This window comes from Pipistrellus hanaki (genome assembly GCF_964339955.1).
Source record: "Pipistrellus hanaki genome assembly, chromosome: 1".
NCBI classification, from domain to species: domain Eukaryota; kingdom Metazoa; phylum Chordata; class Mammalia; order Chiroptera; family Vespertilionidae; genus Pipistrellus; species Pipistrellus hanaki.
The window spans coordinates 37,644,771-37,788,949 of record NC_140503.1 but is presented as its reverse complement, the minus strand read 5'-3'; the positions used below and the strand labels follow the sequence as shown (position 1 = coordinate 37,788,949).

Sequence of the window (144,179 nt, the reverse complement as noted above, 5' to 3'; positions counted from 1 at the left end):
AAGGCTCACTAGATATTTAAGAAAATCTGAACAGGGAAAACAAATAATAAAGGAAATAAAAGAAAACCTCAGTGCAGAAAGGAAGTATAATTTATATCCTCAGGAGCCTAAGAGACATATTGTCTCCTTGGAATTATTGGAAAGAAATATTAACCTATGCTCTATATATTATAAATTAAAGCTAGTAAGTAATTTTGTTATTATCAAGAAACCAAGTTGTTTAACAAAGGGGAAACAAGATACAGACATAATATCAAATAAATTAAGTTAAAATTCTATAATTGTAAGCTTAAATTGCAAGTATCAATATGAACTAAATCTCATTTTCAAAGGTCCATATTTCTTTACTGTTTACTCTGAAAAATCTTCAAAATGAAGACATTTCAGTAACAAAGAATATCCTTCATATTCAGATGGTGGTCACAAAATACCTTTTTTAAGTTAAAAGAAACGAATGAGTTTTGAAAAAAATATCCCAAGGCTGTGTCAATGTAAGAATTGTCCAAACCTGTAGAGAATTTTATGAGTTTGAACCTTTGTGATGATGGATTGAGAAAATGCTGGGAGAATGGCAATATCGTAGCTCCTTTATACTTAGAATAAAAGGAGGAAAGGAAAGGGAGAGGCACATGAAATCCATCCGTGCTAGATTAAGGGGGTGGGTGAAAGAAAAGTGGGGAAATATCTAGGATTGGATAAAAGTAAAACAGAGAGACGTGTATTCTTTCACATTGGTGGCCATGGAATAGTTGATAATTACCATTACAGCATATAGAGATCGTATGGGGGGAACCAGATAGCAACAAAAGGTTCTATGGTCTGTGGCCTGTGGTCTGTGGGTGTGCCCTGAGGGGTCTGGGAAAGAAGGTGACTCTGACATTTGAAAGGCATGCTATCAGGTATGCTAGCATCCAGCTGGCATGGCTCAGTGGCTGAGCATCAACCTATGAACGAGGAGGTCAGTTAGATTCCCAGTTAGGGCTTGATCTCCAATGTGGGGCATGCAGGAGGCAGCTGATCAATGATTCCCTATCATCATTGATATTTTGATCTCTCTCTCTCCGCCCTCCTTTCCTCTCTGAAACCAATAAAAATATATTTTAAAAAAGGAAGGAAGGAAGGAAGGAAGGAAGGAAGGAAGGAAGGAAGGAAGGAAGGGAAAAAGGAAGGGAAAAAGGAAGGAAGGGAGAAAGGAAGGAAGAAACAAAAGGTATGTTATTCCTCTGGCCAGTGTAACTCAGTGGTTAGAGTATTGGCCCTCATAAGGGTTTCAGGTTCTATTCCTAGTCAAGGGCGTGTACCTGGGTTGCAGATTCAGTCCCCAGCCCTGTTGGAAGCAACCCATTGATGTGTCTTTCTTATCCTGATGTTTCTCTCTCTTTCTCTCTCCGCCCCTCCCTCCTTTCTACTCTTTCTAAAAATCAATGGAAAAAATATCCTTGGATGAGAAATAACAAAATAAATAAATAAATAAAAGGTATATTACCCACCAAGGTTGTGGGTTTGACCCCCCCATCAGGGCACATACAAGAAGCAACCAATGAATGCATAAATAAGCAGACCAGCAAATCTCTCTCTCAAATCCATCAATAAAAAAATTTAAGGTATGTTAGCTTACCTTATGTCCAGGCTACTTTGGGTCTCTGGGTTTGTAAGGCCCACCACGCTGTCCTCCCTGAGTTTGTCAGGTTTATTATGTGGCCTCTTTTTTGTCCACAGAGGCATTAAGCCAAATCTAGAATGTGGGAACTTCTACGGAAACTTATGATCTAATTTCATCTACAAATAAATAGCATGAATGTGTAATGTGTAGATCCTGTTTATATTCTGTAGTACAGTAAGAAATGATGTACTATTTGGTCTTTGTCTGTGGTTAATGACACAGTTCCTAAAACCGTTGGAATTTCCTGGATGCTTGTGTCTTTTATCATTCCAAAGGAGACACTTTTGAGCACCCCAGAGTTTATGCTAATGAAGTGACTTAGAGTGGAGGCCTCTGGAGAGTCTTAAGATGGGGATGGTCACCAGGAGACCATCAGAGGGTGGGAACACCCACCGAGCACAGGGGAGGGGAGAGGGGAGGCAGTTGGGCTACAAAAACTCGTGAACATCAACAAAAGCTGATAAGCTTCCAGGTGGGTGAAGGCATCCACATACCAGGAGGGTGGTGCACCCAGTTCCACGGGGACAGAAGCTCCTACTCTCGGGACCTTTCTGGACCTTGACACACAAGTGTGTCTCTTCATTTGGCTGCCCATCTGTATTCCTTTACAATGTCCTTTATAATAAACTGGTAAACAAAACCAAGCATTTCTCTGAGTTCCATCAGCCGCTCCAGCAAAGTAATGGAACCAGAGGAGGGTGCTGTGGGAACCCCCAATGTGTAGCCAGACAGGAGCACAGGTGGCAACCTGGCCTTGCAATTGGCATCGGAAGTGGGTCTGAGCCCTGACCCTGTAGGGTCTGATGCTGTCTCCAGGTAGATAATGTCAGAATTGAGTTAAATTTCTAGGGCATTCCATTCAATGTCTGCTGAGAATTGCTTGGCAATGTTGGGAAAACGCGCATGTGTCTGAGACCTCCACTCAAACCAACTTCGCAAAAGACACGTTTGGACACCTGGAGAAAGTGGGACATTGGGTATTATGCGACATTAAAAGTGACTAATCTTATCATATATGATAGTCATGTTGTTATGCTTTTTAAAAGTCCATATTTGCTAGCAATGTATTCTGAGGTTTTTACAGTTGACATGACATGATACTTGAGATATGTTTTAATACATTCTTTCGGGGCTGGGGGAAATAGAGGAGACATAAGTAAAACAAAGTTGGTAAAATATTGTAAATACTGAAGCTAGGTGGTGCAGGTTCATCTTACTATTCTGCCAAATTATTGTATGTTTGAAGATGCCCTTAAGGAAAAAGGTTCTTAAAAAAGCCTTTGTAGAGAAACACTAAGACCCAAATAAATGGAGAGATATAGGATGTTTTTTTTAAAAAAGTAATCAATTCATTCACGGAGCACAAGAAAGCAAGAAGGAATCCAGCTCACATCCCATGTCCCAGGTCCAGCAAGTTGCAGGATGTGCCTGGAATTCCCCCCAAGCCCTGCTTCAGGGCCTGGACTGGCCCAGGTATCTCCTGACCCTCAGCCCTCTCAGCCCAGGGCAGCAGTTTACGCTGGGCCTGCCGGCTGGAGGCACTTTGTGTAACAGGCTGCATGTTTGGCCTCATAATTCACAGAGCCCTGTGGACCCCTGTGAAGAGTTGGTCACATTCTCCACATTTTTATGCAGATGACATTGCTTAGGGTGGAGATTGGAGGCTGGGGCAGTTGATTCGGAAATCACTAGGGCAGCTCAGAAAAAAAAAAAAAAAATCTCCCTAAGGGATACCACAGGAAACCAAGCATAAACTACATCCCTCTGGCTTGTTCCCTCCCCACAGTTGCCAGCCTGCCAGGCTGCAGTGTCCCCTTCTCCAGCTGTGTCCCCCACCAGCTGCTGTTTCCCTCCCTCCCTATCCTTCCACTCAAGGTACAGGAGGACTTTATTCCATTTAGGGAACTCCTGGTGTTTCCTGGCAGCGGCGATGACTCATTTTTATTCCCTTGAATCTTCTCAATGGCCAAAGCATTGTTTTCCATATCCTCCCACCCCCTCAAAAACAACAAAAGGCAATATTTGGTCTTCTGGCTGGAGTCTACGCTGGACTATCATACCACCTACGTGGCTTGGGCTGAGGGCTCCTCCAGCTCCTTAGATTCACACAGCATTTTGATATGACCTTTAACCGTAGGATACATTCGCTTTCCGGTTGAAGTGATGGATTATATGATTCATCTGTTCCCTGAGATTCCAGTTATGGTCATGAAGTCTGACCTCTACCCCCGATGCAAACTCTTGTGTTTATAAGAAGCAACCTAAGTAATTTACCACATTGTCAAAGTTGAAGTCATGCTTCCCTTCCCATGAGTTTGTCAGCTCAGCAAGATAAAATTTTCTCTGTTGCAAAGCAACCATGCTTGAAAAGTTGGTATAGTTGAAATAAGGCTAATAAGGGCAGGTTTGAAGGCCTTCTAACTCAAGAATTTCATTTTTTTTTCACTTCTGCCCCAAACTATGGCCAAATCAGTGGGACCTTCCATTGTATCTTATTTCGTTTCTCCATCCCAACTGAAACCACACTTACTTTAGCAGAGCTGAAGGACGAAAAGGTGACCTAAACTATCCAGAATTATATTTGTAGCAAAGGGCAAACAAGATTCTCAGAACCCCAGAATGTTACGGACAGACATTAGCTAGCATCTACCCTCCCCGTCACAAGTGAGAAACAAAAAGCCAAAGGAAATCATATTTTGCTGAAGGTCAGAGAGGTAAGTAAAACCAGGTTCAAAACCAGGTTTGCTATGGAAGACCCAAAACCCCTTCTTTCGCTCATGTCAACTTCTAAAGTGTCCTCCTCAGTGGACTCTTCTTGTCCTTTCCGCTTGGCCTTCATACTGCTACCTGCCACAGCCACCTTCTCTGCCGCACACCCCTGATCATGTTTTGCCTGGCTCAGCATTGTTCCATCGTTCTGAGCTGTTCCCAGTGGAATCCCAGCTGTATCTCACATTGCACTCCTGTGTCCTTCCCAGACCACATGGAAAAGTGGCTGCTCCCCAAACAAGCCCTGTGCTTACCTATATCTTTCCTCTGCAGTTGTCTCTGCCCAGAAGGTCCTTCCTCTTGGTTTACTAGGCAATATCCTCCTTCCTTTTAGAAGCAGTTCAGATGCCACTTCCTCACAAATCCTTCATTAACTCTCCTAAGTTAAGCCTGTTTCCTTTCCTTGTCTCCCTACACTGTATATTATGGACCTCTGTTCTAGTAGATATCACATTCCATCTGGTGTAATACTGGGGCTTCTTCCCATAGATTATACTTTTTTTTTTTTTTTTTAAACAATGACCAGTGCTGGAGGCTAAGTCTCCAGCAAACTGCTGCCCTGGGCTGAGAGGGCTGAGGGTCAGGAGATACCTGGGCCAGTCCAGACCCTGAAGCTGGGCTAGGGGGGAATTCCAGGCACATCCTGCAACTTGCTGGACCTGGGACATGGGTTGTGAGCTGGATTCCTTCTTGCTTTCTTGTGCTCCTTGAATGAATTGATTACTTTTTTTAAAAAAACATCCTATATCTCTCCATTTATTTGGGTCTTAAATGCCAGAAGTCCTCAAAAGGTTGAATGGACTCTTTCAGCAGGGCTTAAAATCTGCAGGTTATTACCTGCTATTGGAAAAGCTGAAGGCAATTCCCCTAACCAGACTGTTTATCAAACCTTACCTTTGATATGTATATCTGCTTTGCTAAAGGGAAAAATGTGTGGACCAGGAGATTCGGAGAGCTTAGTAACTAGAGCTAAGCCTCCTCTGGCTCCCCCAAAATGCCTTCCAAATTTATATTCCCTGTCTAGTTTATTCATTTATATGCAGCCCCTTCTCCAGATTCCTGAACCCTAGCTGCAGAAAAGACTATAGCAGACCAGCCCACATTTACAGCCCCAGCAGAGTTATTTGCTCAGAGTAAACATTATATATCTCAAATTGGGTTGAAACATATAAACAATTAGACATACAATTCTAATGAGCTGAAATTAAGTATTTTAATGTGTCTAGTTCTTAAGTATATTGGAGGAAATTTCTATTTCCTATAATGTGTTATAAATAAAAAAAGAGAAGGTATTTTTCCTTTGCTATTTCCTTAGATCATGCCCAGTAAAAAGTCAAACTGAACATATATTAATTGAACACTTAGTGATAATTTCCAGTTATCTCTAACTGCTATTAAAGAAAGTTACACAAGGCTAATGATTTGAGGAATTACATTTAATTAGGAATCAGAAGATCTTGGGTCTACTTTAGATTATTTCAAATTTTTATCAATGTGATATTGATCTTTCTCATCAATGAAAAGGGGTTATTCACACAAAGTGGGTTCTTTCGTGGACATGGATGCCACCCATTTAGCAATAAGCTTGCAAACCAACTCTGCAAACATCTGTAGTGTGAGTTCAAGCAGTGACCATCACATCTATTGGGGATTTGCAAATTCTCAGATCCCATCCTGATCTGGCTGAATCAGAAACACTAGTTCCTTGATTTGAGGTATGTTGGATTCTGGAGCTTTCTCTTCTCCAGCTAGAATGTGGTGCTGATCCTGTGAGGAGCCATATTGGGCAGTTCCTCCCCATCCTACCAGGTTATTGTCTGGGATGATATTGTAAATTATTTTAAAACTTACCAAAGGTACCATAAGCTCACTTTCCTCTTAGAGGTAGGTTCGGTCTCAAGTTCAGTGAACATGATAATTGTGAAAATACTTTGAAAACTAAGAGGGGCCATACAAATATAAATGTTGCTAAAGTTGCCAAGTCTATAGAGAGGAATTGTATAAAGGAGGAAAATTGAATAAATGGAAGAGATGCTGATGACAGAATATATAAACTACTCTTAGCTTCTGTAGAAATAATCATTTTGACTGTACACATAGCTTCCTTCTCTTGATGTCATTTTGGTTGTCTGTTTATACTTGAAACAAAGATACAACAATGGATAGAGTGAAGACACCAGAAATTATAAGGGAGCCCAGTACCCCACGACCAGTATCAGGCCACCTCACTTATAAAGACAGGTTAAAACCTCTAGTGCCCCTTGGGGGCTCAACTGCCTTTGATTCTGAAACAAATGGGATTTACTCCCTATTTCCACTGCTTTCTGCCACTTGAATAACGAATCTGAATTGTTTGCATGTAGTTGGGACTGTCACCTACCACACACAAGAATCTCACCCTTGTCAGTCAGTTCTGCCTAAGCGAGACAGACTAGGTCTCTACCAAATACAGAACTGACTGGTCTCTAATGTCTTCCCTTCCTCCTCTAACTAACTACCAAAGGGTAGAACTGCTTTCCAGAAGGAGCAGTGTAATGGGGAAGCCAACCTTGAATCCAAAAGCCAGTTGGTTAGGCTTCTGCTATATTACTGTATGGCTGTGAGTGGACCATATGGTGTTGATAAACTACAAAATATTTACAAAACAATGTGATATAATCAGACCGCTGGTGGCAAAGCACAGATAACCAAGGAAAATTATCTTGATCAAGATCTTGTTTTCTAAAGAAGAGAGTTTGCAGACAAGGGCAGAAGTCATGTTTATCTGTATAAATTAAAGGACAAGGGAGCAAATCAAGACATTGGCTTCCTCAAATGTCTATTTAAAATAGGATAGAGTTGGTGGTTAGTGGCTATCAGAATCACATATATCTGCTTTGGCATTCAGTCTGCTGTGATATATTGTTGAGGTGGAAGCACGTGAAGAAAATTCAGCCTCACACAGATAAGCAGTTGGAAAAGGGAGAGGACTTCAGATATGCGTGTAGCTACTGATACTGCACCAAATTTCCAATATTAGTATCTTAAAGATTATTAACAATGTAGAATCTGAAACCGTGTCAATGAACCTTTTGTACTCTGTTACATTAAAATCTATTGGTCTATCTTGCACTTTGAATAGGTCTTTTATTCATGATTCACTGAGTTTATCAGATTTTCAAATTTTTGACACATTTCATGTCACGATATCAAATTCATGAATGTACCATCAAATTAATCAAAAACTTCAATAATAGAGAACTTGTGAAGCTCATGGTTATTGGTTCAAATTTTCCAAACTAATTTTCACTGGAAAGCTCAAAATTTATCATTGACACAAATATTGTTCGTTGATTTCCTCAAAGGGATAAGTTCACCTTACTTTTAGATACATATCTGCCAAAAACTAAAGTATGAGACACTATAATTCATTTTTTCCAGACTTTTTTAAAAAGTAAAAATGATATTCAGAAAGGGGGAGTCTTGGTGAGATTGTACAAGTGTTTTTCTTCAAGATGGCTGTGCAGAACTGTTTTATGTGTACTCTGACTTTAGTCTCACTAAATATGAATTCAAGGGTTGAGATTTAATAAAATTATTATACTTCTTGATCAAGGACATTCATAGGTGAATCTGGCTTATTATTATTATTACTAGAGGCCCAAGTGCACAAAATTCGTGCACTCTGAGGGGGTCCCTCAGCCCAGCCTACACCTCTTGCAGTCTGGGAGCCCTTGGGAGATGTCCAACTGCCACGGAGATGGTAGAGGCTCCCACCACTGCCACTGTGCTCACCAGCTGTGAGCCAAACTTCTGGCTGAGCAGCTCTCCCCCTGTGGGAGCACACTGACCACCAGGAGGAAGATCCTACATTGAGCAACTGCCCCCTGGTGGTCAGTGCACATCATAGCAATCAGTTGTTCCTCCGTTTGGTCTATTTGCATATTAACCTTTTATTATATAGCACTCGTGGCCCGGTGCATGAAATTCATGCACGGGGAAGAGTATCCCTCAGCCTGGCCTGTACCCTCTCCAACCTGGGACTCCTCGAAGGATAACCTGCTGCCAAGTTTATAGGAATTGGGCCTAAACCAGCAGTTGGACATCCCTTTCACAATCCAGGACTGCTGGCTCATAACCACTCACTTGCTTGCCTACCTATTTGCCCCTAATCATTCTGACTGCTGGCCTGCTTGTTCCCAACTGCCCCCTGCCACCAGCCTGCTTATCTCCAAATGCCTCCCCCCTCCCCCCCCCCGCCAGCCTGATCATTTCCAACTGCTCCCTGTGCCATTGTGCTCATCCCCAACTGACCCCCCCACTGCTGACCTGCTCACCCCTATCTTTCCTCCCCACTGGTCTGCTTTTCCCCAACTGCCCCCCTGCTCACTTCAAACTGCCCTCCCGCCCTGCTGTCCTGATCACCCCCAACTGACCACCACTGATGGCTTGCTTGCTCCTAACTGGCCCCCCTGCTAGTCTGCTCACCACCAACTACCCTCCCCACCCGCCTGATCACCCCCAAAATTCCCCCCGCCCCCACCATTGGCCTGATCACCCAAAACTGCCATCTCATCCTGGCCTGATCACCCACAACTGCCCTCCCCTCTTGGCCTCTAACCTTGGCCCCACCACCATGGCTTTGTCCAGAAGAAAATCTAGAAGGTCTCCTGGAAGGTCTCCCAGTCTAATTGGCATATTACCCTTTTATTAGTATAGATAGAGACCTGGTCATGAGTGGGGGCCAGCTGGTTTGCCCTGAAGGGTGTCCTTGGGGTGTGGGGCAGCCTGGGAGAGGGGCCTGTGGTGGTTTGTAGGCCAGCCACGCCCCCATGGGGTGAGGGTCCCTGCTGGGGGTGTGTGTGGCCAGCTTGGGTAAGGGGCTGAGGATTGTTTTCAAGCTGGCCATATCCCCTTCAGGGAGGGGGTTCCCACTGGGGTGCCTGGCCAGCCTGGGTGAGGGGTTGGTTGATGGCTGTTTGCAGGCTGGTCAAGTCCCCCAGCAGCAACCCAGGCCCCCCATCTACTCCTTCAGCAGCAGCCAGGGCGGGCTGGAAACTTGGCTTCCTCCATCACCAGGGACAACTCAAGTCTCCTACTCACTCCAGCTTCATGACCACCACCATCTTTGTTTGGTTAATGTTCATACTCATTCCTGATTGGCTGGTGGGTGTAGCTGAGGGATGGTCAATTTGCATGTTTCTCTTTTATCATTGTAGGTTATTATTATTATTATTATTATTATTATTATTATTACTAAAGTGTGATGGTGAAGAACACAATGATAGTTTGGTGCCCATATCCTGATTCATGCAAAGGTGTCAGCTGTTTTAACCACAATTGCTTTTGCACTATTAGTGCAAATATATCAACCCAGAGAAAAAGACAATGTCTTCGTATTAGTCTGGAAAGAGTTTGACTTAAGGCACTGCCTGAAAGGATCTCAGTGACTGGCAGGTATCTGAGAACCACACTTTCAGAATCATTGATGTAGATAACCTTTCTGCCTCAGAGAGTTCCCTATAATTGCCTCAAAACCTCCCCTTAGAAAATTAGCCTGAAACAAATTGTAGAAACAGCTAGAAGAGAACCAGAAAGGCCTAGTACTCCAATTGAAAGATCCTTCTCAGGAAAACTTTTATCCTTGTCTTCCACCTAGTGGTCAATCTTAGATCTACAGCTGGTTACACAGGAAAGTAGTAATGTGGTTTCTTCGTTAATGTGAAGTGGCATTCTTTCCTTTTAATTCCATTTTAATTTACACAGAAGAATGAACAAATCCTATTTGGTGTAAATAGATTAATAATTTATTTTTAAAATATTTTTATTGACTTCAGAGAGAGGAAGGGAGAGGGGGAGAGAGAGCTAGAAACATCAATGATGAGAGAGAATCATCAGTTGGCTGCCTCCTGCACACCCCCTATTGGGGATTGAGCCCACAACCTGGGCATGTGACCTCCTGGTTCATGGAACAACACTCAACCACTGAGCCACAAAAACTGGGCAGAATTTCTCTTTTTAAAATTTGTTTTTATTTTTCAATTACAGTTGACATTCAATATTATATTGGTTTCAGGTGTACAGTATAGTGGTTAGACATTGCATAACTTAGCAGGTGATCCCCTGATAAGTCTAGTACACACCTGGCACCATGCATTATTATCACAGTATTGTTCCTATGCTGTGCTTTACATCCCTGTGACTATTTTTGTACCTCTTAATACCTTCTCATTTTTTACCCAGCCTCCACACCCCTCCCATCTGGCAATCACCAGTTTGTCCTCTGAATCTATGATTTTGTTTCTGTTGTGTTTGTTCATCTATTTTGTTTTTTAGATTCCACATATAAGTAAAATCATATGGTATTTGTCTTTCTCTGTCTGACTTACTTCACTTGGCACAATACCCTCTAGGTCCACCCATGTTGTCACAAATAAGATTTCTTCCTTTTTATGGCTGAATAATATTACATTGTATAGATGCACTACCTTTCTAATCTAATCATCTATCAATAGACACTCCCATAGCTTGGCTATTGTAAATGTTGCAACGAACATAGGGATGCAAATATCTTTTCGAATTAGTATTTTGGATTTCTTCAGATAAATACTCAGAAGTGGGATTGCTAGGCCATATGTGGTAAGCGGCTGAGGGCTGTTTGCAGGCTGGTTGAGAAAATGTCATACTGTATTCCATAGTAGTACACGATTTGTAATCAACAGTAGCATTATTTTACCACCAGATTTCTACATTCACATTCAAGATCAAGTGTGTTTGATCCTTTAGTGGTTAAAACCCAGGAGAGTAAACTGTCATCATGATGAAGGCTGAGGATCCAGACTACGGTGAAAATAACTCCGCCCACTTAATTCTCAGAGATATTCCTGCCACTCATTTTCTTCCAGTGGCCCCAAGGCATGGCTGTCTGTATCTATGAAGACTTCTGCTACTTTTTCATTGAGGAACCAGCTATAATCTGAGTTTTCCTCTTACTTTTCTATCCCCAAAGCAAGCTTAAAAAATGAATCCTACAGGTATTTATGTATAGTAATAAAGGGAGGAGGACCGGGGATTAAAAGCTGTCCTCTGTACCTCATCCTGTTTTCACCGAGCTCTCATAGAGAAAGACAAAGTGTACACACAGATCCACCAGTAGCAGCCCTCTCCGCATTCAGGATGAAGAGACACATTTGGGTATTTTGTCAAAACCCACAATTCCAGCTGAGTACATTTGAAGACCTAAATGGCTTTATTGAGAGACTCATGAATCGGGCAGAATCTCATCTGGCAACTAGAAGGAGGCTGGCTCTATGAGTTGTACAAAATGGAAGGCTTTTATAGGAAGAAAGAGGGTGGGGCTAAGAAGCTAAAAGAGTGGATTGTTTCAGGCAAGGACCCCTTCTCGTAGGGAAAGGCAGGGGGTCTTATCAGGCAGATGATCCCATTGTGCTGTTCAGGAAATCCCAGACTAGTTTAAAATTCTACTCCTGGAAGTGGCTGAAATGCCAATCAGGCTAGGTATTGAGTTTTGGTTTGGTGCTGCAGTTTAGCAAAAGTGACTTCATGCTGGTCTGCTGTTTCTTTCTTTCTTTCTTTCTTTCTTTCTTTCTTTCTTTCTTTCTTTCTTTCTTTCTTTCTTTCTTTCTTTTTTTTTTTTTAAGAAGAGGTGTCCGTGTATCATGCCAAAGTGGAGACCTGAGGGGAAATGGCAGATGGAAAAAGAGGCAGGCTGGGGAGACAGAGAGAGAAGCAGAGGTCTTGATTTTTACCCTCCCCAATTTGCGCTCTCTTCCCTCTTGCCAAGCCATCCCTGGGGGAGGTGAGAACTGAAGCCCACCTCAGGACAGGCATGACTGCTGTTCATGTCACTCAGAGAAGCTGGGCAGAGAGAAAAGGGAAGAAATGCCACGAGGTTGGGGTGGAAACTTGCTTTGCCATGTCCAGGAGGCCATTCCTGCAAGGTCATTCACAGGTAAGGAACGGAACCTGGGCCCGGGTGCCACAGATAATGGAGAAGGAGGTGGGAACTCAGAACTCTGTGAGGATGCACTGAGGATGGAGGGATTAATAAAAAGAGCTAGAGAAACAACTGGAGTTCTTTGTCAAAGCCTCTAATCCATTTTGCTAGATGTGAACTCTTGACATTCTTTTAAATTTTTATTTGTAATATATATTTTTATTGATTTCAGAGAGGAAGGGAGAGGGAGAGAGAGATAGAAACATCAATGATGACGGAGAATCATTGATCAGTTGCCTTCTGCATGCCCCTTATTGGGGATTGAGCCCACAACCTGGATATGTGCCCTTGACTGGGGTCCCTTTAGTCCACAGGCTGACGCTCTAAACACTGAGCCTAGGACAAATTCTTCACATTTAGCCAATGCCAATGCCAGAGGGTGGGGATCGGGACAACCCCAACTCCTTACTGAGTTCAGTGCTGGTTTCCAGCTGATCCCTCCCTCCATATTCTCTCACTTCATCTCCTGGCTCCAGCCTACGTAGAAATGCTCTAGCAAACAACCTTCCATTCCCTAAATGACACCTCATACAGGTCTCAGGATTGCCTCCATTGCTCCAGGGTCCCTAAGCAGGGCTCCTGCTACAGGCTTCCAGCACCTTACATTTGCTCGAGTTTTACACTCATTGCTCTTCCCTGCATACCCTTGTTGGTCGTCTCCACCAAATCATAAGCGCTGTGAGGGTGGGAACTCTATCCCTGTTGTATTCCTGGCTCCCAGCACAATGCCTGCAGAGAGCAGGCAAGCAATGAAACCTTGGAGTGTTCCAGGATCCAGCTACGTGAACTCTTAGACCACCGGAGTATGCCTTCTTCTGAAGAATTCTTTCCATGCCTCAACACTTTTCCTCGAAACGTATCTTCACTGATGTGCCCACCCCCACCAGTGCCGGGACCGTCCTCTATGGCTGTAGCCCTTTTTGTTGTTTGTTTAACCCTGATGGCAACACATATCTATAACTGGCTTGCAAGAGATGTCACTCATTGTAGTTGTATCTTCCCCACTGGAGAGAAAGCTATTTGAAGGCAAATGCGACTCGCAGCCCTGCTTCCTCGAGGTTTACTTTGCACAGTCATGACTATGAACTATACACTAATTTTGTGTTTCTTAGGAGAGAACATCAAGCTTTTCTCTTGGAAATAAAGCTTTTGTGTGACTGGAGGGGTATGGGGTAGGCAGGTTGGGCTTAAGTGAGACAATATAAAGCACCACTTCCAGTTGTCATTCTCAAAAAGAATCTGACCCACAAAAGACATTTCAAGTGAACTTTGCTAAGTTAACCCATTTATTCATTAACTTTTATCATGCATTCAGATGAAAAACATGTTACCCTCAAGGTGAAGAAGGGGTGAAAACTCAGATTTTAGTCAGAAAAACTTGAGTTTGAATCCTTCTTCTGCTCCTTATTCTTTGAACAATTACTTAACCTGATCATTGTTGTCAGACTGGCAGAGAGCTCAGGCATAGGTGGAATTATTATTACCGTTTGCAAGCTGTGAGCAGACTAAAATATCCTGTAAGTAATAAAATACAAAATTGAAGTATACCTAGGATTTAGGGATGTGTTCAAATAGCATTTATAACAGTATCTGGAATACTCTTTCAATTACAAAGATGGGAACTGAATTTAAAAAGGTTAAGAAAAAAAAAAGAGAACTATTAAAATTCCAAGTCAGGGATATCCAGGTGTGCATCCAGTTCCAGGCACATCTGGATCCAGAGACTCTCAGATGACCTCCTCAGAGCTCTAACTCATCTCCACACCTTGGGCGGATCTCCTCACGGCATGGAAAAGAGGACTGCCAGCAGCCCAGCTGCTCATCCAGAGAGCTTAGCAAATCAGGAGAGAAACAGAGAGGAGTCTCTGTGGCCAGGATGTGGGGAAACCAAGTCAGACCCCCATGGAACAGGGAAGGAGCCATCTCCAGTAAAGCTGGGTAGTTCCACCAGAAGAAGAGAGAGTATGTGCTATCCAGGCAGAAGCAAGAGATGCATATTACAACCACTCTGAATTAATTATGTTTTGGTTCTTCATTTTCCAGGTATGTCCAGAATGTTCTATCTTCTTATCTCCTCAAATCCTGGAGATTACTAGCCCCATAATGTCTTTCTAACAAATACACAGTTCATTTGAACAATGGCTATAATAACTAACATACAGTAAGCTTACTACATGCAAGTGCTTGCTAAATGCTTTACACTGATTATCTCCTTCATCCTCCCAACTGTCCTATGAGGAAGGCACTCTTATTCCCTTGATTCAGATCAGAACAGGGAGCACAGAAAAGTTAAGTCAGTTGCCCCAGGGGGTGGAATCAGATGTGTAGCCCAGGAATCCCAAATGAAATCTTGCATTCAACCACAACAATGCCTGCATATGACCCCTGGGCTCATCATTCTATCTATAACATATTGCATGCATTCCTTTCCACACTAGTCACAGCATCTAGCAGAGTTATTGAGTAGAGCATATGTTGTTAACACAAATTAACATCCTATCTAATAAAGAGGGAATATGTTAATTGACCCTCACACCATCGCAAAGATGGTGGTGCTGACAGCCAATAAGGAGAGACTATGCTAATTGACTGCCACCCCCTCAAAGATGGCAGTGCCCACAGCCACAAGATGGTGGCGCCCAGTCCCTTCAGTCCCCCAGCTACCAAGGCCAGCCTGAGGTGCAGGCAATCCTCGGATGGTGGCTGCCCAGCTTCCCAGGGCTGCCCAAGGCTCAGGTAACCAGGGCCAGCTAAGGCTTGTTCAGCTGACAGTGGCAGCAGCAGAAGTGTGATGGGGCATCACCTTCCCCTGATCGTTGGGTCGCCTCCTGCTCCTGAGTGCTCCATGACTGTGAGGGGGGGCAGGCTTAGCTGAAGGACCCCCTGCTCCAGTGCATGAATTTTCATGTACCAGGCCTCTAGTATAATGAATAAAAGTGCTGGTGACCTACTTTTACCACTACCCCTTCTAGGACTGAGAAATGAGAATCTCACTGGGTAATGAAAGGATTAAGCAAGGCAATATTTGTAGAGCACTTGTAGAGCCCAACACACAGTTAAGTTCCTGATATTAGCACTATCATCATCATCATCAGCAGCAGCAGCAGCAGCAGCATCAGAAGCAGGCTAATCAATGATTGACCATGACTGTCCTGGAGTTAGAGGACCTGGATAAGATGGGGTTCCTTGCCCAAGCATGAGTCCCCAACCAGAACTTAGTTCTGCTTGTACCGTTCTTGGCTCCTATCAAAACAGACAGCTAAAGATAGCCCACTTCAAACATCTGGAAATAATCCACTATTGGCAGAGCTTCCTACTTTTTTCCAGTTTCCATCTGCTAAAATGAAAGATTAATCTCAGGAGAGTGTTTTCACAGGGAGCATTCCTCTTCCTTGCTGGGCACACTTTATAACACAATTCTTGATTGCAATAGAAACTGAAGCACATTTCCAAGGCAGAGAATTCAGAGGCCACAGCCAGTGGGGAGTTTAATCTACTCTCATTTCATTTCTGAGACCTGAGAGCCAACCCTCAGCTCTCCCCTTACTTCTTCTGCTCCAAACCCTCACCATCCAGTCACTGCCTGTCCCCAATAGGATTTACACCTGGAGTTTGTAATCTTTCAGAAATGTCATTCAAGTTTTTATTTATTTACTCCCTTATGGAAGTAAAAGGGCAGGTTCTTCAATCCCCTGCTAAAGGGTGCATGAGCCTGAAATAACTAGAGCCACCCAAGAGTCCCCCTCTCTCCCAGGTCCTCAGCAGCTTGCGAGAAGAGGAGGCAGTCTGGGAAGTGTGTCCCTTAAACCTCTGGGCCTTGAAAGTAGAGATGTATCGATGGCCTGAGGGGAGGGAGGGAGAATTGGGCAGGGCTCCCAGTGCTCATAGGCCCTAGGGAGGTAAGCTCTCCTTCAGGATCGCCTTCCTTGCCCAGACATTATGACTGGCCTGAGAAGTGGACAGTGGCCTTGATTGGTCTGGAAAGACTATGGCTCGTGGGACCATCTTCAGACAAGTTATCAGGCTCCTGGTGGCACCTGTCATCCTTGCAGCAGGAATCTGTCCACCAACCCTAAAGTCAGTAACCCTTCGGGTTCCTTCTGGATTTGCTGCCCTTTCACACCCAGAACTGTGCCATTTTGCTGCCATTAGGGATGTCTCCTGCCTCCTTGACTCTCCTTTCACCCCTTTATTTTATGGAGTATAAAGAATAACAAAATCAAGGTGAAGAATTCTGGGGTCTAGATTTGAATCAACCACAAGCTAACTGCCTTCATAGGCCTGTCAGTCATCCATGATATAAGAGGTGAGGCTATGTTCTCACTAAGACACTTTAACCCCTGGTGAGGACACATCGTCACCTTTAGGAATGGTGAGATATTGGGACAGACCTCCAGCAGCTCTTGGCCAAAGGTTTATAGAAGTTTATACAGGTCCTCAAGGGAGAAGATCATAAGCTGGAGGGCATAAAAGCTCTATAAGCTCACTCATACAACTTAACTAAAGGAAAATAAACAATCCAATTTAAAAAAATGGGCAACGGACCTAAATAGATACTTTTCAAAAGAGGACATACAGAAAGCCAAGAGACATATGAAAACAAACTCACTATCACTAATCATCCAAGAAATGCAAATCAAAATGACAATAAGGTACCATCTCAACACCTGTCAGAATGGCTATCATCAATAAATCAGCAAACGACAAGTACTGGCGAGGATGCAGAGAAAAAAGAACACTTGTGTATTGCTGGTGGGAATGCAGATTGGAACTCCCATTTGACCTAGTGATCCCATTTCTAGGAATATATCCCAAAAAACTAGAAACACCAATCAGAAAGGATATATGCACCCCTATGTTCATAGCAGCAGAATTTACAATAGCTGAGATTTGGAAACAGCCTAAGTGCCCATTAGCAGATGAGTGAATTAGAAAACTGTAATACATCTATACAATGAAATTACTACATTGTTATAAAAAGGAACTCCTACCATTTGCAATAGCTCCTACCATTTGGATGGACTTGGAGAGCATTATGCTAAGTGAAATAAGGCAGTCAGAGAAAGATAAATATCACATGGTCTCACTCATTTGTGGAACATAATGAACAACATAAACTGATGAACAAAAACAGATGCAGAGACATAGAAGTATCAATCAGACTGTCAAACCTCAGAGGGAAGGCAGAGGAGGGTGGGAGGAAAGGAGATAGATCAACTAAAGGACTTGTATGCATGCATATAAGCATAACCAATGGACACAGACACTAGGGGGGTGAAGGCACGAGTGGGGACTAGGAGGAGCAATGGGGGTGGGGGGATGAGGACACATATGTAATACTTTAATCAATAAAGAGAAAAACCTCTATAAACTCTTAGAAATCAAGAGTCTGAGGTCAACCAAAAGAGCGATGGGTCCCAGAGAGAAGCCTACGCTCAGCATGGCCAGCAGCCGAGCACCAGTGGAAGCAGTGGGAGCAGCTGAACAAACACAATTACAGTAACTTCTAAAGTTTGTAAGATAATCATTTATAAGAATAAACAGACCTGTGGGTAAAATCTGTGCCTAAGAATTTGATCCTGGATTATATATGAAGAATATAGTTTTGTAGTTTCAAAACGTCTGCTAATTCTTTGTATATATTTTTTTTCATGGTAAAGTCATAAAGCAAATAATTCATTGTTTAGCGGAGCCTCCGTTGAATTTTGGTATATGCCAAGGCAGCATAGAATCTCATTAGGAATGGTGGGAGAGAGCTACAATGCTTTAGACGCATTAGAAAGTGTATAGTCCTCAGATAACCAGGTGGAAAGATGGAGGCAGCCATTCAGGTGATATGCAGAAAACAGTAGGTTTTCTTCTGTTCTCTGCATTACTGTTTCTCCTGAAGGGTTTCTTTTTCTGTTTCAACATGTTTTTGATGAATTCTTTCCTCACATGTCTGGGGAGTGTTGCTTGACTCTTCAGGTTCAAGAACAAAACCTGAAAAGCCAACTGCTGGGCTGAAAATGTTACATACAAAGGTAGCAAGACTGCATGTGTTCAAACAGCTGCTTTCACACTGACTAGCTTTTATCTCCATCTTAAGGTGACCAGATGTCCCGCTTTTGGCGGGACAGCCCCGATTTTTAACAATTTGTCCCAGGACTTTGTAAAACGCTGAGGGACGCAGGACAAATAGTTAAAAATCGGGGCTGTCCCGCCAAAAGCGGGACGTCTGGTCACCTTATCTTCAGTGAACACGATGGGTGGGTTCATGGCCTGGAAGCTCCTGACTCCTTGGCACTCTGGTGGGCTGGAGGAAGAAGACTGACCAGAGGGCCCACTTTCTTCCTGTTCACTGCTCAGACGTCTGTTATCTCACTCGTGATGTGATGACGTTGTAAAGGCTACAAACAGAAGCATATAAAGCCTGTGGTTCCTAAATCTCCCATATTGTCAAGGACCACTGCTTGAGTCTTTACTTCACTAATTTTCCATTACTTAAATATTTCGTCAGTCAGACTCACTGTGATTTTATTTTTTATTTTTTTTAATTTTTAAAAAATATATTTTATTGATTTTGTACAGAGAAGAAGGGAGAGAGATAGAGAGCTAGAAACATCGATGAGAGAGAGTCATCAATCAGCTGCCTCTTGCACACCCCCCACTGGGGATATGCCAGCAACCAAGATACATGCCCTTGACCGGAATCGAACCCCGGGACTCTTCAGTCCCCAAGCCGACGCTCTATCCATTGAGCCAAACCGGTCTCAGCCTCACTGTGATTTTAGTCATGTGAGACCTAAAACTCTCTTGGCAGCCAAGTGAAGCGAAAGCAAAGTCCAACAATAATCAGCACTCATCCAAGCGGTCACTCGGGATGTATCCAAGTGTCCGATACTAAATGCAGCGTCAGCACGTTGTAAAATAACACAGAGACGAATATAAATCAGGAACATTTCTATGTTGTCAGCAGCTCAGCGGGACCAACATTCCATAGCTGCTTACAGAGAAAGCAGTCAGCATCCTCGCATATGCTGGAGAGGACTCCACACTGACACGCCTTGACAGGAAAGTATCTTTTATCAGATCTCTGTTGTAAAGAGCCTTTTGTACTTCTCTCTGGGGCAGATGCTGAAAGGAGAGGGCATGCAATGAAGGTTGAGATACAGATAGCAGCTCAAAGACTTTTTAAAAAGAACTTTCAGAGCCAATGGCATCAGTCTATTGCCACACTTCCAGATGAAGATTTAAAGACACATTTTTTTCAGGCAGAAAAAACAGCAAATGACTGCTGGCACCCCGGAAGAGAAAGAGAAGGAGGGAGGGAGGGAAGGAGGGAAGGAGGGAGGAAGAGAGAGACAGATTGAGAGAGACAGAGAGAGAGAGAGAGAGAGAGAGAGAGAGAGAGAGAGAGAGAGAAGTGCCTATGTGCCTATTTGCTTACTGCTTATCTCCAGTGCCTACACATATTGGCACTCAACAAACACTTCTTACATTAGTTAACAAATAGTTCTAAGTTAAGATAATGTGGTATTTATAGATTTGTATTTTCCTTTTTACTTATTTCATGTAATAAACTAGTCCCCATGTGACTCAATAATTTTTGAAACATTTTACATCCACTGATAATCACTTATTTAACTATTTCTCTCTTGTTGCAAAGTTAATTTTTTCTAAAATCTCATTTTTATAGATGTTCAAGGGACAGCCTTATGTATAAATCTACCTGTGTATCCACATCTGATTATTTCCACAGAATAGATTAAAAAAATGTAGAATTACTAGAGAAATGAGCATGAATATTTTTAAAGTAGCATGATTTAGTAGTTTACGATAGTAATAAAAATACAATTACAATCTACATTGATTTTACTAAGAATGCCACTTACATTGTCTCTTTCAGCTACTATAGTGACCTTAAAATGTTAGAACTATTGTTATTCCCATTTTACAGGTAAGAAAACCAAGAAGAGAGAGGGAGAGAAACAGGGAGAGAGAGAGAGAGAGAGAGAGAGAGAGAGAGAGAGAGAGAGAGAGAGAGAGAGAGAGAGAGGAGGGAGGGAGGGAGAGAGAGAGAGAGAGAGAGAGAGAGGGAGAGAGGAACTTTTCTGAAGTCCCACAATTAATTCTGGTGAAGGCAGAATTGGAAATAAGCTAGACAACCCCAGGGCCTACACACCATCCTCAAATGTGAAGTTTTGGGGGTAAGTTTGCTTGGTTTGTACCGCACATCATCCATTTACTGATTGTGAGATCTATGCAAGTTACTTACTCTCGTTGGCTTTCGTCTTCCATAAAATGAAGTTAACAACAGTGCCTTCTATTAAATGAATATTAAGTGAGCTCATGTAACTAAAACTCTTATAGTGCTGATACCTAAGAAAACTTCAACATAAGTTAGCTACCATACTGCTATCTTGTTATTTATAAAACCCTGAGTATACCTTGCATATTTTCTACAAAACCCTCACAAATTACATTCCTATCAGGAGTCTGGTAGGCAGATTTATGTAACTGCAGATTATACAGGGCTCCCAGAGTGCCAAGAGAAAAACACACCTAAGAAATGACCTACATACAACAGCCCCACTTCCTGTGGTTAACACATCCTATATGCATCCTAAAGGTGTTATTTTGGGTTTCCCCCACTAAGCTTCCTTTCTATTCTCTGCCATACTATTCATTTTGAAAAGAGAAATGCAAATAAGTGAAGTGGAGGACTGGCAGAATAATTTTGGAAAAATCAAAAATAAAATTAATTTGATTTGAAACTTCTGGTTAACGGGGGCAAAACTAAGACCATTTGAAACTGTTGGTAATTTCATCATTACCTTATGTGGGGTTGTTTTTCCTGTATATACAAGATGCTAGAGGAAGAGAAAGGAGGAATAACTGGGTACTCTCAAGACTCTGCTTGATGTCTGTGCTATTTCATTCCATTTTGATCAGATTCTTCTGCGACACCAGGGTTAGGTACAACTTAGCATTCCACAGCATGGATAAATAATATTTTATTTACTAAATTTCCTGTAAGTGGACATTTAGATCATAACTATTCTTCTCCTGTTAAGCAATAGGGAGCTGACTCTAATTACAGCCCATCTCGGTGCCCCCTGAAGAGTTCCTTGAATTGGGATGTGCACTGTAACCATGAGCACTTAGGCTAGTCATAGAATGTAGCACTGACCTCCCTCCTGCCTATAGGCGGGCCCTGCCCACACCCCACAGCCGCACAGGCAACTACAAAGGTGCTCAAGTTCCTGTCTTGAGGTGTCACAGCTTTTTCTTCACTTCGCCAAAGTGCTCCCACCATGCTCACCACTGAACAACACACATGTACACACTCACACACACCCACACCCATTCGTCTTACCTCAACAAACCTCTGAGTTAGCAGTGAGAGAAGCTGAGATAACAAACCAGGCAAATCACAGGCTCAGAGCCCCCCCTTTCCTAACGGATGCTGCGTGAAGCACTTCTCAGCTTTGCTCAGCACTTCTGTCCCACCTCCTCCAGATGCCCCCTTTCCATTTCCTGCCCACTGCCTTTTCTATTACCGGTAGATCGAACCGCAGGGACCCGCTGGTAATTAACCACTTTTGACTTACAAAACTGGAAATTTCTCCTGGTTCAATGTTCATTTACCCATTGGGGACTGTGGCAACCGTGTGTCATGCTAGGAAGCTATTCAGAACTGTGTAAACCTTTCCTCTACTGGTGGCAATCTCCACCTTTTAAGTCCTATTCTCCTCATATAATGTCAAAAAGTCATTTTCCCAGACTTCCTTGAGGCTGGGACATAGAAATATGACCCAGGTCTCTCCAATCAGATGCAAGAGTTTTGGCTCAGAAGAGGACAGGAAGGGCTACTGAGCCTTTGAGGAGAGGTAGGGACTGGAGGGGGAGGAATTCTAGGGTGCTTTCAAGTCCCATGTCTTGACCCGCATGGTATTTATATGGAAGCTTCCTATGCAATAATTATGTTGTTTTGTGCATTTGTTGGCATGTGTGCTATTCTTTATTAAAAAAACAAAAAAACAAAAAAAAACTTCAAAAAATTCAATATTGGCAGAGGTAGGGGAGAGAAGTGGAGTTTCCAGACGGAGGCAGATAGAGGCCTCAATAGTAACCTCCTGCCTCTGCAGCAAGGCTTGTGCTCAGCACGCTGCGTTGGAGCAATGCTACAAGTCCTCGGCGCGTAGTAGTTGGCATATAGGCCCCAAGACTGTCCTGCTGGCTCCCCTAATGTTCTGTGAGCCGCCAAATATCCTTTTATAAATCCTCTTCTTGCTCTAATTGGCTAGAGAAGGTTCTGGGTGGCCACTAAGAGCTGTGGCTGATACAAAGAAATTCAGATTCTTTTCAGGCCAGACCTCGACTTGATGCTAAAAACATGGCCCTCGGGGCCACCAGAACACTGGCTTTGAGGAACCTCCAGACTCTTCTACAAAGAGCACAGTCTGAGCACACAAGTTTGACACATGCTTTGCTGCTTTTAAGGGGCTGTTATTACCTTCTATGACAGTCATACATTTTTCTACACTAATCTCCAGTTTTCTTCCCCCACTGATCCCTAGAAAATACATATAGACACACAATGCCGCCACCACCATCACACCTGGATACCCAAGAACTTGTAAAAGCCATGCATACTCATATATCACTAGAAGGCAAGCTCTAGAAGCAGAGGTGTTTGTCCATTTTTTTTTTTTTTTTTAATAAATGTGACCCAGGGTCCTCCAATCAGAAGCAAGATTTATTTATACAAATGGATTTATTTGTACGCACAACAATGAAGGAAAGCAATCTTTTGTCAAATGGAGACAATCAACATTCTTCAGTAGCTGATTTTGGGATCTATTACCATGGGAAGATTTGTTGTGTTGCCTTCAATGTTAAGTCTTTACCTGATACTTCAGCAGGCTTTTAAAATATATATATTTTTATTGATTTCAGAGAAGAAGGGAGAGGGAGAGAGAGATAGAAACATCAACAATGAGAGAGAATCATCAATTGGCTGCCTCCTGCATGCCTCCTCCTGGGGATTGAGCCCATGACCCAGGCAAGTGCCCTGACCAGGAATTGAACGGTGATCTCCTGGTTCATAGGTCAATGTTCAGCCACCGAACCACGCTGGCCAGGCACTGAGCAGGCTTTTTAAATGAGTCTTTCTGTTGGGCTTGCTTTTCTAATCCCTTATGATATATAAGCAGTGAACAGGACAGCCTGTGCCCCTCTCCTGTTTATCCAGGTACTTCCCAGTGAAGCGTAAGAGATCAGTTGCACTGTTGGCAGAGAATGGTGCCTGGCACATATTAAGCACCCAATAAATTCCTCTGAAATGAAAGAATGCCCAACAGAAAACAAATGCTTGTGGAGACTGACACTAGTGAAGGCACTGGCCTGGCTGTTGAGGTTGTCAAGGTGATTAAGGCAACACTCTGCCCATGAGCTATTCAGAATGAGCTGCTTATTCCAGAAGCATTGCTAACAACATGCAGAATATGTTCCGCTGTGTCTGTGAGCCCACTTGGATCTTCTCTCCATGGGAGCTGTGAAGAAGAGCAGGTAAAAGCAATGACTTCCCTCTATTGATTTCAGTGCCAATGCAGAGTGCCAGGTATGTGCCCACATCTGTTATCCAGGCCAGTGCCCTGACTCAATGGTTGTGAACCAGCTTTGACCAGGAATAAGGCAAAATCAGGATGGTAGACAGCAATCAGATGCTATCACTCCCCAATGCCTTTTCTTCAGACCTAGAGGTAAGCCCACAGTCCTCACCCCTGCATCATCCGAGCTTGCCTGCCTCTGCCCACCCTGCAGTTGCCTCCTTTGCTACAACCCCACTGGTTCCAACGCATCAAGCCTGTCTTTGCCCTCAGGACTTTCCCTGATCATTCCCTATTCTAGGAATGTTCTCCCACCTACCTTGTTCTCATTGGTTCCTTTGTCATCATAGCAATTCAAGGTAAATATCACCTCCTCAGAAAGGCTTCCCTCAGCCACCCAAACAAAGGTAATCCTTCTACCATTTCTTTCGCATGACCTTGTCCAGCATATAGCAGTACAAGACACAGCTGCATCTGACATGTTTCTGGTGTTTAACAGTCTTCCTCCATCTTTCTTTCCCTTCATGCTCCCCCTTCCTTTCCCCTCCTCCCCTCCCTGCTCTCTTTTTGCCCACCTTTTCCACTAGATTCTTAGCTCCATGAAAGCTTACACAGGGAAGTGAAGAGAATGAGGACACCGGGAAAGGGGTTGTTGGTGAGGGCACTGTCCAGGAAGAGGAAGGGGAGTTGTATGGCCCCACCTCCTCCTCAACTGTTTCCCTGTAGCCTGTTAGCACTGGCCAGGATGGGAGTGAGAATGCCCTAAGCCAGTGTTTCCCAAAGTGTGGTACGAATACCCCCAGGGGTACGGGAAGAGTTTGGTGGGGGTACGCGTTGCACCGTGCTTAGCTGCGCCTAATTCTACGTTCTCATGAGTACGAGGGGTACTCAGCGTTATGGAAATTATAGAAGGGATACACATATGTCAAAAGTTTGGGAAACACTGCCGAGGAGTCTGCAAAAGCAAAGAAAGAAAGAAGAAAAGACAGGCAGGCAATGCCCAGTTTGAACACGGGGACACCCGGGGAATGGCACAGCTGCTCCTGGCGATCATTCACCTCGAAGAAACACCAGGAAACTCCCTGAATGTTGCTTTTAATACCATGATATTTGGATTCTTTAATTTTCTAAAAAGTCAAAAAAGCTTTAAAATATTAATGAAATAACAAGAAGCTAAATGCTTTTTAATATTCTTTACCATGATAAGTCCACTATTATATATTAAAAAAAAACAAACAATAAATGCACGTGAATTAGCCTGCTTTTAGGCATCTGGTTGAAAAGGGCATGTTGTATAATTACAGGGGATAAGAAAGGGGAGAAGATTTAATACTAGCTGTATTTTACTTCGTATCTTAACTACAACAATTTTTTTTCTGAAACGCTCAAACAAATGTCATGTGTTCTCTCCTCTAGGCCAATCACACATAAAGATAAACAACACTCGTATCAGGTTTTATAGGTCCCCAGAAAGGTCCAGCTGCCTGCCTAACTCGTTAAGTCCACAGCAAAGCTGTAATTCAAACATGTTGGGTGTTTCGTGTGACTTAAATAGAGCTTTTATTTCTTTGCTATGTTTGTATAAGAGGATGGGAAAATCTGAGATCCAAACGAAACTCTAATTGTTTATTCAATATCACCAGTTTAGGTCTTAGTGTCCATAAGCAAATCAAAGTGTCAGTGTAAATCTAACTATTCAGAAAGCCAGGAGTATCATTATGTAATGGATTAGGTAAAAAAAATATGCAGTTAGGAAAAACTGCCACATTATCAACAAATATAGGGGGTCCCCCCAAAATGTGTATATACTGAATAATTATAAAGGTGGTGTTTATTAAAATATATTTCATTTTCAAAATTGAGCGACCAGCTGTTAAACTGTGTATACATTTATATATATATATATATATATATATATATATATATATATATATATATATTATTGATTTATTTTTCCAGAGAGGAAGAGGAACAGAAACTTAGAAACATTGATGAGAGAATCATCGAACAGCTGCCTCTTGCACACCCCCTACTGGGGATGTGCCCACAACCAAGGTACATGCCCTTGACCAGAATCAAACCTGGGACCTTTCGGTCCGCAGGCCGACACTCTATCCACTGAGCCAAACCGGTTTCGGCTGTGTATACATTTTTGGGGGGCATGCTGTACATAAAGAAAACTTGTTCTCAACTACTGTCTCTATTATCTGGCCTTGTGGTAATCTATTTAGGAAGGTAATTTTTAGCTGAGATCTTGTGGGTTCAAAGTAGTTAAAATTGGTTCAATATCCTGTGTCAATTCCTGTGTAAATGTCAGAGTAGGACAAACCTGTTACGAGTCATCTCTAGACCAGCAATTTTCAATCTTTGTCATCTCATGGCATGCATGAACTAATTACAAAAATTCTGCAACACATCAAAAAATACACTGGCCGAAACCGGTTTGGCTCAGTGGATAGAGCATCTGCCTAGGAACTGAAAGGTCCCAGGTTTGATTCCAGTCAAGGGCATGTACCTTGGTTGTAGGCACATCCCCAGTAGAGGGTATGCAGGAGGCAGTTGATCGATGTTTCTCTTTCATTGATGTTTCTAACTATCTCTCTCCCTTCTTCTCTGTAAAAAAAAAAAAAAACCAATAAAATATATTTTAAAAAATACACTGTATATTTTGCTGATCTGACCAAAAATGTATAACTTTTATTCATGCACACTGGATGACTTTTGTTGTATTGGTTGTTCACACTGGATGACTTTTGCTATATTGGTTGTTGTCCTTTTTTTATTTGATCATTTAAGGGGAAAAAGGTCAGTGCCTCTGACTAAATAGGTGTTGCATATTTAAAAATTCTGCGGCATACCAGTTGAAAATTGCTGCTCTGATGCAACAGTAGATTGGACTGTGAGCCAATATGCAGTACACCTTGGTTTTGATACTATAATTTTCACTCATTTGTAAAACATGAGATAAAATATGGCTCATCAAAAATAAGATTTGTACAGGTGCTTATTCTTGTTAAATGTGCTTGATGTTTTTAAACCTATAGTTACAATTTTGTAGGGGTTTAAGAAGGCTCTGCTTTTCATGCTACTTATGCTCAGACACCAAACACCTAGCCAAGGCAAAGGTTCACTTTCCGCTTGAAAACTCAACAGGAAACCGAGTTGTTAAATGGTTCCACCTAGATTTTGGTAACAAGAAAAATGGGGGAGTTAATCCACAGCAGCTCACAAAGATAATGTTAACTTGGAGGAAATGTCTCACAATCTTAATTAATATGAGTTTCTCTAAAATATATGAAGTAATTATTTAGTATCATAAGCTGAGCAGCCTTGTGCTAGGACTCTTTTCAATTTTTCTAATTTTCAACTACTTGTTTAACAATGGCTTATTCAGTACCACTAACATATATACTTTCTTTTATGAGATCTCATTCCACTTATTTTGTAATTTTTGTTGGTCCCTAATTCTTTTCCAAATGCCAAATGTATATATACTTCAGTGAACACTTTATCTTAACCATCCATTCACTCCATCAGTATCCAAGAACATTAAACTGACCAAATCATGTTTTTTCCTAATTTAAAAATGTGAAATAAGTCATGATGTTTTTCCCATCTCTGTCCATTGAAAAGGCCTGGAAGCAATGGTCAATCCATTGAAATGAGATAGTTAGCCCTCTCTCTATCCACTAAAAGTAGTTAGGGCTCCTTGGATAAATAAAGGGCAGATTCCAGTTCTGACTCAGGAAATGCACAAGATGATGCTAGAATATCTTGTCACATCAGAAAAGAAACAATTAAAGATATTAGAGACAAATTGAAAATCTTCCTATTGGTTAAAGATGGGCCAATTTAAGCATCAAAAATAATTCCATGCCATAACTGGTTGGCTCAGTGGATAGAGGGTCGGACTGCAGAGTGAAGGGTCCCAGGTTCGATTCCAGTCAAGGGCATGTACCTTGGTTGCAGATATATCCCCAGTTAGGGATATGCAGGAGGCAGCTGGGATTTGTTATACTACTTTCTCTCTTTTACTGAATATGTTTGAAATTTTCCATAATAAAAAGTTTTGAAGATGGAAAAAATACTAACTCATTTACTCCTTCCTTTGAAAAGTACTTAGATGTGGGCCATGTGTAAGGTTCTTAACCAGATTCTGGGCATACCAACAATGATACAGGCTCTGGGCATATTCCCTTTTCTTAAGTGACACACATTTATTTTTATTTTTATTTTTTATGAGAGGATAAGAATGCTCAATAAAGTGGTAAAAACAGTTAAAAGTGAAGTGCTAGAGAGACATAGACCAAGCAAGTAATTGTGATGGGGAATGGCTCATGGGGATTGGAGAATGTTCCATAAGAGAGACAAGGGTGCTGTGAGAGAGCAGAAGTATTTGAAAGGTCAAATCTTGTGACAGTTGAGAGACATCCTAGGAAGTTTCTCTTTATCTTTCTTCTTTACTAACATGCAATAAAATTTATTATTTTTGATGTTCAGTTCTACTAATTTTGACAAGTGTATAAAATTGTGCAACTACCATATCATCACAACACAGACTAGTTTTATCACCTAAAAAAAGTTCCCCACACCGTCACTTTGTAGTCAAGTCCTCCCCAATTTTAATCACTAACTAGTACTGATCTGTTCACGTCACAACAGTTTTGTCTTCACCATAATGTCATGCAAATGGAATCATATAGCATGTGGACTTTTGAGTCTGGCTTCTTTCACTTAGCACCGAGATTCACCCGTGCTATTGAGAAGACTATCACTAAAACATTCCTTTTCATTGCTGAGTAATACTCCACTATATGGATGCAACACAGTTTGTTTATCCATTCCCCAGGTGATAGACGTTTGGGTTGTTTCCAGTGTGGGGCCATAATGAATAAAGTGCTATAAACATTCATTCACAGGTTTTGGTGTGAACATAGGTTTTCATTACACTTGGGCGAATCCGAAGGAGTAGAATTCCTAGGTTGTATTATGGGTATGTGAGATTTGTATTATAAGTATATGTTTAACTTTAAAAGAAGCTGCCAAACTGTTTTCCAAGGTGGCTGCCCTATTTTGCATTCCAAATATCTACACGTGAGAGTTGCTCTGCAGTCTTGCCAGCATTCGTGAATGAAAAATTTTTGCTTTATTTATTTTAGCCATTCTTATAGGCAAGTACTGGCATCCATTGGTGAATGACTTTGTGGTTTTAATTTGCATTTCCCTAAGGATTTGTGATGCTGAACCAAGTAGATTGTTGATTCTATTGATTTTCTCTTTTTCGAAGTCTACATTGGCGATTCCACAAGCCTCCAACTCCATTCCACCCCCCATCTACTCACCTATTTCTCCAAGAACATTGAAACAGCCAATTATGATAAACTTAACTTTCCTCCCTTATACTTCCAAACTCTAAAAAAAAATGTTATCCCCAAATCTTTTTCAGAAAAGGCCAGCCTGTCCTCTTTTATACCTGGACCCTTCCCAGCTCCCATTGCTAGGAAGCTCAATACTAACAACTTCTTTTCTGTTTAGAAATGTAGATTCATTTTTTTTAATTTTTCAAGTATTTGTAAAGATTTTTTAAAAATATAACACATAAGTAGGGAAATATAAATAAACAGGAGACTGATGCAAGAGAAAGCAGCACAGGTAAAGAACGCAAAAAAAAGAATATATTCTAAGATCTGGCAAAAATGGATTGAGGTCGCTTGTAGATTCATATACTGTTAACTGCTGTAACTACACAACACACTTTGCTCTGCACAGAATGGAATTTTGGAGCAAAGGTCAGTCCCCAGATCTCCCAGGCTTTGGAAATATCCTCATTTTCAATGAAAGTTGTAGGTGCATTCTGGAAATAACACTCAGTGCATTTTAAAGCATGCATGTAACGCAGGAAACAGGTGCTGTTTAAATATTTAGTAATCTATGTTAAAATTGCCCATGCCCCACAGGAGCTTATTTCAAGCCAATATTCTCTTCATAAGGAAATATTTCTATTAATTTACAATTATTTTTTTTATTGATTAAGGTATTACATGTGTCCTTATCCCCCCATTGCCCCCACAATTATCTTTTTATTTATTTTTATTTTTTATAAATATATTTTATTGATTTTTTACAGAGAGGAAGGTAGAGGGACAGAGAGCTAGAAACATCAATGAGAGAGAAACATTGACCAGTTGCCTCCTGCACACCCTCTACCGGGGATGTGCCCACAAGCAAGGTACATGCCCTTGACCAGAATCGAACCTGGGACCTTTCAGTCCGCAGACCGACGCTCTATCCACTGAGCCAAACCAGTTTCGGCCAATTATCTTTTTAATACAGCATTTGCTTTGGAAACATGTCAAAAGTCTTGGAAAAATCTAAATACAGAAATTATGTTGACCAGTCCTTCTTTGTCTAAAGCCGAAACCGGTTTGGCTCAGTGGATAGAGTGTTAGCCTGTGGACTGAAGGCATGGGCATGTATTTTGGTTGTGGGCACATCCCCAATGGGAGGTTGTGCAGGAGGCAGCTGATCGATGTTTCTAACTCTATCTCTCTCCCTTCCTCTCTGTAAAAAAATCAATAAAATATATTTTAAAAAATTTTACTAAAGCTTTAACACTATAAAAAAAAAAATGGAATCTGAAGTAGCAGCAAAATAACAGGACAAACATCCCACTTTAGAGCTCAGAAGCTCCACCTAAAGCCATTACCTTTAGTTTACAACCACTATGTTATTTTCCCTGCAGCTCTCCATAAATTCACGAGACCAGAATTATGACTTTAGGGAGGGGTATTCAATGGGTGGGAAAGAACTTGGTAAATGATTATGTAACTTATTAATAACATATGTATTTTATATATGTGTGTACGTAAAAAAGGTACAGCATACAGACCTTATATACTTAGTAAAATGCATATGTGTGAACTGTATATGTGTATTTACAATATGTATAGATCTTGTATGTTTATATACAATGTGTGAGTGTGTATGCTGATTATGAATTCACATAGGGAAGGACCGGAAGCAGAGAAAAGGCTTGGGAAAAAGTTCTGAGAGTAGAGAAAATAAATTCATCTTATTCGCTGAAAACCTCAGCTCAAAATACCCCCAAAACTGGCTCATCATCCACTGCTACTCCAGTGGGAGAATGAAGAGAAATTCTTTTTTTTTTCCAGTATAAAAATACCTTTTTTATTAAATAATTCATTTATACAAAAAGAAAACCCGCTTCTCTTTAGGAAAGTAATACAAATCTTAAGTTCCACTGTAAGGAGCACCTTCATAAACCCACTATAATTTTCTGATGCAGTTTACTACCTCACTGTCTTTGCAGCTTTGGGGAATTTTATTTATTTATTTATTTATTTATTTATTTATTTATTTATTTATTTGAATGTTCATGGCAGCTTTATTAATAATAGTAAAAAATTTAAAAATAGTGCACATGTGCACTAATTGGTGAATAAATGTGACACACACATCTATACAATGGTACACTGCTCAGCAATAAAATAAATGATGCATGCAAAAACATGAAAGTGTCTCCAAAGAATTTATGCTAAGTAAAAGAGGGCAGACACAAAACCACTTGATGATATGACACTAGAAATACCAAAGAAACAGCCTGTAAATCCGTGTTGCTAAGATGGTAGGGGAGGGGTTCTCTGGCAACGGATAGGAGTAGATGAGATGTGGTGAGGGAACATTCTATAGCATGGTTATTGTGAATGGTCACATGAATGTATTCATTTCAAAACATCAAATTATGGACTAAAATATTTTATCTTTATTTTGTGTAAATTATCTCAATAAAATTTTTCAATTTTTTTGAGATTTGGATCTTATTATTAGTACCTGTTGAAGTTTAAAAAATGGAAAATAATGGTGTATTCATTTCCTGATGCTCTGTTGCATAATACCACAAATTTAGCAGCTTAAAAAAATAGTACAATGTTCTGTCAGGCTCTACTGGGTTCTCTGTTCAGAGCCTCATGGGTAAAAATGAAAATGGCAGCCATCTGGAGGATCTGGGAGAAGATCTCCCAGACTCATTCAGGTTGTTGGCCGTATGAATTCCTTTATGGTTGTAGGACTGATGTTCTCATTTCCCTGATATGTAGCCCCTCCATCTTCAAGCCAGCAATGGCAGCTGCAGTCATTCTTGTGAATCCCCTTCTACCTTTCGCTCATGTGATTACATTGAACCTAGCTGGATAATCCAATATAATCTTATTTTAAGGTAAAATGTTATTAGTAACCTTGATGACATCTACAATGCCTCTTTTGCCATCTAAGGTAACAAATACACAGTCCTGGGGTCGGGGCATGAATTTCCTTGGGGAACATAATGTTGTCCCCACAGATAGCCCACACCACTGGTGATGATCTAACAAGGCACTGAGTGACACTTAGTCTTTGCCAGATAGTGACCTAAATGCTTCAAAGTTATTGCTGAAGTCTATCTTCCCAGCTGCTGTTAGAGGGGAGCACTATCTCCCTGGTCAACCTTCAATGTGGAAAATGAACATGGAAAGGTTTGTAAGTTGCCAGTATCACTTGGCAGGTTAGTGATGGGGCAGATATTATATTCATATCTATCTGCTTGCAAAACACTAAACTGGTGGTGGATGTATTTTGGTTACTATGTCATTCTCATCAGATTATCTTTTTTTTAGAGCTTATTTTAATATATTTTATTGATTTTTTTTGCCCCCCTCCCTCCCTCCCATACATACCCTCCCTCCCCAAAGTTTTATGTCCATTGGTTGTACTTATATGCATGAATACAAGTCCTTCGGTTGATCTATTATCTCCCCCAGATCTCTCTCCCCTCCCCACTGTAATTTGACAGTCTGCTTGTTGCTTTATTGTCTCTATATCTATCTTTTGGTTCATCAGTTTATAATGTTCTTTATTATCCATAAATGAGTGAGGTCATGTGGTGTTTCTCTTTCATTGATTGGCTTCTTTCACTCAGCATGATGTTCTTCAATTCCATTCAGGTTGCTGCAAATGATGAGAATTCCTTCTTTTTTATGGCAGCATAGTATTCCATTGTGTAGATGTACCATTGTTTTTGGATCCAATCATCTGCTGATGGGCACCTAGGCTGTTTCCAAATTCTGGCTATTGTAGATTGTGCTGCTATGAACATAGGGGTGCATATATCCTTTCTGATTGGTGTTTCTAGTTTCTTGGGATATATTCCTAAGAGTGGGATTACTGGGTCAAATGGGAGTTCCATTTTCAGTTTTTTGAGGAAACTCCACACTGTTCTCCACAGTGGTTGCACCAGTCTGCATTCCCACCAGCAGTGCATGAGGGTTCCTTTTTCTCCGCAACCTCACCAACACTTGTCGTTTGTTGATTTGTTGATGTTGGCCATTCTGACAGGTGTGAGATGGTACCGCATTGTTGTTTTGATTTGCATCTCTCGGATAATTAGTGACTTTGAGCATGTTTTCATGTGCCTTTTGGCCTTCCTTCTATCTTCTTTTGAAAATATTCTATTTAGGTCCATTGCCCATTTCTTAATTGGATCATTCATCTTCCTTTTATTTAGTTGTATAAGCTGTCTGTAGATGTTGGAGATTAAACCTTTATCAGTGGTATTATTTGCAAATATGTTCTCCCACACCATGGGCTTTCTTGTTGTTTTGTTGATGGTTTCTTTTGCTGTGAAAAAGCTTTTTATTTTGATGTAATAGTCCCATTTGTTTATTTTTTCTTTAGCTTCCATTGCCCTAGGGGCAGTGTCAGTGAAGAAGTTCTTTTGGCATATGTCTGAGATTTTGCTGCCTGTGGATGCTTCTAGTATTTTTATGGTTTCCCGTCTGATGTTTAAGTCCTGTATCCATTTTGAGTTTATTTTTGTGTATGGTGTAAGTTGGTGATCTAGTTTCATTCTTTTGCATGTGTCTGTCCAATTTTCCCAACACCATTTATTGAAGAAACTGTCTTGACTCCATTGTATATTCGTGCCTCCTTTGTCAAATATTAATTGAGCATATTGATTTGGGTTGATATCTGGGTTCTGGAGAAGAGAAATTCTTGGAAAGATAATTAGGACTTAGAAGAGAGCATGGCACAGATGGGAGAGCAGAGCCTGTGGAATTAAGCCTGGCTCTGCCACTGAGCAGATGTGTGGCCTGGGCAACTTAACCTCTTTGAAGCCTTCATTTTTTCATCTGTAAAACGTGTGCAACAATAACTTCTATATCTTTGACTGGTGGAAATATCAGAGTCACCACTAGATTCTACTGCTCATCCCATTCCTGTAACTTTAATCTCATTAACTCTTTAGGCTCCTTCCCCCAGCCTATAAATACACTCAAGCTTCTCCTGTCCTTCCCTTTTTCTTAAATTAAAAAAAAAAATTAAATAAATAAATAAATTAAATAAATAAAGACTTCCATGAGCTTTGATTTTTTTCTAACTATGCCTCTCTTTGTTTCAAAATCCATTACTTCACTTTGGAGAATTGATGCAAAATGCTGAGACACACTTTCCCAAATGATTTTCATGGAGTATAAATTCCATAAAATGTCAATGGGATGGGATTACTTGGGAAAAAAAAGTGGGCCCTGTGTCAAATAAATTTAAGTAATGCTGGGTTAAAGAAATTAAACAAGGTTCTTTTACTAAAGAACTCAATATACTAGTGTGCATTGTAAGTCTTCAAGAGAGGTGAATGGTATGTAATTTTTCACAAATTCAATTGACCTATGGCTCTTCTTCCTGAAGAATCATATAGCATGTATAGTATTTCCCAAAAAACATTTTTTGGAGAGGGCTACAATGACTCAAACTCTGACTTATGGTTACCATATCCTTTCTCTGCCTTACTCCCTACCTTTTGGGAAACCCTAGTCTGGGGTTTCTGACTCTTCAATTGCCCCTCATAACAGTCAACTGTGCCATAATTGCCTGAGTTAAAGATGTTTGAGTTAAATTGCCAGAGTTAAAAGATGTTTATTTAGTATAAGAAATCTCCCATTAATATAGGAAAGTGAGATGAAGATTGTCAGTAATTATTAATAAGGATAAAGATAGTTTACTAGATGGCTAAGGTTTTTTTTTTTTTAAATATATATTTTATTGATTTTGTACAGAGAGGAAGAGAGTGGGATAGAGAGTTTGGAACATCGATGAGAGAGAGTCATTGATCAGCTGCCTCTTGCACACCCCCTACTGGGGATATGCCCGCAACCAAGGTACATGCCCTTGACCGGAATCGAACCTGGGACCTTTCAGTCCCCAAGCCGACGCTCTATCCATTGAGCCAAACCGGTTTTGGCTAGATGGCTAAGGTTTTAAAAGATCAAGCATTGTTGATTCATAGTCTTAGGAAGCAGTAAGAAAGCAGGACAAATGAAATACTGGTAGAGGATGTTGATAATTCGGGAAAGTATGCATGTCAGGGCCAATGGTGTGTAGGAAATATGGGCCTTCTACTCAATTTTGCTGTGAACCCAAATTGCTCCCAGAAAAAGAGTCTATTTTTAAAATAATTGGAAAAAAATTGCAGAAACAAACATAAGGCAAATTCTGACATTCTGAAAAATGAAGACCATTGATGCTAGTAAATGTTAGATAAACAAAAGGTCTCTTTGAATTATTTTTAAATTACTGAAAAATTCCTGTAATTCCCATCAGAGCTCTACATCATGACAACTTAATTATCCTAGCCAAAAGATTATTAATTACTACTAGGTCATAGTTAGAATTTTGAATCTTGTGGTCTAAATCCTAGGGGACTTCAGAGATCTAGCCAGTACAACTGTTCCAAGTCTTTAAAGCATTATCCTGGGATGATATGAAGGAATAACTTTTTATGTTTTAAACCTGAATTTATCTATTTTTATGTGTCATGATGAATGAATTTACCTATGTGTTCTTATGATATATATATATATATATATATATATATATATATATATGTCACTCATCATAAGAACACATCAAAAATATATATATATTTAACATGTTATAGCTAATTTTATTTACTGACATTTAGATAAGAGAATGAAAGAGTTGGTCAATGACTTTCTCAACCCTCTGAAATAAATTGAGTTTAATGAAAACCCAAACCCCTAACATTATTTACCTTTTTTCACAATAGGTCCCTATAGACATGTTCTATTTTCTCTGTCCTGTGGATTTCTGGGCTAGTTGGGGAGAGAGATTTAACTTTGCCATGGCTATAGCTGTCCAGGCTGGAAAGAAGCTGGGATTCAGGATCTGGGGATTGGTAACACCTCTCGGTGCACCTGGCCTGAGAAGCCCACAAAGCTTCTTTCTTCTCCTAGTTCTGCCTTTTTACCTGAGCGCAGGGAGAATGAATCTCAATCTGGTTTGGGCAGTTGTCAGGCACTGTTTCAGCCAAGTTTTTGAGTAGGCAGGGTCACAGGGTTTAGAAGCTATAAGGATAAGGCTCTCTTTCTTTCAACTCCTCTTCCATCTGGGCTTGAGTCCTACACCAGTCTGTTCCCACATGGAAGGAAACCTCCTTTTCCCTACCTTCCACATGTTTGGGCCAGGATGAGGCCCCAGCGTGGCCTCAGCTAGCTCCATGCTGGGGGCAAGCACCTTTCTGCCCTCTCTCTCTGTGGTGTCATCTAACCAGGTGCTGGCAGGTGTGTGCCAGTCTCCAATCAGAGTTCAGATTGGAGTTACGAGCTACCATCCAAGGTGACCAAGGGTCTTCTGGGGGATGGTGGAGGAGGAAATAATGGTCAAAGAAAGAGAGCCAGATTCACAGCTTCCTTGATCTGAGGCCACATTGCCTAATTAATAGCTTATATAAAAAGAGAGCTCAAACACTGGGAGAATGGATCAAAGATACCCGTGTCTATAAAGACAGACGTGAGTGCACTCCTTAGCTGATAGTTGAAGGGGAAAGAATTGTCTGACTAGTCAATGACCCTCAGTACATTAGAGCCTGAATCAAGACTTGAACCCAAGCATTTTGGTTCTCAAGCCTGCATTCCACATACTAGAGAATTCTGACAAGAAAAGCAATCATCTCAACAAACTGATGACCCCTGGGTGCATTTCAGCCATACACTAATTTTAGATGTATCTTAGTCCTTTATCGTAGAATGTATAAAAAAAGATCAGAATTGTAGTTTCTAGGAACTGCCTTTTTGTTGCTAAAGAATAAATGGGTACTAAGATATTCCTTAGCACTGCTTATAATGGTGAAAAGTTTGAAAACACACATCATGAAGGGAATGAATAAATAAAGTGTGGTATGCTATATGATGGAATACTACACAATAGTTAAAAGGAAGAAATTTGGTCAATATATTGAACATGGTTAGAATTAAAAAGTATGTTTAGTGGCAAAAGCTGGTTGCCCATCAATACACATGGCATGACCTATTTACTCCATTTAAAAACACACAATAAATACATTATATTGTTTATGGGTAAATATATGCATAGGAAAAAATTTAAGTGTGTACTAGAAGGGTCTACATCAAATTCATGATAGTAGATGTGGTTGGACAGAGAAGGAGATGGCTAGGACCGAGGAGAGGGACAACTTTACTTGTAACACTTGAGTTTTTGAATAAAACATTTGAAGCCAGTATGATAAAATACATTTGTCTACTCTGGGTGGGGGAATATATATAAAGTGATCTCCAAATCAAAGAGGATATAGGAAAGAAAGAGGGGAAATGGAGAAGGATGGGAAAGGGAAGAAGAGATAAATCTTATTTAAGAGGGAATTTATCCCAGATGGCCTGTGTACACAACTCCTTGAAGCCCTCATACCCAGCTTAGCCACACAATTTCTACCCGGACAGAAACACCAGCCCAAACGCATCCTCAGCAGCCTTGATTTTGAACAACTTAATTTTTTCTGCTTTGGAGCATCAACCCTCTTCATCCTTGATAATGACCTCTGATGCTATGCCCTAAGAGCCTGGCATGTTCCTGGCTTCAACCTGATTTCCTTGATGAAACCCCGTTTTCCTCCCTGGTGGTGCTCTCTGCCATTTCTGCCCGATCCCTCCGCCACCTCGCTAGTCTCCCAGGCAGGGCATCCACCTTTCTCCCATCTGACTTGAGAGGGAGTGGGCTGCAGCCTGCAAGTGGGACTTGGGGCAGGATTTTCCTGACACTCCTCTCTGGAACCCCACCAAATCAGTTGGGAGATGCTGGCTTTTGAATTAAAAATGTCCATCCCTGAGGAAAATCTATTTAGAAAAATGTAATTATGGTATAGTTGGATTAGGAAGGAGTTGTATACTATGTGCAAACAGACTGAGGTTATTAAATGCTCTGGGAGAAAGGGAAATTTAGAACACAAGCTAATTTAGTATTTTTCTTCCTCAAGGAAAGGAGCCGGCTACGGAGGCTGCTGTTTATCTCAATAGCACTGAGCAAAACACAAACAAACAAAACCCACCTATGTTTTCCTTATATTTATTATAATTGTCGTCAACTTAAACCGCAACATGGGGTAAATAGGGATAGGTTGGGGAGTTAGTCAATGTTTAAAATAATTAATGGGATATTTATTTTCAAATTCCAGGGAAGTAAGTGACTAAATAACTGGTAAACATCCTTTTACTTCCTACTCAAAACTAGAAGACAAAGATAAGTTATAGCACAGCGTCACTTCTCAAGAAACTTGTTACTGTGCCAAAAAGACCAAATGGAATAATATTATTAGATATTTTGGAAATTAGTTTGCTTTTTTGCCTTGGGCATTTTCAATGAAGACTTCCTGGATTTAAGTTAATCCTGTTTCTGAGCAGCCAGTGTGTGATGGGGGCATGAATAAGCGGTAGATGGAAAACATTAAAAATGATCCCAGCTTCCGGAGCACTTCTAAAAAGTTGTTTTTAGGTATACAAAACCATAGATGGCAAATAAAATAAAAATCTAGCTAAAAATTAAAATAGATACTACTGAAGCTCTTGCCACCCTTCTTTGAAACCCACTTTCTTCTCTCCATCTTCAACTGTAACCACCATCTAGAATTCGGTGTTCGTCCCCACGCATGTTTCTACAGTTCTGAAACACATGTATCTGACCATAGACATACTGTATAGATTAACCTGCAATTTTATTTTTCTCCTTCATATTTCTGTGTAATTTAGCCATGTGAATACATCGGTGGCACTGCTGTATACTAGTGCTATTATGGCTACTACTATTACTACTACTATTGCTGCTGCTCTTAATAGATTTTATTTTGTGCTTGCCACTGGCTTAGGTATTTTATACTACAGACTCACTCTATCCTCACAAAAATCTTTTCTTATCAGATAGGTACACTGCAATCATCATCATTAGGTCAAGAAACAAAGACACAGTAGTTTAAGCTTTAGGTCACCTGCCAAAAACTTCATTCTCCTGTTAATAGACAATGTGATTGCCAGTTATTTGCCATTATAAATTATGCTGCACTGAGCATCCTGTATCACTGGGGATCCTTTATGTGCCTCTTTGTGCACCTGAGCAAGAGTTTCTAGGGTATGTACCTTGAAGTAGAATGACAGGTTTATAGGGAACACGTATTAAATTTTTACCAGTACTACAGGTATGGTATACTATAGGTATATGATTCTCGTTTGCATTCCCTTTATTTCTCTTTCTTAAAATATACATTTTTTATTGACTTTAGAGAGGAAGGGAGAGGGAGGGAGAGATAGAAATATCAAATAATGTTTAAAATCATTGATCGGCTGCCTCCTGCGTGCCCCACACTGGGGATCGAGCCCGCAAACCAGACATGTGCCGGGATTGGGAATTGAACCATGCATGATCTTCCAGTTCATAGGCCAGCGCTCAACCACTGAGCCATGATGGTAAGGCCACATCCTTTATTTCTCCATGAATTGTTTGCTAATACCCTTTGTCGTTGTTTATTGATTTGTTTTATAACATCTATCAGTTGCCTTCTGTACATACCCCAACCAACGATCAAACCTGCCCTGACCGGGAATCAAATCAGCAACCTTTCAGAGCAAAGACAATGCTCAACCCACTGACCCACTCTGGCTGGACTAAGCTCTCTGTCTTTTTCACTATGTTCTCCTTTTTATTATTGACTCATCTTTATCTCACCTTTTGTTAAATATTTTTTTAAATTTTATCTACTTAATGTTTTTAGAGTTACATATATTTGCAATGAGTTGTAAATACTATATAGATCTGTAAGGTAAATATATATAGATCTGTAGGGTAATATCTTCAACCCATTGATTCAGTACTTTAAAAAAGAAAATAGTATAAAAATACTTAAAAATGAAAGGCAGCCAGACATTTCAAGATAGATCTGCATAGCTTAACTAGCAAAATAGTTTTACCTTTTCTTTTTTATAACCAAATGTAAATATCCAATATAAAATTTAATGTACAACAGTAGCACTTGATATTTGAAAGTTTGCATATAGCTAGATATAGATATGTATTATATTTATTTGTTATTATTTAAAATTTATATATTATATCCTTGCTTGAGGATATATTTAGAAAGAGGGAGAGGGAAAGAGAGAGAAAGAGAAAAGGAAGGAGGAGGAAAAGAAGGAGGAAAAGGAGAAGGGGAAGGAGGAGGAAGAGAAGGAGGAAAAAGAGAAGAAGGAGGAGGAAGAGGAGGAGGAGGAAGAGAGAAGAAAAGGAAGAGGAGGGAGGGGAAGGGGAAAGGAAAGGGGAAGAGGAAAGGGGAAGGAGGAGAAGGAGAAGGGAGAAGAAAGGAGAGAGACATTGATCGGCTGTCTCCAGTGCACACCCTGATCTGACCTGGGAATGAACTCGCAACCTAGGTATGTGCCCTGACCAGGAATCGAACCTGCCACCTTTCAGTACATGGGACAATATTCCAAACCAACTGAGCTACCTGGTCAGGGCTAGAATAATTTTCAGTTTTATCTGCAAACTACCAGATCAGTGTGGTCACAGTCAGCTGGTTAGTTAGTCAGCCTCCTAAGGCAAACATAGTTTACAGCTACAAGGGAACAAGCCCAGTTTTTTACAGCACACTTTCTAACAGATGTGTTTGCCAGCATTCATCGCTCAACAGTCCTTGAAACTATCAACACAAGCTTTCTATATTAAAGGAAGTTCTTTGCCCTTTTAGTAAACAGACTTAGATGAAACTGAAAACTTATTATAAGATTCAGAGTAATTATAGACTTAACTTACATTTTCTGGCCAATTACATTGTAAATATTCACTCACCCTCTTTCTTACCTAGCTAAACAAAGATAAATTGTTAACCCAAGCACTTAAACCAATGGCTTCCCAAAGCTCCCCTACAATTTTCTGTTTCAAAACAACTTGCCCTCTGATATTAACTTTATTTTAAATCAAGGTTGAATCAAAAACCTTTGAGGTAGGTAATTTATTTTCACAGATACAGTCTTTAAACAATTTACCAGCACAATATTAATTTCATTAGTTGTGTCTCTAATTCAGAGTAAGTTTCTAATTCTTGTGTAATTCTAATTACACAAGACTGTTTACCTTTACCCTGTCCCTGGGTATTATATGTGCATAATGCTATGGTTAAGAGAACTCAAATGTTGGTGCTATAATTCTATTCTCTCTTGTGTTCTTGAGAACCAGGAATTGGGTAGAGACAGAAGGGGATACAGATGTAACAAAAAAATCAAGAAATCAAGTAAAAACACTAGAGACCTGAGTTTGAACCAGAAGTATCATTATGAACACACAAGTTATTTTTTTCTTTACATTATATATAGGATGTTCCAAGTTTCAGAGCACTTTTAAGGCTTAAAATTTCAGAAGTATAAATGCTACAGATTTACAAGTATATCATTTAAGTTTGAATGATTTAAATACTTGCTTAGTTTTGTGAATTTTGAACAGTCAAATCACCATGCTCCATTAGAGGAACTCCTGATGAAAGGACTATACCACCTCTAGAGCAGAGCCTTGTCCAGGGGGTTGAACCCGAGACAGATCAAGTCTCCAGACCCAGCTGCCAGTTTGCAGGAAACACAGAGGACAGAGGGACATGGGTTCACTGTGAGCATGCAGCCAACCGAGTCCAGACTGTGCAAAACCGTGTCAAACAACTCAGTTCTTCAACAGATAAATTGCCAGAAATAAAACAGGATAGGAGACTCTAGAGATTATGAGACTTAAAAGATATCAAGTCCCAAAACAAGTCTAAATTGCAGTGTCGAGGGATGCACAGGAGTTTGGTAAAACTATAAGGAAAGACAAGGAAGTGGTAACTATAAAAGTCAGGATGGCAGTGACCAATGGTGGAAGGGAGGACTTGTGATTGGACGGGGCACACAAGGGAAATTCTGTCTTGACCTGCTTGTTACAAAAAGATTCATCCTGGAATAAGTCATGTGCTTACTTTGTTGGTTTTGTGTATCTGTGCTTTATAATAAAAATTAAAATAATTTTAAAATAAAATTTAAAAAGAAAAGAATATCTATATAGAACATCTATCTTATAGCTTGCATTCTTATAGGATTTTATTTTACTCAATTTTTAGCTTTGGGTTTTTCTTTTTTTAATTGGCATTTTAATTTTCATATAGTCAAACCTATTTTTTTTTTTCAGGTTAGAGTTCTATGAGTTTTGACAAACGCCTAGAGTTGTGTGACCATGGCCAGAATCAACATTCAGAACATTCTGTTACCTCCCCAAGTCCCTCGAGTTGTTCCTCGTAGCAAATCCTCCCTTCGCTCAGTCCCTGGCAACCACTCATCTTGCTGTTCCCACAATTTTGCCTTTTCCAGAATGTAATGAAAATGGAAAAACATACCGGGAGCTGATAGCCTTTAGAATCTGGCTTCTTTTGCTAGCACAATGCGTTTGAGATTCACCTCTGTGGCTGCATGTGTCAATAATCATTCCTCTTTGTTTCTGAGTAGGTAGTTTCTCCTACTTTTATCTATAACTAGAATGTTTATCCATTCAGCAATTGATTTTGGTTTGCTTCCAGTTTGGAGCTATTGTTAATAAAACTATTCCAAATAGTCATATACAAGCTTTCATGTAAGCATACGTTTTAACTTCTCTTGAGTAAATTTTAGTCATTTTTCAATTGTTATTCTTATATTTTTGTCCCTTGGTTTATCAAGTAAAATGTGAAAAGTTCAGAAATTAAGGGATAGTTATGAGAGGAGAGTCCAAGTCCAATAGAGAAAAAAAAAGAAAAAGTTGATTGATTTTCCCTTTCACTCTATCCTTTAAAAAATAAATAAATAAATAAGTTTTTTTTTAAAATTGATTTTTAAAGAGAGTTGAAGGGATTGAGAGAGAAACATTGATGTGACAGGTCTTTGTTGCGATTTCTGAATATTCCCTCTTTATGAAGCCTCTCGATTATTTTAGCATGGACAGCACTTCCTCTCTAACTTGTTTTGCAGCTGCATCCTCTCTGCTTTCTTTGTGAGGTTTCTCCTCCACTGTTTTGTTTACTGTCTTAAGTGTTGGAGAGGTTCCTCAAATATATGAGTGTCTCAAAGATGTCCATTTATGTAGAATGAGACTGGATGAGATTTTGTGTTGTGATTTAGAAATGAATATTGGCCTGGGTGGGTGGCTCGGTTGGACATCTTCCCACATTCCAAAATGTTGCAGGTTTGATTCCCAGTCAAGGCACATGGAGGGGCAACCAATTGATATCTCTCCCTCTCTCTCTCTCTCTCTCTCTCTCTCTCTCTCTCTCTCTCTCTCTCTCTCTTTTTCTTTCTCTATTTTTTTTTCTCCTACCACTTATTCCTTTCTCTCTCCCTTTTCCTCTGCCCTTTTCTCTCTCTCTCTAAAAAAATCAATAAACATATCCTCTGGTGAGGATAAAAAAAAGAGAAAGAAATGAATATTCTACAAACTCTACTGTATTTTTTACTTACACAACTATGAGGAAAAAATACTTAGGGAATTTACAGGGCTTTTATACTGGCAGAATTAATGAAACAAGATAAATACATGATAACCAGTGATTTAGTTATAAGAAAACAGGACGAAATTCAATTTCCCATGAAATATAACTTAAGTGAGCAAACACAATCCTCTCTAGCAAACAGAATTTTCTACAGTTACATAGTATCAGGATTACAAATTAAAACAATTATAAAAAAAACACACACAAAAAAAACAACTGAAAATGGAACTCCCATTTGACCCAGTAATCCCACTCCTAGGAATATATCCTAAGAAACTAGAAACAACAGTCAGAAAGGATATATGCACCCCTATGTTCATAGCAGCACAATTTACTAGCTAGGATTTGGAAACAGCCTAGGTGCCCATCAGCAGATGATTGGATCAAAAACTATGGAATATCTACACAATGGAATACTATGCTGCCATAAAAAGAAGGAATTTTATCATTTGCAATGACCTGGATGGAATTGGAAAACATTATGCTGAATGAAATAAGCCAGTCAATGAAAGAAAAACACCACATGATCTCACTCATTTATGGATAATAAGGAACATTATTAACTAATGAACAAAAAGATAGATACAGAGACAGTAAAAGAAACAGACTGTCAAATTACAGCGGGGAGGGTAGGGAGATCTGGGGGAGATAAGAGATAAGGACTTGTATGCATGCATATAAGCATAACCAATGGACGAAAAACTCTGGGGAGGGAGGGCATGTATGGGAATGGGGGTGGGGTGGGGATTGGTAAGGTATGTACACATATAATACCTTAATTTAAAAAAAATGAGAAAAAAAATAAAACAGTTGTAATTAGAATTAAATATCAAGGAGTCACTGCCCTTAGTAAGCAATTAAAAGGAAGTATAATTATATTTTAAAGAGTTGAAGCATATGTAAACTAAAAAATAAACTTAAAGAGAACTTAGCCCCTTTGGTTGAAATTTTAATCCATTGTGCTCTTGATACAATTAACTACACAAATTCCCTAGTTATTCATATCTCATTAACATGAGGCAGTGAGATCTGAATTGCTTGTTTAGACCAAATTCTTCTTTTTCTGTTTCTTACTACATATATTTATACCTTGTGACCTATTTTTCTACTTTAATTTTAATCAGGGCTAAACTGAAGTATTTTCAAGTTAATATATTTTCACAAACCAGTTCTTTCCTCCAGCAATCAGCTATTAAAGTATGTATATATTTTAGGGGCACACCCTATATTTCAACTACCTTGCAACCTTGAAGAAAAGGTTAAGACAATGATAGAGATGGAGACTTAGCCTGACACTGTTGGACCACTAATGTAACTCTTGAATTACTAACCCTTAGGATTTGTATTAAATGGAATAGTTGAATATTTTTAGTTTAAGCAACTGTTAGTAGGGTATTTTATTACAGCTGAAGGCATTCCCACTGATACATGCTTCTAAATAGAAAACTCTGAGTTGAATATCACCTGGGTTCTGTCACTTGCCTAAGAATCCTGACTCTTAGAAAATAATTTTATTTCCAGACATACAAGAAAACATCAACACAAAGATGGGGGTATTGGTAATTTAACCTCAAAGGAATCATATTTGAGCTTACAGACTCATGTAATAACAAGCTAACTTCAAAAAAAAATCTTGTTTAATCCTCTTCCCACCAAAGTATACATATATGACCTCAATTACACCATCTATCGGATGGTAAACTAAACAAGATAAGACCTGGAAAGTACATAGAAAAGGGCTATATGTAGTAGGTGGTCAATAAATTGTAGCTATTATTATCATATATTTCCTGCGCTTGATGGATAGCATCTTATTTCTGCAGATTAAGTCCAATGATTAATAATAGTGTCACCAAAGCCCCACTTTGAGATAAACTGGATTGAGAAGATGCCTTCTACATACTCTGGTCCCCTCTTGAAGGATTCATTATCACACCCAACATTGAGGATGCTAGTTTCTGCTGAAACTTCATTTATTTTTCAATCAGGGCTCTATGTTACAAATAAATTGTAGATATTTTGCTCAATACCAAGTTAAAGATGGGTATTTCCTATAATGTTGAAGCTAAGCATCTCTCTCTGATCCTCAGATAGATCTGGGTGAGTACCTGTTTATACCCTTAGCCACACTGTCCTCAGACCAAGAGAAAACAAGAGGCTTCTGAAGTCCATAAAAGTCTGTTATCAGGTGATCTGATGCTCTTCTAAAAATAAGTCTTGAGGGAGGCTTTCATACCAATAAACTATTGACAGAATGAAATCAATATTGTCTGTCCCTCCCTAGGTAAACATGGGCCTTGCCCTTGTGAGTCTAAGTTGAATAAAGACTGGTAAGAAGAACCCATCACTCGACAATAAAATGTAGGCAAGGATGTAGAACAGCACCCAGAGAAAAGGCTGCTCTGTGACCTGCACAGAAGTCTAACTGGGTTCTGGTTTTATGGAACAACATACAACACTTGGTCACTGTTCCAGGAGCAGTGACAAGGGACATCAGCCCACTTCAGAGAGCTACACCGAAGTCAGTTATGCTAAACTACTAAATAGCTCCCATAGTTGCTATGTCAGGGCCTACAATGAAGTTCATGATGGCAAATAATATTTTTAATGAACATCTTAAATCTTAGAGGGGCCAAGATGCTTTACTATAGTGATAATAACCTAAAGAAAGTAAACTCTGAGACTTAGAGTCTTCTTTCTAGGTAAATAGGATACTGTTTTACTATACTATTTCAAACTAGTAAGTCTAAAAGTTTCTCATTATTGCTTAACTCCTTTACTAAATTATCCTCAGTTCTTTAATTTTAATTATACTGCAGTACCCCAAAGAGAAGGACTCTGCTGAACTTTCTACATATATTTTATGCTTTTTCATTTTCTGCAAATTGAGTTTGTGTGGCCACTGAATAAATGGACATTGCCATTCATTTGTTGATTGTATATTTCACACGACATGAACAAATCGTTTGACTTAATTTTTCTGTGAAAGTGGCCTGCTCGAGGTAGCACATGGCAATATACTCAGTAGAACTGGAATTCAATCTGCACTGTGCTTGGCAATTTAAATTCAAAGCACTTAAAAACCTCTCCACCCCCTCAGAAAAGCACGAACCCAACAGATAAGTTATGTAAAGAGCGTCATTGAGCTGAGGCCAAGAAGAGAATCCTTCCCCACCCATTTCTGAGAGTGTAGCTCACAAAGGATTGAGCAAGAAGGCACTTCTCAGGCTGCTGGCAACAGCTGGAGTGTTGTGAGTTCCAGAATGGAAGGTGTACAGTCCCTGCTTAGCAGGCCCACCACCATGGCCGGCATCGAGGATTCCTGGTCCTGGCCTAGGAGCGCTGGAAACAGCTGGAGAGGTCCTGTTCTGTGGCTGAGAGCAACGGAGTGACGGACAGCCACCCAGATATCAGTGGTGTGACATTTTAATCACATGAACAGTCCTTTAATCAAACCCTAGCCCCTTGCTGGCTGTGTCCTCACAACCAAGATGGGTGGTTCTAGAGCTTAGACTGCAGCAGGGTGTCTTTTGCTGTGTTAGAAATCTCTAGGCTCGGCCTTAGGGAGGGATTAAATTATTTTTTTGTCACCCTTTCAGGGAATTTAGCTCTCTTGGGCTTCCAGGACAACAATAGAGTTTATGTGTGGAAAAACCAGGGCTCCTTCAGACCCACCTTTTCTAAGGGACTGTGACATTAAGTTTCCCACTGGCTCCCCTTTATTTCTCTGCCCCATGAAGTTAGGTGCGGCCACATGACTTGCTTTGGCCAAAGAAATGGGAGAAGAATGGAGTGTCACTTCCAGGAGCATTTAACTTCCGTTATCAGCTCCAGTCTGCTCCTCCCTGCCTCACACCTCGGGCGGCACATGTGTCCTAAGTGACTGTGACAAGCAGGGGTCAGACAAGAGGGCCTAGTGAGACATAAACCTTTGTTATTTTAAATCACTGAGATGTTTTTAACTTAACTCCATCACCACCTAGTTCATTCTAAAGGAACATTAAGAACTACTGTTGGAGGGGGCCACAAAATGATGGATATGGTGGATGAGGAACTAAAGAGAGAAGAGGCGAGCCTGAGGGAGAGACTGTGGAGCAGGTGAAGTGTGGGTCCTGGCTTCCGGAATGGGTGCTGGGGCTCCGTCCCTGTCTGTGGCCATGTCCCTGTCTGTGGCCACCTGGGCAGAGAGTCCTGGAACAAGAAGGGGCACTTGCTACGCAGGGTCTGTACACTTACTGTTCCGGCACTGACAGCAATTGTAAGAGAACTGTCCGGGTGCCCAGGGACTGAGTAGAACCAGACAACTGCCTTGTCCAGGAAGCACATGGTCAGGGAGTTGCAGGCTCTGGGGGACTGTGGACACTCATAGAAGCTGGATCCATAGTCTGCATTACTCCCAGTCTCTAAGAAGCAGATGCTAAAATGGGATTACGACAGCAAGATGTTTGTCTTAAGAGATAAAGGCAGGGAACACCAGGGAGGGAATGAGGAGGGAGGTAGAGGCAGCAGAGGCACCATCAGACGACAATGAGCTCTGAATCCTTAGAAGCACAGAGGGAAGGGAAGGTCTGAAACTTCTCTGAAGTTTCCAGGAAAGTTTCAGCCCAGATCACCCTCTGCGGAGCCTGTCTCCCAGGTCCCAGAGTCCCAGCCACACTGCGCCACCAGCAGGGAGCAGTCCCTGGAAGACACGGCCCAATGCTGACGCCGGCTGACCTTCGGAGCCAGAGTCGGCAGCTGGGACAGGGGATGTGGGAGGAGGATTTTCACACCTGCCACAGGGCCGCCACACCATCTTTTACACAGCTTATAAAAGGCTGATGGGGAAGAAGATCAACAGCTACCCGTAACAGGTGGAATATTATTTCTTGGTGTTAACAGTACAGTCTTATATTTGTGTCAAGGTTCACCACTCACCAAGTGCTTTGACATGTCTCCTCTCATTGTCAATAGTCAGGGTGACTTTGTCCCTTTAGATTTTTTTTTTTAATTTTTATTTTTTTATTAAAAAAATCTTTATTATTTGTTTATTTATTTATTTAATATATTTTATTGAGTTTTTACAGAAAGGAAGAGAGAGGGATTGAAAACTAGAAACATCAATGAGAGAGAAACATTGATCAGCTGCCTCTTGCACACCCCCTATTGGGGATATGCCCGCAACCAAAGTACATGCCCTTGACTGGAATCAAATCTGGGACCTTTTAGTCCGCAGGCCGATGCTCTATCCACTGAGCCAAACCGGTTTCAGCATTGGCTAGCCCTTTAGATTTTAAGGTTTAGAAGGAGAGGAAACCTGAAATGCACTAGGATCCCTGGCCATGCAGAGGGGAGCTAAGCCTCACTCTCAACCCTCTCACTCTTAGTCAGGCTCCGTTCACCATACAACAAGCCCTCCTGCTGAAACCCACTGGCCCAGAATGTTTTTAATGTCCTTAAATAAGAAGTCATCTCAGGCCACTTGCTTAAAGACTGTTCCGGAAAGAAATTTTCTCCAAAGAAGGCCCGCCCTGTACTTGTCCTTTCACTGAGGCAGCATTCATAGCAGGCGAACGGGTTTGTCTCCACCAGAGAAACCCAAAGAGACGGGTCCCAATGTGTCCTGTTCACCAGGAAACACCTTCAGGAGGTATCCACCTGCTGACGTCTCTGGCTGCCAGCGCAGCCCAGTGAGGCTTCAGGATCCGGGAGGAGAGGGCCTGGGAGCAGCTGTCAAACGGAAGGACAGGAGGGGCCCAGCTTTAAGATGCAGATCCTGTGGAGAAAGCCCTCCTTCCTCAACCTTACTTGTCTATGTGGGATGGGACCGGCATATACTTTCCCTAACGTAAGTGGAGATTATTTTCTCCTTCCCCAAAAGAAAGAACCAACAATGATGAAGCAGCAATTACTCACCCTGCAGGAAAAATCCAAACCACAACCCCATTCTCTGAATTGGCACTACCCTGTAAGGAGGAAGAGGGGGCAGACTCGGGCCAAGCTTCAGTGCTTCATCTAAAAGGAAAGAGACTAGGTGAAGGCTACCCCGTTCCATAGCTGTGGCGCACACATGAGATGAAAATAAGCACAAGGGCCTTAAGTTCTAAGAAAAGATGACAAGTCCATTTTAGGTTTGTAGATTGTGTGGGAATCATTGAAAGCATTGAAACCACCATTGGGCATCATAAAAATACCCGGAACAAAGTCCTTTTAAACTATGAAATTATCTCCCAGGAGCATGTAATGGGAAACATTTCCATTTCCATAGCACGCTTCTCGGAGCAACTTCCTCTCGGAGTAGTGTAGAAACAACTTGCTTTAGACCTCTTAGGGCTTGCTTCCAGCAAGAGGAAATGTTCTAGGTGAAATGGCACCACATTAAACAGCACTGGACCTGCTTTTATTTTATACTTAAGAATCATTTATTCAGCCAAAACCAGTTTGGCTCAGTGGATAGAGCATCAGCCTGTGGACTGAAAGGTCCTGGGTTCGATTCCTCTCAAGGGCATGTATCTTGGTTGGGGGAACATCCCCAGTAGGGGGTGTGCAAGAGGCAGCTGATAGATGATTCTCTCTCATCTGAGAGGGCAGAGCAAGGTGAGGATAAATTCCGGACTCCACTGTGGGGCAGGACGGAGTTATCCTCCATTTTGTGTAACTAGACCCTAGCACTCACCCAACCAATCAGGGTCAGCCAAAGCAGTGACATCACCACTGGGGTAAAACCCCCGAAATTCGGTCTCTCTTCCACCATGCTGCGGGTGTAAGTGGGACAGAGCCCATGCTAGCATGGAAGAGGCTTTTTGTTTATGGCATCGGACTCGGCTCCCTGGTGGTCCTTGGGGATCACAAAGTCTGGGCATAACATCATCAATGTTTCTAACTCTCTACCCCTCTTTCTTCCTCTCTGTAAAAAATCAATAAAATATATATTTTTTAAAAAGAATCATTTATTCAGAGATGGGCATTGCTTTGCTTTCTTGGGGGAAGCAATTGCTGCAGGCAGCCAAAGAGGAAAGAGCTAGGTGGTCGGCTGAAAAGGGGTCTTGGGAGTTCCAGTCCTAAAGCGTCATTTAACAAGAGCCTGTTGGGCAGGTCACATAACCACTCACAACCTATTTACTTACTTATGAAATGAGTTGATTGTTAAAGGTCCAAAGTCTTTCTGCTCCAGCAATTGGCCTGGAGCTTTGAGACAATGTAAATGCTTGGGAGCCAGAACGTCTGGGAATTCAGGGCTTTAAAGCTCCCTCTCTGATTCAGGCTCAGTCAGTCAGTCACTCCATAGACCACTATTTTAGGGGACACCAAATATTCAAGATCCATTCCAGTTCTAAAATCCTATGATGGTCAGGAGGTAGGAAGATAAGGTCAGGGAGAGGTCATTCTCTGTACCAGCATCCACAGGACTTGGGCATTTATCAGAAATGCAAAATCTTGGATCCTATTTTAGACGTCTACTGAATCAGAACCTAATCCAACAAGATCCCCAGTGGTTCATAGATGCATGGAAGTTAGAAGGCTTGCTCTATTGCCCGTGATAAGGAGTGGCCTGCCTACCTGTATGCCAGTGGGTCTTTTTTCCTACCCAGTTTCGGTAGTTTGGCCAACCAAGGTACACACCACAAAGAAAACACCCAGCTGCATATGATAGCCCTTTCTGGGTGCCATGATCCTCAAAGAATGTGAATTTGGGACTTTGCCACCTCTCTAAAAGTCTCCTTTCAAATGTGTTTTAAGTACCTACAAAAGGCAGAAGGGAGAAAGAGCTAGTGGTGTGTGTGTGTGTGTGTGTGTGTGATTATTCTTCCACTTATTACTTGGGCAACATTTCCCAGATGAATTTCCAGAGGCAGGATTGACAGTCTTGGGGAAAAGGTAATTTTAACTTATACTTGTCTTCTAGTCTTTGATTATGGTAAAGAGAAATAAAATATATTGCAGCTCACTTTCTTTTGCATTTGCTATTCTTACCTATATCCTGTCTTAAGAGCTGATTCCCAAAGGAAGAGAAAAAACAGACCCTAACAGAAAATACTTATTTCTGCTATTTGAAGTGGAAGAGGAGTCTAATTTACCAAATTCAAGTAGAGCATGTGAAAGCCACAATTTAAAATCCATGGGGAAATTCTATCATGTAAGGAAAAATATCCTGTAAGTAAATTACATCTAGAAAATTTTTACTGTAGAAAATTAACTTTCATTTGTAATGCTAACAGCAAGACACCCGTGTAAAACATATATGGTGTCAAAACAAGCCAAAGGAAAATCGTTTGGGAAAAAAATAAAAAAGAAAATATTCCTTTATTAACTTTTGGCCAAGAATATGTTTGTATATTTTCAAAAAACAACTCTGAGACCTTGTGGATTCCTGCAACAGAGAGGAATTGACAGGACTAGTCCATCCATAAAGACAGAAGAGAAACAGTCCAGAGATGGAAAACGCTGACAACACTGTGTCACTGCAGGTTGCCCAGGACCAAACTAGAGAGGGTCGGATTGTCACCATTTGTCCATCATCCAGAACTGAAATATCATTGTTGACATGTACACATTAGGAACTGTTTGACATTGAAATTGGGACTCAAAAGAACTGTTGGTCCAGAAAGAAACTCACTACAGACTGATTCATTTGCCTCTCAGCATAACCATTATTGCTTGTCTCATTTTTGGTTCTTACAAGTATATTTCCAGTAGGACATGATCTCACTCATCTAGGAGGAATGATGAACAACATAGACTGATGAACAAGAACAGACCTGGAGACAAGGAAGCATAGATCAGACTGTTGAACCTCAGAAGGAAGGTAGGGGAGGGTGGGGATAAGGGGGAAAGATCAACCAAAGGACTTGTGCACATGCATATAAGCCTAACCAGTGGTCACGGACAACTGGGGGGGGTAAGGGCATGTGTAGGGGGGGAGTTTGGGATGTTAATGGGGGGATGAGGACAAATATGTGATACCTTAATCAATAAATAAATTAAATAAATAAATAAATAAATAAATGCCATGGAGAAACTTTTGTTATAAAATCTTCCCAGACAGGAAACAATCTATTCTATTGGTTTGCGTATTTTTTCTTGAGGAAAACACAGTGTCATTCTTTTATAACATTCCACTGAAATAACATTCTTAGAGAAACTTGAAGGCCTGTGTTGTGTTGATGAACGTTTCTTCCTCTGTAAACAAATATTTCTTCTCCAACTTTGAGGATGTGCCCTTTTTACTTTCTCTTCCAAGCTAACCTGAACTTTATATGAGAATTATTTTTATAAATTTGGCTTATTATTCATAGGAATTATTCCTGACATAACACAAGAATAATGTGTATAATTTGCCTATATTCATAAAGGAAAAAAATCTGTGGCAAAAAAAGTAAGATATTTTTGAAAAATCTCTATTCCATAATTAAAAATTTGTTAATCTTTCCATGTGGGCTTGCAGGTTGCCTGGCCATAAGGACTGAGGACAAGAAACAGCCCCTCCTCAGGCCTGCCTAGGACCTCCTGACCCACCGCACCCATTCCCCCACTCCCACCTACATTCTTGTTTCCTAAGAATAGGGGAGCCAATGGTCATAACACTAACATATATTTCTCAGGTTTTTCTGTGTGGAGACTAAGCAGAATGGAAACTTTGAGAGGGAATCTGGTGGAGAGGATGCTGGAGAGGGGAAAGACAGAGTAATGGACATAAGACAGATGCCACCCTGCAGTGCAGACCCTGAAGATGGCGGTCAGGTCTAGACTGAAAACAGGCCACATAATCATTTGGAGATTATGGTCAATGAACAGGGTTTGTGCAAGGCAAGAGACAGATATAGAAAGGCTGGAGACCAGCCAGGGTCCACACTGCATTTTGCCTGGGTCCTTTGATAGCTGACCCTGACTGCACCTCTGGATGCACATGGTGGATTACCAATTCCATCCTAAGCCACTTTTCCTAAATGACACTGAGCAGTAGCTGTAAGAAATGGAGATTTAAGGAATGTCACCCATGTCTTGACATTTGTGAGACCCAAGTATCAACCTTAATTGTGTTCCCTTTTCTCATTTCAGATATTTTTTAATGAAGAAAAATATATGTTCTATTCTGTTTAAATTACTGGTAAGTATGTGTTTTAAACATATATATGTGCTTAAACATGAGCATGCACATCATATTGACTTATGAATGCCACAACTTTTCTTCCTACCATTTTTCACATACACACATCTCATGCAAAATAACTACTAAAAGATTTAATTTGATTTAATATTTTCTGAGTCAAGAATCTCACTACCATTAACATTGTTAAAATGTCCATACTACCCAAGGCAATCTACAGATTCAGTGCAATTCCTATCAAAATACCAATGGCAGTTTTTACAGAACTAGAACAAATAGTCCTAAAATTTATACGGAACTTGAAGAGCCAAAACAAGAACAAAGTTGGAGATATCATGTTTCCTGATATCAAACTGTACCACAAGACTTTAGTAATTAAAACAGCCTGGTTCTTGGATTAAAAAAATAACATTTATATCAATGAAACAGCCTAAAGAGCCCAGAAATAAACTCACACCTGGACGGCAAATTAATCTATGACAAAGGAGGCAAGAATATACAATGGGTAAGTCTGTTCAGTAAATGGTATTAGGAAAACAGGACAAATATATACCAAAAAGATGAAACTAGACCACTTTGTTATACCATATATAAAAATAATCTCAAAATGGATTAAAGATTTATTGTAAGACTTACAACCATAAAACTTATAGAACAAAACATAGGCAGTCAACTTTTTGACATCATTCTTAGCAATATATATGATATATATCCTTGGGTAAGGGAAACGAAACAAAAAAATAAACAAATGTGACTATATCAAATTAAAAATGTTTTGCAGAGCAAAGGAAATCAACAAAATGAAAGGACAGTCTACTGAATGGAAGAAGATATTCACCATTGCTACATCTGTAGGGGGTTAATATCCAAAATATATAACAAACTAGTACAACTTAACACTAAAAAACAAACAATCCAATTAAAAAATGGGCAGAAGATCTCAATAGACTTTTCTCCAAAAATAACATACAGCTGACTGCCGGGATCTTATTCAGCATCTAGAAGGGTTCAGGAATCTGGAGAAGGGCTGCGAGTAAGTTAATAAAGAGACTAGACGTGAAATATAAATTTGGAAGGCATTTGGGGGGGGGGCGGGGGGCAGAGGAAAACTTAGTTCTAGTGACTAAGTTCTCTCAAATCTCCAAACCCAGGCTTTTTAGTCACACATTTTTGCCCTAAAGCAAGTGGTCAGCAAATTGCAGCTCACGAGCCTCATGCAGCTCTTTGGCCACTTGAGTGTGGTTCTTCCACAAAATACCATGGCCTGGGGAGTCTATTTTGAAGAAGTGGAGTTTAAGTTTAAAAAATTTGGCTCTCAAAAGAAATTCCAATCGTTGTTCTGTTGATAATTGACTCTGTTGACTAATGAGTTTACCTACCACTGCCCTAAAGCAAAGCAAACACACATATCAAAGGTAAAGTTTGCTAAGCAGTAAAGCATCAGGTTGGGGCAACTGCCTTCAGCTGTTCAGCTGTTTGACCAGCAGCAGGTAATAACATGTAGATTTTCAGGTTTGCAGAAATGCCCTCAGCTGTCTGGCAGCAGGCAATAATATGTATCTTCAGCCCTGCTAAAGCCTAAAGGTTCACCAACCTTTTGATGATCTTCTTGCATTTATGACGTTCTGGAATTATCCCCAGCACATGGCCAGTATCCATATGAAAATATGCTCAACAACACTAATCATCAGGGAAATGCAAATTAAAACCACAATGACATATCGCCTCACATGTTTCAGAATGGCTATCATCAATAAATCAATAAACAACCAGTGTTGGTGAGGATATAGAGAAAAGGGAGCTCTCTTGCACTGTTAATGAGGGTGCAAACTGATGCAGCCATTTTGAAAAACAGTATGAAGTTTTCTCAAAAAAATTAAAAATAGAATTACTTTTTGACACAGCAATTCCATCCATAACATTAATTCAAAGAGACATATGTACCCCTATATTCAATGCAGCGTTATTCACAATAGCCATATTATGGAAGCAACCTAAGTGTCCATCAACAGACAAATAGATAAAGAAGAGGTAGTACATATCTATAATAATAAAAGTGTAATATGCTAATTAGACTGGATGTCCTTCCAGATGACCTTGTGGATGAAGCCAGGGCTGTAAGGGAAGCCCAGGCCCCAGGTGCCAGATGGAAACCAGTGCCAGCAGCTGGGAGAAGAAAGGCCTATTCTTGTACAAATTTCATGCATCGGGCCTCTAGTATACAATGAAATATTACTCAGCCAGAGAATCCAAGATGGCTGCACAGGTAAACACTTAACTGCAGCCACACACAACAATTTTAATAAAATACAACTAAAATATAAAATGGACATTACCCAGAACTACAGGAAAGTCGACTGACTGGAAATTCTACAACGAGAAGGAAAGAGAAAACCAGAAGGAAAATCAGAGGAGTTGTAAAAGCCTAAGGTACGGAGACACGCTGCGCATGCGCGGAGAGGACAGAGCTGGAGAGGAGGGAGAGGCTGAGTGCCTGGCTGGCGCTCCCTAGAGGGAAGGAGATAAAAGCTCCAGACTGTGCTGAACCCCAGACCCGACAGCGCTAAACCCCAGTTCTAGCCAGACCCTGGGGACCCAGGCTCATACAGAGAGAGCCGGGCTGTGAGGCGGAATCCCAGGGGAGCGGCGAAAGGCAGAGCCCCCGAAGCGTGCACATGGTACGCGCAGAGGACAGACTGTTGACTTGGCTGCTAGACTGCCCTAGCGGGAAGGCGACAAAAGCTCTGGACTGTGCTGAGCCCCAGTTCCAACTGCTCTGAACCCCAGTCCTATGCCAGACCCCAGGGACCCAGGTTCATACAGAGGGAGCTGGGCTATAAGGCAGAAACCCGGGGGAGCGGCGAAAGGCAGAGTCCCCGGAGGCGTGCACATTGCGCACAGAGAAGGGACGGTTGACTGTGCTGCTGGATTGCCCTGGCGGGAAGACGACAAAAGCTCCAGATTGCTCTGAACGCAACCTCCAACTCCACTTCCAACTGAACTGAACCTCAGTTCCGGGCTCATTGGGGGAGAGCCTAGACTGTTTGGTAGCAAGCGAAAATCGAGGGCACCTTTCTCTCAGAGGTGCTTACAACGAGTACTGAAGGACCCTAAGGAATATTGAGACTCAGGAGCTGCATAGGACGGGGCTGAGGGAAGCCAAGGCTGTAGGCTACACCATGAAACTACATCCAAGCAGAACACAGAGACTTTTAAGGCTACCAACTCAGGGAAGCTGCAAAAATGCAGAGACAAGGAAAAAGATCACAAATGAAAGAAATGGAGGGCAAAAAGCGACTGGATATAGAGTTCAAATCTATGCTTATAAGGTTTTTCAAGAATTTCCTAGAAAAGGTCGATAAGACCTATGAGGATATGAAAAGGGATCAACTAGAATTAATAAGGAATCAACAAGAAATAATAAGGGATGAACAAGAAATAAAGAGTACATTGTCTGAAATAAAAAATATTATGCAGAGTCCTAAAAACAGAATGGGCAATGCTTATTTATAACTCTTTACCTTCCCTTAGGCCAACTTTATTCATGAATTGTAACAATCTGTCTTAATCAGTTCAGTCTATAACAAACACAGATTAAGTAGCTAAAACAACAAATTTTTCCCCCTCACTGCTCTGAAGTCTGGGAAGTCCAAGTTCAGGGTGCCAACATGCCAGATTCTGTTAAGGGCCCTCAACCATACTGTCTTCTTTTTAAAAATATGTTTTCTTATTGATATCAGAGAGAGGAAGGGAGAGGGAGAAGTGGAAACATCAATGATGAGATCAGCTGCCTCCTGCACACTCCCTACTGGGCATCGAGCCCACAACTGGGACATGTGCCCTGACTGGGAATCAAACTGTGACCTCCTGTTTCATGAGTTGACGCTTAACCACTGACGCACACCAGCTGGGCTACTGTCTTCTCATTGTATCCACACAAGGCAGAAAGAGGCTGAGGAATCTCTGTGGGGTCCCTTTTATAAGGGCACTAATTCCATTCACAAAGACTCTCCCCTTATGACTAAACACCTCCCAAAGGTCCCACCTCCTAATACCATGGCATTGAGAGTTAAGATTTCAACATCTGAATTTTAGCAGAACACAAACATTCAGTCCATACCATCGCCACAGAATTAGCAATGTGTTCTAGACTTAGGTTTCTACTAGACAACTTCACAGCTGGAAAGTCTATATTTATAACAGTTCTAAACCTAATGTCTATGTAAGACCCTATGATTCTAGTTTAAACTTATGATTTTTTCTTTTTTAATTTTCATTTATTTATTGAATTGTGGTTACATTGATCAACATGAACATATGGGTTTCATATGTGGATTTCTATGTTACAAAATCTGTATATTGCACCATGTGCCCATCACCCAAAGTCAAATCTTCTCCAGTCACCACCTAAACAAACCCATGAAGATAATTAGCAATGTTCTCTCCCCTTTAGTGAATTAGACAGGGTTGATCATACTTGTTGTTTAGAGTAATGAGTCTCAACCTTATTGCATCATTCTAATACACTAGAGGCCCAGTGCATGAAATTCGTGTGTGGTACAGTCCCTAGGCCTGGCCTGTGATCAGGGCCATCTTCCCCATCTGCCCGCAGCTGGCCCCACCTTGCCCCCTCTCCCCCACCACCTGTTCCCCATTTGCCATCGAGTGATCGGTGCCTGACAACTGGGGGAAGGGACTGAGAGGTGATCAGTGCACCTTGTAGTGACTGGTCCAGCGATTATTCTGTTTGTTCTGCTGTTAGGGTCAATTTGCATATTCTTTTATTATATAGGATTAGAATTACCTGGCAGGCCCACGTGCTTCAGATTGTTAAATCTAAGGTGGAAGTATCAGTGCTTTCTAAAACTCCCCAAAGAATCCCAATGTGCATCCAAGGTTGGAAACCACCCAGAAGAGGAAAAAAGTGGAGGAAGGAAGGGCTCTGCATGAAAGGCCACGCACTGGGAGAAATGTGAGTTTTTGGCCGGTTGATTTGATAGCTGAGTGAACGAATGCTAGGTTGAGGGGAGCGAAGGCATAGCTCTCCAAGAGGCCTAGGGCTTAGACCACATATGTCAAACACAAGGCCCGCGGGCCAAATCCAGCCCGCCAGGCCTTGCAATGTGGCCCGCACCGCGCTGTCATCACTGCACTCCGCTGTCAGTTTATGACATTGTCAGTTTATAACTGTTCAGTAAACCATTCGGCCCGCGATTTAGGCTGGATTTTAGATTTTGGCCCCTTCTCTGATTGAGTTCGACACCCCTAGTTAGACCAAAGCTGGAAAGGTTATCAAAACTCCCACTTTTAGAGCACGTGGGAAGAGCATGGCTACAAAGACCTACATGTATCCCTCACCGGGGCCTGTTCCAAGCCTTACCTGGCTGGGAGGATCTCTCTCTCTGCTTCTTTCCCCTCCACTGCCACTGCAGGCATTTCTGCTGACATCACCACCTGCCAGCCGAGGTGGCTTCCACAGAGGCGCCCGCCCGACTGCCCGCCGCCCGCCCTGGGAACAGCAGTCCCTGTGGTGGGTGGCTCTAATGGTTTCAGGCAGTAGGAAGACCGGAAAGAAATTTCTGATAATGCCTCTGTGGTGACCTTTGGCTCATGCACCAGAGAGGCAGCTGGTTCACCCAGGCTGTCCGAAAGCCCCTGCATTTGAGCGGGCACTCAACTCCTCGCACAGGCACCCCTGCTGCTCCACGTCCCAGTTCATGTAACTTCAGTGCTTTGCACAGAGCAAGAGGTGGTCGGGAAATGTGTGTTGAATAAATACATTGACAGCTTTTTTATGTGTAACACTTATGTCTGCCAATCCTGCCAGACAGAAAACCTTATGTCTAGTTTCTCCCCAGCACCTAACAGATGGCCCTCAATCAACATTTGCTGGATGATGAATCAATAACTCCACAATATCTCACACGACATCCACTATAATGCTAACTCTAGATAATGCTGGGTGCCTTAATGTGAATCGGAAGCAATGCAGTTATTGGAAACAGAAACCCTGCTGGAAACAGCAATGCCAGGAGTCTCCATCACCCTCTCAGTTTCCAGCTCACTGGCCATCTTTTGCTATTGCCTAGAATGTAAAGTAGCATCCATCATGCTCATTAGGCTCGGAGGAGCATTAATAAAATTAGTGTGAGTGTAACTAAATCATAGTGAGTAGCTAAATCATAGTGGTCAGAGAAGGATCATTCCCGGCCGCTCCCTGCCCCAGGATAAATGTGCAGAAAATAAACAAGGGAAAAGCCGTGTTCTCAGAAAGAATGGGTGGGAGTAGAAAGTGACTCAGTAGAACGCTTGAAACACTAATGACAAAGCAAGAAAAACTGATCAAGAAAAAAGAAATGAGTGTTTTAAGATATACGCTAGATTACTGGTCAGAACTACGTTCTTAAGTGAGACTGATGGGGGGTGGGAGTGGGGGTGGGGATGGTACTTTGGTTCCTGACATGCCTGGAATGTCCCCCAAATGCAAGTTAGTCTGCATTAAAGGTTACAGCTCCTGTAATTATAAGTTAGAAGGCCCCTCAAGCAACCAGCTGGGTTTTTGTTCCTTTTCCCTCAGCAGGTTAAGAGAAGGAAAGAGGGGTTAGAGCAAAAAAGAGTCCGGACATTTTTTTAAAAATCCTCATCTGAGGACATGGTTAGAGAGAGGAGGAGAAGGTGGAGAGAGAGAGAGAGATAGAGATATCAAAACATCAATGTGAGAGAGAAGCATGGACCATTTGCCTCCCGTACACATCCTAACCAGGGATGGAATCCACAGACCAGGTATGTGCCCTGACCAGAATCCAAATAGCAACCTTTCAATATAGAGGACGATGCTCAACCAACTGAGCCACTCTGGCCAGGTCAGACATTTAAAAAACAAAACAAAACAAAAAACAAAAAACCCTGCAGAATAGTATTTCACATTTTCTTTGGAAGTACGCTCCACTCCCTAATCAGATTTATAATTTTTAAAAAAGTCTTTATTTTTGCTTAACTGAAACCCATGTTGCAATTTAAACCCAGTTCCTCGTTTGATTCTCAATTGCAATGAAAAATAATAGGCTAATTTCTTTCTCATGGTACATCAAGCCAATAAAAACAACCCTAAGCCACTCAATATTTTCCTATGACATTCTTTGCCAGTAATATTTTTTTAAAAAAAAAAATATGAATTAAGATAATCTGGCCCTGAACAGCCTGGTTCAGTTGGTTGGAATGTTTTCCCATGTATCAAAAGGTGGTGGGTTCAGTTCCAGGTCAGGGCACATGCCCAGGTTGTGGGTTCGATCCCCTTCAAGGCACACATGGAAGGCCACCAATGCCCCCACTTACACCGCCCCCCCCCCCGCCTCCCTTCCTCTCTAGAATCAATAATTTTTTTTATAGGATTACATTCTAAATACAAAAATTCTAAATACTAAACCCTAAAATACTAAAAAAAATTAGAAATGTTTTTATCAGAACTAATGACTTGGGAAATAGAAACAATGAAAACATTATTATACGTGCAATAAAAAAAAGGTATTTAAAATTATTTATAAAAAGTTAAAGTCCACACAGGGAATTTTGCCTATTTGATATTAAAAAATTCTATTAAACCATAATAGAATTTATTTATTTGTTTATTAAATATATTTTATTGATTTTTGTACAGAGAGGAAGGGAGAGAGATAGAGAGCCAGAAACATCAATGAGAGAGAGTCATCGATCAGCTGCCTCCTGTACACCCCCCACTGGGGATATGCCTGCAACCAAGGTACATGCCCTTGACTGGAATCGAACCCGGGGCCCTCCAGTCCCCAAGCCGACACTCTATCCATTAAGCCAAACCAGTCCCGGCAAACCATAATAGAATTTAAAGCAGTACAGTTCCAGCATCGGTATAGATAATCAGATCAACAGGATAGAATAGAGCTCCCCAAAATCCATTGATTTTATTACTCCTACTAAGTCATAATGATACCCCACACGATGCCACTAGGAAGTGCCCCTTCAGTGCCAGTGCTGCACAAAAATCGCCTCCAAGAATCTTCACGCCAGCAGAGTAGAGGCAGAATTGGTATTCAACATGCACCCCCAGGCCGCTCTGCCCCCCAAATCCGTGCTATTAATAAACACATGCCAGAGCTCTTGTTTCAAATCAATACTATTTAAAATTGAAGAAAAGGCATTGGAGCAATTGGCTAAAAATGTAAGAAAAAGTAGAGATAATTACTTACATCATTTTAAAAAAAGGGTTTAAGTAGACTAAAATATGAAATGTAAAAAAAGGTAAAACAAAATATGCTGTATTAAATATAGAATAGCTTTTATAACCTTAGAATGAAGGAGGCCATTCTCAGAATAACACCAAGGGCAGAAGCCACAAAGGGAAACTGACATATTTGATTAGTGAACACTGGTGTTTCCTGAGGCTGCAGAGGTGAACAGGTTTTATACGTATTTCTGAGAAACCTGGATTTTGTTCTTAGGGAAATTGTAAACCAGCAAAGGATTTTAAGTAGGGAAGTAACATAATCCAATCTTCACTTGAGAAAAATCACCCTAGCTCACCCTAATTTGCAGTAAGATTACGAGAAAAAAATCCAGGAGCAAAAACAAGAAATGGGTAAAAGTTTAAAATTAGTTTAAAGCGTAGTTGAAATCACAAAAAGCAAAGCAAAATTTCTAGATACCAAACACAAGAGAGGGAAGTGGAAATCAGATTGGTGAGTGTCTGAGCTGGTGCAACACTGTGAGGAAGGGTGGGGACTTGTGTCCCATTGGAGGGGCTTGAGTTTAACCGACCCAAGGCTTGGGCCTGGGAGAAGCAGGGAACTGGGGCAGAGACTCATTAAAGAGCTTCCCCCTCATCCTTTATCACCTACTCACCATCATTCCAGCAGTGCTTCACTCTCTGCTTACATCATCAATTTCTTACCTTCACTGGATCATTCCTTTCAACATCCCAATATGCTGCTAAGAAGATTGGCAGACCATCACGCCCTAAGAATCCTTTCTTTGACCTCAGTTCCGCTGCCAGCTCTTGCCCCATTTCTCAGTTCCCATTTGCAACAAAACTCCTCAAAGAAGTTGCCTGTACTTAATTATCTCCAATTCCTGTTCTCCTATTGTCTCTTACACAAAAGATGTGAGTCATCCACACCCATTTCTAAAACTGCTCTTGCTAAAGCCACCCATGAGCATCACCTTGTTAAGACCTGTGATCCTTAGCCTACATGACCTGGCAGCATTGGTGACATAGTCAAGCATTCCCTTTTTTGGGTACACTTCGTTTGCTTGGTTTCAAGAATTCCACATTCTCTTGTTGTTTTCCCTCCTATTTCCATCCATCCCTTGTCAGTCTCTGTTGTTAATTCTTTCTCTTCTGTTTCTAAATGTTAGAGAGCTCTGGAGCTCAGTTCACTTCGGATTCCCAGCTGCACTCACAGCCTTGACGATATCACCCCATCTTATAGCTTTAAATTGCAAGTGCTAGTCAGTCTTCCAAGAAGTAGAAGCCAAGGTGGGATTGGGTGTGCAAGACCTTTACATGCTGTGAAGCATTAAAAGAAGCAGGAGCAGCCTGAGAGATCATGATAACACTTATGAAAAGAGAGGAGGAAGGAAAGAGGTTTGGGTAAGAAGAGTCTCAAACAGCCATACGGTTCTTTGAAAGTTTGACCAAGTTGGTGGGAGTTCCTGGGGCCAAAGTTTCCCATTAGAGCTAGTCCATGACCGTCAGGAATAGGTCTGCTCTAGTACCCCAGCCGTGCTCAGCCACGCCTGGAGCAGCCCAGGGGAGTGGAGGTTTCTGTGTGAACGTGGTGCTGGATCTAGAGGGGTTGTCCGTCAATTAATTACACTCCCCACAGCAGGAGATTTGAGCAGTTTGTTTCCATCCTTTCTCTTCTGTTTCCTTCCAAATGTTAGCGAGCCCTGGAGCTCAGTTAAGCAGCCACAGCCCCTTAAGAACATAGATCTATTTCTCCATGTGGGTTTGAGGTACAGCTCTTCCATGAGTCCCATAGCCTCTGGTCTTAAAGGAAAACTTAAGAGAAAGGAGCATTGTTGGAGTTGCTACCAGGGCAACTGGTACACATCATCTCCCTCCTTCATCATCTATTCTGAATTTCCTTCACCTTCAGCTATCACTTCAATAGGTCTTGGTGGGTTTCCCTGGTGGTATGACCCAAACCTTCATTTCTCAGGTCGGGGTTGCTACATGTATCCACTTACAGTTACAAGAGGCCAGGTAGCCCCAAGAGACTCCCAAGTGGATCATCTGTTCCCACAAGTTTCTCTCCTGCCCGCTGGTATAACAGCAGCTCTACCTTCTGCCAAGATAGTGGCACCTCTTCTTGCCTGTGTGGCTCAGGACACAAGGAAGCCGAGGGGCTTTGATGGTGGCTATAGTTTGCAGTTCAATAAGCCCCCGGATGAGGATGTTGCCTGAGGCTCATTCTATGAGCAGGGAAGGGAAGGGAAGGCGTGCAAAGAATAAGCATCTGTCATCATAAAAATCAATTGTTGGTCCTTCTGGGAAGAAAGAAGCCTGATATAATTGACCTGTCACTTGGTGGCTGTTTGGCCTTCTCAAGGGATAATGTCATCTTCAGGGCTCAGCATTGGTCTCTGTTGCTGACAAACCAGACATTCAAGGAAGCTGTAGCTAGATCTTACCAGTAACCTCCATCTTGACCACCGTGGCTTCTCCTTTCATGTGCCCATCACACCATTATTGGGGTGGCTGATGACCAAAGCTGGCTAACATCCGATGGTCAAGTCAGCTTGTACACTTGGTGGTTCAAAGCCTCTTTTATGGTGAATGCTTTCTGATGGGTATTATATGTGATATAAAGATTATCACACTCATGTTCACTCCCATAGATCCATCCATAAACCTCTACACCAGATTTATTTGTATCAGATATTCCAGTACATTTCCTGTCCAGACAACCAGGCCATTGGCCACTGCCCAGAAGTCTATATGCATTCTCACCGAAGGCCACTTCTTCAAAGCAAAGTAGATGGTCAGGTGCACTGCTCTCAGTTCCACCCATTAGGAGGATTTTTATTTTCCTCTGTCTTTCAAGGTCACTCCTGAATGGGGTTGTATAATGCAGCCACTGTTCGCTTTCAGCTTACACAACATACCAATTCATCTGTAAACCAAGCTTGGGATCATGCCTCCTTCTTCAGCTGGTCCTATGGCCCTAAGTGTGAGCTGCGGCAAGGGCACTGATTCAATTGTGGAGGTGATGTGAGGTCTGGATTAGCTGCTCAGACTGCTTACTTGTGCTCCCTGGTGCTACTTGGGCTTGATCCCAGATGTATCATTTCCCTCTTACAATGGACACCTGATGGGCTTATCTGGCTTTAAGACTTGGTGGGTTTGATGACAGGAATTTTGATCAGTTCTTTTCCCTGATTTATTTCAAGGGCCCAAAATAGTACCTGAAATATGACGGGAAGTCAGCAAATTTATTAAGGAAATAAAGAACAGAAATGAACACAATAGAAAACAAAGAAAAATTAAAAGGATTTTTTAAAAATATATTTTATTGATTTTTTACAGAGAGGAAGGGAGAGGGATAGAAAGTTAGAAACATCAATGAGAGAGAAACATCGATCAGCTGCCTCTTGCACACCCCCCACTGGGGATGTGCGCGCAACCAAGGTACATGCTTTTGACCGGAATCGAACCTGGGAGCCTTTAGTCCGCAGGCTGACGCTCTATCCACTGAGCCAAACCGGTTTCGGCAAGTTAAAAGGATTTTTAAAAGTTAGTTTGCTGAAAAGACTAATAAAATCAATAGAACTTTAGCAAGTTTTATCCATTTAAAAAACAATATTAAGAATCAAAAAATGAGACAGAGGTGCAGAAAATTAATAACTACTGTTCATCATTACTGCCACCATCTTTATTCTTCCAAATGACCTTTTGTCTGCCCCAATCCCCTACCAGTCTACACAGTCATGAGAATGATCAGTTTTTTAAACTTTTTACTGTAAACTAAGTTCAAACTTCCAGGAAAGTTGCAAAATAAAAGAGTTCCCATACTCCCTTCACATGGCTTCTCCTTATATTACATAACCATAGTATAATGATCAAAACAGAAGCTAACATTGATTGGTCCAATACTATTAACTAAACTGGAGACCTTATCTGATTTCCCACTAATGTTCTTTTTTCTGTTCCAGATTCCCAGGCAGGCTCCCACATTGCATTTAGTTATTTTTCTTGGCCTCCTCCTATCTGTGACAGTTCCTTACTTGAGTTTATTTAATCTTTTTTAATTTAACTTTTCAATTATAGTTTAAATGCAATATTATTTGGTATCAGTTTCAGGTGCACTTACTTTTATGACCTGACATTAAGCAGTTAAAGAAGAAAATTATATATGGAGAGAGAGAGAGAGAGAGAGAGAGAGAGAGAGAGAGAGAGAGAGATAAAGAGAAACTTAGATTCAGGAACAATTTATAGAAAAACAATCTAGTGTAAGCAGACTTAAGAAGAAACCCTAACTAGTTCTATGGCTATTAAAAAACTCAAAAATCAAAATTTACCCTCAAAAATAAAATAAAATAAACCTTATGTCTAGTCAGTTTTATAAGTGAGTTCTAGCAAACCATTAAGAGACATGTAATCTTAATATTTTACAAACTATACCTCTGAGGAAAAAATAGGGGGGTAAATTTCTTACCTCATGTTATAAGGCAAGTAAATGCTTGCTACTAATATGACAAGTGCAATATGAGAAAAGAAAAAGTTAGAACACTTTTCCAAGGGAACAGAGAAGAGGAAATTCTTTCCAATTTATACAAAAAGTATAATTCTCTCAAGAAAAACATTTGATAATGACATTAAAAAAATTTTAGCAGGCTAGAAATACATCAGAACTTCTTAATTTAATAGAGAGTATTTACCAAATACTCCCTATTAAAAAAATTTTAGCAGGCTAGAAATACATCATGTATGACATTAAAAAAATTTTAGCAGGCTAAAAACACATCAGAACTTCTTAATTTAATAGAGAGTATTTACCAAAAACTTAGAGCAAACATTATACTTAATGATGAATCATTAGAAACATTTCCTTTTGGAAGAAAATGAGACAAAGATGTCTGTTATCGCTATTTCTATTTACCATTTTACCGGAGGTCTGAGGGACATATAAGAAGGCAAACTAATGGAAAGGAAAGAAAGAAAGCTGTCATTGTGCACAAATGACATCATTCTCCGCAGAAGTCAAGAAAATCTGTGGGTAAATTATTTAAAAGAAGAAAGTTCAGCCCTAGCCGGTTTGGCTCAGTGGATAGAGCGTTGGCCTGCAGCCTGAAGGATCCCAGGTTCAATTCCAGTCGAGGGCACATGCCCAGATTGCGGGCTCAATCCCCAGTGGGGGGCATACAGGAGTCAGCCAATCAATGATTCCCTCTCATCATTGATGCTTCTATCTCTTTTTCTTTCTCTCCCTTCCTTTCTGATATTAATAAAAATCTATTTAAAAAATAAAAAAAGAAAGCTCACAAATTTTAGAAATTAAGGAGCAAATCTGATTAGGTGATTAAGAAGAATGATAATATATAGTGTTCTGGCTTGGGGAAAATATCTGATGAGCTATCATTTATTTAGCTGCTAAATCTGCAGGAAAGTGACCTCAAGTTAAGGCAGAGCCATAGTAGGCGGGTAACTTCCTGGAGAACTTATCTATTGGGAGCCCCAAACATCACTGGAAATATAAAGAGATAGATAAAACTGTTCTCAGAACTTCTGGGAAAGAGATTACTGCATGTAGTACTCTGATAAGCTACTTGGGAGAGGGTAAGACTCCTAATACCCTCCAAAAAAACATTCAAAGAAAGGTGGCAACTCACCTGATTGAATCCTAAGGAGGGAGGTTCTGATACCCACATAGGTTTTGTTTTTCTGAATAAAATACCTAAGTACAATATCAAGATGATTTGGTTTGTAAAACAAAAGAGAAGCAAGGTTTTGGGAAGAGTTACAATTCATTCTCCACCCTTCCTCTCCAAATCTCTTGCCTCTATTCTAAATAAAGATGGGAAAAGTGGAGTGAGTGGCAAATGAATAAGTAAAAGGTCCATGCATTTCATTCTCACGCTGCGTGGCAGAAGTCAATGAGTTCAACTGGGTGAGGGATAAGTGAGGTGTAAATATTTCAAGGAGTTGGTTGTATATGGGTGTCTAGAGCTTGGAAATGGCATATTTGAGAGTTACCAGCATATGAAACCATGGGTGTGGATGGGTAGATCAGGTAGAAAGAATATAAAATGAGAAGAGACACGCTTCAAAAAAGGATAACGAGGAAGAGAATCTGAGAAGGGGTGGCAAGAGAAGGAAGGAGAAAACTAGGGCAACCTTGAAAAAATTAAAAATTAAAAACAGGAAAAGAGATTACATGGTGGAAAAAAAAATGTGAATCGATGACAAATATTAGCTAAATGAAAAGTGCACACTATTAAAACCACATGGGTGAATTCTTCACATTCAACTCTTGATGAATCTGAGGATCTTGAAGAAATAATGTTTTACCCTAACAAATTCACTTCTTAATTAGTTTCTCACTCATACTTAGTGAAGATTCCCTGTGTACAAGATCTGTCTCACTATCTATCTCTCTTCCCTTCTCCTTTCCTATGGAACCAAATTCAAATTCTCTCTCAGTTATTTTCTGAGCTTCTGCGAATGGGCATGGACTCAATATGTAAACTTTTGTTTTTTACTCAATTCCTAAACTCCCTACCCCTCTCAGGACTAATAAAGGTATTGCTAGTCTCTGGGTGCTTCAATATCCTTGTTATTTTCCCTTAACATCTTTATAAATAGTCTATTGACCCCTCTTCAATTTACCCACTAAAATGTAGTATCTCTTTCCTTTCACAACCTGATATAGTCCCAACCTAGAATGGTTCTACTGAACATCTTTATAAGACATGTGTAGTAGCATGGAATCCAGGATGTCAGGGATAACTTAGATGATGGAGAATCTTCACTGGAATGTCCCACTGGTGTGGTCAAAATTTTTTTTTTTTACATTTTTTATTAAATTATTATCTGTGTACATATTTTAACATTGCCCCCCTCCCATACATACCCTCCCTCCCCAGAGTTTTGTGTCCATTGGTTGTACTTATATGCATGTATACAAGTCCTTCATTGATCTATTATCTCCCCCAGATCTCCCTACCCTCCCTGCTGTAATTTGACAGTCTGCTTGTTGCTTTACTGTCTCTATATCTATCTTTTGGTTCATGAATTTATAATGTTCTTTATTATCCATAAATAAGTGAGGTCATGTGGTATTTCTCTTTCATTGACTGGCTTATTTCACTCAGCATGATGTTCTCCAATTCCATCCAGGTTGCTGCAAATGATGGGAATTCCTTCTTTTTTATGGCAGCATAGTATTCCATTGTGTAGATGTACCATTGTTTTTGGATCCAATCATCTGCTGACGGGCACCTAGGCTGTTTCCAAAGTCTAGCTATTATAGATTGTGCTGCTATGAACATAGGGGTGCATATACCCTTTCTGATTGGTGTTTCTAGTTTCTTGGGATATATTCCTAAGAGTGGGATTACTGGGTCAAATGGGAGTTCCATTTTCAGTTTTTTTGAGGAAACTCCACACTGTTCTCCACAGTGGTTGCACCAGTCTGCATTCCCACCAGCAGTGCACGAGGGTTCCTTTTTCTCTGCAACCTCGCCAACACTTGTTGTTTGTTGATTTGTTGATGTTGGCCATTCTGACAGGTGTGAGATGGTACCACATTGTTGTTTTGATTTGCATCTCTCGGATAATTAGTGACTTTGAGCATGTTTTCATGTGCCTTTTGGCCTTCCTTCTGTCTTCTTTTGAAAATATTCTATTTAGGTCCATTGCCCATTTCTTAATTGGATCATTCATCTTCCTTTTATTTAGTTGTATAAGCTGTCTGTACATGTTGGAGATTAAACCTTTATCAGTGGTAGCATTTGCAAATATGTTCTCCCACAGAGTGGGCTTTCTTGTTGTTTTGTTGATGGTTTCTTTTGCTATAAAAAAGCTTTTTATTTTGATGTAGTCCCATTTGTTTATTTTCTCTTTAGCTTCCATTGCCCTAGGGGCAGTATCAGTGAAGAAGTTCTTTTGGTATATGTCTGAGATTTTGCTGCCTGGTGTGGTCAAATTTGATATATCTAAATTCAAATTCATTGTTGCCTTTCTCCTATCCAAATTTGCTCTTCCTCCAGACTTTCCCACTTTCCCCCCATTCATTCCTTAATTTATTTACATGTTCACTGTGTATAGAATGCTCCCTACTATACTAGGCAAGTATTTTCTTTTATTTCTGCCTAAAAATTGTGTTTTCTTTCCATTTCTGCTTGGGGCCCCAGAGTATGGATGCTGAGAAAGTAAAGAACTATGCTAAGGGACCCACTATGCATTTATGCAAACTTCAGCTGTTCTTTTACTGTTGCTTGGAAACCACCATCACCACATCATCACCACCAGCATCCTACCAATATCATCCTCACATCTCCTAGTGGCGCCTCGGGGCCTTCCCCACATTGGTCACTACTTTCTCCTCCTAAGTCCTCATGCTGCAGACATCCCTTACTTTCAAGATAAATTCATCACTTTCCTCTTCTTGTTTAATTTTTTTTTTCCTCTCAAATGACTATATCTCCCCTTTTATGAATGCAGGAAGCATTTCTTTCATGTTTACAGCTCTCTCTAGTGAACACCAATGGGGCTATTTAGAGTTAGCTCTATCATGTACCTGACCTGTCTCTATCTACAACACCTTCAGGTTCTTAACTCCTGTCATGGAAGATCCTTCTTTTCTATCTATGGCTTATTTCTTCTTCGTCATTATGTCTCATCCCAAGATCTTCGAGTCTTCCTTCCTCAACCATTCTCCTCTCTGTTTCCACTGTTTTTTCTTTGCCACCTCTCAACATATGAATAATTTCTTGCCAGTTTGAAAAAGTCTTTGTTTTGCCCCCTCTGTCTCTCAAGTTTTTAATTTCTTTCTTTCTTTTTTTTCTTTTCGCAACCAAACTAACTGTTGGCTCCAATGACTCATGTCCCACACACGTCTTCATCTTCTGCAATCTGATAATTGCTCTGTTCTGGGCTCTCAAAGGTCATCAGTGACTTCCTAGTTGCCAAATTCAATGATATTTTCTCAGCTCTCTTTTTCCTTCATCATTTTGCAATATCTGAACTAGTACGGACTATGAAAGAGAGACTGCTGGTTGGCCAGCACATATCCCATTCTTCCCTTCTTACCAACACAACTCCAATTTTATTCCAAGTGATAATGTGTCCACCTAGATGACAATATTTCCCAGCCTCTATTGCAGTGGAGATGACTTTATGAAATGTAAGTTGACATATTCATTAGGTTAAGGCCAGTTACTATAACAGATAAATTCTAAATTCCCATCAACTTAGTCAGTAGTGATGTGTGTGCTTTTCTCACATAACACCCAAAATGTGTTCCAGGCTTTCTACATGGTCATTCTGGGACACAAGATCCTTCCATATATTGGTTCCTTCTTTCCTAGGACCTTAAAGTCCTCTACACTGATCTAGCAGATGGGAAGTAGGTATGGAAGAGAGCATGCGGGAGGCTAGAACTGAGCTATGTGTCAATACATGACTGCAAGGGGGGCAAGGAAATGTAGTTTATATAACTGCTCAAGAGGAGGAAATAAATTTGGCGGGCAGTTAGCCAGTCTCTGCTTCACAGTTAAACCATTCCATAATGAATTCTGGCCTAGCCAAATCAGCAGGGATGATTGGAACAGACCATAGTCACGCCTCCCTAACTGGATGCTTTCTAGGGCAGAACATCTCAATTGATCAATCCTTAAGGCAACGGTCAGCATTTCTTCCTTACTCTCTGCCAGAACAAGTTTATTACTCGTAACATACTTTTCTTCTTATTTTTGTTGCCATAAACGGAGTTAATTTACATCCTGTCATAACAAGAACCATTGCCAATCACAATCAGACTTGTCTTTACAGCTGTGAAAAGTGAAGTTTGAAAAATATTGAGATAACGAAATAGATGAGGTAAGCTATAACATTAGTTTGTATTTTAAATCCCCAAAGAGAGCCATAATTGTAAACTTTGAATCACATCGTTGCTATCAACATAATGTTTTTTGCAAAGTACCAAAAAAAAAGTACAGGTGAGGTTTAGAAATCACAGTGACTCACTGCTCAGACCAACAACCCTCCTGTTAGTTAAATTCCCTCTGCAGACACTACATCAAAGTCCTTCCCAGCCTTCCTACACCATGTACACCATGTACACCATGTATACCAATGTAGGTAACACTGTCTACTCTTGATCCACTAGTTAAAGTGGCATGCCTGTGGATCACCCTTCATTCAGCTCAGATTTCTCTCTAGTAGGAAGACATTTATCTGTATTTAATTTCAAGGGAATCCCATAAACATTTGAACCAGATAATTTCTCCACCTCTCTCTCTGATATAATTAATAGTAATAATAATAATAATAATAATAATAATAATAGTTCATTTGAGGGCACCAAGAAAATGGGTCACTTAGGTTTGGGGATGAAGATGAGGATGAGGGAGAATCTGAAGAAAATCATTGAGTGAACAGAGAGGTGAAATAAAAATCCAAGACTATGCTGAGAAAAGCTAGATCAAAAAATTGTGTGAATAAAACAATAGAATTAGAAAGTTGTAACCTAGGCATTGGCCTTACTTGCCTGAGGCACCAGAAAGGCATTTGGGGAGGCTCCTTTAACCTGAGGTGAGTACAGGTGAAGGTGAAGGACCTACTGCTCTGGGCCTCAGCTGAGATGCCCACTGGCACCATCTTGGTGGTGGATGCTGCTGTTCAGGACTGAAGAGCACACAGGCCTTCACTGTCAGCCCCACTGCACCCAAGGCCAAGTACACTCTTGGGTCTGGTCTTCCCCTCCTCATCCTCCGGGGTGTAAAGACCCTCACTCCCAACCCAGAACAATTGTGAGGGCCGCTCTCAGGTTAGTTAAGGCCTGTTATTAAAATTGTATCACAGCCTGACTTCTTTCTCTGCCCAATCCTGCTTCTGCTCCTTCCCTTTCCTGAATGTGAATACAAAAGACACTCTTTAAAAAATGTCCTATAGCCTGAGACCGGTTTGGCTCAATGGATAGAGCGTCGGCTTGGGGACTGAAGTGTCCCGGGTTCGATTCGGGTCAAAGGCATGTACCTTGGTTGCAGGCAAATCCCCAGTAGGGGGTGTGCAAGAGGCAGCTGATTGATGACTCTCTCTCATCGATGTTTCTAACTCTCTCTCTCCCTTCCTCTCTGTACAAAATCAATAAAATATATATTTTAAAAAATAAAAAATGTCCTAAAATCTCCACCTCAGAGTCTGCTTCACAGGGAACAAATCAGCCACATCTGCTAACACACACACACACACACACACACACACACACACACACACACCCGTGAACAAAACTGCTAGAAAATCTCACTCATCAGAGAACTATCACAACCTATAATTGGGTTAACAAATGCATTACTCCACCACTGACTTACTCCCGCTCGTCACCCATAGATTTCTTTTTTAAATCCATGCTAATATTTACAGTTTAAACTACAGCCAAGCTAAAACTGAGAGCAAGCTCTGGAAACAAAAGGTCACCTGATGTTGGCCAAGACACGCCCATTCCCCAGAATCTGGGGAGGATTTAATCTCTCACTTTGACAGCAAAAGATAACAAAAAGGAGGAACCTGGTTTTTACATTTACAAAATTACAATCTAATTATGTATTCAAATTTGTTCACATTATGCCATATATATTTTTCCAGATTTGTCTTTGAATTAAGCAGCCTGGTACAGATCTCCAGATAACAAAGATAATCTTATCATGTATCTCAGCCCAAGATATTTTCCTTAAAAGTTTCCCTCTTTTATCCCTGATCACGTGGCTCAGGGGGATGGAGCATTGCTGTACACCAGAAGGTTGCAGGTTTGCTCCCCAGTTAGATGTGCAACTGGGGGGGGGGGGGGGGGGGACTGATCTCTCTCTCTCTCCCTCTCTCTCTCTCTCCCTCTCTCTCTGTCTCTTCCTTCCCCTCTCTCTAAAATCAAATATATATATATTCTCAAGTGAGAATTTTAAAAAATGTAGTGGGAAGAGGGTAAGAGTATAGGAGGGATAAATGGTGATGAAAATAAATTTAAATATATATACTTAAAAATCAAAGTTTCCCTCTTAACCATAAGACCCAGCAATTCCACTTGTGGGTATTTGTCCAAAGAAATCCAAAACACTAATCAAAAAGATATATGCACCCCTATGTTCGTTGCAGCATTATTTACAATAGCCAAAATAAGGAAGCAATCTAAGTGTCCATCAATAGACAAATGGGTAAAGAAGATGTGGTAAATATATACAATGAAATAATCCTCAGCCATAAAGAAAAAAAATGAAGTTTTGCAACAACATAGATAGACCTAGAGGATATTATGCAAAATGAGATAAGTCAGACAGAGGAAGACAAATACCATATGATTTCCCTTGCATGTGGAATCTAAAAGATGAATAAACAAACCAACAAAACGGAAACAAACTCATAGGTACAAAGAACGAGCCGATGTTTGCCAGATGGGAGGGGTTTGGAGGAAAAGGTAAAGGATTAAGAAACATATGTTTGAAGTTATGGGGATGTAAACTACGGTATAGGGAGTATAGTCAAGATGGGTAGTGGACTTACCAGGGGGAATCACTTCATAAGTTATATAAAGGTTTTATTGTGTATACTGAAACTAATATAATATTGATTGTCAACTAATATAATATTAATTTTTTAAAATAAAATGTAAATAGAATGGGAAAGTATTCACCCACAATTTTGCATGCCAATTTTTTTTTTTTAAAGTTTCCTCCTTAGGGGAAAAAAAAAATCAGACTTGTTATTTTGAAAGCTAATATTAAAATTAAACTTATGACCATGTAAAAGTCACATGACTTGTCATTTGCTTTCCCTTATTTGCTATATACGCCACAGTGCCCAAACTTCTTACCCCATGCCTGGCACAAAGTAAGAGCTCAAACCATACTTGATGCAGAAACAATGATATATTTCTTGGCTGAACAGTGAAGTTGTAAAATAAGATTTCTTATTTTACAAGAGGCTCCAAACTTAGGCCTGAGAACAGGACAGGGTGAACAAGAGCGAAGCAGGCAGGAAAGCGACCGGAACCCATGGTAAAGGCCAGCTACGTTGGCCCGGAGGAAACGTGTGGTTTCCTGAATTGTACCCGTTCAAAGCCATGAACTTGGGAGCATACCATATAGTCAATATATAGCATGTCAGGTCCATAACTGCCCCCTTCAGTCACACTTCAGAGTGATTTTGAAAAGGTTATTTATGGTCCTGGGCTCCTCTGTCCCTGTGCAGTGCTCTGGAAGGGATATGGAGGCGGAGGCAGCTGTAACAGAAAAATAAGGCTGCGAAGATCTGGAGTGGGTACACTTCACAGAGCACCACGTTCAATGTCTTTAAAGGAGAATTTTCCTTTTCTTCTTTTTTTAATCCTCACCCAAGAATATGTTTAATGATTTTTTAGAGAGAAAAAGAGAGGAAAAAAGAGATATTGATGTGAGAGGGGAACATCAACGTGAGAGAGAAAAAGTGATCAGCTGCCTCCTATAAGTGCCCCAAATGGGGGCCAAACCCACAACCTAAGTATGTGCCCTGACCAGGACTAGAACCTGAGATGTTTTAGTGTATGGGATGATGCTCCAGCCAACTGAGCCACACTGGCCAGGGCCTTAGAGGAGGAATTTTAAGCTAAAGTTATTGGGCCTCCTCTGGGTACCATAGTGGGATTTCAGGAAACTGCACACCCTGTAATTGGTATAGACTGAGTCTGTGTGTGTGTGTGTGTGTGTGTGTGTGTGTGGAGCGGAAGCCTCAGATTTCATTAGGTTCTTGTGTCTTTGGTTTTAAGACCTTCTCTTTCTTTGGCTTTATCAACTCAAGTGGGGCTCTGCTAAGCCCATCATTATCCATTAAGGGCTGAGGGGGTGGCGAGAGGTGGGGGTGACAGGGAACTAACCATGTGGAAGGCTTCCTATTCATTGAGTGAATAGATGTGAATGCATTAGAGAGTGCCCAGCATAGACTAGTATAAGGACCTATAAACATTCACTCTTACTATTACTATTACTCTTTGCTAAATGCTTTATGCTTTCTGAACCTCACAACAACACCATGAGGTCAGCATAAATCCCATGCCGTAAAATAAACCCTTGATTTTGTGGAACTTGATTAGATAGACTTTAGATTTAATGAAAAACCAATTTCCAGTCTATATGTCATATGTGAAAATTAACACCCTATTAATTTTAAAATGCTTTTAACCAAGATTTGCTAATAACTAAATTAACAGATTAATTCTTTGTTATTAATTCACTGTTATTTTTAACAAATTTTAGCAAATAGGCCATATGTTGGGGAAAAACACTGTAGTAATTTCACCAACAAAGTACATATTACATATCTACAACTATGGTCTACATATTTAAATCTAAGAGTCACCGCTAATAAACAATGTTCAGTGAGTGATTAGCATGCGATCACGCTGCATGGCGTAAGGTAACGGGTTCTGCAGCAGTTTTAACGCCTGCTGGCTGATGTTCCCACATGTGCTAAGCTGTGGGTATGTGTTCATTTGCAGTGACTGGTGAGTGCATGCATTTACTAGACCTATTCAGTATAAATTTAAAAATTACAGTCATACATATAGGAAGCTTTCCTGTGAAATTAAACTTTTCATACCTACCTAATTTTAATTACACAAACATGTCTGCATAAGTAAAAGCAGGTAAGCTAATTTGTCAACTTTTTAACATATACATTTGGAAAACCTACTTTATTATATAGTGGGCTTTCGACTTTCACAGACACCTCCTCGCCTGAATTACTTTCACTGTATCCTATTTGTGAGGGAAGGAACTCAGGGATTGTGTAAACTAACCCAGGGTCACACAGCGAGTGGTAGAGTTCAGAAGTCATTCCAAAGCCTCGGCTCTCTGTCTCCACCCCATGGCCAGATGACTGGGCAGGCTTTCTGGGAAGGCAGCCTCCCTGGCTACGCTGAAGGCTTTCACATCCAAAGCTCCAGGGGTTTGCTCTCTCCCTGAGTGTGTCCATCGTAACAGGCACTGAGCCTAAAAATTAGCTTCTTTGAGCCAAGGCAGTATCTATTTCCTCATGTATGATGACCCCAGTCATCCCACTCAAATTTCACACACCAAGCCAGTTCCTCTCCTAGGATACGAAGTGATAAGTGAAGAAGTAAATCACACCTATCACAAAACCCTTGCCTCTCTGATGCAGCCAAGTCAAAGGCCAAAAGGGAAGACCTGTTTTCTCTCCAGGGACCAACCAGAGTGAGAAAGCTCTAAATGGAGTCTCCTATCTTTTGGTTTTCAAATCCATGCTAAGAACTGCAGATAAATATCAGCTACTAAAATAGCCTTGCTAAAACCACGTGAGAACCCTGACAATTGCATTGTACTGAGCACTTTTTATGTGTCTGCACTTATGCTTCAACGGAGCCAAGCTGGCTGGCTAGATGTCATGTTATTTTAAATATATTTTTATTGATCTCAGAGAGGGAGAGAGAAGGAGATAGAAACATCAGTGACGAAGGAGAATCATTGATCGGCTGCCTCCTGCAAGCCCCACATTGGAGATCAAGCCCACAACCCAGGCATGTGCCCTTGACTGGAATCGAACCGGGACCCTTCAGTCCGCAGGCCAATGCTCCATCCACCGAGCCCAACTCCCTTGCTTTTCCCTGCAGCCGCTTCCCTGAAACCTGGCCACGCTCAGGAGAAGCCAAGACTGATGGGCTTTATAAGAAGATCTGGGTTCCAGGTCCTGCTTTGCCACTAACTAGCTTTGTCGCCTTGGGCAGATCACTTAACCTTCCAAAGTCTCCATCAGTTTCCTCTCCTGTGCCACGCAGACCAGTGTTCCCTGGTGCACAGATCCAGGAGACAATTCGAGCTACGACTTCAGTGGTAAGCAATGTTAGTTACCCCCTCTCTAACCCACTAATTCAAACACTGGGTGGTGGCCCTTCTCAGCCTCCTCACTGCCCACCGCCTCCTCTGCCAGCCACCCCTCCTCCCTAGTAGCTGCTGCTTCGTTTCCCCTTCATTTCAGTTTTCTGGCCTCAGAGGAAGGGGTGCTGGGAGTCTGACAGCTTTCCTTCTTCCTATTGGGCTCTGGGAATGTGTCTGTCCTTCCCGAGGACCCTGAGCATCGGGATCCAGCTCTGCGCGCCGCTGCCCTAAGCGCCCTCTACCCCTGGGCCCCGGGCCAGCTGGCCGCACGTCCCGCCCCTCGGGAGGGGTGTGACCCGGGAGCTTAGATAGGAGGTGCCTGCTGTCGGGCACACCCGGGGCGCGGAGCTTCCTCTGCGGCGCAGCCTCTCCTCCCCGGGCGCACGCGGAGCGGAGCGGCCGGGATCTCCTCTGCCCCGGACTCGGGGGGAGCCCCTGGCCCTCCCGCAGCCCCAACGCCGCCCGCCCGCCATGAAGCCGTCGTTCTTCCGCTGCCAAAACACCACGTGGGTGGAGAAGGGCTACTCGGCGACCGTGGGCTGGGTGCTCTTCAGCGCGGGCCTCCTGGGCAACCTGCTGGCGCTGGGGCTGCTGGCGCGCTCGGGGCTGTCGTCCTGCTCGCCGCGCTCGCCGCGCCCGCCGCCCTCGGTGTTCTACGTGCTGGTGTGCGGCCTGACGGTCACCGACCTGCTGGGCAAGTCCCTGCTCAGCCCCTTCGTGCTGGCGGCCTACGCGCAGAACCGGAGCCTGTGGGGGCTGGTGCCGCCGCCGTCGGGCAGCTCCCTGTGCCAAGCCTACGCCTTCTTCATGTCCTTCTTCGGCCTGGCGTCCACGCTGCAGCTGCTGGCCATGGCCCTGGAGTGCTGGCTGTGCCTGGGGCACCCCTTCTTCTACCGCCGGCACGTCACCCCGCGCCGGGGCGCGCTGGTGGCACCCGCCGCGGGCGCCTTCGGCCTGGCCTTCTGCGCGCTGCCCTTCGCGGGCTTCGGCCGCTTCGTGCAGTACTGCCCGGGCACCTGGTGCTTCATCCAGATGGGGCACGAGGAGCGCGCGCCGTGGGTGCTGGGCTACTCGGTGCTCTACGCCAGCCTGCTGGCGCTGCTGGTGCTCGCCATCGTGCTGTGCAACCTGAGCGCCATGCGCAGCCTCTACGCCATGCACCGGCGGCTGCGGCGGCGCCAGCGCTGCTCCCTCACCCCGGACCGCCCGGAGCCCGGCGACAGGGTGGCGTCCGCGCCGCCCCTGGAGGAGCTGGACCACCTGCTGCTGCTGGCGCTCATGACCGTGCTCTTCACCCTGTGCTTCCTGCCTCTGATTGTGAGTCGCTCCACCCGGGGCTGCGGGGCCGCGGGCGCGCGGGGCGCGGGAGGGTGGAGACGCTGCGCCCCCGGCCAGGAGGGCTGGTGGCTGGGCTCCCCGCATCGGGTTCCCTCCCTCCCTCCGCAGCCCCCCAGGACAGATGGCCCCGTTTGTTGAGTGAGAAGAGGGAAAGTCAGAGAAAGCAAGGGAGAGACCGAGTCCCCCGGTGTCCCCGTGGCCCCGCGAAACCTCTCCTCCGGTTGGCAGAACCTTTCCTCTCTGCTTCCCTCGGGGAAGGTGAGTTACTTTTTGGGACGGTGACCTTTGGGGAGAACTCCGTTCCTCCTTGGCAAACAGGGGTCCTCTCCTGCCTCCCGGTGACTCATTAATGTTTTATTTCGTTAGACCTGTCCGTGCCTGTGCCTGTCATGGCATCCGTAGCGATCGGATGGGATCTGGGAGTTCTCCTCCGGGGTTTTGGCGCGGAAAGGGAGGCAGAGGAGGAGTGATCCTGCCCTCATGGTCTGCAGAGGCGAGTGCCTGGCAGCACAGGTTTAGTTTTTCAAAACTCCTGCGGTAGCTTTGAGGGGTCCGGGTGCTGCTGTGCCTGGTACTGCTGTCGGCGGGGGTGGAGGTGACTGAGGCGGAGAGGCGGTTTGGGAAGCACTTCCTGCCACTGGTGTCATTTTGATGACCTGTCTAGACAGGTTGGTTGGTTTTCTTTCTGTCTTGGCAACCGAGGTGATACAAGCAAAGGCATTATCTGTGGTTTCCATTTACTAGTGGGGATGCGGGGTGGAGATTGAAGGCATTTCCTCCTGGGGTCCCAGCCAAGACTGGGGTCCCATAAGGCACCTAAGAATGTGGCTGAGGCCTGAGAAAACTTTTTCAGGGTCACTCCTCGCCCTCTCGCCCCACTCCCGACACCCCCGCCGGGTACTTGTTCAACATGAGCAGCATTTAAACAGATGAAATGCCAAGTCAATGCTTTTGGAGTTCTTGAGACTTCCGTGAATAGGAAAGTCAAATTTCTTACAGCAACGTAGCAATTTTGGATGTTACTTTCAAGGGTGGATGAAAGTGACATATGCTGTGATGTTCCCTTAAGGGAACAGGCTTTAATGAAGGCTTTCACGAGTGAGTATGTGTGTGTGTGTGGGGGGGGGGGGGGGTGTCTATGGCTTCATCATGCAGAGTCAGGATCGGAGCACCCACAAATAAGTCAATCAATCTGTAGCTGTATAAACAGATGTGGATATAGGTGTAGATATGTAGCAGTGGTTCCCCAATTTTACCACGCTCCGAATCATCAGCAGGGCATTTAAAAAACATAGCCAGCTGGACTCCATTCCCCAGTTTCTGAGTCAGACGCTTTTGAAGAATTCTCATTCTTGGCAAGTTTGCAGCAGGTGAGGTGGGAGCTGCTGAAACAGGGATCACATTTGGAGAAACACACTCCGAAGTAGGACTTGGCCAACCACAGCCCACAGGCCAAGTCCATCCTGCCCGCTGTTTCTGCTGTTTCTGCACAGCCATGAAAGTAAGAATAGTTTTTACAAATGAACACTTGCAATCAATTTAATGATAGGGTACACGAACTCTGAACCTCCAGTTAAGCCAAACGTTATTCCAAGATAAAAAGATTCTTGTTGTTCTCTTGAGTAGACATGTATTACCAAAAAATTGTACTTAATTATAATTACAGTAGAGTCCCAGTGCTAGAATTCATGCATGGCTGGGCTTCAGCCATAGGGGAAGAGGGGGTGCTGATCAGGTGCTGAAAATCCCCATGGAATTTCCAGTGGAGGGAACAATTTGCATATTGCCTTTTATTATATAAGATTTTTAACTTCGTTAATAGAAGTTGTAAGAAATGTGTCTTCTCTCATCATATAAGTACCCACCAAATAACCACTATTTGCTTTTTATCTCATAAAATAGAAAATATTTACTGATAGAATATGTTTGCAGACCCCCTGCTCTAAGCAATAGTCTTATTTCCTCATGCTGTGATAAAAGCAGACAATAGCCAAGTGCATGGATATTATGTCCTGAGTTTGAGTGTTTCCAGTAGAACAATGTGGAAAGCAGCATAACACAGTGGAAAGATCATCATTTCTGGATTTATCTCTAAGGCAAATTAAGTGACTCATGGGATTGCGAGGACTGATGGGAATAGTGGATTGAAAATGATTTCCTAAAAAGCATGTAAAATTCCAAAGATATGCAATGCAGACAGCATTCTCCATGGGAACTATCATTTTCTGGAAAGGGTAGGGAATCCTCATCAGACACGAGTGTGAATAAGGTGTGTTCCTTACTAGCTATGACAGTTACCTTTCTAACCATAATTTCTCTCAGGCAAGGATAACCATACTTGCTCTGTAAGATAGCTATAAAGATCTGAAGTTTTACACACACACACACACACACACACACACACACACATTTCCAAAATATACATATACTAGTACACACTTTGAATAATTATAAAGGCAATGTTATTAAAATACATTCAAAATTGAGCTATCAGCTATTAAAGTGTGGATACATTTTGGGGGGAAACCCGGTATATATAGCTCCTACCCAGGCACCTGGCCTAAAAAATTAGTGTCACTGCTACCACTAATGATTATTATTTCCATTTATTATTGCCTGATGGACATAGAACATTAAGAAATATGGTCTCTGGATGGACATGGAGATCATTATGCTAAGCAAAATAAGCCAGTTGGAGAAAGATAAATATCACGTGCTCTCACTCATTTGTGGAATTTAATGAACAACATAAACTAGTAAACAAAAATAGATCCAGAGACAGAGAAGCACTGAACAGACCATCACACCTCAGAAGGAAGGGGGAGGGGCATGTGTGTGTATGTGTAAGAGATCAACCAAAGGACTTGTATGCATGCATATAAGCATAACCAATGAACACAGACACTAGGGGTGTGAGGGCACGTGCTAGGGGCTGGGAGTGGCCAGGGAGAGGTCAATTAGGGGAAAAGGAGACATATGTAATACTTTAAACAATAAAGAATTAAAAATTGATAAAATGGATAAAATAAACAAAAAAGAAATATGGCCTCCTCAGGAGATAGCATTATATTCTAAGGCAGTGGTTCTCAAACTTATTTTAGTCCAAGGACCCCTTTTTACTCTTAAAAATTATTAAGGACCCAAAGAGCTTTAATTTATGTGTATTGTATGTATCAGCATTTCTCATATTAGCAATTAAAAATAAGAAACCATTTAAAATATTATTTTAAAACAAGTTAACAAAATGTACTTCTTGTATTTTTGCAAAGATGTAAGGAAAACGCTGTGATTTCAAAACTGATTAAGTGAATGATAAAATAAAGATATTATAGCAAATAAAACAGAAAAACAAAAGCACGTTAAGAGCACAGAAGTATGAAGAACAGTCTCTGAAAATGCACATATGTGTTTCTTAAACCAACTACCTTAGAAAGCTCTAGAAAGCACACGAATACACAGCACATATTTCATTAGCCCTGGCAATGGAATGGATATCGTTATACATCAGGTAGCCTCATAAAACTCAGTGTATCCCTTTGAGAGGATGAAAGGCAAAAAGGCAAATAACGTCTTTGTTATGAAGATAGTTTTGACCCTGAAGACACACTGAAAGGGTATTAGAGACCCCCACACTTTGAAAATCACTCTTCAAGGAATGGATCTAGGGAAAGGGGCGAGACTTTAAGAAACACTTTTATTCATAGCATAAATATTGTATTTCATTAAGCTGATGAAAAGTGTGTTGGAGTATGATTTTTTTAAATTAACTTTGCTGTGATGCTGAATTAGAGCATGATACTTAACTAGACTGAATTTTCACATTTTCAATTTGATGCAGTAGGAAGAAAGTAAGCAAACACAAGATGAGCTTTAGAGGCAGTTTTCAGCACATTCTCTAATGTGGATAACATATTTCCATCAAAATTATATTTATCTTAGAAAACCACAATGAATTAGAGGTTGGTAAGGAGCAGCGGTGGGTGAGAGAGGATGTTCATGTGTATGTTAGATGTAATAACTGAGAGGTCTAAAAGCCACATGAAGATCAGTAATTGCATATATCCAAGTCCACGGAGGCAGAGAAGTGGTAGAGGACATCCTGCATGGATTGCAATAACTCCTTGGGCAGATGCTCTTTCCACAGGAGGCTTTCAGAGGCATGTAAAGACTGATAGGCGAGAGTCGAGCCTGGGGAAAGGGTAGGGAGTGGATTTAAAGGGCTAGAGCAGAGGGCAGAGTATTGTGATGGGTGGACTGGATAGAAGAGGCCTTAGAATCAAGAGAGCTCTTAGGAATGGAAATACGGCACCAAGATAGGTCTCAAGAGTTGGCAATAGCAACATTTTCTCCAGGATTTCTAAATCAGAGGGCGCTTTTCTCACACTGATTCTCTGTGTAAATTGTACTTAAAAAATGCCCGGTGTATATTCTGAGGTTATTCAGTACTTTAGCCTCTTTTATAGAAGCAGTTTATAAAGTATGTTCTACAGCAGTATTTCCCACACTTTTGACATATGTGTACCCCTTCTATAATTTTCATAATGCTGAGTACCCCTCGTACTCATGAGAACGTAGAATTAGGCGCAGCTAAGCATGATGCAGTGCATATCCCCACCAAACTCTTCCCGTACCCCTGGGGGTACGCGTACCACACTTTGGGAAACACTGTTCTAGAGAATACTTTTGATGGGCAGAGATTTTTCAAAAGTCGAAATTGTTTGCAAATTGATAATTTGTAAGAATCAATAAAAAGTTTACTTTGATCACTGTCATAACTGAAGTTGTCATATTGTTAGTAAACTAAAAAATTAAAAATAAATTCTAATAATTTAAAAGTTCAATAATTTAATAGATCAATACACTTCTATTACAAATCAGGTGACCTGAAAATACAATTAACCCAATAATATGCAATAGGATTAACTTGGACAAATACTACTTAAAAATAAAATGATTTGTTTTAATTTTATAAGTTCCACTCAATGACCAAGGTCCCAGCTAGTCTAGTAATTTCAAATACTTGGGATTGCATTTTGCTGCACTATACTTCGAGGAGAAAGGAACAAATGTAAAGATAGACTCATATAAGCATTTGTTTTTTAAATCAATCAAATTGCATAGCCTGTTGTCAGCCATTTATCCATCCAGCACATGTCTTGTTACCTACAACAATCAATATACTTTAAGTCACTGTGGAGATATAAAATGAGAAAAAACATCACATATGCCCACATACACTATAATACTGGGGTGGGTGAGAGTAATTAGGCCCATAATTCAAATTCCCTGACAATCCTGGAAGGTAAGTACGAGCACCCCCACTGTGTAGCTGAGGAGACGGAATAACTTACCCGATGTCACACAGCCAATGAGGGGACTCTAACCCAGAGACTCAGGCTCCGAAGCTAGTGTGCGTGCCAACTACTTCACTGGGACTTCCTGAAGGGGGTGGCATTTGAGGTTGGTCCTGAGAGACGATAGGATTTGGGCACGCAATCAGTTTCCACTTCTCAAATGGAGATAATGGTCGTACTTCCTTCGTGGGGTTTTTATGAGGATGAACTGACGTTTTCAAAGTAAAATGCTTAGAACAGGGCCTGGGAACTTGGGCATTCGCTTAAATTATTATCACTATTAGTATTATTAAGCCCTGATGATGGGAGAGGCCTTCCAGTTAAGTAAGATGGGAGTTGCTGGGGCCATTAAAATGCTCGGGAGAGAGTGAGCAAAAAGGGAAGGAAACAATGATGGGAAAACACATCTTCCCCAGCAGATGCCCCCTGATTGCCTAAGTGGTCTGGTCTGTGCACTTACTCATCTCTCCTCCCACCCATGTTGAGTTAGCCTATTTCCTGTCCCATTAGGGTCCATTTTGTCCCATTATGGATTTGGAATCTCAGTGGGCACAGGGCGTAGAATAGTATCGAGAAAAAGTGGCTGGCCTCCAGTGGAGAGGGAAGTAGTGATAGTGCTGGGCTAGGCAGCAGTGTTGGCTGAATGGCAGGAAAAGCCTGTCAGCGGTTTGCAGGCTCAGAGGGGGCCACAGAGACCTCAGAGAGAATCAAGGTAGTAGGAGTGACTGGGCACAGGTAAGTAGGCTTATATGTCCGTGTGTGTGTGTTTTTTTCCTAGTGTGAAAGGAGGATGTTGACCTCAGAAAGGTAACCATCTATGCTGTGATTAACATGAGTTGGCCTGGTCCTTTCGCAGGTCTCCTGTCTTTCATTGGAGTATTTCCTGTCTTCACAGACACTAGACACTGCTATTTCATTGATGTCTCCGTATGGGTGACATTTCACAAGGGTGACTTATTTCTAAATTGACTAATAAGAGAGGATAGGGCCCTGGCCAGTTTGGCTCAGAGAATAGAACATCGGCCTTGTGGACTGAAGGGTCTCTGGTTCAATTCCAGTCAAGGCACATGCCCAGGTTTCGGGCTGGATCCCAAGTAGGTGGCATTGCAGGAGGCAACCGATCAATGATTCTCTCTCATCGTTGATATTTCTATCACTTTCTCCTTTTCCCTTCCTCTCTGAAATCAATAAAGATATAGTTTTTTTAAATATATTTTTTATTGATTTTTTACTGAAAGGAAGGAAAAGGGATAGAGAGTTAGAAACATTGATCAGCTGCCTCCTGCTTTTTAAAAGAGAGAGGATAGGAAGTAGGCAGAAGGAAGAAAGGAGAACTGAAGAGAATATGGGCAGAGAACCTCAGTATTATGGAAGTGCAGTGACCTGTTTGTAAAAGATTCAGTGGACTGGATTAGTCCCACCTCAGCTCCTGCTCTGCGGGGCCAGGCAGGGACCTAGAAACTCCAGTGCTCACAGCAGGTAGGGACTTACACGGGGCCTCCCAGGGTCCCCACTTCCATGAGCCTCCCTTGGTGGCTCTGCACCTCCCAGGCTCCTCACTTGCGCCATCAGTTGCAATAACATTGCCCCAAATGCATAGTCCAAGCCGAGCTGCCATATTCCTACAAAAAAGCAATGTATCCTGATCGGAAAAAGTGAATGTATTGCTGCCATCAACCTTTCAACATTATAATGGATCTGTTTTCCCTTTAAAACAGTATCGTGCTTACTATGGAGCATTTAAAGCTGTCACCAAGAACAGAATTTCTGAAGAAGCCGGAGACCTCACAGCCTTGCGTTTTATATCTGTGATCTCAATTGCGGATCCCTGGATTTTCATCATTTTTAGGACATCAGTGTTTCGGATGTTTTTTCACAAGATTTTCATAAGGCCTCTTAAGTACAGAAACTGGCACAGCAATTCCTGCCAAACGCACATGGAATCCAATCTGTGACAAAGTCTTACAGTCTCTGGTAAGCTGAGGAATGTATCACATTTACCATCAAAGAACCATGCTAAAAAGAAGAAAGAAAAGAAAGAAAGCATTTCCATTTAAATCCTACAAAGTTATCTCCCATCACAAAACATCCAAATGTATTTTCTAAAATATTGATATCTTAACAAGGCATTGTCACTCTATGTACTTGAACCAGTCAGGTACTTTTTTTTTTTTTTTTTCCCATTTCAAGGTAGTAATAGTGACTAGAATTTTAAATATTGTGACTAATGTAAAAAGTTTTAAGGCAATGATATTAATTGTTCCAACATTTGTACTCAGTGTCCCAAATTTTTTAGAGAGGTCTTGAGACGAACTGGGTCTAAACCTAGTAGAAACACCACTGTTTACAGTTACGTGATGGGTGTTTTTAAAATGTCTTGTTCATTTCTAGTGAAACCTGCTTTTTTATTTTGTATCACAATTACCCATTTATTTATTTTTTTTCCCATCTGATCTGAGTATGTCTGGATTATAGATGTTCCTCAGAGAAGTAAGATGGGAATTACCGCCACGTCAGGGTTTGGAGAGGCAAAGCTATCCATCAGTAGATTTAAGGCAACATGTGACTGTGCCCGCTCCCCAGAGAAGAAAAATCAATGTTGATTGTTTGAAGTGAGGTTTCCTGTGTATTGAAGCAGGGATATCAGTAGAATCAACATTTGGGAGTGGCTACAAAATATTGTTTCAATTTTGGGTACCTGCATTTTATAAGTTGATCATACTAATGGATGTTGGGGAGGAAGGATTTATACTTCTTTGAAAGCAGTGATGTGAGAATTTCCAGGGAGCCGAGCTGAGCAGAGCTGAGCTGAGCCATGTTTACTACCTGATTGTGCAAAGCAATCAGTTTCACAAATGAGTGGGATCATCATCATTCACAGCAGAGTGAAAAGCCTGCCCAGGACTCAGTCAACCCCAGCTGAGGGTGGTGGCAGGGACCTTAACATCTACCTATTAACGGCCATATTCTGCTCTTTGTGGAAACAGTAAGACCTTATGGAGATTCGGGAGAGCTGTGCACTTTTAAAATGAACAGGATGGGCTCAGAGGGAGCATAGCTGAGCACTTTAATTGTACATTAAATGTTTGCAAAGGTTAGCAACACTATGAAAGGGGAACAAGTGGGGAAGATACGCTGCAGCTGTTAAAGTAAAGCACGCAGGCAAAGGCTTTATCTGTGAAAAAACAGATGGGGGACATTCGGGCATTTTCAGCATCTCCAGCGTCCCTTGGTACCCTGACACACGCAGACTCGGAGATGGAGAGCCGGCTGCCCTTGAACAGACCCGAGATGCCCGGTCAGCCATCCCTTCCAAAGACAAGAGCATTGGACTTATTGCCAACGTAGCAGCAACCCCACTTTCCACCTCTGGTTTATATCAGCGATGATATTAACCTGGATACACGTGTGTGTGTGTGTGTGTGTGTGTGTGTGTGGCAACACTGTGAAATGGCCAATTAGGAATACATGAGTTATAATTTGGGAGTATGATGTGATGAAAAATGCAGTCATTTTCAGTTTAATTTTCATTTGTATATTTAATGTGTGAGTACATATGTGTTTTATTGTGGAGGAAGTTTTTTTGTATTTTCCTTTTGGAAGGTATGTCGTGATGATTGTTAAGGTCATCTGAAAAGTTCACGGGTGAACCAATAAACATCTTTATAATATTTTGCTGAGAAAATTACTTTTCTTCTAAAAAAATGAAAGAGGTTTTGTTTTCTTTTTTGAATAAACTATCCCAGGAGTACTTCTTTCTTTAGCAGTTTAATGGGCTGTTCTACCAGCATTTTATATTACTTTAAATAAGTCAGCGTAGGTTTATCCAAGGACTTAATGACCCTATCTCTAGAAAATGGAGATAAGCTACCCTGATGACATTCATGTTAATTTAAAAGTCAACACTTCTATGATCTTCACTGATTTATTCATTAGTTCATTAGATAAGTCTTCATTGACAAGTACACTGTACCAAGGTTAGTGCTGAGAAAAGGAACACATACAACTCAGAGCTGGCCAAGAGAAAAGGAACACATACAACTCAGAGCTGGCCAAGAGCAATGGAGGACACAGGCAAGTACAATCACAATAGAGGGTAGAAATCCCAATAGCGAATGTGCGCACAGAGCTCTCAGAAGAGGAGGCATCAACTAGGGAAGACGTGAAGCGTTGCTAGAGCTTCTGAGTGAGAAGATGCTAAATCAAGAACTGAAAATGAGTAGGAATTTTGACTCCAGTTCAAAACTGGACAACGGACACAAAGCTATGATTTACATAAGAGAAGATACATATGGTTAATAAGTATAGAAAAATGTCCTGCCTAATCAGAGAAGTGCAAAATTAAAATCCAATTCTCAAGGACCAGCCGAAGTATGACTCTCAATAACAGAGGCTGTGATGGATTAAGCAGCATGAATATTCCCCTGGTGAGTTTGTCAGTGTGTCCACCTTTTCTTAATTGCTACCTGAGAGTGTAGATCAAGAGTCTAAAAGTGTTCTTTTCTTCTGTTCCGGTAATCCCAACTTAGAATTCTCTCCCAGGAAATAATCAGAGGGGCGGGCACAGGTATGTACAAAACCTCATTTACAATAGCTAAGATTGGGAAACAGCCTAAATGCCCATCAGCAGTTGAGTGGATTAAAAAACAATGGTACATCTACACAATGGAATACTACACTGCTGTAAAAAAGAAAGAACTCTTACCATTTGCCAACAGCATGGATAGACCTGGATTGCATCAGGCTAAGTAAAATAAGACAGTCAGAGAAAGATGCGTATCACATAATCCCACTCATTTGTGGAATATAATGAACAACAAAACTCTTCTTTGTACTATATATATAGTAGCACAAAAAATGAAAAGGAAACCATCTAAGTGGCCAAAGCTAGGGTTAAACAAACTCTTTAGAAATATATACACACAAACATATAGAAACATTATACAACCATTAAAAAAATGTTTTCAACACATTTATGAAAAATGAGAAGAAAGCTTATAGTGCAATAGTAGGTGGGGGGGGGGGGGGGGAGCATGATACAAACGGAATATGATCCATAAAAGTACATATGTAGGAAATGCCTTGAAAAAATAGATGAAAGTGTGAACCAGTTACCTTTTTTTATGAATATATTTTACATAATTCTTTGTATTTTCCAAGTTTTAAAATAAGCCCATATTTCTTTTACATGAAACTATTTTTTCCTCCGTCCTACCTCCCCCCTAAATCTATTTTTTAAAAGAATGAATAGAAATGGGCCGAGCAAACGAAGGGGAAAGGTGTGACAGAAAGCTCTCCAGTCTGAGGAATGGCGTGAGCAAAGCCACGGAGGCATAAAGGAGAAGGCCGTATCCAGGCTCCTTAGTATCTTCATTGGCAGAGATTTAGGACTCTGAGCAAAGGATGCTGGCAAAGAAGCTGAAAACAGAGCAAGTTTTGCATCCTAAAGGGTGTTGGGTGCAGCCGGGGAGGGCTGCAGCTCTGTGAGGCCTGGATACTCCCTGCAGACTTTGAAGCCAGGGTGCAATCGGAATGGAGGTTGCGGAAGATCATACTGGTGGCCCGGACTGAGGACGGGGCAGGTGGGGGCGCCAGGTAGGCAGACGTGGGTGTGCTGGGCCCTGGGCAGCTATGTGCAGTCAGTGCACTAGGCCAGGGCGCTGACTAAAGAAGTGAATGGGACCCAAAAACAGCCCTGGTCCTGCTTTCCTGGCTGTGGGCTGCATCAGCTCAGAGGAAAGGGCCCCTTTCTATGACCTTTCTATTTGGAGAGGCACAGAGACACCGAATATGCAGGCCCCGCAGTGCCCTCCTGCCAAGGAGGAAAAGAGGCGAGGAGCTGCTGATTTCAAGCAGTGGGAGGGAGAGAGGGGTCGCACAGCTTTAGTAGGTACAGCTGATGGGAAGGATTCCTACTTACGATGACTCAGTCATGCCTTTTGGTCCTTCAGTTGCATTGATTTGACCATCTCCCGCTTCTTAATTCCAACGTTTCAATATATTCAGAAACAAGTTAGGAAAGGAAAAGATTCCGAAGAAACCTCCCATTTCCCCCAGTGCATCTGAACAAAAGATTGCAGCGCTGAATCCAGGGAAGTTTCTGGGTTATCTCTGGACTTTAATTGTAATACCATCCAGTCAAGTGCTTAAGGGCCAACTTTGCTCAGAAAGCCGTCAAAGGCTGTCTGGGCCGGGCACTGCTGAAACATTAGGGGAGAGAAGGAGTGTCAGAAGGAGTACCAAGATGACCAGGAACTCACCAGCATGCAGCCTACCTGTTCATGGTCTCCAGCTCCAGGCCAGCACTTCTCCAGGCCCAGGGTCTGGACCAGCATCACCTGGAACTTGTTAGAAATGTAGTTCTCCAGCCCCACCCAGACCCGCTGGATCAGAAGCTCTGGGGGTGGGGCCGGCAAGCTGTGTTTTAACAAGTTCTCCAGGTGATTCTCATGCCAGTTGAAGTTTGAGAACCACTAATCCAGTGTTTCCCAACCTTCTCTCATGATGAGAATCACCTGGTGGAGTTGTTAAAACACAGATTCCTGAATCCCAACTAAGAAGTGCTAAACTAGAATTTTTGGGAACATATAGGTAAAATTGCATACCTAACTTAGTGCTCTGTATATAAAATCTGTCTTAGAGCACTAGTTAAGTATACAATTTTACCTATATGTTCCCAAAAATTCTAGTTTAGCACTTCTTAGTTGGGATTCAGGAATCTGTGTTTTAACAACTCCACCAGGTGATTCTCATCATGAGAGAAGGTTGGGAAACACTGCACTAATCCATGAAAAAAATAAATAAATAAATAAAAATAAAATATGCAATAGACTCCATTTATAATGTTTCTCTGATCGCTGGCTCTCAGATTTAATCATTCACACCTGACTCCCTCTATTCTATTAAACTATTTTTCTTATTTTCCCCTAACAACTAACATGTACGATAAACATGTTATACTAGACGCCTGGTGCATGATATTTGTGCAGGGGGGGTCCCCCTCATTCTGGCCTGCACTGGCTCACAATCCAGGACCCCTCGGGGAATGTCTGACTATTTAAACTGGCAGTTGGACATCCCTCCCTCAATCCAGGACCACTGGCTCCTAACTGCTCATATGGCTGCCTGCCTCATTGCTCCTAACCACTCTGCCTGCCTGCCTCATTGCCCCTAACCACTCTGCCTGCCTGCCTGATCACTCTTAACCATTCACCTGCCTGCCTGATTGCCCCTAACCTCTGGCCTACCTGCCTCCTCACCCCTAATCACTCTGCCTGCCTGCCTTATCACCCCTAACCACCTCTTCTTTGGCCTCCACCACAGCAGCTTCATTCAGAAAGACACCAGGAATGACGTCCAGAAGGTCCTTTGGCAGTTCAGTCTAGCTAGCATATTACGCTTTTATTATAGACTGGAAACCTGGTGCACAGATTCGTGCACTGGAGGGTCCCTTGGCCTGGCCTGCATCTCTCCCAATCCAGGACCACTCGGGGAATGTCAGAGAGCCAATTTTAGACCGATCCCTGCAGGCCATACCCAATCCCCGCATGCCAGGCCTCTAATATGCATATAAGATCTTTGACTAATCTCTTCCCACCCTTCACCCTCCTCTCTTCTCTCTGAGATTCATCAGTCTGTTCTGTGTTTCCATGCTTGTGCATTGAGTGTCTGCCCCCTGGTGGTCATTGTGCATCATAGCTACTGGCTGGTCAGCTAGTCGCTTAGGCTTTTATATATCAAACAACCGGAACAACCAGTCGACCAGTCACTATGATGCACACTGACCAGCAGAGGGCAAATGCTCAACGCAGGAGCTGCCCCCTGGTGTTCAGTGCACTCCCACAACCAACCTCCCATGGCCAGCTGGTGGCATTAGCATCTAGCATTCTTTCCTTCTGCATCCAGCCTGGTGACCGTTGCCTCCTCTCCCTACCCCACTGGGGCCTTTGGCCCAGGCTGGGCTGGGGAACAGAGGGTGAGTGGCAATGGACATGGCCCCTTTCCCAGGGGGGCCAAGGGCTGGATCCCAAGGGCCGAGTCCCTCCTCAGGGCTAGTGGCCAACTTCCCACGTGCCCTGTCCCTCCCACCGGCCTACAGGCCCTGATCAGCCCTGATTGCTGGCCAGGCCTAGGGACCCCACCTGTGCACAAATTTGTGCACTGGGCCTCTAGCATAAATATATTGAATAAAAGGTGTTTTCTTCCATAATCTTCCCCCAAAATAAGTATCTCCATTAAGAGGCTATAACTTGGACAAGGGAGTCCTCTGTATCTGATAAGGAATGTAAGGATTTTTTCTTCTGCCATCCAAAGGTGAAAATAGTAAATGCAGGAGGGAATATTCTTGTTCCATATTTATTCCTACTGTCCTAGAAATTATGGAAATTAACTTGCTTCGATTCTATCCAGGAAATAACAATTCATAATTAACCATGTAAAAAAGGTTTGTTTACTCGGCAATATTAACGTTGATAAAAACACCCTTATCTTACTGGAGCGGAGTGTGTGGCTCCCTCTCCTGTAACCCCCTCCTGAGTGAGGCTAGAGTTGCCATTCTGGGTATTTCCAGGATGGCTTCTAGGTGGAGGAAAGCTGAGCTCACAGGGAAGGGGTGGGACTGGAATCAGGGCTTGCTCTCCCTGCCTTTCCATGATTGCCTAACTCCTTGAAACAAATCAGCAGATCTCACCTGGTGGTAGCAAGATAAAGTTTTCGATTTCCAAGATCGGCGGTCACCAGCCTTTCGGACCGCATGGTGCGCCAGTGGTCCACAGACCACCCGTTGGCAACCGCTGTTCCAGACAATTTGTAGAAACTGCATGTAGTCAGGAGAAGGTGTTTAGAATCCATCATGCTTTGGTTACATATGCTCTGTATATGGGAGAAGCACTCAATTTTCAAATGCCATTCAACAAAATTTATAATGAATTGGGAAAGTCTTCTTAAAAAGAAAGAAAACTACGGGTACAATTATTCTAGCTGCATCAGAATAATTTTGGGGAGTTTGTTAGAAATGTTGATTACTGGGCCTGGCCTCTGGGCTAGGGTTTAGATTTTTAAAAGTATTTTTAAACAGATGGTCAACAAGAGGCTGAGTGACTGTGAAAGGTACATCCCCTGTGTAAAATGGCGCTGTGGGCAGAGAAAAGGAACAGTTTTTTAAATACAAGCTCCAAAGTCATAAGGACAATCCCTGACTGTTAGATATTAGTCTGTGATTCAACTGCTTTTTCCATGCAAAACTCTACACTGTGATCCAGGATGAGTATCAGTCAGGGTTTTACTTATTTAATAATGGTCAGAGATTCTCCAAAGCAAAAAAGGAGACACCTGCTGGTGAGTTATGGTATTGCAGTAGGCAGCTTCTGGTAGCATTGCTGATGATCCTGTCTTCAGGCCATCTGTAATCTCTTCCTTTCAAGTGTGAGCTGGACCTAGCGACTTGCTTCTAACGAGTGGAATACAGCAAAACGCGCCTGGGATTCTACACCCCAGATTAGGTAACAAAAGGCTCCGGCTTCTGCCTTGCTTGCCTGTCCTCATGGCAAACACGGAAAGAGGCCGCCAGCCAGCAGGCAGCAAGACCTGAAGCCCTTCATGCAACAAACCATGAGAAACTGCACCCCCCGCCCCAGCAACCACATGAGCGTTCTTGGGAGTGGAGCCTTCAAGTCCGGCCTTGAGCGGGCTGCCGCCCCGGCCAGCACCTGACTGCAGCCCTGGGAGAAACCGAAGGATCCAGGTAGGCCGCACCCAAGTTCCTGACCCACAGAAAACGTGAGATAAGAAATGGCTTTTTAAAAAATAACTTTTCACTTAAATTAAATATTTGGAATAAACTTTGATGAAGTCAGTTTGCAATTAACAGTTAAATAATTAGGAACAACTAATGTACCAACTGCTTTATTCTATTAGTTGGGTGAACAACGGAACAATAGTAATTATTTAAGAGTGTCGGTTGATGGTAAAAGAATGTCAGTTGCCCAATAAATGTAAAAGATGAATGAACAGGACCTTAAGTAAGATGCACTTAGTTGTGGATAATCCTCCCCACACACAAAACCTTCCTGGACATGAATGAGTTCATGATGGGCTCCCCACTTCCTGATACCCTGGCCAACAACCCTGAAAGGCTTAGCGTTCTGCCACACCAGCACAGACCCCCAGGACACACAGCCCCCTCCCAGCTGGGACTCCCCTGTAGGGAATGAAGTAAACAGACACCATGCAGCCGGACCAGCCTGGCGCTGGTCCCTCCAGCTGTGTCCACACTGAGCCTCGCAGCACTTGTAGAAGGTGGCCATTGGCTCCTCTGCAGAACCTGTCTGAGCTGCATGCGATAGGCATGAGGATGTTCGTGTTTAGGACATGGCTCTGCAGGAGAGTCAGCATGCTCCCAGGCAGCTGCTCACACCAGGAGCACCCTCCACTTCCTTCAGCTTTGGATACTTCCGATCAGTCACTTTGCAGGTGATGCTGTGCATGCAGGGGGGTGTTGCATGCGAAACAGGGGCAGGGCTGTCCCTGCTCCATGGTCAGCCCATTCCAGCAGCCCAGGCACGACAGCGGATTGGGCCCCACAGGCTCAAGCAGCCTCTTCTGTGTTGGAGCCAAGAAGTGTTTTTCAGCAACTAAATTTTGGGATAATTTTTCTGCAGTCATAAATTACACATGCAATCATTACTATTAATGGATGTACGCCCGACTGATGTGGCTCAGTGGTTGAGCCTCGACCTTATGAATCAGGAGGTCATGGTTCCCATTCCTGGTCAGAGCAGATGCCTGGGTTGTGTGCTCGATCCCCAGTAGAGGGTGTGCAGGAGGCAGCAGATCAATGATTGTCTCTCATCATTGATGTTTCTATCTCTTTCTCCCTCTCCCTTCCTCTCTGAAGTCAAAAAAAAAAATATATATATATATATATATATATATATATATATATATATTTTTTTTTTTTAAGTAATGGATGTACAAAGTATATGTAAATGTAGCATATTGATAAGTATGATACATGAAATAGTTATAAGCCTTGACTGTATATTAGGCTACAAGGAAAATCTCAATGAATATAAGAAAGCAGAAATTGAATAGTTCATCTCCTTTTATATTTTTATTTTTATTTAAGTTAAAAAAAGCTTTAATTACTTGGGAAATTTTTTGTGTATATAATACATACTAAACAGTGCATAAAACATACAGTAAATTATAATTATCAAGTGAACATTTATATAGACACCAGGCAGGTCAAGTAATAGCACTTTGCTGGGACCAGAAGCCCCATGTGCCTGCCCCGATCACAGCTCTTGGGGAAACACAATCCTGAGACAACCATGCCTTTGCTTTTCCTTGTTTCACCTCCTACGTGCACCATGACACCTGTCCTCTTTAGAGTTGCTCTCTCCAGTTTAGCAATCTGTCTCAGGGCGGATTCCTCACAGGAAGAGGCAAGGACCGGTCAGGTCTATATGAATTGTGGATCTCGGGCTCTCAGGAAAAAGGTGGTGAAGGACACAGGGCAGGGCAGGGCCAGGAACCAAGCAAGGATGAGGCATCTGCTTCAACCCATTCCCGAGGGAGCTCTGGAATATGGATACACCACAGTGTCAGTCCCACCGAGATACTGTGACAGCAAGTCTGTAAGAAGTCTTTGACCAGGATGTGCTGGGGGTAGGAACCCTTAGGCCAAGGGCAATTTCCAGGGACCAGTTGTGAGCCATTATCCATCAGTACATGCAGGGGCTGAGGGGAAGGTACCCTGGCCTGGAAAAGGAGATCTGTGCAGGCCAGTGCATCCACTACCTATTATGTTTGAGATTCAGCCTCGTGTATGGGAGGTGCTGTGCATACATTTTCATGGCCGAATAGTGTTCTATTGTATGAATATATCATATGCTGCCAATGAGCATTTGTGTTGCTTCCAGATTTGCGTATTTCAAATAATGCACCTTTGATTATTCTTATAATATACTAGAGGCCTGGTGCATGACATCCGTGCACTGGGCAGGGGAGTCCTTCAGCTCGGCCGGCCTGTGCCCTTTCACAGTCCAGGAGCCCTCAGGGGATGTCCAACTGACAGCGTAGGCCCACAGGGAGCGGGCCTAAGCCGACAGTTGGACATCCTTAGCACATTGCCACGGAGGTCGGCACTGTGCTCACCAGCCCATAAGCCCATCAGTCCTTCAGCCCAGCATTGAGCATCTGCCCCCTGGTGGTCAGTGCACATCACCAGTCATTCCTCAGATGGGTCGATTTGCATATTACCCTTTTATTACATAGGATTGTATTGGACATGTAAATGCATATGTTTAAGGCATGGCCCTGGGAATAGAATTGCTGGATTGTAGGCTGAGTGCATCTTCGGTTTTATTATATTATAAAAATTGTTTTCCAGCTTACATGAACATCAACATTGTTTGATAGCTCCCAATTTTCCACATCATTGCCACTTTTTAATTTTGCCATTCTGGTAAGTTTGTAATGGTATCTCACTGAGGTTTTAATGTGTTTTCTTTGCTAATAATAATGATGTTGCACACCTTTTCATACATCTATTGGCTATTTGAAAATTGCCGTTTTATAAAAGTTCTGTTTAAGTCTTTTGCCTGGGTTGTTCATATAATGTCTGTCTTTTCTTATTGATTAGCAGATGTCCTGTCTGCTGTTACTCTGTCAGTTATATTGTGTTGCAAATATATTTTCCCATTCTTCAATCTCTCTTTGGTGACTTCTAGTGAATAAAAGATTTTGTTTTCTGGAATCTAATTTATTATGCTTTCTTATGTGTTGTTTGAGCAAATTTTTTCCTAAACTGGAGTCATAAAATGTTTTCTATATTGTTTTATAAAAGCTTTATAGTTTTGCCTTTCACTCTTAGGTTTTATTTATTTAGTTATTTTGTGTAATGGTGTGATGTATTTTACTGTGTAAATAACCAGTGGTCTTCAATTAAACTTTTTATTGAAATGCTTATCCTTATCAATAGAAAAAAAAAAAGAAATGCTTATCCTTTCTCCATTGACAGGGAACCTCAAGGTGCACCCCCAATGCTGGGTCGGGAGAACTCAGGCTGCACCCCCCCCACCCCAGCACCAAGCCAGGAAAGCTCAGACCGCATCCCCCACCCGGCGGGGCTGGATAGGGGGCCTCAGGCCACGCCCCCCTCCCCAGGACCAGGCCAGGGGACTTGAGGCTGCGCCCCTCTGCCTGGCTGGGCTTGACAAGGACCTCGGGCCTCGCCTCCTGCCTTGGCACCAGGCCAGGGGACCTCAGGCCATGCCCCCCACCCAGCAGGCTTGATGGGGGACCTCAAGGTGCACTTCCTGTTCTGGTGCTGGGCTAGGGTACCTCAGGCTGCTCCCCCCACCCCAGCACACAGCTGGGGGACTTCAGGCCAGGCTCCCCACCCAGCGGGGCTTGACAGGGGCCCTGAGGCTGTGCACCCCGCCCCCCACCTGGTGAGGCTCGATGGGGGACCTCAGGCCATACTCCCACCTAATGGGGCTTGACAGGGGATCTCAGGCCATGTCCCCACCTGGTGGGGCTTGACAGGGGACCTCAAGGTATGCTCCCTGCCCCGGTCTGGGCTAAGGGACCTCAGGCCATGCCCCCTGTACTAGCGCTGGGCTAGGGGACCTGAGGCTACATCCCCTGCCTGGCGGGGCTTGACAAGGGTGGACTGGCCAGGTCTGGATCTAGCCCAATGGGGGAAGGGGTTGGCCGGGTCTGGGTCTCACGCAATTTTGAGGCACATGTGGATGGGTGGGGATTCGACTCTGGGTTGTGTGGTGTGCCCAAGACTGACAGGAGGAAGGTTTTCATATACATTTTACTAATTTTCTTTCATCTCTGCCACTTCTATTACAGAGAAAGTGCAAATAGCAATATTAAATTATTTCCTCTAATTAATCCCCTTTTATAATGAGCATGAATTTCGTGCACTGGGCCGCTAGTATGTATATAAGTTCTTCAGTTAATCTCTTCCCATCTCTCTGAAGCCTATTCCATGCATCCATTCCTCTGGACCTCAGTTTACTTGTTTGTCAATTTATTATGTTCACAGATTGCATATATCAGTGAGATCCTGTGATATTTGTCTTTCTCTGACCAGCTTATTTCACTCAGGTCCATCCATGCAGTTGCAAAGGTACCTTTCCCTATATTTCTTGGCCCTCGGATATCCATGTCTGGGAGGGACCTATCTGTCAAGTCTTTTCCCATTTATAAAAGGTCGTCTGCCTTTTGCTTATTGTGTTTCACCATCTGAATCTATTAAGCTCTGGAGTTTGGGGCTTTGGGCAGTATGTGGCAAAATTCTGTAATTCTAGTACATCCAAATCGACTTGGTTCCTGGAATTCTATATGAGGCTTTAGATAATGAAGGATACGGGAAACCACTGGAGGTATTTTTCCTGATTCTGGCTTATGGCGCCTATTTCCTGGTGAGCCTGACACGCTCACTGCTCATATTTCTGAGATCCTCTGCCTCCTAAGATAATGGTGCCTTCTCAGAGAGGATTTGCATTCACCAGCGCTTAGGTCATTCTGGAACTACTTTAAACCCACTCAAGAAGCCTTTTTCTGGACCATCCAGCAGAGGTGAATTGGGGTTACAAACTCCCAGAGACCACCAGCATGTGGTTGTAATTTCCCAGAGACAAGGTTGTTTGTTTTTCCTTTCTCTTCTTTGCTTTTCTTTCCTCCCCCTCCACTGTTCAACATCAAAGGCTTTCCTTTTTTTTTTTACAGTGTCCTGGAGGTGAAGGTTAGCATGAGAGTAGGTCTACTTCTGGTTCATCCTCAACCCGAGGAGGCTCCCCTTGGGACCCTAACCTTATGGTGGAAGGTTCTCTATTACCCTTTCCATGCCTGTCAGAACGGAGACTTTAATGCTGAACTCCTGGTCCCTGAGAGGGCCTGAGGGATAAATCCAAGTTTGCTTAGTTGGCCGATGTCCTCAGAGGGAAAAATAACGTCGGTATTCTGTTTCCTCTTTAGATCCCAATTTCACTTGGGTTTTGGCAACATAAAATCCTTTTCTTATCTTTTTCATGCTTTTCAGACTTTTGCAATCTTTGCACATTTTTTAGTTGTTTTCATCTGGGGGATTCGTCTAAATAGTCTAGACTGTTACATTACTCAAAATATGACTTCTTTTAAGTTTTCAGACTATCAAACAACCATGGGAAGAGGAAGGGAATCTCTTAAACAAAGCAGCTAAAATTGTTTAGTAAATAATTAAAACAAGATTGGTTAACATAAATAAAAAGTATAGGAGTTAGTCAATACTGTATTGTAGAGGCAAAATCTACATAGCAACAAGTGATTTTAATCTTTAAAAAGAGGGACTGCATTATTTACAATTTTAGAAAAAGAACACAGATACTCAACAAAATGAGATTAAAATGACAAAAGTAAATAAACGAAAGAAAGAAAAAAAAATGTAAGTAAACTAAAAGCTGATTCTTAGGGGAGGGGGAGATAGGAAAGACCAACTTAGCTAATAAATTAGGAAAATAACAGAAAACAAAATGGAAGCTAAAAGAGATGTGACACTGATAACAACTTGCAGTTGTAGGAAGAGGTAGGTACCAGCATTTTCCAATTCTACGCCCTAGAGCCCCAGGAGCCTAAGGCATGAGGTCAAATCAGGAGGGATCCAAACCTTTCTCCACCTGATTCGGCCAGAGAAGGACCATTCTATAGTGATACCTAGACTTGACACAAAATACCACGAAGAAGGGATAAGCATTACAAATTGTGTCAGGGGTCCCAAAGACCACCCCCAGTTTGGAGGATTCTCTAGAAGGACTCCCAAGATGAAGCATATATTTGTAGTCACGGCTGTGATCCATGACAATGGATCCATGACAAAAGATGCAAAGCAGTGGAAAAGGCAGGTGGACTCAAGTCCGGAGAAAACCAGGCACAAGATTCGGAGTCCTCTGCAACGGAGTCCCACAGACGTGCTCATTCCTCTGACAACACCTGGTCTTCATTGGGGGTTGGTCACCGAGGCAGCCTCTGCCTGGCACATTCCAAAATTTCAGACCAGTAAAAGGAAAGCAGATGCTCAGCATGAACCAGATTGTTTGCCCAAACAGTCCAGGCATAGTAAACGACCCCTACCGCTCAGGGAATGGTGAGAACCCTCCCAAAATTCAAGTTCCCAAATCCTGTCAACCATCGGCCAACAACCGTGCAAGCCAGCAGGCCTTCCTAAGGATAGCAGACTTTTTCTATACCCAAAATTTTATAAGAAAAACATCGTTCTTACCTGATTTTATTGTGTATCTAGAAAATATAAAGGAATCATTTGATAAACTATTAAAATGAGTTTACAAACATGGCTTAATGTAAAATATAATTAAAAAATCAGTAACGTTTTTATATACTTACAGCAACCTATACAAAAACAAACCCCAGAACTAGGTCCTGTTTGCAATAGCAACTAAAACATATATAATGCTTGAGGATAATCTTAACAAAATAAGTAGTAATGGCATGACAAAAAAAAAAAGTTATAATAATAATGTAAAATAAGACTTGGAAAAGTAACCAGATATTTATTCCTGATTAGGAAGACTGAATATGAAAATAACATTTCTAAATTAATTTATAGATTCAATGTTACTAATAGAGATTCAATTAAAATCTCTATTCCTTTAAGTTCCTTCTTTAAAAAGAAAAAATAGCCAAAACCTGTTTGGCTCTGGCTCAGTGGATAGAGCATCGGCCTACGGACTGAAAGGTCCCAGGTTCGATTCTGGTCAAGGGCATGTACCTTGGTTGCGGGCACATCCCCAGTGCAAGTGGCAGCTGATCGATGATTCTCTCTCATCGATGTTTCTAGCTCTCTATCCCTCTTCCTTCCTCTCTGTGGAAAATCAATAAAGTATATTAAAAATATATATATATATAAAAGAAAAAAAATATATATATATGCCTACATTGACAAAGTGATCCTAAAGTCCATTTGGAGAATTAAAAAGGAAAGAAAATTCTTTTTAATAAAAAATAGTTGTGGGAGGATTAGTTCTATTCTCTTTTAATCATCTTACAAAGATATGATTAAAACAATGTCTATTTGTACAAAGAAAAAGCTAGGTCAATAAAATAAATCTCTTACTATATTAATGACAAGAATACATCACAAATGAGGAAGGAAAAGACTAGTCAATATACTAGTTTGATATAGAACTAATGAGAAACACATTACCTCAGGCCCTAATTTGTTTTCAGAGGAAGCCAAGTATGTTTTATTATTATTATTATTATTATTATTATTATTATTACTTCCAGTGATCATTATGTGACACCTAATTAAAGCCAAGATATAGTTGCCTTTGAAAAGGATTTATAGGATTATATGCTACTTCTATATGTCCTAAAATAGCTAAAATAAAAGGGGGAAAAAATGTAGTTGAACAAAAGGGCAAAAAGGCCAGGGGAGAATATTGCAAAGAGTTAATACCTTTGTTATAAAAATAAAGATACATATTTATATGAAGCAGGGGTTATAGTAGAAATTAATGCCCTGTGGCCTTGGGGAAGTTAGGTAGCTTCTCTGAGACTCAATTTTCTTCCTCTTTGCCAGGATCGTGGCAAGGATTTAAAGTATAAGCAAATACTCTGACCAGTTTTGCTCAGTGGGTAGAGCGTTGGCCTGCAGACTGAAGGATCCCGGGTTGGATTTCAGTCATGGGTACATGCTTGGGTTCTGGGCATGATCCCCAGTAGGGGGCTTGTAGGAGTCAGCCAATCAATGATTCTCTCTCATCACCGATGGTTCTCTCTCTCTCTTCCTCTTCCTTCCTCTATGGAATCAATAAAAATACATTTTTTTTAAAAAAAAAAGGGAAAATAAATATTTTTTAAATGAAGTATATGCAAAGTCCTTAGCATAATATTTGACATATGTATCATGGTTGCTCAACAAATGATAGTTAGTACTAACTACTCAGAGTTAGTACCACTACTAATGGTGGTAGTCATCACAGTAAGAGCTCACTAAGTAAGAAAACATTAAGTTCCCCCCAAAATAAATGCACAAAGAATGTGAACAGAGAATTCTCAAAAGAGGAAATATAACTAATAAACTTAAGAAAATGTTCAACCTGACCAAAAGTCAAAGAAATGCAAATAAAAATTATATAGCTTTTGGGCTACTAATTTATCAAAACATTTAAAATCAGTAGTAGTACCCAGTGCTGGGACAGTGTGCAGAAACTGGTATTTTCATACATTCCTGAGAATATGTAAGTTGCTACATATATAAGTGATGTGAGAATATGAACTGTCATTTCAAAAATAATCATATTTTTTGTTTCAGAAATTTCACTGCTGAGATTCATCCCTAGGACAGAGCCCCAAACATGGAAAGGCTGCAGGTAGTTGTCACTGAGTAATTGGAAACAACCCAGCCATCCAGTGATGGGAGGACTGAGTAGGATTCGCTCAGTGGAGATGGTGATTACACTGATACCACATAGAAAATACAATGAGAGAGAGAAAGCAGGATGCAGCATTTTCTGTGTACTGCATAGCAAACAAATCTGGAGGAATATACACATTTCAAATAAAAACTAGGATCATATTACAGTGGTATGATTATGGAGAATTACTACCTTTATAACTTAAAAATTATACTTCATTAAAACTGTGCTTTAGTGATTATTTCCAAATGGACTCTTTCGCTTTTAAAATGACACCAAAATTTAACTTCAGAACTCTTGACAAAAGCCTAAAGCCCTGATTTTTTTATGTTGCACCTCTAGAGGGAGCACAAGTGCTTAAAATACACCATAACCATAACTTGATCTACTGTGACTACACAGTCAAGAATTGTAGAGCTACGAGGGGCTTCAAAGATAGTGTGTTTTCTTTAGTCTTAGGGATAGACAGAAAACAATCTCTAGCTATAAATCGTATCATTTCTGTTATTAGTGCTGCTTTTATTTTTTTATTTTTTTAAATTATATTTTATTGATTTTTTACAGAGAGGAAGAGAGAGGGATAGAGAGCTAGAAACATCGATGAGAGAAACATCGACCAGTCGCCTCCTGCACGCTTCTAACTGGGGATGTGCCCGCAACCAATGTACATGCCCTTGACCGGAATCGAACCTGGGACCCTCCAGTTCGCAGACTGACGCTCTATCCACTGAGCCAAACCGGTTTCGGCATTAGTGCTGCTTTTAAATGGCATTGTGTTGAGTATATAATCTTTTTGGATTGAAGTGCCCAATGGAGAGGAAGATGGTACAAGAAAATCAAGGCTGCAAACTATTCTCAAATCCCTAATATTTCTGCCATGGAATTACAATCTAATAACTATCCCCTGAAATTCCAAAGAACAGTGATATGGGCCCATTTCATGGTTTGTTTTTTGTTTGGGTTTTTTGGTTTCCTGTTAAGGTTGGTTTCCAGAGAACCCCAAGGCAAGAGAAGAGCTTGCAGCATTGATGTTTGATTAATTTGATGATGGGTCTATCTGGGCAGGACAAATATGGGTCTAGTTGGGGGTTGAAATGTGTGTCTCCTGATATGCCGATTGTAAGAGGAGATGGGGTTTAGTTTTGGATGTCCTCAAGTTACCTCTGGGCTCAGCCACTCTCTAACTCTGAGTCCACTCAAAATTTTCTCATCTGTTTGTTAAATTTAAATTTCAAAAGCCCCAGTCTCTTTCTTGTAACCTAGTTTTGCCTCAAAGCTACTTGGAATCAAGAACAAAATGAAGAGCCATGGCTTCTTCAGAAGCATTTATTCCTCCCTCCAAGATGGAGATGGTAGGAGCTTGAGAAAATAGCAAGTCCTAGTAGCTGCTTCAAGTACCCACCTGGCTCCACGCATACTCAGCTCCATATCACTGACCATATTCCCTATGCTGTAACCCACATCCCTGTGGTTATTGTGTAACTACCAATCTGTACTGCCTAATTCCTTCACCTTTTCGCCGTAGTAGGAATGTATACATTAAATATGTGCAGCTTTTTTGCATGTCAATCATACTTCAATTTTAAAAAACAGAACATAACATTTTAAAAAAGACAAAGAAAAACAATAATGAGATAAAATGAATATGAAGACTATCAGCTTAGGGGATATAGTAAGCCCTTAATAAACTGTAGCCTTTTTTATTATTATCATCTCACAATGAGCTTCATTAGGGCAGGGACCATATAGCATTTCTCAGGACCTGGCCCCGTGATAACATAGCCCACACCTGCTGAGTGATTCCTATGAGCCAGGCCCCGAGTTCAACCACAACCTTCGAAGTAAGCACTGTTATTACCCTCATATTACAGATGAGGACATTGAAGCACATAGAAATGAGGCAACTTGCCCAAGGACAAAACTAAAATTTGAATTCAAAGCAATCTGACTCCAGAAACCAAGTTCTTAAAACTATACTGTGCTGTCTCAGTCAATGTATGCCTTAATAAACTGTTGCTGAGCCTGGCCACGGTGGCTAAGTGGTTGAACATCAATCTATGAACCAGGAGATCTTAGATTCACAGCTCCATCCCCGGTAGGGGGCAGCAGGAGGCAGCCAATCTATGATTCACTGTCATCATTGAAGTTTCTGTCTCTCCCTCTCCCTTCCTCTATCCGAAATCAATTAAAAAAAAAAAAAAAATGAACTGTTGCTGAGTGAATAAATTAATGGATTAAAGATTTCTGAAAATGCAATTTCTGGGTCTCAGAACCTACACATATTGCAATGTAAGTTATTCATTACAATTTTAAGTTTTTTAAAGACAGTATAAATTTTTAAATAATATTATTACCACATAGAAACAAATGTGCACAGAAGAAATATTGAAGAAGAAAAAAAAAAAAAGAAAAAAAAAACATCAGCCGAAACCGGTTTGGCTCAATGGATTGAGCGTCAGCTTGGGGACTGAAAGGTCCCGGGTTCAATTCCGGTCAAGGGCATATCCCCAGTAGGGGGTGTGCAAGAAGCAGCTGATCGATGACTCTCTCTCATCGATGTTTCTAACTCTCTATCCCTCTCTCTTCCTCTCTGTACAAAATCAATAAAATATACATATATAAACAAAAACAAAAACAAAAAACACATAAAAATGTTAGGAGTGGCCATTGTTGATGAATACATTCAGGGGTGGCTTTTTCTTTCTTTTTTTATCCATCTTTTTCCAAAATTTCTTTAGTGAGCTGTGATTCTGCACAGACTGAATAACCATAGCCTTATTTTTGTGTTATGTGTGCTTTACTGCTTTACTGTTCGTCCTACCATTGGCAGCAAACCTTTCTAAGAGGATTTTCATGATTTCATTGGGGGGTTTGTGCTCTGTCAATCTCAAAAAGAAAATTAGAATCCCTGGTAATTTGCCCTCTTGACCTTAGTGGAGTGACTCATTGGCTCTAACTCCTGGCGCTGACAAGCCGTGTTGTGGCTTTCCCTCTCTGATAGTTCCTGTCTGCAGACAAGAGAGCTGTTGTGCTCTTACGTCCATTTGGAAAACACATCCTGCTCGATGCAGGGGTTTTGCAAAGGCTTTATCAGGCTGTTTCTCAAACAACCCCGTGAGGCTGTAACAAAGCCCTCGGAGCCTTGAATCCACGTACACAAGCCTACATGAATGCGAAGGGGCAGGATATTAATCCGACATACTAACCTATGGGTTTTTTTTTGCCCAGAACTTCCTGATACTCGAGACCTTTCCCTGGTTTTAGCAGCAGCAGGGGCGTCCTACGCTTACAGCCTCAGAGAAAGGACAACGGAACGGAACAAAGCCATCAGTTCTTGGCTTATGACCTGAAAGGCTAGGCCTCGCGGAGACCAGGTCGGAGATGAGGAAGAGCAAAGCTGCACCACATCTCCCCCCACAGCCCCCACGGACTGTGAAGGAAGGACGGTGGACAAGAGAGTTTAGATGTTAACACAGGGGGTTCCTAGATAATGTGGCTCTGAACCCCCCAAATCTCAGAGAGGACTGGAGGAAAGGGTTCAGGAGGCCCACCAACCTGCCATTGACGAACACCTTAGATGAGAAAAATCGGACCCACTTTGTTTGACCTGGTGGGAATCCCATCCCATTCCGATCGCCAGGCCAGAATTATTCACGTGAGCTAAAATATGCATGGAGAGCAAGTAGGCTCTAGTAAGGTGTGCTCTTCAGCAGGCAATCTTTCCCTTGTTCCAACATGAAGAATCTTTTTCCCTTGCCAGTTCCCAATGCAGAGCCTTCCACCTTTCTGTCCTCCTCCCTTCCCCCAATGGATGTGACCGATAGAATACTAGAGGCCCAGTGCATGAAATCCGTGCCCTGGTAGGGTCCCTAGCGGCTGCTGGCTGTGGCCGGGGCCTCTCTCCCTTCCCCTGGTCGGCCAGCCCCTAGTCTAACTCCCGGAAGAATTCCTGTGGAGTGGACAATTTGCATACTAAGCTTTTATTATATAGGATACTAGAGGCACTGAAAGGGGTGGGGGGAGGGTCCCTCAGCCTGGTCTGTACCCTCTCACAGTCCAGGAGCCCTCGGGGGATGTCTGACTGCTGGCTCCATGGAGTGCGGACCTAAGCTGGCAGTTGGACATCCTTAGCGCTGCCATGGGGGTGTGCTCCCACCACCACCACTGTGCTTGCCAGCCATGGGTCCGGCTTCTGGCCGAGCAACGCCCCCTCTCCCCCATGGAAGAGTACTGACCACCAGAGGGCAGCTCCTGCATTGAATGGGATCAGCAGAAACTGACTTTCCAACATCCCCCAAGGGGTTCCTGGCTCAAGCCAGGATGAAGGACCCCGGTGCACAATCGGGGTCAGAGAGGGACGCAGGAGGTTGGCCAGCCAGGGAGGAACTGCGGGAGGGCTCCAGGGCGTGTCCAGCCCTCCTGCTAAGTCCCTATTGGCCAGACCCCAGCAGCAAGCTAACCTCCGGGTCAGAGTGTCTGCCCCCTGGTAGTCAGTGCACATATAGTGACTGTTCAACCTGTCAACTGTCTGCCCCCTAGTGGTCAGGGCAGAAGCTCCTCATAGCGAGTGGTTTAGTAGCCTTACCATATCATTAGCATAGTACGCTTAGATTGGTTGAATGGACAACCAGATGACTGGACACTTAGCATATTAGATTTTTATTATAAAGGCTTACTACCCTGGCCAGTATGGCTCAGTGGATAGAGCATAGGCCTGCCAATCAAAGGGTCCTACTTTGATTCCAGTCAAAGGCGGGCTTGCGAGGGAGGTAACCAATCGATTTCTCTCTGTCTTGCCCTCTCTCTTCCACTCTCTAAAAATCAATGGAAAAATACCCTCCGGTGAGGGCATTTTTTTTTTTTTAGAGGAATACAATTACCCATGTTCTCTGTCAAACTGGATTTCTTTTGTTTTAAACATCAGCCCATTTTCACAACTCTGCAATTATGGCAATAGACGGTAAGCAACCATTTTTGTCAGCTTGACTTTTAAACTGACCACTTAACCGATGGACTTTGCCAGGAATGGGTTAACTGAAAAAATTAATGGCTGCACCGCCTTTTCTTTCAAGGTGGAGTTAGAGTAGAGAACAACGTGCAGTAGTTTAAAGCCGTGCTCACACAGTTCTACACAAGCACAAGCAACACTGTGGGGTGTTGGGGTTTTTTTTGTTTTTTTTTCCTTTAAAAAAAAACCACAACGGTTGCTTAACCAAGTGGTTATCCGTTATGGTGTTGACATAGGAAAAGGTGAAATGCTGTGCAACAGGCGGCTCCGCGGCATGCGCGCGTGGGATGTTCCTTGGATGGAAAGACAGACTTGCTTTTCACTTCCTCTCAATTTTGGTCCCGCCCCCTTAGTGCATCTTCCTGAGAATGCTTAAAAAGAAAAAGAAAAAAAAAAAAAAGGAAAAAAGAACATATTGGTCTTACTGCAAGCGGTCCTTAGTCCTTTTTAACTCCAGGGGACTGGGTGTCCCTGACTTCTCCACTGTGTGGCGAGTCGCTTTGCTCTCCCCGCTGCTGCCTTCCAGCCCTCGGCCGGGCTGAAAGCTTCCTAGCGGGGGACAGAGGACCCCAGGCTCCCAGCACCAGCCGCCCGGGAGCGGAGGAGGAGCACGGTCCCGCCGGCCGCCAGCAGCGCCCGGACACGGACTCCCACAGCCCGCGCGCCTCTGCCCGGCTCCGCGGCCGCCGGTGCCCGGCCCCCTCTCCCTTGGGGCTCGCGGTGCCCCCGGTCGGGCCGCGGGCGCCTGGACCAGGACGCGCTAACCCCGCGCCCAGCGCGCCCACGGGGCGGCGCGGAGGAGGAGGAGGAGGAGGAGGAGGAGGAGGAGGAGGAGGAGGAGGAGAAGGAGGAGGAGACGGAGACGGGGGCCCTCTAGGTGTCCCCTCCGCGCGGCGGGCTCGGGGGGCGCGGGTCCCGGAGCCCCAGCGCCGCCCGGATGCTGCAGTCGCGCTGCCTCTGCGGCGGGGGCGGCTGCGAGCGCCCCGGGCCGGTCCTGCCCTCGGCGCGCGCGGGGGGCCGGAAGGGGGCTCTGGATTCAGATCCCTCCCTCTTTCCCTCCGGCTCCCGGGGCGCTCCTGCGTCCAGACCCTCCTCCTCCTCCTCCCCCTCCTCCTCCTCCTCCTCCCCCTCCTCCTCCTCCCAGTCCCAGGTGCCAGCCGGGAGAGGAGGACGCGTCCCTGCTCCCGGCACCCCGCCATGGGCAACGCCTCCAACGCCTCCCGGTTCGAGGACTGCGAGACCCGGCAGTGGCTGCCCGCGGGCGAGAGCCCGGCCATCAGCTCCGTGATGTTCGCGGCGGGGGTGCTGGGCAACCTGATCGCGCTGGCGCTGCTGGCGCGCCGCTGGCGGGGGGACGCGGGGCGCAGCGCCTGCCGCGGGAACTTCATCTCCCTGTTCCACGTGCTGGTGACCGAGCTGGTGCTCACCGACCTGCTGGGCACCTGCCTCATCAGCCCCGTGGTGCTGGCCTCGTACGCGCGTAACCAGACCCTGGTGGCCCTGGCGCCCGGGAGCCGCCGCGCCTGCAGCTACTTCGCCTTCTCCATGACCTTCTTCAGCCTGGCCACCATGCTCATGCTCTTCGCCATGGCCCTGGAGCGCTACCTGGCCATCGGGCACCCCTACTTCTACCAGCGCCACGTCAAGCGCCGCCGCGGCGTGGCCGTGCTGCCCGCCATCTACGCCGTGTCCCTGCTCCTCTGCTCGCCGCCGCTGCTCAGCTACGGCCAGTACGTCCAGTACTGCCCCGGCACCTGGTGCTTCATCCGGCACGGGCGCACCGTGTACCTGCAGCTCTACGCCACGCTGCTGCTGCTGCTCATCCTCGCCGTGCTCGCCTGCAACTTCAGCGTCATCCTCAACCTCGTCCGCATGCACCGCCGGGGCCGGAGGGGCCGCTGCGGGGCCCCGGCCCTGGGCAGCTGCCGGGGCCCCGCCGCCGCCCGCAGGAGAGGGGAACGGGTGTCCATGGCGGAGGAGACGGACCACCTCATTCTCCTCGCCATCATGACCATCACCTTCGCCGTCTGCTCCCTGCCTTTCACGGTGAGTCAGTCCCTCGCCGCCCCCTTGGTGCCCACAGCCCAGCCCTGCGGCAGGCAGCCTTCTCACGCTCCCCCCTCTCACTCTCACTCCCACCTTTCCGCCGCACACAAACTTTTGTAACATTGCACCAGGGTGCCCTCATTTGTCAAGGTCTGCACACTTCCCCTGCCGCTTCTCACCTTTCCCCCGCTTCCACCCCTCCCCGATCCTGGTGCGAGGGCCTCCTTAGGCCAGTGTTTCTCAGATGGTGAGACAGTCCCAGTGATACAGGGACAGGGAGCCTTGCCACTCACTCAGCCGCCCCACTCCTCATCCTACAATCAAAGGCCCCTAGAGTGTCCCTCTCCAGCCACTGCCAGCCTGGCGTGGCCCCTTCCGCCTCTCAGCGGTTGGCAGTTACATCTGACTTCCCTGAGCTGCGGTCTGCCTCCTGGTACCCCGTTCTGCACACCGGTGCTGGTTCTCCATACGTTGTCTGCTATTTCTTCCCCCGGTAACAGCACCCAACCCAGAGCATCCCAGCCGCCACTGAGAATGGTCCCGGTGAGAAGGGTGCCTGTTGCAGAGTGTCAGAGCCTCATTATTTGTTCGAAGAGTTCAACAGCACCCCCCACCCTCACCCTCAGTGTACAGGTTTTCCAATTTACATATCGGTAGCATAACTCTTTGTGGCCATGAGAATTTATAATACCTCTGTAACGGTAGTGAGAGGGAAAGCTGGTTGCCAAGGAACCGGATCCCTCTAAGAGGAGGCATTTGCACTCTTCTTACAAAACATCTTCTTGACGTTTTGTAAATACACCCAGGTGCTCATCAGTTTATAACTGCCCGCTGGAGCCCCATGCCACAACAGGAGTGGCTGGTCCGTCTCAGGGGAGGAGAGGTAGGCATGCCCAGCGCTCCCAGAACTCGGCAGGGTGGGCCAGAGCCTGTCTGGGGAACTGAAAGAAAGGAGCCTAGGGACCGGTGGGCGCTGCTCTGGTTTGGGGCAACCTCAGCAGTTAGTTTGGCGATGCTGTGAGTTTGAGCCTCCTACGGTATACAGAGAGCCTGGGATGTGTCTGAGCACGGGCTGTTTTGGAAACTGGAAGTTCAGGCAGCTCCACTTCCTAAACTTCAGAAGAACAAGCCTGACCCTGCAGGCAGTGACTCCCACCTGCCACGATCCTGGAGGGGAAAAAGACGGGCCGTGCCTGCCATTAGCCGGTCTGAACTGTAGGAGCCGAAGAAGTAACTTTATCCTACTTCCCACCGTCACCCCTGTTTTTTATTATTTTCATACGCTCATCTTCAGGGGTGGGAAAGGACACAGGGTTCTAAAAGCCCGGATATGACCCTTCCCTGCCCCAAATCAACTCCCTTTCCCAGCGAAATTCTCTCCTCCCCGGTCCTCACGGTCCTCCCTGCTGCCCCATCCTTTGTCAGGGCAGCAGCTGGCCAGTAAGGTACACTTTGAAGGGAATGAGGTGGAGCACGTAAAATGTACCCTGTTATTAAATGAAGAGGACTGTGGGAGGCTGCAATTCCCATCCCGCCTACAGCAGGGAAGTCTGTGCAACAGAAATGCTATGAGGTAGGAACCAACATGGCTTCTGTGAGTTTGTTATGTTTTACTGATAAAACTCTATAGATTATGTTAGGAGCTAAATCAGCTTTTTAGGGTTGCGAATAGGATGCAGAATAAGTATCAATGAAAGAAAGTAGTTCAAGTTCCATTAAACAACTTAAGAATTCACCCTGGGAGGCATAAACTGTCTCTGAACTGGGGAATGCCTGTCTTGGATAGGTGGGCCTTAGGATATCAGTTCTTGGAATTGTATTTATTATTTGTGAGTATTTATATAAAAATATTCCTGACTCTCAGCTACTTCAGCAGCCTAGGGATGGGCTCAGAGGGAATCAGAAATGTGTGAAAGGACTGTTCTTTCCTTTCCTAGGCCCGGCAGAGGAAGAGAGCAGGAGGAGAGGGTCTCCCCTCTGCGCATGACTGATCTACTGCATAAACTGTATTTTCTAAGACAGAGGCAGTGTTTTTAAGTAAATTTTCCTTTTATCATGAGGTCTCCATCATCACCACATGTTGCTTTCCAAATATATGTGATTGGATATATTTGAATACATATATATATATATATATATATATATATATGCCTCCCCTTCATTTAATATTAAGCCAGGGGCAGATGCAGAGTTGCTACATGGAAGGAGCTTGGAGCTAAGCATCTGGTTAGAAGGAATGGGCAGTAGGAGTTGGCTCTGAAGCCGTGTTTTCATTAGGATTGCCTGCTTATGGCATGGGAGGAGCTAGATGAAGATTATTTTGTCAGTAGATTCTTGGTTCTTGTTCTTCCTTTATTTACACGGCACTTTAACCCTTAGGAAGTGTTACACTCTCCCAATTTATTTCTTAGAGGAGCTTATCTGATAATTCACGACTCATAGCTACAGTTTGGTGCACACAGCCTGTTGTTTCAAAATGCTCATCACGTGCCCCATGGGACACCATTTTCCCTTATCCTTTTGGTTTATTGGCCCACACTGAGACTGCGGTCACAGATGGCCCACTCCAGGCTCCCCGCCGAGGCAGCGATCATTGCCACACCTCCTAACTGGGGACACTGTCAGACAAGGCAGAGACTCGTGGTTACCTTTGGGCATTCTCATGTTCCTCTCCCAGAGCACATGCGGTCATGAGCCACAAATGTGAGCCACGTGTACAGTCTAAAACTTTCTAGTAGCCACACAACAAAAAATAAAAAGAAACAGATATTCATTTTAATCAATGTATTTTCTTTCACTCAAATTATACAAAGTATTACCAATTTAAAATGTAATCAAGGTAAAAAAATTCTGAGTGAGCTATTCCCACTAATTTGCTTCCTTGCATCCCAGAAAATACTGGCAATTTACCCTCTTTTTTGCCTGTTCTTTCCAGAGCTGCCTTCTATGTCCCTTCTCAGTGGCCCAGCAAGGAGAGGGATTCCCGGCTGTGTGCCCAATGGGACCCTGCTTGTGTCAGCACGTTAGGAGCTGGGGAAGGAGGAGAGTGGGGATTTGGGAAACCTGTAATTTCTAATGTCATGTTGAAGGTGTGGGCAGGTCAGAATTACTGCTTCTTTCAAGGATCTCAGTCTAGGACTTCCTAAGTTTGGGAAGTATAACTATCAAAATGTAAAATACCCAGAGCCCCTTGATGAAGTAAAATTCACCCTCAAAAAATCATTATCAGCCGAAACCGGTTTGGCTCAATGGATAGAGCGTCGGCTTGGGGACTGAAAGGTCCCGGGTTCTATTCCGGTCAAGGGCATGTACCTTGGTTGCGGGCACATCCCCAGTAGGGGGTGTGCAAGAGGCAGCTGATCGATGACTCTTTCTCATCGATATTTCTAACTCTCTATCCCTCTCTCTTCTTCTCTGTACAAAATTAATAAAATATATTTTTAAAAAATCATTATCATTATCATCAACAAAATGGCTAACATTTTTAACCACTAATTTTTACATACACTAACCCAATGGTCGGCAAATTCATTAGTCAAAAGAGCGGCAAACCGCGGCTCATGAGCCTCCTGTGGCTCTCGAGCCGCAGTTTGCCAACCACTGCACTAACCCATTCTCTTCATAGCAACCTGTAAAATAGGTAATATTATTATTCCCATTTCCCACCCGCAGCTGGTGAATGCTGGAGAGAGGATTCGAAGTCAGGCAGGTTAAGCACAGAGCTTATGCTTTAACCATAAAACTATCAGCAAGAAATTACTCCTTTCAGGGGTACCATGAGAAGATTAATCCAAAGTTTCAAAGAGAAATTGAGAAGATGTTATAAATACCAGGACCACTTTGCCTCTTAATTCCAATTTACTAGCTTTAAAAGGAAAATGGCCAAGACCTTTTTCTCCTTGTCTGATCAAAGGGCATGAGCTGGGCCTGGAGTGTGTGGTTCCTTTTTTCTTCTCCATGTACCTGTGGATGAAAAGGCTGAGACCGAGGCTTAAGGAGACTGGATACTGTAAATGCTGCTCTAAATAGGACACATTCAGATTACCTCTCACATAAAGTCTTCTATTGGTACCGTAAAACATTTCTTAACTTATTAAAAAAAGGCATGTGTTGTTTAGGAAATGACGTTATTTTGGTTGTTCAGTACGAAATCCTTAATGGGACCAACAACATACTCCAAAACCAAACTGTTTACGTACTAAAAGAGATATTGTATAAATTAATAAATTCCTCCTTATGTTAATCAGCTGTTGTCATCATTTCACAGAGACATAGGAACTTTCTTCATGAAATGGAACAGAATGCAGGAAATAGATCAGACTCCATTCTTGCCTCTGATACTGTTTATGTCTTCATTCCCAACTACGTCAAGCCACTTTCTCACGACTTTACTAATACCCGGCGTAGCTTCTGTCATTTTAAACTGTTTTCCACATGCCATTAGGACAAAGTGCTTATACATTTTATCCAGTTCTAAAATTTCAAGAGTGAACCATCAACTCATTCTAAAAATGTCTTCTTCTTTAGAAATTCTTTAGGGCTATAATTTCCAGGTAATACTGATTTGTGGAAATCTGATCTTTGTGACAGAACAAATTTCAAGTAAACAATACTTGAGTTTGGAGTTTCCTGTTCATTCCTAGTACTCTTTATGACATGAATGGGGGTTATGAAACCGACCAGTTACATACATGGAAAGTATCACAATTCTAGTAAGAATGAAAGAGCAATCCAGAAATCTCTCTGCGCAACCCCAGTGAACTTTGCTTGGTGATATTTTAAGTTAATATCCATGTAAGTTAATATTTGTGCATCATCAATGATTTGTTTGGGGATGGTTGAAATAGTTTTAATACACATTACTTTCTGAGAGAAGAAAGTTTTCCTATATGAGTGTTTCCACTCGATATCTTTTCCTCTGCACGTTGATATTACAAAACGGTGGTTGTGAATAAAAGCACAATTGCACTGAGTTTTTAAAATGTAGAAGGCAAGAACCACGGTCCTTTTTCCAAAGGGGAAGTCGTGTGTTATGTCTCCACCCTAGGTTGAGTTAATCATCACTATTTCATATGATTAAGATCTCAACTTAAAGAAAAACAGCTTTTAGGGATGGTATGATTCTTTTTTTTTTCTTTTTTTCTTTTTCTTTTTTTTTGACATCTCAAAAGTCCAGCACAGTATTAAGTCGAAGGAGGGAAAAAGAGTAGAAATGGTGTGTGATTGATCTATGGAGACACAGTGTTTCAGGAGGGCAATCAAGTCTTTTCCCACCTAAAGGCCCAGTTAACTTGCAACCTGGTCTTAGTTACCCTGGCTTCTCCTGGCTTCCGTTTTGAAGTTTCTGATCACCATTTCCCATCCTCATTTTGACTAACATTTTTAAGTGTCTCAAATTATATCAAGGTGTACCAAGGTTCATGTTTCTCAAACTATTCCGCTCCCTGAAATTGCACCCACTCTAGCAGAAAACTGGACGTAAGGCCTCTGCAGCTCCGTGTGTGTGGTGGGCGGGCGGAGGGAAAGTGCACCTGGGAAAGGCTGACACTCCCTGTACACCAGCACTCCACGGACAGGGCATAGGGCACTTGCCAGTCACTTGCAAAATCTTATGTTTATCTGAGTTCTGGGTAGATGGTTTATAGTGTCCAACATTTTCTCGAAGGGATTAGAGTCACTACCCTGGAATATTTAGGCTCAGAGCTCCCAACCTTGGCATTGACTCTTCTTGTGTCTGGCGCTGGTATCACCTGCAGCACAAGGACTGGAGCCACATCCATGTCCCTCTTTCTTTCTATAGGAAAATGGGCTTCTGTTCCCTCTACCACAGAGCACCTCTGCTTTGGGGTAGGAGGGTTTCTTTAAAATATCAATTACCTGGAAAATAACCTCCCCGAGAATTTTTTTAAAGAATGAATTAAAGAATGAATTATGCGAAGCCTAAAGCCAGGACACTCACTAATGTCTTCACAAGGAAGATAAATATATAGCAATATCTGCCTGCAATGTAGTTGTAGAAAGCCATATAGCTACTTAGATATAGCCATGGTTCTTTTCCTTTTTATTTTTTTTAACTTATTCTGAGATGTAGTGTGCATCCATATTTAATTTTTTTAAATATAAATTTTATTGATCTTTTTACAGAGAGGAAAGGAGAGGGATAGAGAGTTAGAAACATCGATGAGAGAGAATCATCGATCAGCTGCCTCTTGCACATCTCCTACTGGGGATGTTCCCCGCAACCAAGGTACATGCCCTTGACAGGAATCGAACCAGGGACTCTTCAGTCCGCAGGCTAACGCTCTATCCACTGAGCCAAACCGGTTTCAGCTAACCATGGTTCTTAATAATGACACCCGTAAATCTTAAAAAGGTGTCCGACAAACCCACAATTCAGTCAGCCCCTGGTCGATGTTACATGAGGCCCTACATCACAGGCTGGCCGCAGAGTAGTGGCTAAAAGAAAAATTTGGGTCCCACTGCTTGAACATGACTCCAGGGTTCCCCACTTACCTGCAGTGTGATTGGGACAAAGTAAGTAATCTTCTAAGCCTGGGTCTCCTCCTTCCAAAATGGAAGTAAGAATGTTTTGCAGGTCCATGAAGGACTAAATAGAATTAAGATTTAACATCATGCCTGGCACATGTAGGTATTCAGTACATATTAGCTGCTATATCCATGGGATTCCAAAGGAAAAACGGATTGTATGTTAAAGATCAGGAATTCAGCAAGTTTCAAGTCATTTGTTTGATTGGCCAGGCCTGGGCAGGTATTCTGTTTTTATTTCAGGTGTTGGGTAAGGTTCTAAAGCAGGGTTCTCAACCCTGGCTGCACATTAGAATCACATGGGGTTGAGAGGGGACTGACACAGAATATTTTTAACACTCCTTGGGTAATTTCAGCCAGATAAAGTTCTCATTTGCACTAAAATTCTTGAACCCACTACGTGGTTGTATTGATGGTAGGAAAGTAGCTCAAACAAACAGTATCCAGTCAGTGTCGAGATGAGGTTTTCCATAGGAGGATGCAAGGATTCTATAAAAGATGAAACAAACAAACAAACAAACAAACAAAATTCACTTATTTTTATCTGTGCAGCTTTGTAGGCATCATAGTCTTAATAAAGCCTAGTAGAGAGGCCTATCCTAAGGAATTAAAATTATCTTGGCTCATTTACATCAGCACTTGGTGTTTTTCTCATAATAAATTTATTAGTAGTATGTGCAAAATATGTATAATTTCTACCAGCCTCTGAAGCAAAATAGCACTGAAACGTGATAATTAATTGGCTTCTATGCAATGTGTCAGCCTTTAATGAAAACGTGGGATTGGCCGGAGGGAGAGGGGAATGGGGGATTATTGGTTAATGGGTAGCGCTTCAGTTTGGGAAGAGGAAAAGAGTTGTAGAAATGGATGGTGGTGATGGCTGCTGTTCTGTTCTTGGATGAGATGGCCAGTCAAGTGTGGCCACATGAGAAGACAAGAGAACACAGTTGGTTGAACTCCCAGGTCCTGGAAACAGGAAGGGCTGAACGGCAACAAGGACACATGGGAAAATACTAGTGTAAGGCAGGAGGCAGGAGCAGGAGCTGGGAGGCTGGGTGCGGCCTTCACTGGCGTTCCCGAGGGAAAGGCGAGGCAAGGTGGGGTGACCAGTGTAGGGCTGGCCATTGGAATCACTTCAGCAGGCTCTAGGCTGCAGGACTGGCCCCTAGCTGCCTGGTCCTGGGCCCTGGCAAGATTAAGGCAGGGAAATATTGCCTCTTGGGATATAAGGCCAGACAGAGGGGCTCTGGATTGGTTAGTTTGCCTATGGAAGGACTGCTCCCTGGTGAGCCCTTGGCTGTCTCTAAGGATTGACCGTCCCTGAAGGGGCAGTCTCTCTCCAGCCAGAAAGCCTTGTAGTGCGTCAAAACATCATAATGTACAGAGAATGAAAAATATAACACAGCTGCACAACAGTGTGAATGCACTCAGTGACACTGAATTGTACATGTGAAAGTGGTACATTTTGTTATGGGCATTTTATAATAATATATAACAGCAACAACAACCACCACCACCACCATCCAGTATCCACAAGATAAGAAATGGTGAACTCTAGACAAAAGACAAGAAGCAAATTTTTAAAAAATGCAGAGGTCAGAAAAGGCATCTTACATCAAGAACTTCAAGAGCTACTGAAGTATGTATCTCTTTCCCAACAGTAAAACAAGAAATTGTCTTCTGCAAAATATTGGCCAGCTCCTGGAAAGCTGATGTTAAGCATTTTTGACAATTTGCATAGTGGATGAAATGGAAACAAGTAGTTCAGAATTGCTTCATAGTCTAAAACCATTTCTCACTTCTCATTGCTCTGTCATACTCCAAGGAGACCAGGAACTGAAAACCTGACTCATCTTCACGGTGAAGCCGTGACCCTAGAATGCCAGGCCCTCCCTACACTGCCCATCTGCTAGCCAGTGCAGCGTTATCAAAGTCTTTGGCCAAACCAGATTCTAAAACTCAGACTTTTCTGCTACCAAGTGCGTGCATGCGTGCCCATGCATGTGGTGACTACCGTATCTTAATCTGCCAGATTTACATACAATGTTATCCTGAATTTCTAAACTCCAAAATCACTTCTTAAAGACACCATATAAGTCCTGTGTAGTTCTCATCTAATAAAATAATTCAGCTGCCAAGAAAATGATTGCCCCACTGCACATCCCCACCTAACTGTCTCTTCCCTGTAATCAGGGACTCCACCATCAGTCTGCTTTTTCCTTACTCATCTGCCAAGTCTTTTCTCCATTCCCTATGCCAAGAGTCTCTGGCATAAACACCTGTGGCTGCCAAACCTTCCTGCTATTGTCCTAATGTAAGCAACGCGAGCAGGACCACTCTTCCCCCTCCCTGCAATTTGCTTTGTGTATTCGTCCGTCAGATGCCTCAGAGGAAGCAGGAGAGAAGAAATAAAACATTCCTTCCGCTGGTGCGGAATAGCTTCCTACCTCCTATTGGCGAGAAAGCCCCTGGGACGTTATAAAGTGGTTTTAAATGACTGGGTGTGATTTACATCTGTTTTCCTCTTTTCCGTAAGCTGTGTGGAAGTGTTTGATCTTTATCGAGCACGTACAGTCCCATTCCTTTTCATCTGACCAAAAAGTTGTGTTGCTCCCTAAACATCTAAGAAATCCCCCGAGAGCCGGTATCCCAGCATGAAAACATCGGCCCACAGGTAAAGATGGGTCAGCCTCTCGGTGGTTAAGACATTGCTCGGGAGGCCTTTGCTGTAATATCGTGGTGAGCAAAGCACCGGTGTCCACTCCACCACCAAACAGCCCTGGGACTTGGGCGAGTCGCTGAACTTCTCTGCACCTCGGGGTCCTCATTGGTGAAATGGAGAGCATACCTAACACTGTGGGGCACTTACTAGGTGAGCGCTGTTTTACATAGCTTACACACAGCATTTCCTGCCCTCTTCCCAGCTAAGAAGTGGGTGTTGTTGCTATTACCACCTGTTCTACACATGTCCCTGAGGCACAAAGAGGTTAGATTCTTACTTCTGGTCCCAAAGCTATATATGGAACCCGGGTTCAAACCAGGCAGCCCAGTGGCCAGAATCCATGTTCTGTTGTGTTTCCTCTCGCACCGAATTGTGATCATCAAATCAGATTAAGTATCTGGAAGTGAGTGTAACATGCTGTTACTAACTTTCCTGAAGTTCACTTCCTCTACCGCCAAAAGGAGACAATACTTCTGTTTCAGGGTTTCTGAAAGGCATAAACCCACGGAAGGAGAGTGAGAATTTGCTATATCCACCTTTCACCACCACCACCACCGCACACAAAACAGGTTTTGCTTTAAATCTGGAGAAACTGCCTATGGTCTAAGCCTGTCCACTGCGATAACATACAACTAACATCCTTTCCCCCTTTTGCTTCTTACAGATCTTTGCGTATATGAATGAAACCTCTTCCCGAAAAGAAAAGTGGGACCTCCAAGCACTGAGGTTTTTATCCGTCAATCCCATCATCAACCCTTGGGTCTTTGCCATCCTGAGGCCCCCTGTCCTGAGACTCATGCGCTCGGTCCTCTGTTGTCGGGCTTCACTAAGAACACAAGATGCAACGGAAACTTCCTGTTCCACGCGGTCAAACGCCAGTAAACACACTGACCTTTGTGGACAATAGCTAAGAGGTGCTTCGTTAGCCAGCATCTGGAAGATCATTCTGAAATGGCTCCTCGGAGAAATGAGAAAAGTAGTTTGTAAACAAGATGAAGCTACCCTAGTAAGAGAGGAAATCAACCTTTCAGCAGTGGTTTAGGCCGCGAGGAGCTGACAAGCACTTCTGGAAGGGGTCAGGAGGAGCTATGAAATCCACCCTCCAGGAGCATGTTCGTTACAGGGCCTTTGAGAGGAACAGCCAGCTGCATGAAAGATCGGTTGCCTTTTGGTTGAAGCTTTCCTGTTGGATGAGAGAGCATGTGGTTTTGCAATCTGTTTAAAACCTGAAAGAGTTACTGTGTGTTTTCCATTTCCTCTTCTGTGTTACTACTGTTATAAGCGTACGGTGCACAGTCAGACCAGGTAAAACTTCATATGTGTTTTTCTAGGAAGTAGATATGTGGGAGCAGCCAAGCCTCGTGTTCTGTGATTGCTTAACAAACCCTTTCTTTCGAAAATGAGTTTTCGAATATAGGCACTTTGTAGTATTGTATAATGTGTGTGTGTGTGTGTGTGTGTGTGTGTGTGTGTGTGATGGTAGGAGTGCTCTCTCCTCCCTGCGGTATTCCTAGTAAAAGAATAGACTCAACTGGTTGATGTGAGCTTTTCCACTAGTCCTCTGAAAGTTGTGTGTCAAAGTATCAGATTATTTATTTTATAATGTCCAATAGTAATTAAGAAAACGTCAGGAATTTTCCAAGAAATAATAAAATAATCAGAAAGTTGATTCTGATTAATACTCTTCATTCTATTTCCAGGGGGAGAGTATAGGTCGCTATGTCTGAAGCCATGTATTTAGGGTTAAAAACTGAAAAATCTAGTCAGTTCTTCAGATGCACTGGAACCCTTTTAACGCTGGTGTTGAGGTCATGACTGATATCTACTTTGTAAGATGATTGATTGTGTTGTAGCAAAATTCATCTGCCCATATTTTTATCCAGGAAACATGGTTGACTAATACTATATAGGAAATCCTGTAACAGTGAGTCATGTCTTTATATATTTCTACATCTAAATGTTTGGCCTGGTGTAAACTCAGCATCAAACTATTTCAGTGAATTTGCACTGTTTAATCATATCCTAGTTACTGTGTAAACTCATCTGAAATGTTACAAAAATAAACTATAAAACAAAAATTTGAAAATGAAATAGTATTTGCTAAATCCTTCCAAATAGCATTTAATAGCTAGAATAGGTATAATATTTTTTTCAATGAGATAGAAAAAAAAATTTAAGTTGGCAGGTTTTTAAAGTATGGTTGCATTGTAAATTAGAGTTTAAAATATTCAATATAGTACTTGGTGCTAGATGATTTTTTTCCTTCCACCGTGATCTTCCAAGTAGTAAAACCATCTATTTTTTTTTACCAGTGAGTGTTATTACAACATAGCTGTTATAAAACACACACACACACACACACACACACGCACAAAGGGATGTTAGTTTTTTTCCAAAACCTCATTGAGTTGCTTACGTAAAAACATTTTCTATAAGTAGTTATCAAACTAGATGATCACTTGGAGTTTTTTTTTTAAACCATTCTAGGCACCAGTGTATTTGACACAATCTATGTCAAATCAGCTCTTATTTTAAAAAGAATAAATTATTTGCTTTTCTACTAATTTAAACAAACCAGGCAAAATTTAACTTAACTAAATTCTGCACATGTAAATAAATCTTCCCTGACTACCAAGTAGAAGGAATTAAGCTCATGGGTAATTCCTAAACATAAAATTCTGAGGTTACTTTGAATCTGAGTTCTTTCATCAGATGGGTGTGTTTTTCCCCCCCTCCAAATGAAAATGTTAACTATGATCTTTCACCCCACCTCACCCCCCAAAAATAGTCTGGAATAATGCCTAATAACTTTTTATTTTTTTAAAAAAAAGCAAACTTGGACATAATATCATTAGTGGGAACCAAATAATTCACTTTGGCTGCCCAAAATATAACAGTTTAAGACATTTAAGAACTGGTAGATTTCTAGAGCTTTATTCCCTAGTTTACTCGTGTTTCTTGCACTGTGTTAAATGACTATTTCTTTTGCACTGATACATATATAGAAGGAATTGAAGATAAAAATCCTATGTAATAGTCATTCACCTAGTATGAATGGTAATTTAAAGGCAACAGAAAATTTTACTAGGATTAGGTATATGTGGAGATATATATATTAATGCCACCCCATCAGACATACTTGTTTAGGTTTATTGAGTCATTTTCAAGTTAAATGAAAAAACACTGAACTTAGCCTGGTATATTAAAGAACCAAATTGTGATGAAAGAAGACCTGGATTTTAGTCTTTGCCCTTGTCAGTGTAATGAAAAGGGAGAAAATATATTGGATATTCACCTCAAAATGTCAGCCCCAACCTTAGGTGTCCAGAAACAGGCTAAAGCAGTCTGTTCTGAGCTGAATTATTGCTGGACAGTTCACTGTGCCCCCAGGCCATCTTTCCCAGGAAAGAACTGGGAAATTCTCTTCCTAAACTGTGGCCTTGAATCTCCAAAGATACTGTAGGGACCCGAGTTTGCTTAGAAGCTGTATAAAGCCTCTCCAGAAGACCTAAACCTCAGAGAGTTTGAATCCAGAATCAGACTTTGAACCAGACCAAAGCTCTAGAAAAAGCACCCACCCCAATTGCCATGCTGGCGGAGGCTGCAAGCCCTGAGCAGCAGGGAGGGCAAAGCCCAGCCACATCATTACGTTCTCAGTGTAATTCAGTTAAACTGTTAGCGCCCTGCCTGCTCCTGTCAGTGCACATTGAGAGAAAGATTGTCTGATAACTGAGTGTTAATGTAATGTCATTTCTGATTTGAACCAACAAAACAAAACAAAACAAAACAAAACAAAAACACTGTAGTCAGGTTTAGAATTTGATGACTTAGAAAGTCAGGCTAAGCCAAAAAGCTAGCACTTGAGCAGAGGTTTATTTATTTCACTTAGCCCAGTGGTCGGCAAACTCATTAGTCAACAGAGCCAAATATCAACAGTACAAGGATTGATTGAAATTTCTTTTGAGAGACAAATTTTTTAAACTTAAACTTCTTCTTAAGCCACATCTTCAAAATAGACTTGCCCAGGCCGTGGCATTTTGTGGAAGAGCCACCGAAAGGGGCCAAAGAGCCGCATGTGGCCCCCAAGCCGCAGTTTGCCGACCACGGACTTAGCCAAATGTAGTGGTTTAAGCCAATCAAATGGTTTTCCGAATCTGAGAAGAATTCCTACTTGAGGCGTTCACAGATAGAGAAGCAGTCTTGTCTGCAAATGAGTGATTTATATGTAGATGGACTTATAAAGCCTTCTTATACAGATGGTGTTGCAACTTGAATATTTGATGTCTATTTTCTGTCTTCATCAAACACTTAACTCCATTGGATTTCCTCTCCAAGGGCACATTTATAGCATACCTCCAATCACTAACAGCATTATAATTGATTGCTTTTAAATTTACAAGCATTCGATTGCCTGAGTGAAATACACTATGGAAAGAAATGTTGTTTTAGCAATTCCCCAAAGCTATAGTCTAACTTATACATGGGGCCAAGTCCATACATTGGGCATTAATTTTTTATTTCAGAAAGTTACTCTTTTCTGTTCTGGTAGATTTTGTAATTTTTTTTTATTGTAAGTAAATTTCCTTGAATTATATTTTTTTATTTACTGTACAACGTCTGTACTATTAAAGGTCAGTTTGAGTGGTTTAATACTGCGATATTCATGTTTCATTTGTTAAAATCTGCCAAGAGTCAAATATACTAGTGAGGATTCCAACTGAAGGAGATGACACACTCAGAAGGGTGACTCAGGCAGGGCTGTTGAATGAAAGGAATATTTACAGAGAAGGAGAGGGAAGGATCCCTTGCAGCTGTTATCACTCATAAGCCAGAAGGCACAAGCCAGGAGCAGTTTCTGGAAACCGGTGAGAGCTGTAGGAGGTTCCACCCAGCAGGAGCTGTGGCCTTCAGGAGGGAAGCACAGCTGCTGCCACCACAGGGCGGAAATGAAGGGACTACTTCCTGTAGGATCTCTCCTCCTGCTCTCTGTTAGTCAGCTTGTTCCTCCCACTGGCCAAACCAACCTTAATCCAGACAGTAAGAGGAACCTGGGCAACGAAGCCCTGAGTATGGGTGGAGAGTAGACTTAGAGGGAAAAATGGAGAATATCGATCATAAGTAGATTAAAAATACGTTTTTGTTTTTTTAAGTTATGCCTACACAAAAAGTGAAACCACAAAGTGGGCAGCCCCTCTTCCTGAAGTTTACTCCAAATAGATAGATACCCAAGTCTGAGGAATAGGGACCAGCCCCATCTGTATGGAAAGGAGTAATTTGAACCAACAAAACAAAACAAAACAAAACAAAACAAAAACACTGTAGTCAGGTTTAGAATTTGATGACTTAGAAAGTCAGGCTAGATTTTTTTACCACAATGTTTGCCATTGGCGAGGTGCCCTCTGAGGCTGAGCATTTATATCTCTCCTACTCTGGAGGCAGTTAATATGATAAGGGCAGAGAAAGGCGACCAGACCAAAGCATCTTTCAGTTTACCCTGCCCACAGTCCTATAGCTATAGCTATTCCTAAGCAGAACAAAGGGAGACAGCCATGTATACTGGTCCGGAAATGGCCTGAAGCCTTGTTTTTAAGAAGGGCCACTGAGTGAGAAAAAGCTCACTATTCCCATGAAATGCTGAGGGCATGCCATATCCCCAAACTTAACATAAGCTGGGATAGGTCTATACAGCTGTTATCTAGAAAGAGTATATGTAACAACTCAACAATTCTGCAAAGTTTAAAATGCTGATAAAAATATCATGAAAACGCAAATTTTAACAAATTGGAAAGAGATTGGACAAAGTATGATACCTCAGGCCATCTGTCCATGTTGTCTTTTCTGTATCACAGAATTTGTCTTTACTCTCTCGCCTCACCTCCTAGAAAATACTTTTCCTAGCACACACTGTCTCCTTCCCCTCCATCACTAGATCCTGTCCTCCTTCATGCACACACTCAACCTTTCCCTTTTTGGCAAATTCTAGATTTACCAGGAGATATTAAAGATTTGTCAGACTGCCGGGAGTTTCTCATACAAGTTATTTAACCTCTCTCACTCTATAAAATAATAATGAAATTATCTATCCCCTCAATTATTTTGAAGATTAAACAAGTAACTGCATGTAGGACATTCAGCATAGTGCCTGGATGTGGTAATGACATTAGGAATTACTATTTCCTTAGATGCCCAGTTGAGTGGCCCCTCTGATTTCCTCACATACATAGGACTCAAATTGCTCCCTATTGTTGGGGGTTGTGGTGCTAGGGGTCACAGGATCTATTTGTTAATTCTGGGTAACTGTCAAGAATAATCATGATGCCGAAACAGGTTTGGCTCAGTGGATAGAGCATCGGTCTGCAGACTGAAGGGTCCCAGGTTCGACTCTGGTCAAGGGCATGTACCTTGGTTGCGGACACATCCCCAGTGGGGTGTGTGCAAGAGGCAGCTAATCGATGATTCTCTCTCATCGATGTTTCTAACTCTCTATCCCTCTCTCTTCCTCTCTGTAAAAAATCAATAAAATATATTTAAAAAAAAAAAGAAGAATCATGATAATAAGCACATAGGACAAGTTTGTATTTCAAAAAATGTAGTGAAGACTGGCACACATGGGACAGTGTAGAATGTTTACACATGGAAGAGGAGACCAGGAGAGACAGAAGGACAACAGGACACAGAACATGGTTCATGTCCCCTCAGTGGAGGCACAAAATGTGGTTCAAACAGGACATGTCTGTGTCAGGAAACACAACTCTATCACAAAGCTAAAATCTTCTGAAGATCCCCAGAGTAAGTCCAAGCCAGGTGCCACAGGTAACCTTTTCATGTTCCTGAAACCAGCATGCAAGACTTCCTTCCCTTCTCCAGTCAAAACATTCCTCGTTTCCTCAACTGTCCCTTAGGTGAAACCTCACCACTCGGGTCCCTTCCTTCAGATCCTATCCAAGCTGTAAGTGCCCATCTTAAGCCTCTGGGCCAGAACCAAACATCAATAAATAATTCGAAACCAGTCTTGTCAGTGCTGAATGCTGCTCTGTCAGCTGCTGGCTTGCTCCGTACCTTGTACTTCCATTCATTCAACCTGAGATTACAAAGATTTATTAGCAACTAGGTTGTGCTTTATCATTTTCAGCAAATGAAAGAAGCAACAACATTGCACGTCACCGGAGGTGAGCTGGGTGTGCAGTGATGAGGGCGTTGCTCACGAAGGACATCCCCATAAGATACCCTTATCACATGGTGCTGATCTTGCCTCCTGAGGCTACAGAGCATCTCGGGTTCTCGTTAGTCATTTGCCTATAACTTTTCGGATTGGCCTCTGTAGACGAGGGATGGGGACCTTTGAGTTTACCCACTGAACCTGGCCTTTTGTGTTAACAACGGGTCCTTGAAATGCTGAGGAACTGGATCAGTGCCAGAACCCAAAGAACAATTTTTCCCTTGAAAAGGGAACTCACTATTTTTAGTTATCCAATGAGATTTTTGCTAGATTTAACTGGTCAATACTCATCTCGGCCATAAGAGTGTGTCTGATATATCCTGATAAATATTTTTTAAAAATGCCACAGCCTCACCATTCAGCGTTGAGGAGAGTTGAGACTATCTTTCAGCTCTTGGAGAGCTTCTCAACATGCCCACACTGGGAACAGCTCAGAGAAACAAGCCAGATAGCTCTAGACGTTTGAAAACTCAACATTAAATTTTTATGTTTTTAAAAATAAGTGTCCTCATGTGACTTGTAAAATGGAAGACATGATAACCAAAACACAGCGAGCGGCATGCTGTGGTGTACCACTATTTGACCTGTAAAAATAAATCTTCCTGCTGTGAGTAGGCGTTCCGATAAAAGAAGAGCACGCTTTACCATAAACGAGAGATCTCTAGTCCCTTTACTACCTATTATGGTGATCGGAGAAACACTAGTGCAGAGGGCCACATCTTTCCATGAAATGCCAGTTTGGAAAAACTAAGGAAGATGGAGAGTCCACTTCCTGTCTTTCTTCTACAAATAGCTTCTGTGTTCTCAATTAGGTTACAGTGAACCTCAACAGTTGCAAAGAAATGCTAAGGAAACACAATTACCCTGTGTTATCAGTATTCAAGGCTCTTTTAAAATAAGGTCTTGCCTTTTGTTTAGCTCCTGGAGCATGTTAAAAATACTACTGTTTTCGATCCTTTGTAATAGGAATTTTGGGCTAAAAGAAGATATTTCTGGGGTGGGGGGTAGGGGGGGTTGATAACTATTTTTAAACCACTGCTCTGAGAGGTGAGGAAAGCTGAAACTGGAATTAGAATGCAGACATCAAATCAGGGAGATCTTTTCTCACATGCTCTGTCTCTCTCCTCTGCTCCTTGACTCCAGCCACCAAACCCAATGGTCTGGACCGGAAGCAGGCCAGCAACCTTCCATCTCAGGGTCACTGCCCTGGCTCTGTCTCTACCTGAGATAATCACTCTTCCCCCAGACAGCCATGGTTCACTTCTTCATTTCCTCACCTTCAGAAGTTTGTCCAGTGATGTTTTCTCAGTGAAGCCGTCACCAACCACCTTTCCTGATGGTGTACCCCTGCCACTCATTTTCTTTACCCTACCCTATCATTTTCCAGCATGAATGACCTTGAACATACCTACAGGTTGATGTGGTTATAACATGGTCTGTCTCCTCACACTTGAATGTGAGTTTCAGGAGGCACAAATTGATGTCTAATGCAGCGTTTTTCAACCGCTGTTCCGCGGCACAGAGATGTTGCCTGGTGTGCCGTAGGTGCAGACAAGACAAGAATTTTATAATTTTTCACTATTTTGTTTACTTAATACTTCATAATAAAGTAATTATAAAATACTTTCTTTGTGTTTATTTGATTCCTATTCAAGAGAATTACTTTATATATAGTCAATATAGGCACAGAGTTAAATTTTTTTAACATTTTCTAATGGTGGTGTGCCTCGTGATTTTTTTCATGAAACAAGTGTGCCTTTGCCCAAAAAAGGTTGAAAAACACTGGTCTAATGTCATGGTAGCTTACAGTTGCCAGATGTCCCATACATTTAGAATTGTATCTTATACCTTTCAGGGTCACCTTCTTTTTATTTATTTTTTATTAACTCTTTTTTTTTTTATTTACTCAATATATTATTCTTAGTATATTGTTTTAAATGATCCCATACTGTATTTTGAATGTTTTATATATAAATCTCATTTAATCCTCCCAATAACTCTGAAAGGTCAATGTTGTCCCCATTTTAGAGATGACAAAATAAATGTTCAAAGTTAAGCAACTAGTTCAAGATCAGACAGCTTTTAAGGGAAAGTTAAAAAAATTAAACCATTTTCTGATTTCAAGCCCAGGAGTCATTCTACTGATCCCACAAAATGGACGTCTATCATGCCCTTTATCTCTGACTGCAGTCCACTGAAATAAAGACTTCATGGGCATGTACCTTACCTATCTTTATAGCCACCATACTTGTAGTATCTAGGATAATATCTGGTATACAGTAGGTGTTTCTAAATATTTGTTGAATGAATGAATAAATGAACAAATTGAAAGGCTAATGTCGAGGATATGATCTTGGTTCATCTCAGAAAGACTTAAAAGAGTTCATCTTCTTGCTTCTCTTTCTCTTCCCCTCCTTTCTATCCAACTCATCCTAAACCATTTGGTGGAGCTGAGGAAGTTGGCCTCTGAAGGTACAGAGTGTGAGAGCTTGAGCAGGAGGAGGGAGCCATGCATGGATGTGGGGTGTCAGAACCCAACCAGGGTGGAAATGTATTTATACAGGATGGTGCTTTGTGGCATGTGACACGCGTGCACGCGCGCACGCGCGCGCGCGCACAAACACACACACACACACACACACACTCCAAAAGGCAGGCTAGATTGGGACATCTGAGCCCGAAGCATGTAAGGAATTTATCCACACAGGAGGAATGACCCAGTGTGGGGAGTCAGACCCAAATGATGAGGGCAACCTAGCATCAGGGATTAGGAGCCTACACAGAATGAGAAGTAAGAGGGTGTCCAATGAGAAAGGCATCTTTGCATGGCTCTCAGAGCCCATAGGGAAGGAAGTTATTCACACAGTAGGTAAACTGTGTGCAGTCAGAACCTGAATCAGAAGGAAGGGCATCCTTGCAAGGGGATGGCTCAGTGATGGTTTAGCAGCCTGAGCAGGATAAGAAGGGTGTGTATTTGTAGGGCATCCTGACATGGGCTGTCAGAGCAGAGAGGATTGTGTTGTATGGGGTAGTTTGGGTCTCAGAGTGGGGATTGAGAGCTGGAGCAGGAAGATGGAGAGTGGGGAGAGGTAATGATGGGGATGACTACCTACTGAGGGACTTAGCAAACAAGCAAATATATTAAGGATAATGGCTAGTGCTCATATCCTCGCCAGCCCATCCTCCACACTGCTTCACTAGCAGCTTCAAAATATGCTGATAGTTATTATCATTATTGATATTTTAAGTGAAAATCTGATCATGTTTATCAGGATCACATATTTATAGTGTGTTGACTTTCAACCCTCCTCTGTTCAAATCTTCCTTATCATAAAAGGCACAGAGAGAGAGAGAGAGACAGAAACCATCAATACCACCAAAACCACCAATACCAATACTACCATCACCAACAGCAACACTGACAACAAACACTACAAGTATCGTCACATTTGTGTCTACCTAATGACTTTGACAGATGTTACCTATAAGTCATGTTGACTTGCAGGTAAGTCTGGGACTTGGTTGGAAAGTTTGTAAGGAGGATTCTCCGAAAGGTCAGGGGTCTCTAGGAGGACCTTGCCAAATACGGCAGCCCCTGCCTTGACTTCTCTGAACAAGTCCGAGCCCCTGGGTCTTTTACTGGAGTCTCTATGTTTAGTCTTTAGACCCAATCTTGTAGAACCATGTGCTTTCTCAAGGATACTTACCCTGCTGATTATATCTAGAGGTAATTTTGGTTCAACTTGTTGCTACAATAAAAACCTAAGGAGGCAGGTGAACGGGGCTGTTTGGTCCCTATAGCCAAGCAGCCCCTTAGCCCTCTCTTTCACAGAAATGTGTGTCAGAGTAATCTATTCATCTGTTGTTCAAGGTCTGCTGGATGAATCTACCTCAGTGCTCACAGCAAGGAATCACCGATGAAGTAGTTACCTGAGCGACTGCCCCACCCATCTCCATACCATCCAAAGACACTCGAAGTCATTCATGCATATGTTTTCCTTCAAACAGTCTCATTGCTCATTTTCTCATTTCATTCAGGTTTCTGCTTAGACATCACCTCCTCAGAGAAGTCTGCCTTGACCTATATGGAATAAAATAACTCAATAAATATTCCCATCATTCTTTTTCCTCTTTCCCTTAGCTTAACCCTAAACTCTAACCTTAAGGTGTCTGTGTGTGCATACTTATGGCCTTTCTCTCCAAGTAGAAAAAAAAAAATCTCCACGATGGCAGGGTTTTTATATTTTGCCTTTTTGTTTGTTTACTTACCATTGGAACAATATCTCATGAAGCATGTGTTCAATGAATAGTTATTAAGTGAGTGAGTAAATCTAATTGTCAGCTAGGAATTTAGAGGCAAATTACGCTAATTTTTAAGTGAGGCCAAAGGTCTTTGGAAAAATAAAGTATTCCCATGTTCACTACAAGGAGATTTATAAGGAAAAGAAGACCATTGCAGTACAGTTCATGTAAGAAAAACAAAACAAAACAAAACAAAACAACACAAAGTAGCCTTTACTACATAGCCCTTAATTCACGTTTGTAAAAGCATAAATTTTATATTTTTCTGTTTATTTTCAAGATTGGGGTTTTTCTGCTTATGAAATAGATTTCCAGGAATAAGCCCCACTCTGTAACATTGCATCTATAGGGCCTGGCTCTCCAACCCATGACTAATGTCCAGAACAAATTCATTCCTACATCATCAGTTTCCCTAAATCGCCAGCTCCCTGCCATCTCCAGGTAAGAGCCAGGCTGCTTTGCAGACAAGGAAGAGGGGACTGGGTCTACTCCATCCTTCCTCTCATCTCCTGTATCCTACACCTCTTCGTGGTGCTGAGATGCTTCTGGTTCACCTCTGCATGCCTTGGCTCAAGCCACCCCTCAGTCTGCAGGGCCTCTGGTTCCCTGTCCTACTGCACACCGATCCACTTTTAAGTCTCTGAGGGAGGTATTTCTGACTCCTCCTTTCCATCAAGACATTAATGAAAATCAAACTAACTCAACATTATCCTAATCTATAAAGAGCCAAAGTCTGTAATATCCAAATGACGGAACCGATGACCAAATGGCAGGCTGCACACATAGCAGGCTCAGGTGGGCGGGGACTGGTGAGTGGGCTGAACTGCTGACCTCAGTCCCTCCTGGGTCTCAGGCACTGCAGTGGCCCAGCACTGACTGCTGAGGCAGGAGGGGGCTGTGGGCTTTGGCCAGCCAGGGCTTGGTGGGACTCTGGGTCTCACGCAATTGGGGGCTGGCCTTCAAACTGGACCCTGACAGCAGGGAGGAGGGAATATGTCTAAAGACCAATTATTGGAACAAAGTACCTCTGAAGCAGAAAGAAGCTATTGTTGCCAATTTGAAAAAAATCTGACATTTCTATTATAGAGAAAGGGTAAATAGCAATATTAAAATATTTCCTCTATTAAATTCCCTTTTAATGTGCATGAATTTTGTGCACTGGGCCACTAGTAGTTAAGCATATGTTTGCAATCATGTGCTAAAACTGATAAGAGCTACTAAAACTAACCTAACCCTTACTTTTTCTCCAGAACTATATGTATCTCTGAGGGCATATCTTCAAAATGTCTTTTAACTTACTAAAATAAATTCATCCCAGTTCATAGCAACTGTATATTCTGAGATCCTAGTTATGATAATATAATATTCATCTCACTATAGAATTGTACCATGATCCAAATCTGCAACAGAAACATAGTTATGGTAGATTATAGACAGAAAAATATACCACAGACTAGTTGCTTTTCCCCTACAGATAATTTTACAAACAATTCCCACCTTTTTTTTTCTTTATTGATTAAGGTATTACATATGTGTCCTTATCCCCCCATTGCTCCACCCCCCCCATCCAGCTCAGGCCTTCACCCTGCTAGTGTCTGTGTCCATTGGCTATGCTTATATTTATGCATACAAGTCCTTTGAATGATCTTTCCCTCTTCCCCCAACCTTCCCCTGCCTTCCCTCTGAGGTTTGACAGTCCAGTTCCCAACTTTTAATGAAAAAACAAAGAACACATAATACTTATTTGGTTAGATGTGTCTCTGTGAGCCTACCTTTTAAGTAGCTTTAAATAAGGAAGTCCAGTTTTAAAAGTCTCAAAATTATATATATTCATAAAAATTTTCAAAGGATAAATTATATCTAAGAAATAATGGTGTTATACTAAAATTCATTATTTTATATAAAATTTTCCCAAGACACAATATAAAATAAAACTGATATCTGATAAACATTTGCATTTCCTATGCCAAAAAATAATACCCAGAGGTTAATGCTAAAAGTTGTAGTTTGGGGTCCTTTAAAAAAAAATCAAGATATGATCTCAAAATAGTGACATAAATAATAAATTAGGTCAGATGCCATATTTAAAAAACTTTTTAGTAGATTTCCACTTTACATCTTTTCCCAAAAGTTTTGTTTTGCATTTTAGTTTATTTATTTTGCGTGAAGGATTCTTACCCAAAAATCAGTACCAACATGGGCATCTAGCTTTAGCTGAAAAATAAACTTAGAAGAGAATTAGCAAATACACACATAAGAAAAGAACTGGTACTTTTATTGTGAATAGATTATTATGATTGTATATCTGGTTTGTGAACATTAGTAAATAGAAGTGTTCACTGAGGGGATGCTTCTCCAAAACTGCAAGTGTTGATTAAGAGGCATCTTTGGACTTTTATTTGGAAAGTCCCGAGAAAATCAAAATTGTGGAGATAAATTTTATTTTTATTTCTTGTCTCCTACATGCTTCCCCCAAAAAGGATTTGAGGAAAGTTAACAATGGTAAATGACATATGCAACACAATAATAATGTATAATTTTGGGACATTATCTCTAATTTTTATGTCTCAAAAAAGTCTGAAGCAAATAAAAAACATTGTTAACGATAATTTTGAATAGTGGGCACCCATGTCTTTGTTATATTACCTTCCATGCTTCCTGTGAGTCTGAAATTTTTCAGAATAACATAACCAATAAATTTTTCAGAACACATAATAACCAACAGTCTATTAATACGTAGAAATAACATAAGAAGCAACTCTGAAAAGACAATGTAAATGTGTAGATTTTACTATGGCGAGAAAATTGATGAAAAATTTGTGTGAGAGTGAGAGAGTTCCATGTAATGGAAATAGCTAATTTGTGTTTCAGGAGAGACCTCATGGCACCTTGGGTGATATTCCCTAGTCAGAGATCCCTGACAGTGCAGTGCCCAGAGATTTGTACATCTGCCCAGGACAATGTGTACTGCAATTAACTAAAGGCACTTCCTGTTGCTCTTCCAGAGAGGGCAGCCAAATGACAAATCCAGAACAAAAACTATCACCCATTCCTGGCTCACTGAATAGTTTTCATAGGTACCCTGAGTTCACATACTTGCTTATTGATGGTATTAGTTGGGTCAAACATAGTTTTTTAGATCACCTTTGTTATTATAATTACAACGGGGGAAGGAAAGAAAAAAAAAAAAAAAACCCACGAGATCTCCAAACCCATTTACTTTTGAGGCCGTTTCCTGACACCAGCTGGTGTTTTCTGAAGGCTAACAAATGGACAATGTTATCACCGCTCATTTAACAGATGATCTGCTGTTGATATTTGGGACTGCACATTCTGAGTTAACATCCAAACAGCCACGCAGAAATGACAACGTCTTAACAAAGAGGCTGAGAGGTTTCGGGAACCCGCAGTTCATATCTCTTTCCTGGTGGGTTGCCTCCAGATGGCCGGCCTGCTCATCACATAGGAACGCAATTCTTTCTAACGAATAAACACTCCTTTCCAATGCAGGGCTGCTGGCAGAGGACCTGACAGTGTCCTCGGGTTTCTTGAACCTTACCACAGGAGATAAGGCAGGGAATTCTGTTCCCCAAAATCATCACAAACTTATAAATATTGCATGTCAGTAAATGCTACATGAAGATAGGATTTCTATTTGCTCAGATTGGCGACTGCTGTTTGCACAGCAGGCTTTCTGAAATAAAGAGGACTTACTCCTCAAGCAGAGGGCACAATAACGGTCTCGATCTTTTACTTGCATCTCACCATGCAAAAACTTCTAGAATACAGCCTTCCCTGTTAGCATATCAACTTCTTGTGAGCAGGCATTTGGTCCTTGTTTCTCACAGGGCCTGGCACCTGGATGGTCCCTGGTGAGGACAGTGCAAACAGCAGGTGATCACAGGGATCGCATTGCATGAATAAGGAAACAAACTTTTTAAAAAGGAAGTAAAAATGCTACAATTCTAATCATTCTCAATCGAGAAAACCATCTTTTCCCGGGTAAAGAAATCATAAGTACAGTGATTGTGATTTTAGCAAAAGGTCATTCCACACGAAAGTCTATAACGATAAGTGGCTCACGAACCCATTAATCTTTGAAGAACAATCCTTTATATTGAAGAAGGACCATGATAATGTTGATGTGTAGACGTACACACACATCCAAAACAAAAAATAATTTACTTTTATTTACAACCTTAAAGCATCTAACTTGAGGGTTTGACTTTGGTACCCGAGTTTCTGCTAAGCAGCTGGATGGGTTTGGGTATGTAAATTTGGGCACGAGCTCAGTAGCAGAGCTGATTAGTTCTGTGCAAAAGCAGAAAGAGAAATTTGAGATCCGAAGGTCAGTACACATTCAGAAAGAGAAGGGCCAGAAACACTGGGCCTGCTGCACAGAAGAAAGATCAGAGAAACCCGGGAAGTGGAGCCAAGGACCAGGAAAGGGCTTTAGGAAACAGCATCTAACTAGTGTGTAAGTTGTTTGCTATGAAATTTATGACATAAAATGCCTCCCCCACCTCCCAAGGGAAATCTCCAGTTAACATCGCTCCTCCAGGCTTTTCTGTATGTGTGAATTCTACTTAAGGATCTAAGCCATATGCTGGCCCTTTTTCTTGGTTTAAAAGAGAGAGAGGACATACAAACAGTGGAGACAGACATTGATGGTTGTTGACACTCTGATAGCCCCTCTTGGGTGACTCTTGAGCATCTCAAGTCTGTTCTGCTTTTACCCCAGGCTTCCTCGTGTTACTCAATGGTGCCACATCCACCAAGCAGCTCAAGCCAGGTATCTGTTTTAATTCCTCACTCTCTTCATCTATCAGCAAATTCCCCCAAATCTACCGCCACAAACATTCCCCAAATCCATCCACTCTGCCACCCTTGCCCACCACCACCCCTGCAGGAACTACTGTAATAGCCTCCTAACTGGGCCCCTTACTCTCAGGTTTATCAACCACACCCACCTTGCACTGGCTCGTGGTCTCTTCCTCACAGAGCATCCGTAGTAAACCTTAAGATCCAAAATCAGATCATGTCCCTCCCCTGGTTAAATCTCTCCGATACCTGTCCATCCTACCGAGAGCACAGTCCTCCTGCCCCATGGCCCACAGAGTGCTCTGTGAGCTGCCCCTCGGGCCACATCTTACGCCTCACTCCCACTACCAATCCAGCTCAGCAGCATTGCATGACTTCTGTTTCTCAAACACCTTTTGCCACAAGATCATTCCCGTTGGCTGGTGCGTTCTTCCTCCAGATCCTTGCGTGGCTGGCTTCTTTTCCTTAGTAGATCTCAGCTCGTATGTCACTTCCTCAAAAAACGGTTCCCCATCTAATGCAACCATCCTTCCACTGGAAACTCCCCATCATATGTATGACCCTGCTCTATTATCTTCGTAGCATGAATCTCTATTGGAACATTCTTTTTACCTTCATTTTCTGCCTCTCCTCACCAGAATGCATGGTTCACCAAGGCAGGAACTGTACTGTCACTACCAAATCTCAGGACAACGGCTGGTATGTAGGACAGTGCGGGTTTCGTTTGCAGCACAGCCAGTAAGTGGCTGTGCAAACTTAGGTTACTTACTCAATCTCTCTGTTTCCACGTTTGTAAAATGCGATAATGACAAATGGCTTTTACCTCATATGGTTTGTGTGGGGATTAAGTGAGTTAGCATTTTTAAATGCTCAGAAAAATCCCTGGCACATAATAAACACCATATGGACTAGTTATTATTCATTTACTCTGATCTGCCCTTCATTTCTCAGGCAGAAAAAAATTCTGTATTCTCAGACTTTGTAATTCATCAACAGCCAGCAACATACACCCGGTGATTTGTATACTTTCCACTCCTCTTTAAAGCAACCTAGAAAAGGAGCCAGCAAAGGGTCCTGGATGCCCCCGCTGTGTAGCTGGGAGAATATCCCAAGAGGATATGACCAGAGTCATTTGAGGTCAGAGACCTTACAAAGAGTTTGACAGTCTGTGGAGTGTGAGAGCAGGGCCTCAACATCCTTCCCTCGGAAGACCTCAGAAAGTAGAGTGTGTGACTTCTGCAGGTGTAGCAATCAGTTCTTTTCAAATATACTCTACCCTGACCACACACAGATCTGTCCCCACCAACAAGTCAGCTTTGCATTGGTAGGGTTGCCAGATAAACTACAGAACACCAATTACGTTGGATTTCAGATAAAAAAATAATTTTTTTTATCTGAAATCAGAGAGACCCATATTTTTTACTTACTACAGCCTACATACAGGGCACAGACAGGTGGCTTTGCAGCAGACAGATCTGGGACTAAAGCCAAATTCTTGGTTATACTATGGAAGCAACTCTGAGCAAGTTACTTAACTCCCAGTGAACTTTGATGTCCTCATCTATGAACAAACTTTCTTCACAGAGTGTTTATGAGGTTCTAATGAGGTAGGCTCTGAGAGGGTACTTGGCATTACACCAGAGGGCTGATTAGATAAAGATCTGCAAAAATCCATTCATCTGCCTCTGCTCCCTTCTGATGCCTCCGGTCTGATCCCTAGCTGAGATGCTGAAAGCCAGTGTTTTTTCCGAGGATAATTAGAATCATTCTGGATGGCAATAGAATTAAGGAAATAAAATTATGTTTGAACAGCACATTCTCCTGTATCAAAGATCTATTGCCACAACAATGCTCTGTAGCAAACAACCTTGAAACCTCAGTGGCATCCAACAGGGGAACATCTATTCTTGCTCATGAGTCTAGGGGTTGGCTCAGCAATTGTAATGATCTGAGCCGGGCTAGTGGGACTCGCTTCTGCATCTGTGGCCAGTTCTCAGGTCTCTCAGGTCAGCTGGGAACAGGCTGGTCTAGGATGGCCTCAGCTGGGATGACTCCATTCTGTGCTACATGGTCTCTCATCCTCCAGTAGGTGGTCTGCATCTGCTTCGAAGACCTGGACAAAGTTTCAAGAGAAGAAGCAGGAATATGTAAGCGCTTTTACAAGACCATTTGCGTCGTTTGTTATTGTCTCATTGTCCAAAGCAAGGCATGCAGCCAAGGTCAGATCAGGTTGAAGGGCACTCCCAAAGGTATAAATATATAGAGGCATGAAACAATGGGCTCATTAGTGTGATCAATCTGCAACACCCCTGATACATGAGATTTCTAGAAGAAATATTCAAATTTAGGAAGTCAATAATAAAAGCATGAACAATGTAGTAGACACTGATGAAGGTCTACTCTGCCCCTCAGCTCTGAGAGCCACCAGCCCCTCACAGAGGTGGCTTCCCGGCAGTCTTGCTTCTGCTGTGTGCCTCTACCCCCTGGTTTTGGCTGGCGAGCCAAAGGGGGGGCCCCCGAACTAAGTTGACCTGGTTATATTCCATTTCTAGAATTTAGAAATGGAACCAAGAGAGCCCAGTTAGACTCTGTGTGTGACAAGACCTACAACTTGTAACCTTGGGCACTCTGGGGAGGCCGTGTTTTGCCACATGAACTGAGGAGCAGAAAAAATAAATAAATAAATAAATAAATAAAGCCAGTCTCTCAGCCATTAGAGACAGACAAATGAATAAAATGCTGTATTCATTTCCTATTAATGTTGTAACAAAGTACTGCAAACTTGGTGGCTTAAACAAGGAAATTTATTATTTTACAATTTTGGAGGTCAAACGTCTAAAATGGTTTGGCAGGGCTGTGTTCCTTCTGGAAGCTCTAGAGCAGGGGTCCTCAAACTTTTTAAAGTGGGGGCCAGATCACGGTCCCTCAGAGAGCTGGAGGGCCGGACTATATGAACTACTAATTCCTACTGTAACACCTCGGCTGCGCTCACTGCCCAAAAAACCTGGCGGGCCAGATCAGACTCCTCTGCGGGCCGCATGTGGCCCGCGGGCCGTAGTTTGAAGACCCCTGCTCTAGAGGCAATTCCACTTCCTTGCCTGTTCCATCCTCCAGACTCGGCTGCCTGCTTTCCTTGGCTTTGGTTGCATCACTACAACCTCTTTCATTGTCACATCTCCTTCTCTGACTCTGACCCTCCTGCCTCCTTATTAATAGGGACATTTATGATTACACGGGCTTACCTGGATAACCCATGAAAATCTTCCACCTCAAGATCTTAATCATATTCACAAAACTTTTTCTGCCCTGTAAAATAGAATTTGCACAGGTTCTGGAATTAAGACATTTTGGGGAGCCTTTATTCTGCCTACCACACATGCTCCTGGAGGAACAGAAATAGGAGGTAAGGAAAAGGTCCCAACAGCCTTCTGCTTTAGACAAGACATTTCTGCATTGCCGCCCTTGGGTGCCCTGGCACACTCTCTTATAGTAAGTCTTTTGTGTGTAGCTGCCTGGAGTGCTCTGCTGAGAAGAATTCTGAAGGCGTATTGGAATGCATGATCAATTAACAATTGGTACCAACCAAACTGGAGAGTTACATACAACTAGATGCCCGATGCATGAAATTTGTGCAAGAGTAGGCCTTCCTTCCCCCGGCTGCTGGCACTGGCTTTCTTCTCGCACCCGAGACCTGGACTTGCTTCCCTCTGGCCTCCGCAGGCACCCAGGACCGGGGCTGGCTTCCCTCGGGCCACTCACAGGCACCCGACCCCTAGGCTTCGCTCCAGCCTAGGCTTCATCCAGAATGAATCTGGAAGGATGTCTGGTCTACTTAGCATATTACCCTTTTATTATTACAGTTATGTGTCACAAATTCATCATCTTTGCTCTAGATTAGAAATTATAGAATTGTCATGGCTGAGTGTAAAGAATAATTTTTTCCTTATCAAAATAATAAACTATGAAAATGTAAATCCTTATTAATAGTAGAAGAACTTGAATTAAAAGGTATCCTTTAGACCCTGGTCAGTGTTGCTCAGTGATTGGAGCATCATCATGTGCACCAAAGGAATAAAGGTTCGATTCCAAGCCCGGACATGTATATGGGAAGCAACCAATCAGTTTCTCTCTCACATCAATCTCTCCCTCTCTCTCTCTCTCTCTCTCTCTCTCTCTCTCTTTTCCCCTTTCCATCTCTCTCTAAAAATAAATAAAAACATATCTTCAGGTGAGAATTTTTAAAAAAAGAAATTCCTTAGGAGACTACCTATAATAGGTAACTTAGGGACAGGGAGTAGACTGCATATTATCATGTACCAAATTCCTAGAGGAGGAAGAGGAGGAAAGGAAAAAGGAAGAAGGAAGAAGGAAGAAGGAAGAAGAAGAAGAAGAAGAAGAAGACAACTTGGTGATGTTGCACCCAAAACCTTTCCCTTTGAACAAAGGTGCCTTCCAGGGCCCGATCACAGTCCCCCATCAAATGGCCATCAGATTCTATTGCTTTCTCCAAGTTAGCATGGCTGCAGCCAGGAGGCAATCCACATCACTAAGCAAAACATTTTTCTTGTCAGAGCAACCAATCAGTTTCTCTCTCACAGGAGGGGGTCATTGGTTCCAGGAGCTCCAAGTTTTATTTCTGTCAGTTTTGTTTAGTACCGTGAGCCAGGAGCTCACTTATGCCTGGATCCTTGGCCTGGCTTTTACAGGGAATTCTGCCTTCAAGTGACACTTAATAACCCCTTTAATCGCTCACTCCAGCGTTCTCAGCAATCTCAGAGTGATGAAATTACAGCCACATTCACATCAGACAGGAGGAAAGATGAAATGAGCCCATCTGTCATGCCTCAGAATTTGTGAGGAACCAAAGGGTAGTCTGGAGGGTGTTGTTCTATTTTTTTAAGTGGCATCAAGAATTCAGACTGTCGCCCTAGCCCAGTTTGTCTTAATGGATAGAGAATCAGCTTGTGGACTAAAGGGTCCCAGGTTCAATTCCAGCCAGGGGCACAGGTCCAGGTTGCGAGCTTCCCCGCCCCCCGCCCCCCCCCCCCCCCCCCCCCCCCGCCCAACAGTGGCAGATGTGCAGCCAATCAATGATTCTCTCTCATCATTGATGTTTCTATCTCATTAGCTCTCTCCCTTCCCCTCTGAAATCAATAAAAAATAGTGTATATATATATTTTAAAATTCAGACTGTCTCTTAATCTGAGAACACTTGGAAAGAGAGGAGCTGGACCAAACGTCTTTACAAAGAGCCTCCTCCCTGTTAACTGCCCCGAAGTTCTCTTTTCAAGAAGAATTCTCCTCCCTCCGAAGACTTAAGGAGGCATATGTGATTTAATCCCCCACTGGAGCTTTTAAACCCTGTGGAATGAGCGTTTACAGAGTAGGATCCTTTACTAGATATTGTAAAAGAGATGTCTGTGCGCATGTTCTGCCAAGAAATTAACATCCAGTCTTTGCCAGCGAGCATAAATATACTTGGCAGAATCCAGAGGCCCAGTAGCAAAGATAAAAGTAGTTGTTCTACTCAGCCAATTGCTCACACTTATTACAAAACACTTGTCTTCCCTCGGGGAGAATGCTCTGGGAGACATCATCCTCCAGCCCTGCCAGGCCTGCGAGAGCGCCACGGAGCAAGATGCCCTGAGTCGCTTAACGCCTTTCTGCGCAGGTGCGGAGAGATGCCAGGCAGACCCAGGGGCTCAGCGTTTGCCAGGCATTTCACCTCCCGGCTCTCCGATGCTTTCCCCTCTAGGAATAACCCATTTTTAAGAAAGACATATTTTAACTCTGTCATTCTTTTTACTGCTTTAAAATCGGATTCCGTTTTCTTCGGCTTTCCAGGCTTTATACAAATGTCAGTAGGCGGAACGGGTTGCCAGCGCTTGGACTGATGATCAGGGAACTGATGTCTTAGTTTCACATTCAATAAGGCGACGCGGGGACCGCTTATGTGATCACCCCGGTAAAGACCTTTCCGTTCACCTTTCTCTGTGTCCTCAAAGGGTTTCCACCTTGAAAGCACAACCACCACAATGGTCTGATTCTGAGCAAAATCAGACTCAGATTTTGCTCTTCCTTTTCCTGTGGCGTGTACCCCAGACCAACCAATTGTGAGAAAACTGAACGTTTTCACACACTCCCCAATTTAAAATGGATTCCTTTGAAACTAGTTCAAACATGTTAACATGCTTTAAAGGTTAAAAAAAAAAAAAAAAAAAAAAAAAAAGTCTGACATTTCAGCAAAAATTTGAATTATCACCAGTAACTAAAATTTAATAATCCCTCTTGGCAGTTAATCTATGTAGTTGAAAATACAACAGCTGTAGTTCTTTTTTAAAATAGCCTATAAAACTTCTTAAATCACTCAACTGCTCATTTGTTTAGAACTAGAGTTGTTTGTGTAGTACTTACCCCACTTTCCTCTGAACCGTGGGTTTCTGGGAGGGAGGCACCTCGAAGCACTGCCCCAGGAAACCAAACACAATCCCTGCCCTCGGGAGCTCAGGCTAGTTCGGGAGGTGGGTCCTGCACAAAGAGCTATCTGCACCTTCTTTCTAGGGCGTCTTCTTTTTCCTTCATCCTTGAAAACAAAAACAAAAAACCATTGTCCAAACGGTGTGGCTCAATAGTTTGGTTGGATGTCTACCTATGAACCAGCAGGTCTAAGTTTGTTTCCTGGTCAAGGTTCAGTCCTCAGAGGGGGTCATGCAGGAGGCAGCCAATCAATGATTCTCTCTCACCATTGATGTTTCTATCTCTCTTCTATCTCTCTCTCCCCCTTCCTCTCTGAAATTAGAAAAACAAACCAACCATAAACATTTCTTATTATTTAGCTTTTGTCAAAAGCTGTTACCAAAAAAGCCGTCACCCCAGATCCTTTTTGAAAAAGAATAATGTACATTGTAAGTACATTCCTATAAATCACAATAATATACAGTAAGGCTATTGCTCGGAATTCTTGAGGTTGGGAGGTGGAGTAGAGGGAGGGAAGAGGAGATCTCTCTTTAGGGAATGGCTAAAGGGGGCCATTTGGCACTGCTGTGACATTTGTAGTTCACACTTTAAATAAAAATGGCACACTGCAGATTTTTTATTATAACTTAGTTTGAAAAGGCAAACATCCTGGGCAGACACTTTTAGTTCGCTACTAATAAATATTATTGAGATCTTTTCCTGCAAAACTACAAATAAAATGGTATGAAATGTCATGGTTCTGCCCATTTCATTGTCTGACAAGTAGTTATACAAACCAGAATTTAAAAATAAATAAATAAACCAAGCAAGTCAAGTTTATTCCAGGAAAAATAAAAAGTGAATTAGAAACAAGTTGAAATCTACCATTAAGGTTTTCAGATGATAAACCACTTTCAGAGTAACTACCTCCCACCTTTCTTTGGCAAACTTAGTACACTGAAAGTTGTATTTTTACAAACAATAATCTAGAAAATACTTCTTTGATAATATAAAGTAAATTTTCTTTAGGTATCCAATTCTTCTACTTCTATTCAGCAGTTTATAAATGTATTTTAGTTCAATGTGTGTTAAGCAAAACAAAGTATATCATAATGGGGAAAAGCCTCCTTTATGAGTAAAACACAAATTTTCCAAGATTTTAGCAGAAACAGAAGTCCCAAGAAAGTCACTCCAGAATGGGTATTTCTTGGGTTTTCCACATGTTAATGACCACTGAAGCTCTGATTCCAGAATAGACACACCCTCCCCGTTACCCTTGACCCAACTGAAACTGATTTAACATCTTTTTTTTATACTTGTAAATGTGCTTTTTTATTTTGTTACTGTGGTTTATCGTTGAACTTTTTAAAAAGTGACTAAGTAAAGAAAAACATAAATATATAATTATGAAAGAATCCAAATTCAAAAAATAGGCACATTTCCAAAGAACATATTTCCGATCCTAAAATAACCTCCCTCTAGGCCTAAAGGACAGCAGAAATCTGCAGACACCTTGCCCAGCTTTGATTTCCTCCCGTTTTCTGAATTTCTCAAGGTCACCAAAACGTCTTGGAAACTATACCCATGAGAACCAATCTAAAACAACTTCTCTCACACACCAAATTTTACCTCTTCCTTTTATTTCCTTTCTTTAAATATTCTTCCCCTTCAGATTCTCCACTTAAGCCTAATTTCCCATCTGAGGGACACAAATGATTTGTAGAAATATAATACTTAAAATAATGAATTGCCCCACCCCTTTTTAGCCCAGGAGTCTGTGATTCAATGGCAGTTCACCAAGTAGAGACCCAACTGTGTATTATCCCTG

At 42.3% G+C, this 144,179-nt stretch overlaps 2 protein-coding genes across 4 annotated transcripts; both read left to right on the top strand.

The window, feature by feature from the left end:
* The first annotated feature begins 78,470 nt into the window (after window positions 1–78,470).
* Window positions 78,471–88,471, top strand: PTGDR (prostaglandin D2 receptor). 3 transcript variants are annotated; one of them, XM_084860893.1, is made up of 3 exons: window positions 78,480–79,425; window positions 86,519–86,774; window positions 88,015–88,471. In XM_084860893.1, exons 1-2 carry the CDS (start codon window positions 78,580–78,582, stop codon window positions 86,753–86,755), a joined length of 1,083 nt encoding a protein of 360 aa, XP_084717019.1. In that variant the 5' UTR covers window positions 78,480–78,579; the 3' UTR covers window positions 86,756–86,774; window positions 88,015–88,471. The 3 variants fall into 3 exon arrangements, 2 of the variants coding, with proteins under 2 accessions (XP_084717018.1, XP_084717019.1); XM_084860892.1 differs by having other exon boundaries at window positions 78,471–79,425; window positions 86,519–88,471; XR_014792892.1 differs by lacking the exon at window positions 88,015–88,471 and having other exon boundaries at window positions 78,480–79,704; window positions 86,519–86,649.
* Window positions 88,472–109,154: 20,683 nt separating this feature from the next.
* Window positions 109,155–125,140, top strand: PTGER2 (prostaglandin E receptor 2). Its single transcript, XM_084877789.1, has 2 exons — window positions 109,155–110,285; window positions 120,218–125,140. The coding sequence occupies exons 1-2, from the start codon at window positions 109,437–109,439 to the stop codon at window positions 120,458–120,460; spliced, it is 1,092 nt and encodes a 363-aa protein (XP_084733915.1). The 5' UTR covers window positions 109,155–109,436; the 3' UTR covers window positions 120,461–125,140.
* Window positions 125,141–144,179: the final 19,039 nt, after the last annotated feature.

Excerpts from the sequence above, each read along its gene's own strand:
- PTGDR (XM_084860892.1), top strand. The coding sequence starts at position 78,580 with ATGAAGCCGTCGTTCTTCCGCTGCCAAAACACCACGTGGGTGGAGAAG. Across the intron at positions 79,426-86,518 it reads TGTGCTTCCTGCCTCTGATT|TATCGTGCTTACTATGGAGC; the intron begins GTGAGTCGCTCC and ends CCTTTAAAACAG.
- PTGER2 (XM_084877789.1), top strand. The coding sequence starts at position 109,437 with ATGGGCAACGCCTCCAACGCCTCCCGGTTCGAGGACTGCGAGACCCGG. Across the intron at positions 110,286-120,217 it reads TCTGCTCCCTGCCTTTCACG|ATCTTTGCGTATATGAATGA; the intron begins GTGAGTCAGTCC and ends TGCTTCTTACAG.